Source organism: Molossus molossus, unplaced genomic scaffold (genome assembly GCF_014108415.1).
Source record: "Molossus molossus isolate mMolMol1 unplaced genomic scaffold, mMolMol1.p scaffold_m16_p_15, whole genome shotgun sequence".
Taxonomy (NCBI): Eukaryota; Metazoa; Chordata; class Mammalia; order Chiroptera; family Molossidae; genus Molossus; species Molossus molossus.
The window spans coordinates 54,929,247-55,058,666 of NW_023425350.1; the positions used below are offsets into that span (position 1 = coordinate 54,929,247).

Below are 129,420 nucleotides of genomic sequence, written 5' to 3' on the forward strand. Positions count from 1 at the left end.
CAGCATCTTTTATTTATTCTACTGACATGGTTTAAAATGATGCTTTGTATTTATTGAAAGCTTCAATGGGTGGGTGTTTGTGCACATATCTCTGCAGTACCTCACCAGGGAGCACACCATTATCATGCTTGGCCATGTGGTCTAGCCATAAGAGGAGCCATTAGCCTAGAGACTGCCATCAGGGACACTACATTGAGGATGACTTCTTTACTTTGTCAGACCACTTTAGTTACAATTTGCCTTTTCTAGGATTGCGTTTCCCAAGTGCTATTCCAATGAGTTGATACTCACTTTAGGTTCCAAACCTTTTGAGTTCAGCTGATCAAACCAAAGGAAAAATGTTGCTAGAGAAAATTAGGGAAAAGGTGAAAAAGAAGAAATGATAATAATTGAGTAGAAAAAACTTACCCTAATTTTATACATATTGACTGATAACCAGAAGAAACGCTACATGTTAATACTATCCTGTCATTTTATAGCTTAGTCATGGGGAAGATGTCTGTGGCTCCATGTGCTGTAGCCTTTGTTTTATGTGTGGTACCATTCATGAGGTCTCCCCGTTTTAGTTTTCTGAGATCAAAAGGTTTATTTTATAAATAATTCATGTGTATCGTCATATTTGGTTTCTCCTATATCCTTAAACTTCATTGTTAAATTTTTGTACTGATGAGGGTGTCTGTATGGTTTCTTTGGTAGATCTCGAAACCTATTTTTGAAAAACATAACTTGGGCTTGATCATCATTAGGGCAGCTTGCATAAGTATGCAACTTACTTTTCCACCAAAGAATTGCCAGCAGCTGCCTGCTTTTCTCTGGTGCACCTATTGGCTTTCCCCAATAGGTTTTTGAGAGCTTGAGTTAATATTGACTTTAATCAGACTCTGATTAAGGGTTTTTTTGTTTTGTTTTATTTTTAATTTTTATTTTTTTAAAAATAAAACACTTCTGACTGGTGTGAAATGAGTTTCTTACTATATCTTTCTGCTACTGTGTTGTCTTAGTTGCGACCTAACCATAGTTAGTTTTTCTCATTGGATGCAGTCAATCTAGCTATTTCTATATTTGGTAACATTCACTCCTGTGCCTTAAACGAATTGGTTTAAAGAGCTGTGGAGAGCCCTGGCCCATTTGGTGTAGTGGTTAGAGTGTTGGCCCTCAGACCGAAGGGTCTTGGGTTCAATTCCCAGTCAAGGACTTGTACCTGGGTTGCAGGTTCAGTCCCCCACCCGAGTTGGGGGTCATGTGGGAGGCAACCAATCAATGTGTCTCTCTCACATTGATGTTTCTCTCCCCCACCCCCCACTCCCTTTACTCCACTAAACATCAATGGAAAAATATCCTTGGGTAAGGATTAACAAAAATAAAATAAAATAAAACAAAAAATAAAGAGCTATGGAGAAACCAGCCTACTCCATTTAGTCTTTATTATTTTATTTTATTTTATTTTAATTAATTAATTTATTTTTGTTACAAATGTTTCTCCTTTTACCCTCACTGATTCCCCCCTCCCCCTCCCTCCTCACCCTGTCCCCAGCTTTGTTGTCTATGTCCATTGTTCATGCATACATGCATATAAGTTCTGTGGTTTATCTCTCCCCCACCACCCCCTCTTCGGGGGATTGTCAGTCTGTTCCCCACTTCCACGTCTCTGGGACTACCCCTTTTCTTAGACTGTTATGTTCATTATGTTCCACAAATAAGTGAGATCATATAATACTTGTCTTTCTCTGTTTGGCTTGTTTCACTTAGGATACTTTCCAGGTCCCTTCATGTCGTCTCAAAGGATAAGAGATCTTTCTTATAGCTGCATAGTATTCCATTGTGTATATGTACCACTGCTTTTTTATCCATTCGTCATTTGTCTACTAATGGACATTTGGGCTGTTTCTAGATCTTAGCTATAAATAGTGCTTCTATGAACATGGGGGTACATATATTCTTTCCGATTGGTGTTTCAGGCTTCTTATGGTCCCCTAGAAGAGGGATCACTGGGCCAAATGAAAGTTCAGTTTTTAATTTTTTGAGGTAACACCATAGTGGCTGTACCAGTCTGCATTACCACCAACAGTGGACTAGAGTCCCCTTTTCTCCACACGCTCACCAACACTTGTTTGATGATTTGTTGATGGCAGCCATTCTGACAGGTGTGATGTGATACCTCATTGCTGTTTTAATTTGTGTCTCTCTGATGATTAGTGATGTTGAGCATTTCTTCATATGTCTCTTGGCCATTTGTATGTCCTGTTTGGAGAGGTGTCTGTTTAGTTCCTCTGCCCATTTTTTAATTGGGTTCTTTGTCTTCCTTTTGTTGAGTTGTATGAGCACTCTATATATTTTGGAAATTAACTCCTTATCTGATATAACATTGGCAGTTATGCTCTCCCCTACAGTGGGTTGCCATTTTGATGATTGTATCTTTTGCTGTGCAGGAGCTTTTTAGTATGATGTAATCCTATGTGTTCATTTTCTCCTTTGTTTATTTTGCCTTGTTTCTGCTGCGTATGATGTCTGAAATTTTGTTGCCTACAGTTTCTTCTAGGATTTTTATGGATTCCTGAGTTGCATTTAAGTCTTTTATTCATTTTGATTTTATTCTTGTGTATGGTGTAAGTTGATGGTGTAGTTTCATTTTTTTTTGCATGTAGCTGTCCAATTTTCCCAACACCATTTATTAATGAGGCTGTCTTTATTCCTTTGTATGCTCTTGCCACCTTTGTCAAATATTAATTGAGCATATTGCCTTGGGTCCATTTCTGGGTTCTCTGTTCTGTTCCATTGGTCTATCTGCCTGTTCTTGTGCCAGTACCAGGGTGTTTTGATTACAGTAGCTTTGCAGTTTAACCTGAAATCTGGTAATGTGATCCCTCCTACTTTGTTCTTTTTCAAGATTGCTTTTTTGGTTCCATATGAACTTTTGAAGTATTTGTTCTAGTTCTGTGAAGTATGTCATTGATATTTTGATGGGGATTGCATTGAATCTATAGATTGCTTTGGGTAATATGGACATTTTAATGATGTTAATTCTTCCAATCCATGAACAAGGTATGTGCTTTCACTTTTTTATATCTTCTTCTACTTCTTTTTTCAATGACCTGTAGTTTTCTGTGAATAGGTCCTTTATTTCTTTGGTTAAGTTTATTCCTAGGTATTTTAATTTTTTTGCCTTATTGGTACATGGGATTGTTTTCTTAGTTTCTCTTTGTGTGAGTTCACCATTGGTGTATAAGAATGCCATTGATTTGTTGATGTTAATTTTGTATCTTGCTACTTTGCCAAATTCATTTATTAAGTTTAGTACATTTTTGATGAAGTCTTTGGGTTTTGTACATATAGTATCATGTCATCTACGAATGACAGTTTCACTTCCTCCTTTCCAATTTGGATCTCTTTTATTTTTTCTTCTTGTCTGATTGCTGTGTCTAAGACTTCCAGTACTATGTTAAATAATACTGGCAAAAGTAGGTATCCTTGTCTTGTTCCTGTCTTTAAGGGAAATGATTTTAATTTTTGCCCATTGAGTATGATGTTGGCTGTAGGTCTTTCATATATGGCCTTTATTATGTCAAGATATGATTCCTCTAGTCTCACATTGCTGAGTGTTTTTATCAGAACTGGGTGCTGGATTTTGTCGAATGCTTTTTTAGTGTCTATTGATATGGTCATGATTTTTATCTTTCATTTTGTTTATGTGGTGTATCACATTTATTGATTTGTGAATATTGTACCAGCCTTGCATCCCTGGGATGAATCCTACTTGGTCATGGTGAATAATTTTTTTGATGTATTGCTGGATTTGATTTGTTAGTATTTTGTTCAGGATTTTGGCATCTATGTTCATCAGGGATATTGGTCTGTAGTTTTCTTTTTTTGTAGTGTCTTATTCTGGTTTTGGAATTAGAATTATGCTGGTCTCATAAAATGAGTTTGGAAGTCTTCCTTCTTTTTGAATTTTTTGAAATAGTTTTAGGAGAATGGGTATTAGTTCTTCTTTGAATGTTTGGTAAAATTCCCCCATGAAGCCGTCCGGGCCTGGGCTTTTGTTTGCTGGGAGAGTCTTGATTACATCTTCAAATTCTTTCGTTCTTATTGGTTTGTTCAAATTTTCTATCTTGTCCCCGTCCAGTTTTGGGAGGCTATGTGTTTCTAGAAATTTGTCCATTTTGCTTAGCTTGTCGAATTTGTTGCCGTATAATTGTTCATAATATTTGTTAACAATCCTCTGTATTTCTGTGGTAGTTATTATTTCTCCTCTTTCATTTCTGATTTTGTGTATTTGGGTTCTCTCTCTTTGTTTCTTGGTGAGTCTAGCTAAGAGTCCATCAATCTTGGTTTATCGTTTCAAAAAACCAGCTCTTTGTTTCATTGATCCTTTGAATTGTTTTTTTGGCCTCTATGTCATTTATTTCTGCTCTGATTTTTACTATTTCCTTCCTTCTACTTGCTCTGGGGTTTTCTTTTTGTTTGCTTTCTAGTTCTTTAAGTTGTGAGGTTAGATACTCTATTAGAAATTTTTCTTGTTTCTTGAGGTAGGCCTGTAGTGCTATGAACTTACCTCTCAGAAATGCTTTCGCTGCATCCCATAGTTTTTGTGTTGTTCTGTGTTCATTTTCATTGGTTTCCAGGAATTTTTTAATTTCTTCCTTGATCTCCATGGTAACCCATTCCTTGTTCAATAACATGCTATTTAACCTCCATGTGTTCAGATGTCTTTGCATGTTGTTGCAATTGATTTGTAGTTGCATGCCATTGTGATCTGAGAAGATGCTTGATATGATTTAAATCTTCTTGAACTTGTAGAGACTTAGTTTGTGCCCTAACATGTGGTCTATCTTTGAGAATGTCCCATGTGCACTTGAGAAGAATGTGAATTCTGCACTTTTGGGCTGTAATTCTCTGTAGATATCTATTAAATCCATTTGATCTAGCGCTTCATTTAGAGTCTGTGTTTCCTTGTTAATTTTTTTGTCTAGAGGATCTATCCAGTGATGTCAGTGGGGTGTTGAAGGCCCCTGCTATGATTGTATTGCTGTTGATTTCTCCTTTGAAGTCCTCCAGAAGATTTTTAATATATTTTGGTGCTCCTATATTGGGTGCATATATGTTTACCAAGGTTATATCTTCCTGTCGGATAGATCCTTTCAATATTATGTAGTGGCCTTCTTTGTCTCTCGTTGTGGCTTTCATTTTGAAATGTACGTCATCAGATATGAGTATTGCTACCCAGCTTCTTTTTTGCTTTCCATTTGCTTGAAAGATTTTTTTCCATCCCTTCACTTTCAATCTATGTGAGTCTTTTGTTGTGAGGTGGGTCTCTTGTAAACAACATATATGTGAGTCATGCTTTCTTATCCAGTCAGCTACTCTGTGTCTTTTTATCAGAGCATTCAAACCATTCACATTTAAGGTGATAATTGATATGTACTTATTTATTGCCATTTTTGTTTAGTGTGGTTATATTTTTCCTATTTCTTCTACTAATTACAGCAGTTTTTTTTTTTTTTTTTTTTTTAACATTTCTTGCAGTGCTGGTTTAGTGCTAATGTATTCCCTTAGCCTTTTTTTGTCTGGGAAGCTCTTTATTTGACCTTCTATTTTGGATGATAGCCTTGCTGGATAGAGTATTGTTGGATTCAGATCCTTGTTTTTCATGACCTTGATTACCTCATGCCATTCTCTTCTGGCCTGTAGTGTTTCTGTTGAGAAGTCAGCTGAGAGCCTTATGGGGGTTCCTTTGTAGGTAAACTGTTGCTTATCTCTTGCTGCCTTTAGGATTCTCTCTTTGTCTTTAATTTTTGGCATTTTAATTACTATATGTCTTGGTGTGGGCCTGTTTGGGTTCTTCTTACTTGGAGTTTTTTGTGCTTCTTGAACTTGAATGCCTTCTTCTTTCACCAAGTTAGGAAAGTTTTCTGTCATCATTTATTCAAGTATATTCTCCAACCCTTGCCCATTTTCTTCCTCTTCAGGGACTCCTATGATGCGAATGTTATTACGTTTCCGGTTGTCCCACAGTTCTCTTAAGCTGTCTTCCTGTTTTTTAATTGTTTTTGTCCTTTTGGTTTTCTGATTGGTTGATTTTTTCCTACCCTGTCTTCTAATTCACTGATCTGGTCCTCAGCTTCCTTTACTGTGCTGGTTAGTCCTTCCAATGTGTTCTTAATTTCTGCTATGTCATTCTTCATTTCTACTTGTTTGGTTTTCAATATTTCTATATCTTTACTCATGGTGCTGATGTCCTTACTCATGCCTCACCTGGGAAAGGCTGAATCTCTGAGCGGGGGGTGGCTGCTACTTTTCCCCACAGCTCTGGGAAGGAGCACACTGGCCACTGTCCTTTGTGGCCGCAACTCAGCAAAAACTCTGAGTGCCCTCCAAATCCTGGGTGTCCCCACAGAGTTCCAGCCCAGTCTGCCCTCCCTCTGCCGTAGCCCCCAGGTGAGTGGCTGTGGATATTTTAGCCTTCTGTCCTGGCTCTCTGCACTGTGGAGCGGGCTTGGTCTTTATTCCCCAAGGGCGCTGCTCACAGCTAAGACTGCTGCTGTCCGTGGGCTCCCAGCCTGCCACCCTCTCGTGCCTCCGCAGATCCTACCAGTGTCCCTGGTTATATGATCCTGTCCTGCTGCTTTTCTGTTGCTTTTTTCTGAGGATTTGTCTTTATTTTAGTTGTAATTCCCTTTTGGTCCTGGAAGATCGTCTGTGTAGCTTCCATTTACTCCGCCTCCATTTTCACATCCTCTAAGCCTATCTTGTTCCCAGCTGGGTTGCACAGGCCTCTGGTGCTTCAGCACCCCGCAGGTCCCACAGGAAACTGGATCGCACAGTCCCTGCTGGGTCGCACAGGCCTCTGGTGCCCCTGCACCCTGCAGTTCCTGTGGGTGGGCAGCTGGATTGCACCAGTCTCTCTTGGGTTTCGGCCTCCCACTGCTCTTGTGAGCTACTTGACCATACAGGCCTCTGTGGAGCCCCGGGTCCCACTGCTGGCGGCTGGGGATTGCTGCTGCCTTGTGGGGTTCAAATCCTGCTCAGCTTTTGCTGTGGTTTTTGGGGATGGGTCTCAGCTGCTGACCTGTGCTTCTGTTGCCTGGGGATGGATGTCTGCTCCCCAGCCTCTGTTGCTGGGGGTATATTTGGACTCTGATGGGGCTGCTACTGTGGGGGATGGTGCTGGGCTCCGGGCTGTCTGCAGCTTCTGTGACCAGCACCTTGGCAGCTCCACTACTGTGCACTGGTCTGTGTTGACACAGAGTGTCCACTGGTCCGATGGTGTCAGGTGCGCTGATGGGCTCAGGTTGCTGGGCCCTAGCCGCTCCCATTGCCTCCTCCCAGGGAAGACCCGGGTTCTTCCAAAATGGTGGGATCTCCAGTGTGGGGAGAAGCGCCCTGAAGGGCCGCTTACCATGGTAGCCTGCTGCTCTCGTCCACAGCACAGGAACCTTCTGCTCTGCGGCTCTGCACTGCTCGGGTTTGGTCATCCACCTTCACATCCACTCACATTCTCTCACACCCTCGCTCACTCTCTCACACACTCACCCTCCCTCCGGTCCTGCCCGCAGCCATCTTCCTCACTGCTCTTCATTTAGTCTTAACATTCCAACAGATTGTGCTAAGCCAGGACCTTAATCTGTAAAATTCCTTTAAGTTGTTAGTCTTGTCAGCGTCTTTTCTAAACCATGTATTCAATTTATACATTGTTTAGTTTACAAAGGACTTGATGTGCTTCCCAAGTTCTCTCTCTAATATATGTGTGTGTGTGTGTGTACACATTTTTTAATTGGTATGTTTGATTTGACAGATCGGAATGCATTGGCTGTGTACATTTGGCGGCTAGGCTAGGTCCTTCCCTGAGTATTCTCCACCAGGACTGGATATTTGGGCTTTCACTCAGGCAGAGGGAGAACAATGGGGAGTTGACCTATTCCCTCCTATTCCTCTGCCAGCTGCCTTTATTCTTTTGATAATTTCCTGGAGATGAAAGACAATGATAGTTTGCTGATGATGTTTCTGTGAGTGAGAAGTAGTAGCTGGTGTCCCTAAGACATGCCTGTTGACTTACCTAAATTATTCAACATGGAGCAAGATGAGCAGATAGGATTATATTTATTGAATTGCAGTTACAAGTGGAAAAAAGGACTGACCTTCATGGAGAAGTAATATGTCAACCAGTTAAAAGCTATCAAAATTAAAATGTTCATGTATATACAAAATATAAATGATATATAAGGTGAAAATTACAGTGATCAATTTACCAAAAAAACAAAAACAAAAACAACCTTAACATTGTAGTTTTTCCGTTTGATTGCACATTGACTCCTGAATCCATAACATTTCTACAATTTAATTTGGACAAAGTGCTATTGAAAATCAGCCAAGTTTTAAAAGTGAAATGTTAAGGTTAGATTGTTAGCTTTCCCAGGATAGGTACAGATGAAGATAAAGAATTTATACTTAAACTTAGGTGATGGTTCTGGATTGGTGAGCAGCTAAATCATTCTTCTGCTGTCAGAAGTGGTAGAGGCTTAGACCTTTACCTCTTGGCAGTATCCATTGGAAAGGAGCTCTGAGATTTAATTTAATAAACAAGAGCGTTCTATGGGCCAGTCACTGTGTTGGGCTTTGGGAATTACAGACATTTAACTGTCCTGGTGACTCAAGGTGTTAATGATCTAGTGTCATTTGTCTTAAAAACAAAAAACAAAAACAAAAAACAGGAAGAAATAAAGAAAAAGCACCTGTATTTGTCATCTTGAGTAAATGTAATAACTCTAACCAGAGAGATTTACTCAAGATTCAAATCTATAGTTGTTTTATGTCAGATGCAGTGTGGTTATTAGGCACATAGTAGTTGCTAAATAAAAACAGGGTTGGCATTTGTTAAATGTGGATTGAAGATAAAGACTGATCTTGTTTCTTGAGGAAACAAGGTCTGCTTCATTAACAAGGGGTTTTAATCTACCCAACTTGCTTCCAATCATTCCTTTGAAGTATTAGTCTTCAAAGTTATAAGCTTCCAAAATTTGACATCAGCTCTGCCTAACATGCAGTGTAAATAGGAATTTTGCCATGTAAATAGGAATTTGACTCTGGAAATCAGGCCATTGAAAACTTGCAGGAAGGATCTGCCCATATGCCCAGAAATCTGATTCTGGGCAAGAAAAGCAAGTGATATTAATTCGAAGGATCATTTTGTTGATTTAACATGATTACAGATTTTACTCTAAAAAGAAGTTTTATTTTAAAAACAATTATCCACTCAAATGTGTTTGTTCTTTCATTGACAGACTTTTGAAAATGGCTTTTCAATCTGGGAAAGCACAGTAACACTTCTGTGCTGGAGCAAAGCCCATAATGCAGATACTTCAGACTTTTCATGCGATTCTTAGTACATGGAATGAAATGGAGAGAAAAGACAGTACCTTTAAGCATTTCTTAATATGCAAAATTACAAGATGGATTTTCCAACCTTGCTCTATTGAAGTATGGGTATTTTAATAATTCTTTCAAAATCATCTAGACACTTTAAAATCTAACCTTTAAAAAAATTCTCAACTGATCATTTATTTTCAATAAACATAGACTATTGCCCCTTTAACTACAGTTCTGGGAGATAAGCATTTTTTTTTTTTTTCATTTCAAAATAAATGTTACAATTTCTACGCTGGGCTGCATTTTATAATAAGGTATATAACATTTCACTTTAGTTATACCTACAAAAGGAAGGGGAGAGTTTTGTACCTAAGTAGTACTTTTTATCAACAGATTTCCAGTTTTCTATCAAGTAGAATAATGACTCTGTTTGGTAAATAAGGAAACAGGCTCAGAGAAGTTCAGGGTTGTGGCCCAGACCCTCACAATGAAGACTAAACAGTGCCCTCCCTCTGTGCCCTCTGGGGACGCCGTGTCCTCTAGGACCTAGAGGGTGGTCTCGCTGGCAGCTTCTCTTCCATATGTGTCCATGTCTGTGAAGTCACAGTCTGACTCCATCTCTATCTTCACCTGTGGCACCATGAACACTGGACTCTGAGAGTAGTTGAAAGCAGGTGAAGCTGGACAGGAAATTTTGAAGTGCAAGGTGATGCTGAAGGAGAAAAAGAAGGGGAACATGATTTTGCTAGCTGGGTGTTTTTCTGTGCTATCCCCCAGAGCAGGGCTCTGATGCAGGTAGTTCTGTCCTTGCTCATGGAATCTTAACATATCGTGGGAACTAGCAGTGTCTTGTGTGCTGGCCTTCAGCTGTAGTCAGTACTGGTCTTGCCCCGTTTCAACCTATTCATATTGCTGCCACAGTGAACCATCCGGATCACAAATCTCTGTGATTCCCCTGCTTCAATTTTGCCATAGTTGCCCACTGTTCAAAACATAACATCCAAGCTTCTATGCTCAGTTTCCTGTTTACTTGTAGTTTGACTGCTCCATCCATCTCTGCGTTCTTTGCCCTGAGTGTGTGTGTTTTCAAATGGTATTTCCGGCTTGTTCTGGTGGCCTGAAATGCCCTTTTCTCTCTCCTCTCCACTCTATCTAGCAGACTCCTGTTTGTCATTCCTAGGCGCTCCAGATAAGGCAAAATCGTCCCTTAGACCACTGTTCTTTTTCTTACGTGTGCTCCATTGTTCTTGGCACCAGGTGCTGGGTGTCTTTGTTCACGTGCCTGTCATTCTGTATCTCCAGGGATTAAGCATCCTGCCTGGTAGATCATGATGCTTAACCTTTGTTCAATTAGATCATGTTGCTGAGCCTTTTTCTTCACTGAAACTGAAGCCTACTCCTTAGTGGTTTCTGCTTCCATCTGCTTCCATAGATTCAGTAAAACACCAGTGTAGTTGGATGGTGCTAGCAGTTACCAAATGTGCTACATTTCTGAACTTGTCCCACGCTTTGTGTAATTTAACAGGGTTTTTGAAATGCCCTGTCTTAGTCCAAATTCTCTCTCCGCTGACTGAAATTGGGGCATTTGTAGATTCAGCTTAATGCAGGCTATTTTAAAATGAAAATAAATCAGGGTAGACCGACTGCTTTTCTCCTAACACATTTAGATGTAAAGGTCAGTGACTTGAAGGGTATAAGAGCCTTGGTCAGGGAGGTGGGATGCGAAGGCAGGCAGAGACTAATGCGTACGTAAGACACTCCTGAGCTGGGGCAGCCTTGAATCCACTGCCTAGAGGCTTGTCCTGGTGCTGTTTCCTCTCAGCTGGTGTGACAACAGCTCTGACTTGTAACTAAGAAGTTCCCGTACCTGTTTCCTAAACTGAGAGAGTGCCATGTGAGTGGGGGTGTATCTGCCTGTAGACTTTGAATAGCTTATGCTTTTACTGTTTGACCCAGTACAGAGTGATTTCTGTCCTGCTGAGGGCACAGTGTGAGGGCAGGACCACCATCTTCCCTAGTAATAACTGAGGCAGACTTTCTTGCCTCTGAATCGCTCCATGTTTGAGCCCCCCCCCCCCTTGTTTTCAACCATCAAGTAGTCCCACCTTGTGCATGGGGGGCTTCTCGTTTAGAACAGGTAGGAATCATGGCTGGCAAGGCACTCCTGGGAACCAGGCCTTGAATCCTTTCTGGACTGTTCTTACCTCCACCTAATCTTCGCTATTTAGTTAGCTTTTCTTGATACCCTCTCTGGCCTTTGCTAATTAACCATGCTGTTAGTTTATTCTACAGAGCGTTAGATTACCTGATGTTTTGACCCTTAGAGTTTCTTTATCCTGGCTTTTGATAATATATACTTGTCATATCTGGTTTTCCTCTATGTTGTTTTCTATCAGTATTTTAATTTTCGTTTTACCTAATATTTTGTAATAAGGTCCTTTTCTAAAGTTGAATACCTTTGTGTGTTGTAATCATGTCTTTATGTCAGTAAGAGGACAGATTTGTTACTGGACACCAGTGGTCAGGCCTGTCAGGCTTTTCCTGTGCGGTGGACCAAATGGCCTTTTACCGAGACACTGGCTGGCCTGGGACATCCTAGTCCCTCAACCTTCCAGCCACTGTTTAGTTTCTCATCCAACACCCAAGGAGGACACTTCATGGCTGTTACCTTCGATCAAGTTCTGAGTCACTGAAGGAAGAATCAGAGTGAGAAACTCCAACTGGAAGATCTTTTTCCTGGCAGGAAAATTAAAATGTCAGATGTGGAGGTTTGAGGACTACACTGGAAGAGATCCCCTTTTTCTAGTGCTTCCCTCACCCCTTTCTTCTCTTTTCTATTCTCTAGCTCCATGGCCAACACTACACAAGAGGATGCAGGGAGGCCCTCACAGGGGTGGATGGTTTAGTTATTCCTTCATTAAAGGCTCAGCCAGGCTACATGGTGGGAGGTATGGGGAGGGCCAGGAAAGAGTGAGAAAGGGTGAGAATTATACAAATGGAAGAGGGATCTCTGACGGAGACTGTGGTGGAAAGCCCTCCATAGGCCCTTGGGGTTGGCAGGATCCCTAATCTGGGTCTTTGAGGAAAGTGGCAGACACGGGTTGGGATCTCATGATGTGTCTTCTCAATGACAGGCCTGTCTACCAATAGGGAGCTGAGTCTGGGAGCGGGTAAGGGCAGCAACAGAATCCCCCCGGATCTTCATAGGCAACTCTGCACCCTCCCAGGCAGCCTCCCTTTCAGCAGGTATAAGATGCTTGTGATTTGTACAGAATCACAGCCCGACTCGTGGGACCTTCTAACTAAGTTATAATCCAAATGTGAAGCTACTCGTTTCTCTTAAGGACAGCTCAGCTTGGGTTTGAGCTCTCAGTCGGCTCAGCAATTACTGAGACACAAAGGAGGCTCAGCAGGTCGTGTTTGGATCAGTGTGGCCAGTAACAATGCAAGAGGGGGCCAGGTGGTGCCACAGGCGGGGGGGGGGGGGGGAGTGGGAGGCACTGCCTAAGGCGAAGATTGGCGGCTGGAGTCTGCAGGGTTGATTCGGGATTTCCATCTGGTTGGAGTCCCAGTTCTCATGGCCCAGTTCTGCCTGAACCTTGCCTAGCACCGTGGTCCTCTAGCACCTAAGAACATTAGATCCCCTGAATTACAGGTGGAAGTTCCTCCTGGCCAGTGTGGCTCAGTGGATTGAGCATTGCCCAATGGACTGAGAGGTCCCGGCTTGATTCCTGGTCAGAACACATGCCCAGGTTGTGGGCTTGATCCCCAGGAGGGGACGTGCAGGAGGTAGCTGATGAATGTTTCTCTCCCTTCCTCTAAAAAAATCAATAAAAACATTTTTTTAAAAAGTTCCTTGAGGAAGAGGTGGAGGGTTAGTAGTAAGGAAGAGAGAGACACCGTGTGTTTTACTTACTGGCAATGCAGTGGATACCATTTTGGGGATCTGTTTGTACACTTTCCATGGGAATCTTTATAACTGAGGGAGGAGGGAACTGGGGCTGGAGAGAAACAGTGGGAAAAGCCGATAAACACCACCAATACTACAGCTTTCTTTGGCTTTCTTGCCAAGATGGAAAATACATCCACAGTGTGCAAACTACCATCTTCACATCGTGCTAAACAGTTAGGGGTGCTGCAAATACTCTTGGGCCCACTGAGGGGTCGTCACACAGTTAGTCTGCTGTCCTAGGCAATATGGAGCTCTTCCGGGAACATTACTCAGAAGCATTTCAACTGTCACAGTAACCAGTCACCTGGGAGTGAATCTCACCTGATAGCTGTGTAAGGATGTGTGTAAAAGGAATTGAATCCTGCCCAGGCCAGTTTTGTTCAGTGGTTAGAGATTCAGCCCGTGGGCCAGAGAGTCCCGGGTTCGGTTCCCCTTAGGGCACATACCTTGGTTGTGGTTTGGCCCTGGCCCCGGCCCTGGGGCCCTGGTTGGGGTCATGTGGGTGGCAGCCACTCGATATGTCTCTCTCACATCGATGCTTCTCTCTTTCTTCCTTTCTCCCTCCCACTCTATCTGAAGATAAATGCAAAAGTGTCCTCAGGTGAGGATTAAAAAAAAAAAAAAGGAATTGAATTTCATTTTCCATTGAATATATCGTATAATCCAGAGACGTATTTCCCCCCCAACCCTGGAATAGTTCTGGGCACATGGTAGTCACTTAAATATTTATTGAATGAATCAATGAAAGAATAAGTATTTGGCTTTAAAAGACACTTAGACTTCATTCTCAGAAACTATCTGCAAATCATCTAAACCACCAATGAAAAATGTGAATGAATGATGGGCCTCCTCCCTTCCTGGAAGAGGATAGAAATTAATGACCAGGGGAGTTTTGGTCTCACTACCATCAGAAGATGGTTGAATCACCACCAATCAGTCAGCAAGGATTTGCTTAAGAACAGTTTTGATCTGCAAAGGCAAGATCACTAGGAGAACAAATCAAGGATGATGTAGGGATGTGGTTTTGGGTCAAATTGGGAGAATGAGAGCCAGGCATAGTATTAGGAGATGTCATGGGCCGCTTAATATACTGAAAATGACAACATTTAAAGTCAGAAATGGTATTTCTCAATTCCTCTAAGTCTAAGACATTTAGCTATATGTCAATCTTAGATGAATCACTTCCCTTTTAGGGAACAATTTCATCATCTGTAATGAGCACTTGAACTAGACATTCTTTCTGCCTAACATCTTGTGATTTACTGTAAGTTCTGGACTGCTTGTCTGCTGACTTCCTGAGTGTTTGTGCGGGAAATGGGGAGGAGACAGGAACAGGGAGGCACAGTCAGGGCAACTGGGTAGCTGCAGCATCTGGGGAATGTACCCACCCTCCTCCCAGAGGACACATGCCTCTTCCCCCACCTCCCTCCCTGACACCCCAGGGTCAGGGCCAAGCAAACCTTGGCCCCTGTCTTTCTGCCTATCCAGGAGTCCAGTCTACTAGTGGGCTCCCATAAGACCCTCACCCCAGCCTGCTCCATTCTTTGGAGTCAGTCCTCATAGCCTCCATGATGCAGTCAGGTTCTGCCCTGTTCCCAGGGGACTGCACTGCTGTCGGTATTGACCCCAAGAGCCCACGGGAATGGTAAAGATTGGGCTTGGCAACTTTTACTCTGGCCCACCCTGAGGATATTCACATAGACAGACAAGCTCTCAGCATCCCAGACCAAGATGAGTAGAAGCCTTGGCTCATCCTGGACTGGGCCACTGCAGGCCCGAGAAGCTGGCCCTGGCCCTGGCAGAAGGGAGGGAGGGTCTCAGTCTCCCCCTGGGCCCAGGCCTCACATCTTCCCCACCTCCTCGTCACTGTCCTCGTGGGCCCCTTTCCTTCTCTTTTTCTTCTTATCCGTCTCCTTTTTCTCCTTCTCTGGGAGGATGTTGTCAATCCAGGCCAGATCATGCTGGGAGAAGATGAGGTCCAGCAGCCTTCGGACAAGGATGAGGCCCAGGATCTGGGTGAGAGTTCAGAGAAAATGGCAGGCTCAAGTTCCCAAACTTGGGCAGTTTTTCTCCCTTAGTCAGCCAAGTTCAAGGACTTTTTCTGGTCAGTGTCTCTGGAGCCACCTCAAAGCTCCCACACATCAATATTCACCTCCTGCCCACCTTGGATCCCATCTGGCTTCCCTCAGTGGAGTGGCAATGTGCCTACCTGTGACCCGGAGGGACAGAGCCTGCAATGGCTGAGGTGGGGAGCCCAGTGAGCCCATGGGCGGAGGACTACAGTTATTCTTTAAATCAGTGATCCCCAAACTTGAGCATGCATCAAATCACCCAGCGGGCTGTTAACACACACAGTGCTGGGTGCTGGGTGCTGGGTGCTGGGTGCTGGGTGCTGGGGGACCCTGATGAGAAGCCCGGGTCAAAAATCTCTTATGTAGAAATTTACACACTGCAAATCCTGCCTCTGGGTCTCACTTTGGCCCCAGCTCCAGCACTGCAGGCTGAGCCCCTCCTCCCCCAAGGACTTTCCCGGAGTGTTCTTCACGGCACCCCCAGGGGGCCTGGGGCCACTTCCCTTGGCTGGAGTAATCCCGGAGCCTGACGCAACATGTCTTGAGCTTTTTTTCTTCTTTTTACTTTTTATTTTGGAGTACTTTCAACATAACATAAAATTTGCCAGAATAGTCACAGAACTCATGTACTTCCCGCAAAAGTCATGTAAATGACACTGGACTTTGAGGTTCCTGATCTCTGATTCTAGTTCTTCCCAACCCCCATTTAGCTTTTTGAATTCAGTTCGTTTGAATGATGGAAGGATTTCTATTTAGCACAATCTACTTCTGCACTTGGTTTGAATTTCAGCAGTGGGGACCTTAGTCTCCTTGTCGCACTTGCCCAGATCCTGCCCCAGAGTGGGGGAGGTCGGGTGACGTTTGCATTCTCACTGAGCTTTGTCACCTGAGCTGAGTGTAGGTGGGAGTGCGAATTGTCACTGCAGGACCCGACCACCCACCACGACCACCCACCACACAGACCTTCTTCCCCTGCCTTCCGCTCTGCTCCCCTGTCCCACCTGGCCTGGACTCAACCCCAGTCTTGTCCTGTGCTTGCCGATGATAGAGTCAGGCCATCAGGAAGGAGAAAGCGAGGGGGGACCTCCCGGGGACACCCACCCAGGCCGAATCCCTCTGACGGGAAGGGCAGGCAGCCCCACCTCACCATGACTGGGAAGATGATGGCGGCCATGGTGGACTTGAGGATCCAGAGCACTGCCAGGCAGAGAATCTGAACCAGGGTGAAGAGGTGGATCCGGCGCAGGGGCACGTGCCGCAGGAAGGCGTGGTCCGGCTGGTGCTTGGCCGGCATCAGGAACAGCTTGCAGCGTTCCCAGAACTGGTGAGGACAGCACGAGGCTCAGCCAGCAGTGGGGACCCAGGTGGCCCTGCTGGGGGCTTGGGATGGGGGGTAGGGTGCTGCAGTGGGCCTCATAGAAGGGAGCCCCTGGTCAGGCGTTAAGGACGCACAGAAAGAACTGGAGGCAGAGGAAGACACAGAGCGAGATCTTAGGGGAGGCGGCGTGGGCCCTGGGTGAGGGCTGTGCCCTGGAGCTGGCCCCAAATGAGCACTGTCCACGGTGAAAGAAAATCCAACTTCACTGCAACACAAATAATTCAAAACATCCTGGTGTATCGTGGTAAATAAAGAATGAAACAAAATGTGTTAGAGGTGTACTGAAATGCTCCTCGACGTTGGCTCCACCTGGGTTTTGAATTCTGAGCCTCAGTTTCCTCATCTATAAAACTGGTATGAGAGGACCTACTTATACAGATTTAATCATATAACACCTATAAAGTGCCTGGTATGGTTATTTTACTTGGCACATAGTAAACGGTAGTCTTACTATTACCATCATTGTTTCATTAAGGAAAATGAGTACTTGGGGTCTTGGTGACATGGACCCAGACTTGGAGTGCTGACCCAAGGGGAAGGCCTTACCTGGATGCCATTCAGGGAGGCCACGCCCATGTAGAGGAAGACTCCGTACAGCACTGGCATGGGGATGTACTGGAACGAGAGAGGGAAGCAGAGCTTTGGACCGAGCCTCTGCCCGTGGCGAGCGGCCCTGTTCTGTATGAAGGTGTCTGCCAAGTCACAGAGGCAGCCTGGCCTGCCTCGGCTTTGCCCAGGCGGCGAAGGAGCTGGAGGTTTGCAGGAACGGAGGGTCTGAGAGCAGACCTGGAGCCAGAGTGTCAGCGGGGAGGGAGACGGTCTCCGGGCTCTCTGCCGCCTTCCCCCGCTGGGGTAGCCAGCCCAGGGCACAGCTGCTCTCCCAGCCTGGTCCCCTGCTCCAGCCCTGCAGAAGCCATGTGGTTTGAAGACACAGCTTCCGAAAAATGGGGAAGCTCCCCAGAAAGCACCCTGCTTACTCCTGCCTGTCCCTTCCCACCTCCAGCCCCAGCTGAGGGGCCCCAAAGCTACATTGCTCAGCTTGAAGGGAGCTGGGGACCTGAGTGAGCTGACCTACATCAGCTGGGAGTACCTGCTGATAAACACAACTCATGCATCTCACACAATCATAAGAGAGAAGAAAGAAGAAGAAACAAAACAGTGTCTATACCAGCCACCACTAATCACCAACTAACCACTAGTGGTTTGGTGAGTATCCTTCCTTCCAATCACGCTCACAGGTAGATTGCTTGCTTTTTCAGAAACGGGATCATATCATTGGTACTGTTTTGCAGTCATCATTATGTCTCTTTAGAGGCCTTTTGAGGTATTTCTCCACTGTCTCGCTAAGCTCTGTTTCTACTTTTTTTTTTTTTTTCTTTATCTGCACCTGCGGCTTGCCACGGCGAACCGAACCGGGCCGCTCTGCCTCGCCCCTGGGGTCTTTGTGTTGGAACACATGGGAGCACCCAAGTACCACGCCCAGCTGTCAGATACTATTTCAGAATGTCAATAAATCCAACCAAATAAACATTCTCTCTTAAAATAAAATTAGACTGTGTTCATTTTTTAAATATAAAGCGCGGTTTGGACCCATATGCTGTAAACCTGAATCTAAAACATTTGAAGTGAAAGAAAAGATAGGGGGGCCATAGCACCATCCGACCTGTACACGGCTTAGGAGATGTTTACCTAATTATAAAACAAGGTGAACATTTAAATGAACAACACTGTCCTAGTCATTCTTTTTTTTTTTTTTTTATTCTCACCCGAGGACATTTTTCGATATTTTGTTCAGATAGAGTGGGAGGGAGAGAGAGAGAGAAACATCGACGTGAAAGGGACACATTGAGTGGTTGCCACCGACACAACCCATCCAGGGTGGGGGACAAACCGTAACCGAGATATATGTCCTTAGCGGGAACCGAACCCAGGTCTCTCCGGACCGCAGGCCGACGCTCTAACTGCTGAGCCAAACCGGCCAGGGCATGTCCTAGTCATTCTTAAAGTGGGAACAATTGAGAGAAAAATAAAATCTTAAACAAAAGACAGCAATTATCTGTAATAACACAAATTTAAGATGGCTTAAAAGTTCCTGTTGTCCTGCCCTGGCTGGTGTGGCTCGGTTGAGGGTTGTCCTGTGCACAGAAAGGTCGCCAGTTCAATTCCCAGTCAGGGCACATGTTCAGGTTGCGGGGTTCCTCCCAGTCAGGGTGTGTGTGTGTGCAGGAAGCACCCAATTGATGTTTCTCCCTTCCTCTCTCTCTCTAAAATCAATAAATATTTGCCCTAATGAGTGCGAAAACCACATCAAACAGGAAAACTGAGCCCTGACCGGTTTGGCTCAGCAGTTAGAGTGTCAGTCCGTGGACCAGAGAGACCCGGGTTCAGTTCCCACTAAGGGCACGTACCTCAGTTGAGGTTTGTCGCCGGCGCCAGTTGGGGTTGTGCAGGTGGCAACCAGTCAATATGTCTCTCTCACACCGATGTTTCTCTCTCTCTCTCTTCCTCCCTCTCTCCCTCCCGCTCTGTCTGAAAATAAAAATGCAAAAATGTCCTCAGGTGAGGATTAAAAAAAAAACAAAAACGGGAGAACTGAGCTAAATCTTAGATAATCTAGTTTCCAGTGACTGATTATTATTATTAAGCCTGGGACACTGTCTCCGGTCCTGTTATTTGCAGGCTCAAGTAGCTTTCCCAGCAAACCTCAAAGGCCCCTGGCATCACATTCCCACCAGTGATGGAGCTATGATTTAGAATTCTAGATTAATTGGCACACATCTTCCTTGGATTTCCAGGGAAAGGCTCTTTTCCAAGACTAACGACACAGTAAAGTGGCAAAAAGGCGCCTCCAAGTATCAACTTTATACCACCTGTTGAAGCAATGAACAGCGATCACAGTCTGCAGACACACGGACATCACAGCCCTCCTACAGAATTTGAGGCTGAGAGCATGAGAACCACACGGGATTCAGAGGGGGTGCGTCTGACACAGTCAGGAGTTCCTCTAAGGCAGAACGTAGAAATCCCCAGTTCTGAAGAGCTGTGGCAAGGTGCAAGGAACAAACCAACAAACACAACTTCAGGGTTTGGGATGGACTGGGGAGCTGACTGTGTAAGTCATTTATGCTGCCCAGGAGATACATGGCCACTTCATCCCCCAGTGCCCTCATTTGGCAAGATAACCAAAGATTTGCAAATTGGTGATGGAAAGACTTAAGATTACTGCTGGTCCTGTAACAATAAACATCACTGTGTCTAAATTGGTACAACCATCCATTGGGGTTGGGGGCGGGGAGAGAGAAAGATTTCATTCCTTGCCGCTCTCAAAGCGTGGTCTTTGGTCCAGCATCACAGGTATCGCCTGTGAGCTAGTTAAAAATGCAGGATTTGGGATCCCATCCAGACCCACTGAATCAATGTCTTCAGTTAACAAGATTCCAGGTGATTTTTATAGACATTAAAATTTGAGAAATGCAGAACAGAACTCTACTGGAGGAATTGGTACCAAGACAAGCATAGTTAATAACTGAAAGAAGCCTGGCTGGTGTGGCTCAGTGGTTGAGCATTGACCCATGCACCAGGAGGTCGCCAGTTCGATTCCTGGTCAGGGCACATGCCCAGGTTGTGGGCCCGATCCCCAGTGTGGGGCATGCAGGAGGCGGCCAGTCAATGTCCTCTCTCATTGATGTTTCTATTTCTCTCTTTCTGATATCAATAAAGAAAAAAAATAAATTAAAAAAATAACTGATAGAGAACCATTAAAAGACACACTAGTAACTGGACCCAATGGGCACCCTCTAAATTTTAGACTGTCTAAAATATGTAGCATCATGGGACCTCTCCCCTGTTGCCTACGTAAGAAGAATAAATGATTTTAACTAAAGTGGTCTTGTGTAGACAGCTCTCCAGGCTAGGTTCTCTATGATTCTACTACTCAGCTACGCCTAATTTGGAAGACATAAGCAAATTTACAGTTGCAAAATGTTAAACAAGCTTTATAGAAAGCTTTGTTGTTGTTTTTTTATCCTCACCCGAGGATATTTTTCCATTTTTTGTACAGATAGAGTGGGAGGGAGAGAGAGGAAGGGAGAGAGAGAGAGAAACATCGACGTGAAGGGACACATCGAGTGGCTGCCACCCGCACAACCAACCAGGGCCGGGGACAAACTGCAACCGAAGTACGTGCCCTTAGCGGGAACCGAACCCGGGTCTCTCCGGACCGCAGGCCGACGCTTTAACTGCTGAGCCAAACTGGCCAGGGCTAGAAAGCTTTCTTAATTGGAAATAAGTACTGGGATTAAATCTAAGTTGTCAGATCTGAACTAAGTTATATTTTTCTTGAACTGGCTATACAAAGTATATCTTCTTTGACCTAAAATCAGTCTAGTACTTAATACTGGTGTCAACTAGTGATAATGCTTTAATCACTAAACTAACAGTTTTGAAGCCTATCTTTTTTTATTATTAGAAATGATTTTGTTTTGCTTGGTTAAGAGAGAAGAACAGGATAGTTGTTGGGTTGTAATGGGGACGTTTTGCCTCAAAGGTACTCTTGAGCCCTGGCTGGTTTGCTTAGTGGTTAGAGTGTCGGCCCACAGACCAATGGGTCGTGGGTTCAGTTCTGGTCAAGGGCACATACCTCAGTTGAGGTTCATCCCTGGCCCTGGTAGGGTCCTGCAGGAGGCAACAAGTCGATATGTCTCACTCACATCAACGTTTCTCTCTCTCTCTCCTTCCCATTCTATCTGATGATAAATAGAAAAAATATCCTTGGGTGAGGATTTAAAAAAAAAAAGGTACTCTTGAGATCTCATTCCCAGGAGCAGTCTTGGGTGGAATCAGTCTCAGAAGAAGCGTGTGTACAGTTGTTCACTTCCCCTGAACTATACTCCAGTCAGAATCCTAAATCTTATGATCAAGAACAATCTAGATGGGTCTTCTTTGCTATATATGTGTCAAATAGAGTGTGGAAAGAGTGAAGCCAGGGAATATATAAAATGCAGTTATTTTAACCAGGCTGCTAAATGTATTAATCTGCAGGCTGAGGCCTGAGGAAAGACTCCATTCTTGTTCTAACTAGCCTGGGGACTTACTTTTTTTTAACTTTCCAGTTCTGCATCAATGTCTTGACATACATCTGGACCTCCAGGTAACCCTCTGATCACCTCCTGAAGGACTCGCATATCCAGGCCACCTGATAATCCCCGGAGGACTGACATATATATCCACCTGACAGCCATTATCCACATCACAGGGATGTGGCCAGACTTCCTAGCACCCATCTTCTGGACCACCTGGCACCCATCATCCCGACTGCCTGACTGATAACCATCCTGAAATAATCCTAGGGCTAAGAAAACAGAACTGATCTTTTTTTTTTTTTTTTATCCTCACCCGAGGACATTTTTCCATTTTTTTGTTTAGATAGAGTGGGAGGAAGAGAGAGAGAGAAACATCGACGTGAAAGGGACACATCGAGTGGCTGCCACCGACCCGACCAACCAGGGCCGGGGACAAACTGCAACCGAGGTACATGCCCTTAGCGGGAACCGAACCCTGATCTCTCTGGACCGCAGGCCGACTCTCTAACCGCTGAGCCAAACCGGCCAGGGCTCATTCTTAAGAATGTATTGTTTCCTGTAAGAACTTGTAACCTTTCTTTCTTCTTTGGAACACCGCTGGGTTTTTGCCTGGCTATGTTCTGAATGCAGATTCTAAGACCCTTGAATAAATATCATCTATTTCTAGCAAAGTCTCCAGACTCTTTTTTGTTGTTGTTAATCCTCACCCGAGGATATTTTTCCATTGATTTTTAGATAGAATAGAAGGGGGGGGGGAGGGAGAGAGGAACATCAGTGTGAGAGAGACATATGGATTGGTTGCCTCCCACATGACCCTGACTGGAGCTGGGGATTGAACCTGCAACGCAGGCATATGCCCTTGACCAGGAATCAAACCCACAACGCTTCTATCCGCAGGCCGATGATCTAACCACTAAGCCAAACCGGCCAGGGCTCCAGATCATTTTTTAATTCATTTGACATTATTTGGTGGTTAAATATTATATTTTTTCCACTGTTATTGTAAAAGAATATGGGCAGGATTTTTCAAATCCTGTTGTGATTAAATGCAAAGACAATATCAGAGCACTTGGAGCTACGGGACCCATGGAAACTTTTAAAAAATGGCCAGAGTAATAATGAGCATCTCCCCAGTGTGGAAACACAACCAGCTTGGGAAGCTCCTGAGCTAAATGAGGATGGGACCTGGCAGAACTTTCTGAGGGAAGAGTTTCACAGAAAGGGGAGGGTGCACGCCGGGAGGGGTGGATAGTGCTGTTGATAAATGACACAATGTTGCAGAAAATGGTGATGATGATGAAACATCTCTTTGACCTATTGGAATCCCGCCTTTTTAGAGACCATGTGGGGACGCTTCCCCATGTCTCAGGCATCAGGCCAGTGTTTTCTCAGGCAAACAGGACCCTGGGGGAGGGTGCAAGGCCTCACCTTCAGGATAGGAGCCAGGAAGACGGAGATCCCGGTCAGGATGAAGACGATGGTGCCAGTCACTCTCTGTTCCCTGGCAGAGAAGAGCACACGTTCAGGTAGACTGGGAGATGCTCCATGACCATTCCAGCCCCCCGGCCCTCTGAGAGCACCTCAAGCATGTCCAAGGCCCTGGCCTCTACCTTGTTCCCCGATTCCAGAGAGTAAGCCCACTGCCCGAGGCCCCGCTGACAGCACACGAGGAGGGAGGGAACCCTGGCAGGCGAGAGCATTTTGTGGGAGTGTTTGGGGGTTACCCAGTGCAGTGACTAATACTGGGGATGCTTGAGCCAGCCCGGCTTAGGTGGGCTCTGCCACTTACTAGTTGTGTGGCGTGGTGCCCTAAATGCCTTCAACCCCGGCATAAGAGAGATAATGGCACCTACCTGGGAGTGGGTTGTGAGGATGAAATGGGATATAAAGTTCATATTATCCCTGCCCTTTAGCTGTAATCATTTCCCACATTTGTAGGGCATGACTAATGAGGGCCGGGGGGAGGGGCCTGGCTTCAGGAGAGCAGGTGGGAGGGTGGGGGAGCAGGTGTTCCCGAGCGCCCAGGTCAGACAGGATGCGGGTGGGAGTGGGAGCTCTGGGGTGGACTGCTCAGGCCTGGCCAGCTGGGGCTCCGGGTCCGGGAGGGGACCCGCCCTGCCCAGGGAGGTCTGGCTCCGGCAGGTTGGGCAAGTCAGCTCTCCCGAGGCAGTGAGGGCAGCTTTTAGGACAGCCACTTCTGAGCATGCCAGTGCTGGTGTGGGCTCCCCCCGGAGAACCTCAGAGGTGGGGGGTGCTTCTCTGAAACAGACCAGGGACCCGACGCGCCGCAGGAGAGGAACAGAGGCCACGGGCCATGGGCCACAGCCCAGGAGTGAGAACAGCCCTGAAGCCTTTCTGGGGGAATGGATATTGAACAGGGCTCAGACCCACAGGAGGGCTTTGGGGACAGTGGGGGCAGGGCACCTTGAAGAGGAGAGAAAGGGGCAGGTCAGAAGTGGCCTGTAGAGGGGAGAGCCCAGAGTGTGTACACAGGCCATGAGGTGTACTGCTTGGGGTCTATTAAGACAAAAAGCACCACTTAGAACTGAATCTTCATCTCCCCTTCCCGCACGTCAGGAGTATCGATCCTCCCCACGTGGCTCCTGGCTGTCAGAGCAGGGGCCCCCTTTGCCCAAATACCTTGATGGTAAGAAAAACCTGCTTCCCCTCCCCCAACCTGACCCCTCCTGCTCAGGTGGTCCCCAGGCCCGGAGCCCCACCTACCTGACCCCCAGGAATTGGGGCTGCTCCCCAGGGGCACTGGTCTCTGTTTCCATCTTGAGGCTGTCGATGTGGGCAATGGAGATGACCGTGGCAGCCACGTACCAGGGGAGTCCCATGAAGGAGCACAGGGCCATAAGGATGCCCACCCAGAACAGGTCCAGATGGTAGCCAGCAGCCTTCTGCAGGGGGTGGCAGGAGAGGAGAAGCTGTCTAGGAGCCTGCTGCTGACCGTCTGTTGGGGTGGGGTGGTTTAGACAGAAATCTCCTCAAAGCAGTCATTTGGTGGAAAATGGCTCAAGGGCTCCCCTTGACCTTCTAGAGGGGACTCGAAGGGGGCTGCCATCTTGAAGTGCTCAGGCCTCACCAACCTCAGGCTTTGGTGAGCCAGGGAAGGGACACAGCTGAGGGAGGAGCGGGGTGCTCAGACTTGGAGAGGCCCTGGGCTTGGGTCCTTGGGAAGAAGGGCTCCTACCAGCAGCCACAATATCTCTGCCGTTCCTGAATGGGATCCTGGCTGAAACAGGCCTCCACCAGACCTAGAGTGTTCTAGATTGGGATGGGGGAGAATCTCCTCAGACCCAGAGATAGGGTGGGGAGTGACAGGGACCAGGAGAGCGAAGGAGAATCCCCATTAGGATCTGTGCAGACTTCCAAGGTCACTGTCAGGAGGCATAGAGCTGGAGGGTATCTTTGGGAGAAGTAAGGTGCCCAGTGGCCCACCCTGGACTTGATCCTGGTCTTAGGATCCAGTCACCCTGGTCCTGGTGGCCTTACTGCATCTGGAGGTCACATTTCTCTACACACACCAGAACTCAGTCTTCTGGCCTCATATTTTGCTTCACATATGGCCCAGAATTTTGATAGACACCCCCTCTGTTCCTTCTGACTTTTCGGGGAGAGAGAGATGGTGCCCCTGCTCCTAGCACCAGCCTTACCCTCAGCTTGTTTTCCTTCCGGTTGACAATGACGGCCGTGATCTGCTGGTCCATGAATATCAGGATGGTCACCAGCAGGGCAGGCAGGATGCTCGCAAGGTACACCCACCACGGGTTCTTCCCAAAGGGGGCCACGAACCAGCCTCGGTCCGGCCGTGTGGGCTGAGTGGACAGAGAGGGCCCTTTTTTCTCTCCCTGTCCCAGTGCGCTCGCCACCCAGGGCCCCCTCCCCCGCCTTCTTGCCGTTCCTCCAACGGGGGCTCTCTTCAGGTGCAGACTTTCCCTTACAGACTCTGGCGCCTGCCACTTTAGAACAAAGAGACCTTGGGGCAGACAGACTTGGGGAGGACCCCGTGTCTGCAGAACTCAGAGGGTCATGTGTGGCAGCTGCCAGGGAGATGCACAGTCAGCGGGCGTTGGGAGGGAGCTTGCGGCCAGCAGGTAACTGCAAACTAAAAAGGAGCCGAAATGAGGCCCAACAGACAAGAATAAAGAATTTGAGGGGCCCAGTGCCCTGACGCTCTTGCCTCTCCTCGAAGTCACCTGTCTGAGGAGCATTATAAAATTATCTGTAAAACACCGAACATCAATGGACAGACTTGCATGTTGAGAATGAGGAATGATCTGTGCAGGAGCTGGGCTGAAGTTTATTTTATGTTCTACTTAAGAGAAAGAGGTACTTTAATTTTCAAGGCCAACACCAGTTTGATGAGATGTGTTTAAGCTCCTTAGGAGAACTCTGAGGTAATATTGCGAAGGTCAAAGGCAGGAAGGGCCAGCTCTCGAACCTGTAACTCCACGTCAGTGTGGACGGGGGGTGGGGGGGGTGGGGTGGGAAGGCAGCAGGACTCAAGCTTAGCTACAAGCCAATGGCACAGACTCTGGACTACGGGGGATTTGTGAAGCAGTGGCTCTCTTGATGCTGGTCTGGGACCACACTTTGAGAATCACTGTTACCAGGGATCATTTTCAACAGAATCCAGGTAGCCCAGCTTGCAGACTGCCCAGAGTCAGGGAACTGTAGACCCTCAAGTGGAAATCAGGGGGGCTTCAGCTAGATTCCAGCACCTCCCCTCCCTGTGGGGTTTTATTGTTAATATGGCCCCAACCCACCATCTCAGAGGACCTCCTCCTGGGAGGCTGTTCTACACAGAAAGAGTGGAGCATGCACAGAGAACCCACAGGGATGTCTGGCTGGGAGGATGTGAGTTTGATCAGTGTAGAGGGGGAAGGATCTGCAGCTGGTGGGCAGCAGAGCTAATGCCCAGAGCAAACCTTGATGACGCTGGGTACGTGCAGCTTGGGGGTTTCCAGCCCAAAACAGGCATCGATTCCACAGAACAACAGGATGGAGAAGACAATGGAAAAGTCAGCTACTAGGGCCCGGACCTACAGAAAGATGAGCAAGTGATAGAAGTACCCACTCACCCTCAGGTGGACCCTGTCCTCAGGCAGCAACGAGAACAGTTAAGAGCTTGGGCTCAGTCCTTGCCGTCCATGTGATCTTGGGGAAGCATTTCACCTCTCAGAGCCTAGCATTCCTCATCTGTTGAATGGAGGTAAGGATAGCTCCTACCTCATAGGCGTAAGTGAGCTATGGCGCATCCCAAGGGCTTGGCGTATGTTAGTCAAAGTGGGAATTGTTCTCATCTACGTGGCATGGCAGCCATCGCTGGCATTTTTTGGTATGACAGACTGAACTGGGTCACCCAGCAAGGGGGGTAAGGACAAGGGCTGAACTCCGAAGAAAATCTTAGCTCTTAAAAGTGGGAGACAGATTGTTGCATTGCCACCTGGACTGGGGACCCCTGGCTACTGCCAGACCTGTTCTTGGCCTCTTGCTTCTCTGTTTCAGGAGATGTTTTAATTAATCTTTCTTAAATTTGTATAGCGTGCACATTTATTTAAATTTTTAAAAATCTTTTTACTTTTTATTTTATTTATTTCAATTTTTAATAGTATAAATGTTTGGGGTCTTTATTTAGAAGTTTGGTGATGTTTTTGTGACCAGAAATAATGCTGTAGGAACTTAACTCTCATTTATAATAATTAGGCTGTGGTAAAACTGGTTTTCTTATATGTTATTTCACTTAAAGTTACAGTTTCCAAGAATCCATTAATGACATTAAGTGAGGACTCACTGTAGGCAGTTTCACATGGTCCAACCTAATATAAAGATGGGTATAATAAACAGCTGTGAACTCCCTCCTACCTTAAGTTCAGTCAATGCCTCTCCTGTCCCTGTTCTCTAGAGAGATCCTCTGGTCTGAGTTTGGAATTTATTATTCCCATGAATGTCTTTATACTTTTACTAAATATGTATATAACCTTAAACTAAATATGGCATTGTTTTGCACATTTTACATGAATGATATCGCTTTATTTGTAATCTGCAATTTACTTTATTTGCTCAGCATTATGTTTGTGATACTTCTTGTGGATAGATGCAGTTGTCGTCTATGTGTGTAATGCATACACAGCTTAATGTTTGTACGATTGTTTTTCAGAGTCAGTGTCTCTATGAACATTCTTGTACACGTATGAGTTTTTCTGGGATGTAGACCTGGTGAAGTGTCTGGTTGAAGACCATATTCAGCTTTAGCTCTATCAGAGAGCTACCTGTTTACATGCCCACCATACTTTTCATCTCCAACACTTGGGGTCCCAAGCCTTTTATATTTTTACCAGTCTGATGGATGTAAAATGGTTTGGTCTCCTTCTTCTTTGCAACACTGAATTCCAGGAGACAACAGAGCACTTTGTAAGTAATTTGAGGGGAAACAAAGATGGTGGTTAAAGAATTCCATGTCATAGGAATTGTATTCCATCCTTCAGGAAAAAGATAGACATTCTCAGATGCAATCACTGCTCTAGAACTTTTATGTAAGCAGTGACTTAGGGATATGATATGATGGGAAGTGGTGAAGAAGGGAAAGAATTTGTCTTAAAGATGCATTTATGTTGCCAGCACACTATTTTTTATTCAGTTTATATATTGCAAAGCTTCCTAAAGAGATTTTTATTTAATCTTTATAAAATATTGGGAAAGTCCAATTATTCATACTAAAGATTATTATTATTAACAGGAGTAGTAACAGTAATATTTATTTATTTATTTATTTTTATTATTATTTTTAACCCTCACCCAAGGACATTTTTGCATTTATCTTCAGATAGAGCGGGAGGGAGAGAGGGAGGAAGAAAGAGAGAGAGAAACATCGATATGAGAGAGACACATCGACTGGTTGCCACGTGCATGACCCCAACCAGGGCGGGGGACAAGCTGCAACTGAGGTGCGTGCCCTTAGCGGGAACTGAACCCGGGACTCTCTGGTCCGCAGGCCAATGCTCTAACCACTGAACAAACTGTCCAGGGTGCAGTAATATTTATTTAAGATGGCTTTAGGAGAGTGCTCATGAGGTTTATGGTGGAATAGAGTTGCTAAAATTCTTCTGAGTGCCCCTCCCCATGGCACAGCTATTGCTGTTTTGATTAATTAATGTTTTATTCTGATCAAGAACAGAAAATATAATTAAAACTAGCAGTTAGCATTTACAAGAACACAACAAATAAAGTATCAGGAATAAATCTAACAAAAAATGCGTAAGATCTCAAGACCAAAACCTATAAAACATGGAGAGAAACAAGACCTTAATAAATGGTGAGGTATACCATATTCATGAATCAGAAGACTCATAATTTGAAAGGTATCTGTTTTCCCCAAATGGACATGGAGAGTCAATATAATCGTATAAAAATTCCAACAAGTTTTTATTTTGATAAAATTTAAGATGATTCTAAAACTTATGTGGAAATGCAAGAGGCCAAGGCATTATTGAAAAAGAAGGACAAAGAGGGAGAGGTTGTTCTGTAAGATATACAGACTTATTATGCGCCATGGAAATGAAGTTTGTGATATTGGCACATTAATAAACCAGTGAAACAGAATAAAGAACCTAGAAATAAACCCCATCGTGTGTGAAATTTGATGTATGGCAAAGGAAGCTCTGTAGAGCAGTGGGGGAAAGAATGATCTTTTAAAAAAAATGCTAGAACAACTGGCTAGCTCTATAAAAACAATAGTCTATCTATGTCAAAAGCAATTCTGATAGATTGTAGATCTAACATAAAAGGAAAACAATGAGGCTTTTAGAAGATAACATAAAAGAGTATCTTCTGTGCAATATTTTCCTCGAGAGAACTTTTGATATATTTGATTACAATAAAACTAAGAATATCTATTAATAAAAAGTTACCATTAAGAAAGTTAAAAAGGTCAATCACAGAGTGGGAGAAGATATTTGCAACACATCGGGGAAATAGAAATTTAAAAAACACAAGGAATCACTACTACACAAAAAAGCTAAAGATAAAAGTCTGACAATATCAAGTGTTGTCAAGGGTACCTAACAACAAGGGGACCCAGTTCTCTCTAACTCCAAGTCTGCGCTATTAACTTGAAAAACCTCGGTGAGCCTGTGCTGATGTGTCCATCCTGTGAGTGGGTCAGAATCCTCTAAGGGAGCTCTTGTGAACAGTCTGACTATAGAACCCCTCCTAACTGGAGTGTGAGCTTACCTTAGTAGGAAAATAGCGGCTGAATTTAAACTTTTTCAGGGTCAGGGTCATGGAGTATGTCCCGAAGAAAAGGATGAAGGACATAAGTGCCAGGTCTGGGATGAACCGGCAGGAATTCCCAAGCAGGCGCCCACCGTAGTTCAGACACTCCTTCTTGCTCAGCAGAGACCAGTCCAGTGCTGTGAGGTTAAGGGGATTGTACTTGGAGACCAAGCACAGAAGAGAAAGGGTCAGGGCCATCCGGGTGGGTCAGCTGTGGCCTCCCCGTGCAGTCCCCAGGCAGCCCACACCCCCTCCTGCTCTCGGAGGGGCCCTAGCTCTCCTGCCCCTCGGGGCCCAGCAACAGAATGATGCTCCTGGAGACAGGTTGCTTTAAGGAATAACCAACAGGGGGCTCCCTTGGGAGATGAGAAGCTGAGATGTGTTTCTTCATTGAGTTCTAGGGTATGCACTGCTGTGTTAACACAGGAAAAGAGCAGAGGGTGGGATGCCCTCTCCCTCAGCAGGCCTCGCTCCCAGCTCAGTTCACGTCCTTCCTGGAGTGTCTCACACTTATTCTTCCCTTTCCTATCCTTATACACACTGTTTCACATGCTGGGGCTCATATCCCACACTTTCAGACCCTTCTTGGGTCAGTTGCTTCAGTTACTTCCCCTTTTTGTGTCTCAGATGCCTAAAATCCAGGGCACACACAATTACATATATAAATATAAGGGAATATATATCATATATATATTATTATGTATATTCCATATATATACATACATATGTGTGTTCTTAAGTATATATGTGTACATATATACATATATGTATACACCCACATATATAGTCATATATATGTTTCTAAGTGTAATAAAAGGAGAGCAACTAATATGAAATTTAATATATGTTTAAATTTTTTAATGTATAAATGTTCAGGAATCTACATAATGAAGTAAACAGATGCCTGCAATTATAATGGATGATGTGTGGATTAAGAGAAGTGTGGTAGTTTAATATCATGACAGTTCCCCCAATGAATCATGCCTCCCTGTGTCCATGCTCCTTTGCAATGTGACACTGATAGTTCTCTCATCAGAAGGTGCAGTCTATTTCTCTACCGCTTTACATCTGCCCCCCTCCCAGGCCTACTTCGACCAATAGAAGGGGGAGGAAGTGGCTCTGAGCAGGTTCTGAACTGAGGCCTCGAGGGGCCCTGAAGCATCTGCTCCCACCCTCTTGGAACCCTGAGACTACCATGCAGTGAGAAAGTGCAGGATCAGAGAAAACCACATGAAGAGAGAGGCCCAGACATCTACGGAATGTCAGGGTGCCCCTCCATCACTGTAGAGATGTAAAATGCCCCTACAGGGTAGCGTGCCTCTACCACCCCACTGGTCTGGTCCAACGTCTCTCCCCCAGCTCATCTCTTGTGGTTTCCCTGTGCGACTCCCACCCTCACACTGTCTCAGCCCACGGTCCACTTGCTGTCCTGGAACATGTGTGTTTTTCCTCTTGTGTCCTTCTGTCTACACTGTTCCTTTGACTGGAACATACTTCTCTCCATGGAACCAACTTTCCCAACCTTCTGGACTATGTCACATTCCAGTTTCTCCATGAGGCTTTCCTCTCCAGCTTGGAAGGACATTCTCGGCCCTTATTGGACATGGCATGCTCCCTGCGCTGCCCACTACCTTTCAGTTCATACCCACGGGCTTATCACAAGCAAGTCTGGGAGCAGAGCCATGTCTGTTTCTCACATGTCTTTCGAGCCCTCACAGCACAGGCAGCACCTTGCACATAATAACTATTCAGACACAGGCGCTGACTGATTCCATTCTTCCTCTCTCAAAATCAGATATCTGAAAAGTCTTAGGTTAAATTGCAACTGAGCAGTCAGCTACCTGCGCAGGGTAACTGAAGGAACGACCTTGGGGACATGAGAGGTTCAAGACTCTCCCCCAGGGCCAACCAGGTGCTACCCTTTACCTGGTTTTAGATGTCCCACCATTGGAACCTGCCTGAACCTTTACACATTAAATTTTAAAAATATACATTACATTTTATTACAAATTACTCTTTTATTCTTCCTAATGACGAGGGCCACTGCTTATTATTGTTGGAAAAAGCAGGCCAGATCTGAGGGCCTGGGGGCACAGGAGCACAAAACACAGATCAGACACTATGGGGGGGCCACAAATAACTGTGCTGGGACTGGGGAGTGGCACTGTTGGGTGGGAGACTGGCACTGTTGGGTGGGGGAGTGGGACTGTTGGGTGGGGACAGGCACTGTTGAGTGGGGAGTGGCACTGTTGGGTGGGAGAGTGGCACTGTTGGGTGGGGACAGGCACTGTTGAGTGGGGAGTGGCACTGTTGGGTGGGAGAGTGGCACTGTTGGGTGGGGACAGGCACTGTTGGTTGGGAGAGTGGCACTGTTGGGTGGGAGTGGCACTGTTGGGTGGGGAGTGGCACTGTTGGGTGGGGGAGTGGCACTGTTGGGTGGGGACAGGCACTGTTGGTTGGGGGAGTGGCACTGTTGGGTGGGGACAGGCACTGTTGGGTAGGGGAGTGGCACTGTTGGGTGGGGAGTGGCACTGTTGGGTGGGGGAGTGGCACTGTTGGGTGGGGAGTGGCACTGTTGGGTGGGGGAGTGGCACTGTTGGGTGGGGACAGGCACTGTTGGTTGGGAGAGTGGCACTGTTGGGTGGGGAGTGGCACTGTTGGGTGGGGAGTGGCACTGTTGGGTGGGGGAGTGGCACTGTTGGGTGGGGACAGGCACTGTTGGTTGGGGGAGTGGCACTGTTGGGTGGGGACAGGCACTGTTGGGTGGGGGAGTGGCACTGTTGGGTGGGGAGTGGCACTGTTGGGTGGGGGAGTGGTACTGTTGGGTGGGGACAGGCACTGTTGGTTGGGGGAGTGGCACTGTTGGGTGGGGACAGGCACTGTTGGGTGGGGGAGTGGCACTGTTGGGTGGGGGAGTGGCACTGTTGGGTGGGGACAGGCACTGTTGGTTGGGGGAGTGGCACTGTTGGGAGGGGAGTGGCACTGTTGGGTGGGGGAGTGGCACTGTTGGGTGGGGGAGTGGCACTGTTGGTGGGGAGTGGCACTGTTGGGTGGGAGAGTGGCACTGTTGGGTGGGGAGTGGCACTGTTGGGTGGGGGAGTGGCACTGTTGGGTGGGGAGTGGCACTGTTGGGTGGGGAGTGGCACTGTTGGGTGGGGAGTGGCACTGTTGGGTGGGGAGTGGCACTGTTGGGGGGGGAGTGGCACTGTTGGGTGGGAGAGTGGCACTGTTGGGGGGGGAGTGGCACTGTTGGGTGGGGATAGGCACTGTTGGGGGGGGAGTGGCACTGTTGGTTGGGGATAGGCACCGTTGGGTGGGGGAGTGGCACTGTTGGGTGGGGGAGTGGCACTGTTGGGTGGGGGAGTGGCACTGTTGGGGGGGGAGTGGCACTGTTGGGTGGGGATAGGCACTGTTGGGGGGGGAGTGGCACTGTTGGGTGGGGATAGGCACTGTTGGGGGGGGGAGTGGCACTGTTGGTTGGGGATAGGCACTGTTGGGTGGGGGAGTGGCACTGTTGGGTGGGGGAGTGGCACTGTTGGGTGGGGAGTGGCACTGTTGGGGGGGAGTGGCACTGTTGGGTGGGGAGTGGCACTGTTGGGGGGGAGTGGCACTGTTGGGTGGGTGAGGGGCACTGTTGGGGGGGAGTGGCACTGTTGGGTGGGGAGTGGCACTGTTGGGGGGGGAGTGGCACTGTTGGGTGGGGAGTGGCACTGTTGGGTGGGGATAGGCACTGTTGGGTGGGGGGAGTGGCACTGTTGGGTAGGGGGAGTGGCACTGTTGGGGGGGGAGTGGCACTGTTGGGTGGGGAGTGGCACTGTTGGGGGGCGAGTGGCACTGTTGGGTAGGGGGAGTGGCACTGTTGGGGGGGGGAGTGGCACTGTTGGGTGGGGACAGGCACTGTTGGGTGGGGAGTGGCACTGTTGGGTGGGGACAGGCACTGTTGGGTGGGGGAGTGGCACTGTTGGGTGGGGAGTGGCACTGTTGGGTGGGAGAGTGGCACTGTTGGGTGGGGAGTGGCACTGTTGGGTGGGAGAGTGGCACTGTTGGGTGGGGTTAGGCACTGTTGGGTGGGGAGTGGCACTGTTGGGTGGGGAGTGGCACTGTTGGGTGGGGGAGTGGTACTGTTGGGTGGGGTTAGGCACTGTTGGGTGGGGGAGTGGCACTGTTGGGTGGGGGAGTGGCACTGTTGGGTGGGGAGTGGCACTGTTGGGTGGGGGAGTGGCACTGTTGGGTGGGGTTAGGCACTGTTGGGTGGAGGAGTGGCACTGTTGGGGGGGGTGTGGCACTGTTGGGTGGGGGAGTGGCACTGTTGGGTGGGGGAGTGGCACTGTTGGGTGGGGAGTGGCACTGTTGGGGGGGGAGTGGCACTGTTGGGTGGGGATAGGCACTGTTGGGGGGGGAGTGGCACTGTTGGGTGGGGATAGGCACTGTTGGGGGGGGAGTGGCACTGTTGGTTGGGGATAGGCACTGTTGGGTGGGGGAGTGGCACTGTTGGGTGGGGGAGTGGCACTGTTGGGTGGGGAGTGGCACTGTTGGGGGGGAGTGGCACTGTTGGGTGGGGAGTGGCACTGTTGGGGGGGAGTGGCACTGTTGGGTGGGTGAGGGGCACTGTTGGGGGGGAGTGGCACTGTTGGCTGGGGAGTGGCACTGTTGGGGGGGGGAGTGGCACTGTTGGGTGGGGATAGGCACTGTTGGGGGGGGAGTGGCACTGTTTGGTGGGGGAGTGGCACTGTTGGGTGGGGAGTGGCACTGTTGGGTGGGGATAGGCACTGGTGGGTGGGGGGAGTGGCACTGTTGGGTAGGGGGAGTGGCACTGTTGGGGGGGGGAGTGGCACTGTTGGGTGGGGAGTGGCACTGTTGGGGGGCGAGTGGCACTGTTGGGTAGGGGGAGTGGCACTGTTGGGGGGGAGTGGCACTGTTTGGTGGGGGAGTGGCACTGTTGGGGGGGGAGTGGCACTGTTGGGTGGGGATAGGCACTGTTGGGGGGGGGAGTGGCACTGTTGGGGGGGGAGTGGCACTGTTGGGGGGGGAGTGGCACTGTTGGGTGGGGAGTGGCACTGTTGGGTGAGGAGTGGCACTGTTGGGTGGGGAATGGCACTGTTGGGGGGGAGTGGCACTGTTGGGGGGGGAGTGGCACTGTTGGGGGGGGAGTGGCCCTGTTGGGTGGGGAGTGGCACTGTTGGGTGAGGAAGTGGCACTGTTGGGTGGGGAGTGGCACTGTTGGGTGGGGAGTGGCACTGTTGGGTGGGGGAGTGGCACTGTTGGGTGGGGACAGGCACTGTTGAGTGGGGAGTGGCACTGTTGGGTGGGGAGTGGCACTGTTGGGTGAGGAAGTGGCACTGTTGGGTGGGGAATGGCACTGTTGGGTGGGGAGTGGCACTGTTGGGTGGGGGAGTGGCACTGTTGGGTGGGGACAGGCACTGTTGGTTGGGAGAGTGGCACTGTTGGGTGGGGAGTGGCACTGTTGGGTGGGGAGTGGCACTGTTGGGTGGGGGAGTGGCACTGTTGGGTGGGGACAGGCACTGTTGGTTGGGGGAGTGGCACTGTTGGGTGGGGACAGGCACTGTTGGGTGGGGGAGTGGCACTGTTGGGTGGGGAGTGGCACTGTTGGGTGGGGAGTGGCACTGTTGGGTGGGTGAGGGGCACTGTTGGATGGGGCAGTGGCACTGTTGGATGGGGCAGTGGCACTGTTGGGTGGGGAGTGGCACTGTTGGGTGGGGAGTGGCACTGTTGGGTGGGTGAGGGGCACTGTTGGGGGGCGAGTGGCACTTTTGGATGGGGCAGTGGCACTGTTGGGTGGGGAGTGGCACTGTTGGGTGGGGACTGTCACTGTTGGTGGGGGGAGTGGCACTGTTGGGTGGGGACAGGCACTGTTGGGTGGGTGAGGGGCACTGTTGGGTGGGGGACTGTCACTGTTGGTGGGGGGAGTGGCACTGTTGGGTGGGGACAGGCACTGTTGGGTGGGTGAGGGGCACTGTTGGGTGGGGGACTGTCACTGTTGGTGGGGGGGGTGGCACTGTTGGGTGGGGACTGGGGGTCCCAGGTAGAAAGGCAAAGAAGAAGGTGGAAAGATGGATGGGAAACTGTTCACAGCATTGTTCACGGGGCCCCATTTATCATTCCTCATGTCTACCTCCCCTTTGTGTGTGTGTGTGTGTGAGTGTGTGTGTGTGTGTGAGTGTGATATTTATGGACATGAATCTAGTGAAATGAGGCATGTTATAAAATGGGATAGTGACAGAATATATGTAAAGTAAAAATATGCATTGATAAGGCTCCCCAGGGGACCCTGGGTTGACCTCTGGAAGTCTGGGTTGCCATAAAATGACCTCAGGTTCCCACCTTTTTTCACTCTCCCAACAAACAAAAGCTCCCGAGTGTCTGACATAAGAGGAAAGGACTTACCAGAGAAGTGTTGGTGTTTGGTGGCGGCAGGGCTGAAACATTGAACCCGGTTGTATTTGCTGTGGGTGAGCACAGGACATGGTGAGGGTCAGCAGCTGCTGGGTAGGTAGCCTGAAATCACCCTCTCCTGGCCCCCACCCTTCCCATCTTCCTCCAGTCCCTCAGAGCCAAGGACTGGGCAACTCATCGAAACCCCACCCTCTTGACTCTCTTCACTCCCTCCAGGGGCAGCCTGGGCCCAGCCCGGGGCCAGTCTAAGATGGTTCCTGTCTGATGCTGAGGGACTGGCTTTAAAACCTGAAGTAAGGGATCTGCTCCCAAGACAAAGTGCTGACACAGGTCAGTGAATAATGTGCCTTGTCAGCCTCTACCAGCTACTGGCCCCATGTCTATGCTCTTAGACTTAAACATTTTCAAAGAACTTACTGTATGCCATGCACCATACCAAACCCTTACACACAACATCAGCTAAGTTCCTAAATCTGAAAACAAGTCCCATTTTAAAGATGAGGTAACTGAGGCCCAGAGAGGTCAGGTAACCTGCCCATTGTCCAAGGTCACACAATTCCTACTTGGAGGAACCATGATCAGTCCCAGGCAGGCTGCCCCAGGGTCTTTGCACCGCCCAGCTTTACCCGGGGAGCGTCTTCTCTGCCCCGCTCCCCTCCACACACACTTCCCTTCTCTCCGGCCCTGTCCACTTGTGCTATTTTTGGGGGTTTGTTTTTTTAGGTCAGCGGGACCTGTACTAACTCATTGGCTTTAATGTTATCTTCTCTAATCTGCCCCTTGAGTACAAGCTGAGGAAAATTAAACCGGGTCTGGGCCTCAGCATCCATCTCTCTAAGGGGAGCATCTGAGGGTTCCCATCAGAGGCCATGAGAAGAGCTGAGAACTGTGAGCCCTGCCCTGGGGCATGTGGCCATTCGTTACAAAGGCAAGCCCTGGAGGGCCACCGCCTTCCCTCTCTCTTGTTCCTGCACTGCACCGATGGAGGACAAGGGCTGAGTCCTCCTTGCCTTCCTCCTCCGGTGAAGGCTAACTGAGCAGCGCCTCTGCAGCAGGTTTGGGGAGAGAGGAGGCCTGCCCGCCAGTTTGCTGGGGACAAATCTGGAATGCATTGCAAGCCCCGTTTGGCTCCTGCTGGCTGTGGTTAGGACCCAGAGGGAAAAGAGACTATTCTTGAAGCTGCCATCAGCCTCCAACAAGCTGTCAGGGAGAGGGTGCGACCACCTCCAGGGAAACTGGGGCTGGAAGTGGCTAAGAGATTCATTGCCCTAGGTCACAACAGTCCTAGAAGCTCAACAACCCGGAGGTTTGTTACAATTATTCGGAGAAAGCTTCATTTCACAGAAATCAGGGACATTTGCTGCTGCCTTTCCTCACACCATCAACCAAGAGAACGTGATGCACTGTTAACAGCGGAGGGTGCGGAAGGCTGACTCCTGGCTCCCCGTGCAAACGCTAGAGGACTCCCAGCTAACGCCGGGGCTGGGGAGCTCAGATTCCTTTCCACTGCCCAGCCTGGCACACCAGACATTCCGGTGATGTCTTCTGCTTAGGCTTAGCCATTCTTTTACATCGAGAACTTTGTAGGGTTTATCTGAAAGCCACTTGGAGATGAAGAAGGAAGAATTATGACATGGAAAATCCCAGAGAGTGTCCAAGTATCAAATATTGAAAAATTCTAGTGTTTGTAAATGGTACTCACTCGGGATTGAAAGCAGCCAAGTCAGTGTGTGCAGCATCCATAAACAGAATACAAATCCGTTACAATGGAAACAAGATCAAATTCAAAAAGTGTCCCGCACAAGCTGTTATGATGAAGAGTGACAATGACTGACAGTGTGCTAGTTAGACTGAGTTTTGTAGTAAAACTAGGAATATGGGACAATTAGTAAGCAAGTGGCCCATGGGCTGGGAAAGAAACCCTCCTCAGTCTCCTAAAAGTCTAGAACTTTCCTTTTCATGTTCTCCTAATCAAAACCAACTGGTTCTGGTTCCAATTCCTTTATTCTCTGTGAAGAAACTGAGAATCTAATTTTATTAGGGTTAGTGGTTAATAATGGCTCAGTAGTACTAATTAATAGTTCACAGAGCAATAGTTCTCAAACTTAAACATGAATCAGAATCCCCCCCAAGGCTTGTTAATATGCAGCTGGCCATACCCCAGGCTTCCTGAGTCAGCAGGTCTCGGGCAGGGCCCGAGAATGTGCATTTCTAAAAAGTTTCTAGATGGTGCTGATGCTGCTGGTCCACTTGGAGAACTATGACGATAGAATGACCCAAAGGGACGAGGCCACAGCTATCAAGCACCTGGGCAAGGCCAGAGGGGCCCACTATTTGAAAGCAGGTGGAGCCCATTAAACCCTTCAAATCCTATCTTACCTCCTCTCACATGCCTGTTTCTAGGGCCCTTTAGGTTCGGTTTCTTCTGTGGACACACCATGCTCGGATTGGCCAGAGCTCCACATAGGACCCCAGAATTTGAATAGTTTCTCAAAGAGAGCAAGGACGTGTACTTCCTGAAGCTTAGTTTATGAAAATATTCATGTTCAGTGCAAGGAGTGCAAGCCCAGAGGGTACACGCGGCGAATGGGAGAGCCCCGTGGGGCCCAGGCGGGGGCAGAATTCCCAGGCCAGGACCAAAGGCCTGTAGGCGGGGTCTCCTCCACTCCCTGGGCGAGCAACGTGTCCCAGCTCAGGACAAAGGACCCCTTGACTGACTATCCCTGGATTTTAATGAAAACTTAAAATTAATGAAAGAAAAAATTAAGTCTAGACTTGGTTACACAATCAGTGCAGTGGTGTATGGAGCGAGGATACAACCAGAACTATATTCCCTGAGCTCGGAACAGCTTTATCTTCACAAGGCCTAACGTAGGGAGCATGATAATCGTGCAGTAAATATTTTTGATCGACTTACGATGCATTTTTTTATTGATAGTATTATGAAGGAACTGAACCACAACACGCTGTCTACTTATTTTCTCCGACCCAATTTGAAAACCTCACAAGAGTCCCGTGAGGCGGGCAAGGCCAGCTCGGATGTCCCTCTTTCACAGCGAGGGAAACTAGGGTTCCGTGTGACCTCGGGCGGTCTCTGGACCTCAGCTTGCTCCCTGTGGTTGCAGCCTGATGGTGCTCAGAGACCGATGGATGGGTCTCTGGCCCCTGCTCTGTAGCATTCTGGGCTCTCTGGGCCCATCCCCCTGGAAGCCCGTCAGGACATGATTATGACTGCGAAGGAGGCCAAGGGTTCAGACTCTGGGAAGCCCTAACTTCACAGGTGACAGTTTTTAGGTCAGAAGGGAACCATAGGGGTGGCACTGAGTATTATGGGGTAAACCAGCTGTTTGATTCAGCTTCTCGTCTAGTGCATGGATCCTTATTATAACACCTTTGGCAGACGGACATCTAGGTAGTGTCCAAGTAGCTTAAGACAACCCAAGGGGGTCAAACTGAGGGTGGAGGCTCCTGCCACTGTAAGTATTTCCCTGTATTCAGCCAACATCTGGCTTCCTGGAGCTTCTGCTCCTTGGTCCTTGTTCTGCCTCCTGTAGTAACACAGGGTGAATCTGTCCCCCGTGATATGACAGTCCTTCCCTCATACCTCTCCAGCATGCTGCATACCCCCTGTCTCCAACTGTTTTTCAAATGACATAGCTGCCAGATCTTTCACCCCGACTGTCCCTCCACCCTGGAAGTATCCCCATCTGTAGGGATGCTCGTCCCTCTGGTGTGGTCTCACCTTACATACTAGGGAGAGCTCACGGTATCATGCTCTCATAAAGCTGGGAAGCATTCGTAACAGGGGTGGCCTCTCCCTCACCCCCACGCTGAGGCAGAGCAGGCCTTCTTCCCTTCCTCTGTGTTCTTGCTCACTCCTGACTACACCCCTGGGCTCTGGTGTCATGACCCTCATTAGAGCTACCGTCCCCTTGGTTTTCTTCCAAACACTGGGTTGAAGACTCTGTATCTGCTCCCTTGGGACGGTAGGTGCCCTTCAAAGCAAGCTTACCCTTCTGCATTTGAGTAGAGACACGTGATGGGGGGAAGTGGTGGGGGCCCAGGAAACCACTGGGGTTACCGGTCACCTGTGTCCGGAGCGACACACTCGCATTTGTAGGTGGTGATGGAGTCAGGCTTAAAGTCCATGTTGATGGGGTAGTACTTGAAGGCACCAATCATCTTCTTGATGGCATCGTAGATGAAAATGAAGCTGATGAGGGTGGAGAAGCCCTCCTCAGTGAAGCGGGTGATATACTTGATAATAAAGCTGGCGTCGGTGGCCACCAAGACGAGGCACTGGACGGCTGAGTGCAGGCCAATCCAGAGGCGGAACTCCATGTAGTCCAGGCCGTTGCCTCTGGAAGGCAGAGGAAAGTGGGGGGCCTCCAGCCCAGGGCTCTGGGCTGTGCTCGGCCCCCCAGACATACCCTGAATGACTCATCTGCCCCTCCTGTGGCACAGACGCCCTCCTAGGACCTGCAAGAGGACTTGAGACAGGGACAATTCCTGGGTGGGGTTGTCTGGTCTTTGAGAATTCTGGAAAAGGATTTCATGGGGGTGGCAAGAAGGTGCTAAGACATCTCAGTTCTCAGGATTTGGTAATAAACACCCAGAGTGAATGAAAAAAAAAAACAAAAAACACACACACCAAGGACTTTCAGACCTGGGGCAGGCCTCAGAAATGGCCTGTGTTGCAGATGAGGCAGCTGCGCCCGGAGTGATAGTAGAAGCTGCCCAGGTCAGAATGCAGCCTCCTGACCTCCAGCTCAACACTTTTCACGCACTGCACTGACTTCCAAGTCGTAACTGCTCACAGGCAGAGTGGTGTGAACTCTCTCATCCTGCCTGGATCTCCCTGTCAGCTATGCTAATATACACTGAGATGGCTTAAAGGCAGGTAGCCAGAGGGAGTCAGAGGGACCACCTGGCAGTCCTCTCCATCAGTAAAGACAGCTTCGGACCTCCTTGCCCCTGCCTCCCCTTTGGTGTTACTCCCTCACCCCACCCTCAGCAGATTGCCCCACATGTGAGAACAGGCACTGGGCACCAGCCCGCAACACCTACTTGCTAAAGTCGAAGAGGAGCTTCTCAAAGATGAGGATGGGCCCTGTGCTGCTCAGGATGATGAGAGGCTGTCCCGAGCAGAGGCAGAACAGGGAGCCGGCCATGGCAGTGCCCAGGAAGCTCTCCATCACTCCCTGGGGGCGCAAGGAAGTGAGGCTCCACTGAGGCAGGAGAAGGGGTGTCTTGGCACAAAATGGAACCCACCTGTCTCACCAGGGAAACATTCTGCAACGTTCATCCTTTATTCCAGGCCCTCTACTTCCCAAATCCTGTTCCCCATCTCCTACTCCACAACTCCCCATAGTCCATCATTCTCTCTAATTCCATTTGGGAAAAGGTCCTATGTGACTTCCTTTTGGCACCCTAGAACCTAGAACATGGGGCTGCCAATGGCTCTACTTGTCCCCCTGCTCATTCTGCTCCCAGAGGACAGCCCGTTTATCTCTCCAGTCATTTAGTTGTTCAAGCATCTACTAGGTGCTTTGGGAGTTAGGCCATTCGTTTATTCAAAATTCAGTAAGTGCCTACGATGTGACAGGCATTGTGCTAAGTATGGGGGACCCATCAGTACACAAGATAATGCATTTTCAGTCTAGTGGGAGATATTGACTAGTTACCAGGCAACTTCCGTTCAGCAAAGTTTCTCCACCTCAGCACTACTGACATTTCAAGCTAGACAATTCTCTGTTGTGGGGTGCTGTGCTGTGCATTGCAGGATGTTTAACAGCATCCCTGGCCTCTACCCACAAGATGCCAGTAGCACCACCCCTCCCCCCTTAGGACAACCCAAACCATCTCTAGATATTGCCTAATATCTCCTGTGGCGGTCAAAATCATCCTTTGCTGAGAACCTCTGCTAGGGAGCGTGGTAAGCTGGGATAAGGGCGGGGTACCGTAGGACCACACAGTAGGAACAAAGGGGTGGTCAGAAGCTGATGTCCCAAAATTGAGCAGGGAATTGACCAGGAGAAGAAGGTAAGTGGAGTGATGAGAAAGAGTGTCCCAGGAAGAGGGAACAGTGTTTTCAAAGGCTGGACATGAAGGGAGCATGCCTTGAGGAACTGAAGGGCGATGGGGATTGATGAACAGAATGCAGAATGAGCGAGCACAGGAACCTGAGGGAGGGAGAGGAGGTGTGAGAGGCACGTAGGACCAGGTTCTGGGGGCCACTCCAGGAAGCTGGATTTGTGAGTCCATACGTGAACAGCGGGGTGAGCCATGGTGTCACTTGCTGTGCTGGTAAAACAGCAGGTCTGGAGGGAAGACCATGGATACAGTGTAGACCCTGGGAGCTGGGGTTCCCAGAGGGCAGCTATCTGGACATACCCACGGGCGGCTGGGTATTGGACCTGCTGCTCAGGAGACCGACGTGGGCTGGATGCATCGTCTCAACCTATCAGGAAAATGTGTCTTCACCTTAATCTTTTGAGCGTTCTAATGGTTCTCTCTCCGTGGCCCCCTGCTTGGAGCTGAAACAAGCGTCTGCTGAATGGATGTTTTCCCCAGGGAGGCCTGTGTTGTCGTCATGGTAACAGTTTACCATCTTTCTAAAGATGTCTTAACTCCAAGCTAAGCATTTAAGGTTGGTTAAGAAAAAAAAGTGTGTGCAAATCTACCCAGGAAAGAAGAGAAGGTGGAAAGAATGTGTATAATCAGCAAATTCGTCCTGCGAGAAATAGTTGCATTACCCACAAATAAAATTTACTGCAAAATGACAAAATAAATAAATAAATAAAACTTTTTAAAAAGTGTGGGGAGAAGGCCACAATAAGCAACTCATTGATTGTGCTGATTAAGTTCATTAAGCGTCAGTATGGAAAGTATCAAATAGAGCAGATGATTCCCCTTGAAAGTTTGATCTATTTACATAATCCTTAAACTTGGTCTTTAGTAACATGATTTAGCCTTAGATCTTTAAAGAATATTGGCTGGTTACTAGTTTTTTGAAGGGTAAAGAATTGCTAAAAGTGATGGTCTGAACCTGGTTGGTAGATGAAACCCAAGACTTGGTTTGGGGATTACCGGAAGAAGCTCCTTGCTGCCACCTGGTGGCGGAAGGTTTTCCTGAAGGTTTGCACTCACATCCCAGCACACACACCTGATAATTGTCAGTGGCATCGCCTAGAAGCCCGCCAAAGGTGATCGCGTTGGTGATGCAGCCGAGGTAGATGAATAGGATGGCAGAGATGGACTGAATGTGGAAGCCGTCGCAGAAGTCACTTAGGAACCAGGGCAGCTTCCTCTTGACATCCAGACACAGGCCACCGAAGAACCTGCTTAAGACAGGCCCAGGCACTGCTTTGTCACCACAAACACCAGCGCAGGGGCAGGGCTCCTAACAAGAGTCTGCAGAGCTTGGGGTGAGAAAGGGAACTTGACTAGGGGAAAGGATCTTTCCACCAGAACGTTTAAGACCTGGGAGGAATTCTCTCAGTACTGAAGTCTGTGGTCGGCACCATCTCCACCGAGAAGGGTGGTCAGAGACAGCCTGGATGGGAGAGGGAATGACAATGGGAATATGTCCTGGGGTACACCTAACAGTCCACAGAAATCTTGGGGGTCCAGACAGCCATCCTCCTCGCATCCCGGATCATCTCAGGGCACCTGTGCTTGGAAAACACAGATATGCCCAGATTCAGGAGACATCCTAGATTATAACACAGTTTCACTGTGTCCTCCCAAAAGATATCTTGAAATTTTAACCTCTGGTACCTATGAACGTGACCTTATTTGGAAACAGGGCCTTTGTGGATGTAATGACGTTAAAATGAGGTCATTAGGGTGGGCCCGAATTCAATATGACCGGTGTCCTCATAAGAAGAGGAAATGCCATGTGAAGATGGAAGCGCAGGGAGAATACCATGTGATGACAGAGGCAGAGACTGGAGAGGTGCAGCCGCAAGCCAGGGGACACCGGGGGCACCACCAGAAGCTAGGACGACGCAAGGAAGGATTCCACCCAGAGTCTCAGAGGGATCACAGCCCTGCTGACATTCTAGCTTGGAACTTCTAGCCTCCAGAACTGTGAGAGGATACATTTGTTGTTTACACCACCTAGTGTGTGATACTTGCCTAAGGCAGACCTAAAAAACTAAGAGGTACCAAAGGGTGTCTGGAGAAAAGGTTGGGTTCCTCCAATCCTGTGCTGGGCCCCACTTCCCCTCTCCAATGGGGACCCTTTTGCTGGGTGCAGGAGGGACTTTGAAGGTATGAGGAAGAAAAGAGTGCAGTGGCCAGACCCCACGATGCGGAGAGGGTGCTGCAGGGAGAGGTGGGGAAGGTTCCCATGGGGTTGGTGGGAAGGAGACACGTGCAAAGGATGCTGGCATCACGGTCAGGCCTGGGGTGGGCACCTTCCTGTCCAGATAAGCTCTTCCCCGATTTCGTGCACGGCCGGCATCTCTGTGTCATCCCCGCTGCTCCCTGCGCCGACCCCACCACCGCCACTGCCACCTCCAGGGCCACCTCCTGCAGCTGTGCTGCCTCCCGCCACCAAGCCGTTCACCTGGCCTAGCTCGGCCAGGGAGAACACGGATTTCCTGGAAGAAGAAGAGGGGCATTGGACAGCGTGGTTCCCAGTCCCGGGAAGAGCTCAGCCCCTCCAGGACTGTCCCCAGAACACCTCTTACTTCTCCGACAAAAATTCTAAAATATCTTAAAATACAGAGAAAAACATGGAAAAGGATAGAACAATACCCACACACAGGTCATCCAGATGTGATAGATGTTCAAATTCAGTATATTTGCTTCTGATATTTTGAAAGAGAAATAAAATGAAACTAGGGGTGGGGAAGGTATAAACCCATGTATGCTGATATCTTCCTTTTAAATCCAAAAAAAAAAAAAGAAAAGAAACAGGCAGACTGGAAGTGTCCTTTGTACCACTCCCACCTCACCACCCTCCATTCATATACTCACCTCTTGTCTGCAGAGGGCACCTTCTTGGGGGGCTCGATTCGGATGTTTGGGTCCCACTCTCCAGGGGGAAGGACAATGACCTCATCCAGAAACTCGTCGATCCCAGCAATCAGATCTTCCCGGTTTCGGGCTCTATAGGCCACGTCGCTGAAGAGCTGGTGGGGAAGAGAACGAGGAAGTCAGCCTCTGGCCAGTGTCCCCTTGGCACCCCCTCCCGGGAGCACACCACACAGTTTTAGAGAAAATCACCTTGAACCACTGCTCCTGCTGCCAGTTGCTCTCAGTTTTTGAAATGAGAACAAGAGCCCGGCAGGTGAAATATGACCCAATGGGAAACAGCCGCCTGGGGGCAGTTGGTCCCTCTCGGGTCTGTCGGCCGGGTCTCCGTGTTCCAGCTGTGGGACTTTGGTTGAGTGACTTAACCTTTCTGCTTTCAGATCTGCACACAGCACGCTCATCGGAAAACCTGTCCAGAGCCCGGTCTGAGAAGCTCAGCTATTTCAAATCTGTTTCTAACTTCCTAGCCCTTCATCTTTGGAGGGTCAAGTTGCCTCATTCCACACTGTCTTCCTGACTCACAGACCTGATTGGATCATGCCCGTGTTTCAACCCCCCAGGCTCTCCGTCACTCCGGGAACAGAGTATGAACTCTGCTCTGCCCATGGGCTCAGTATGGTCTCTGACTCGCCTCTCTGTGTCACCTCCTGCTCTCTAAGCCCCGACACTGAGCCGCCATTGAACCACTCCCATCCAGCTTCTCTGTCTCCTAACCTTGGCCCCTGCTCCCTTTGTCTGGAATGCCTGCCTCCCAGGCTCATGCGGGGTCTACCCACCTCCTGCTGTAGCTTTAAAGCCTCTCGGGTGTGAAGCCTCCCCTGACTTCCTCAATTATAGGTCTTTCTCCCCCACTGGCTGATGCTTTTAAAGGGCAGTGACTATTCCCTCATCCTCATAATCCTCAGCACCCTGCACAGATTGCACACAGTAGGTACTCAAATGTGCCTGTTGGATGCATGAATGAGTGAAGGCGCAGTGCTTGATTCAGGAGCCCCGACATTCGGCAGCACCTGCTTCTCATTACCACTTACATCGTCCACCATGAGGGTGGCAATGGCACGGCCAATTTCATTGTAGGACTTTGCTCTTCCAGAAGGTCCCAGCAGTATGAACAGAAATCTGCAAAGAAGATGCAGGAGGAGGAAAGTGAGAAGGAAAAACAGAAGCAGGCGAAGAGAAGGAGTCTCTGGCTCATTCTTAACTTTCTAACTGGCTGTAAGTTTGTCCCTTCCCTCTTTTGACTCCATGTTTGCTTTGGAGAGACACTGCCTCTTCACTCCCACGAGCGCCCCCTTGAGCATTTCACTGTGCTCTGGTGTCCCAGAGCCCACCCAACAGCATCTCTCCCAGCTGTTGGCTCCTGCTTTAGAGAGTTTACTTTAAATAAACTCTCTAAAACTCTTCCTGAGTCAGAAGACCTCCCTCCCCAACCAAGTTCCTAATTGTGCTCTGTTTTAGGGGTATCTCCACCAGCACTGCGTGCTGACTGCAGGGGCAGCTAGTCGCCCGAGGACAGGGGTGAGGGCAGATTCAGTGGCCCCCACCTGGTGGGGACAGGCACCTCCGTCACTCCTCCCAGCATGGCCGACTGGATGAGACGCACGAAGGCAATGAAGGGCTGGTCCAGGAAGTCCACCTCCCCCACGAGCACGTTGGAGGCTTCCGAGTCCTTGGGGATCTTCTTCATGAATTTGTTTTTCCGCTGGTCACAGGGAGGGAAAGTGAGACTCCCGTGGTTACTCACACTCCCTCAACCCCCTTCAGATTGCTGTGGAAGCCTGACTTTAAAAAGTTCTCCAAGTCCAGCCGGTGCGGCTCAGTGGTTGAGCATCGACCCCTGCACCAAGAGGTCGCTGGTTTGAGTCCTGTTCAGGAGACATGCCCAGGTTGTGGGCCAAATCCCCGGTGGAGAGCATGCAGGAGGCGGCCAATGGATGTTCTCTCTCATCGATATCTCTCTCTCTCTCTCTCTCTCTCCCTCTCACTTCCTCTCTCTCTAAAATCAATAAAGGAAAAAAGAAAAAAAAATTTTATTTTAAGTTCTCCCAGCCTTTCTCAAGAGACTGAAGGAAATAATCACTCTCCCCATTCTGCAGATGAAGAGACTCAAAGTTCGTTAACCCTAGGGACCAACTAGGTCTATGTAGATGGGAAGGAGCAGGCAATGCCTTGATCCCTAAGACATTCCTTGATGGGTAAAAACTTTGCTCAACTGAAGTGTGAGCTGAGGTGTCAGAGAAGAGAGCCCTGGGCTTGCTGGATGTCAGGTTTCATCCCCCAGCCTCCGCGGCTGAAGCAGAGGGTCCTGGTTCTTACACTACAGCTTCCTACCCCTCCCTCTCTGCCTTCACGGTGGGTGGCTGTGGAGGGATGGGTCCCTTTCTGAGGGCCAGGGCGGATGCACTTTGTTTTCCCTTTGCCACCTGCTTCCGGGCTGACAGGAACCCCTGGACCAAACCTCCAAGTCAGCGGGAGACTTCTAGGTCCCCAAGTCACCCCCAGGGACCTCCCAGGAAACTCATAGCTCCTGAGACTTTACAACTGAGACTCTCCAGGTGCCATCTCTCCAGTCCTTCTGGATAGTGTCTGTTCAGAGCAGGAAGGTCAAATAGAGCAAGTGTGGTCTGACAGGAGAGGTACTGGAGACGAGTCTTCTTCCCAAACTTATTCCCACTGTTTGTGTTCATCATCATTCCTAGGGCAAGACACTGACTCCTTCTGGGTCCTCTTTTATGATGAAATTGCCTCACGGATGGTCACATATATGCTCACACCTTAGGATGCAGTCATTTTTCAGATGGCTTTCCCTCTGGGCAGCGAGGGGATGGGCAGGGGACAGAGATGCCATTGTGGAGAGATGGTGGAGAGGGAATGTCTGGGAGGGCAGGCCTGGTGGAAGTCACAGTGGCCATCAAAGGAAGAAAGGCCCCGGAGGTGGGGGTGAGTGCTTCAGAGAGATCCTATGGACACCACAAGTTTGCTACTCATTTTTCCTTGTCTCTCCTGTGGGCACAGAAATGTCTGTTTCTCATAAGCTCCGTGAAGACACGGGTTTCTTTGTGTCTCTTTCTATACTGAGGAGGGGTCCGTTGTGGGCATGGGCATGGGCATGGCCAGCGGACGCATAGTTGTTTCCTAATTCACTCATGGTGGGCGTGGTACACGCAGGGCTGGGTGGCATGAGAAAAGGCATGTGAGCAAGGGCTGCACACTTATCATCTTTTAAATCCAATCAAAAAGTGAAACTCTTTACAACCACCCAGGCAATAGCCCCAAGGGCCCTAACGCAGTGAGAACAAGCAAGGCCGGAAGTTAATGGGAAGGCCAGAGTCCCCACAACTCAAAAAGTCCCTTTGTCCCAGCCGTAGTCAGCCGATTCATAAGCAGCGTCTTCAGGATGGAGGGCTTGGTGTGCCAGGGCAGCCGAGGCCCCCTGCCCACTCTGTACCCAAAAGCATGAGGCGGGGAGCAGGTTCAGGGGACGAGAGGAGAGGGGGGCTTGCAGGAGTGTCCTGGAGAACGAGTCTTTGAAAAGAACAAGGCTTTGGGGAAGCTCAACAAACACACTCATGATCCAGGAGAAGAGAGCTGCTGAAACAGGGCATGGTCCTCCCTTGCTGGTCGTGACACGTCCGGTAAGGAAGCCGACCAGGGTGGTGACATCCCAGAAATGGGCCATGCGGCTGCTCTGGCCACCCTGGCTTGGCTATGGTTTGGACCAGGGCCTTGCTGACCCCACTTCCTGAACCCATGAGGAGTCTGGCCCAGCTCTGTTGAGTGACTGCACACCACCATGCCGTCTGAATCCACCCTCTGCCCACTGGGAGCCCGCCTGACTGCCCGGGGGTGGAGCCATGAAGAAAGGGCCTGCAGAGCAACTGCCTCTGGGCTCGAATCTAAAGAGCGCCCACTATTGGGCAAACTGCTGTTCCTGCAACAAGTCTTTGTAGCTGCGAACCCTGAGAAGCAGCATCAGTTAGGAGAGCCAGACGCTGGTGCTGGGCTCCAATCCCTAAATCGAGGCAGCAATGCCTGGGAGAGTGACAGTTGGCATTCTTCCTACCACTTAGACATTTATTAAAATATGTTGTGAGTGACTGAGTAGGCAATGCTCCCTTATCGTGGCTCCAGTGTCTGTGTGCTTGACTGGACTAAAGTGGGGATCTTCTCTAAATACTACCCCAGGATACTCATTGCTAAGTCACTTCCAAATTAAGGGTTCTAGAGGCAGGCTGCCTGGGTTTAATCATGGTTCTGCCACCTCTCAGCCACATGAACTTGGGTACGTTATTCAACTGCGTTAGGGCTCAATGTTCTCAGTAGACTGGAGATGACAGTAGCACCTTCATGATACACAGAAGCCACTCGGCATAGTGTGGTGCCTGCAGTGTGTGGATTTTAAATCTTGGTTGATGCTGTTATTGTTGTTATTTTATTATTTGGCCACCAAAGGGCCCTTGGGACACTGACATGAGGGACTGCTTTTGTTTTGCCTGCCACCAAACTTGGGGTGCCTTGAAGGCCAGGGCCTCCCTCACCCAAGCTCCTGAGACGTCTTCACCAAATTTCAGGTCTCTTTCATCTCCTTTCCTCCTACTCCTAGGAGTATAAGCAAGGGGACCATGAGAACTTCTGCCCTTGAGGTGTGTAGAGATTGGAATGGGTGGGGGGCAATTTTCTGGGCTTCCCCAGGGTGCAGAGTCACAGGGTTCCTGGGCTGTGGGCCTTAGAACATGGACTCAACCTGTTTGTAGGATTCGATCTCATCACGAGATTTCGGCCAGGCTGGTGGGAGACAAGAATTGGCTTTATCCTGGCCCAGCCAAGGAGAAGACACACTGTTGGCCAGTCCAACTGATTTACCATCACTGCTGTTCCCACAGGGAGGCCCCGATGCCAGTCTCTACCAGCCCAAATCCCCGCTCCATCTTTAAAGGTACTTGTGTGTCATCTAGGAGGTGAAATTCTGCGTGCTGGTCTCTCTCCAACAAACCCCAAGCTCAGAGACAGCTGACACTTCACCTGATTATGCTTCTCTGCCCCCCACCCCCTCAGGGTCAGGCACAGAGCCAGTACTTGGGGCTTGGTCAATACCCAAGTGACAGAGTGGGCAGAATCACCAAGGCAGCCCACAGTTCCACCCATGTCCTTCCTGGGGACTCCCACTCCTTCATGAGAGTGGAGTCCTGCTTATAGGGGCTCCCTGTCCAGGAACCCAAAGGTTTCTTCCTGCCCTGGTCCTTCACTGAGCCCAGTGCAGGGGTTTTACTACCTGGTCAGTGTTTGGGGTGCGAGAAATATCGTTCATGCTTCTGCTCTGGGCATGACCTAGGAGAGAAGGAAAAGAAGGTCCATCAGGAAGCCAAGCTCTCACTGGTCCTTTTCCTCTGGTCCCTACACATGCTGCTCCTGTCTTCACAAGCAAAGGAAGAGTGTCCCTGCCTGAATCCCTCTTGAGCCAGACTCCACTCTCTTTTCTTCCCTTCAATGGCATCTCTTAAGAGTTGCCAGACCCCAGGTTCTACTTGTTCTTTCTCATTCCTCAATTTGTTGCATTCTCCTCTCTACACTCACCCTCTTTTCCTGGGCAGATACCACCTTCCTGGGCAGAGACCAAGATGTCTGTTCTGTGCCAGCCCCAGGTGGGTCAGGGCACAGACACATTATCAGGTGAGGTCCCAGGTGTTACTAAGCTTGCACTTTGTTGGAGAGAGAAGACCAGTTTCACTTCTGTCCTGCATAACCCATGCGAGTCTTTAAAGACGGCTGGGGATCTGGGCTGGCAGAGGGAGGGAGGTGGGTTTCCCACAGGGAGAACAGCGGTGGTGATGTATGGGAACTGCCTGATAGTTCCTGCCTTTGGTTAAGGCAGGAGAAGGTCAGCCAGGTCCGGGGTGCGCTCTCTGAACTTTCACTTCTTGGCTCTCTGCTGCCTGGGTGTCCCCTCACTTCCCGAACATGTTCTCCTCTTATTCCGATCCAGGACCCTCTCCTGCTGGGCTCTCCAGAGGGTCTTGTGTTGCCCTCATCCCCTCCCAGAGCCTTCACCACTCTGTCCTTGTCAATCATACCACTCCTGTTGCTTCCACGCCCACATCTGGGCTGAGGATGCCCAGGTGGTCTCCAGTCCGGATCTCTCTCCTGAGATCCAGACTCCTCTGCCACCCCAAACTCAACACACTGGGAAATGGAACTCACTGTCTTCCACCAGATGACACCCCCACAGACCCCACTCCACACAGTGCCCCCTCCCTCCCATCCACTGGCAATCAGAGCAGAGGTCGACTCCGCCTTCTCCCCCCTCCAGTCATCGGCTCCCATTGTGCCCTTCCCTCTCCTTTCTTGCTCCCACCGCCCCAAGGCAGGCCCAGTCTCTTGCTTCCAGTCTCCTCCCCTTGAAGTTTATTCTTACACCAAGAAAGATCTGATCATGATCTGCCTCTGCTTAAAACTTCTCAGGGGTCCCCCACTACCATCAGAATAAAGGCTTGGCCTTTCCGCAGGGTGCAGAGGCCCCGTCAATGGGACCCTCTTTCACAGGCCCTGCACTCCTGGTGAACGGAACCACCGTATGTCCCTGACTACACAGCACCCTCCACAACACCTTCCCTCCACCTGCTGTTTGCCTCCTTTGCTTAGAACACCCTTCTCCTTCCTGGAAAACACCTATTTATTCTCCAACTCTCAAGCGAGTGACCCCTCCTCACTGAGCTTTCCCAGGTTCCACCTCGGTGCGGGGCAGCTGCACACAATGCTGTTATCACTTATTCATGCCTTTGTCCGGGTCCCTACACTGCAGCACAGCACAAGGGCGCCTCCTACACAATGAACAACTGAAGGCATTCGCTGCCTGCTCACTGCTGCCCCCTGGCATCCCTACGTGGAATAGCCAAGCCCAGGGGGCACTAAGGGCCCAGGGCCCCTAAGAATGGAGAAAAAAGCCTGTGGCCAACTGCAGGTGGAGCCTCTGGCGGGGGCCACGGCTCCTCCCGTCATCCCTCGGGCCTGGTCTGTGCTTGTTCATATCTTGGCATTTTAGTAAAAGTTTTTAAAGAAAAATAGGATTGCTATTTTCACACTGCCTTTTCTTTTAACCTTTAAATTCCCTCTTTTCTTTGCCTCACAGCTCACCTGTCCTGTTCGTCCCCATGAACCGCCTGGAAAAGCCCTGTCTGCGACCAGGCACCTCACAAGCCCCCTCCCTATTCCCGGCAACCGGGACCACCAGGGTTTCATTGTCATGGCAGTGCAAAACTGTCACCTAGTGATGGGGACATTCTCGGTCCCGGGGCGTGGTGTACCTCACCGGTTTTTAGTTCTGGTTCTAGAAAGGCTTCTTACCAAAAACAGGGCGAACGACCAGTTTGAGGAAAACCAAGGCACAGACTAAGACACGAATGACTAGCACGTAGGACTGGGTGTTGATAATGTCAGGACCTGATTTAGAACGGGGTTTTTCAGAATAATTAAATAGAAAAATGTGGTCGAAAATTGGGCTCTGAGAGCAGGCCAGGTTTGGGGTGAAAGTTAGAGTTTTCCTGGTGCCTGTCCTGAGAATTCTAGACAGATCCTGGGCTTTGTCTCCCCCGCCTCTGAAAGAATGTGAAAGACGACATTCCACGCTGCCATCACCAGGACGAGGCTGTCACGAAGAAGCTGTGGCACACTCACACAGACGGCCGTAACTTGCGCTTTGCCGCATCCTCAGGTCCTCCGTGGAGTGGCGGAGGCTGGGGCCGGCTGTGGGGCTCCGGGCCGGGCTTCGATCTGGAAGGAGGAACATACACAGTGGGTTTGCCTTGGCAGCCTTGGACTGGCACAGCCTCTCTCATCAATATGGTACACAATGCATCGTCATTTCATCTCAATAAAGCTGGGCTGTAAGACCTGTCTCTTCTTTGGGGGGGCTTTTGTATTTTTTTTTTTTGAAGCACTTTAATAGTCTGAACAAGATTAGACAAAATATTTGTACTGTTGAAAGTGAGACCAATAACCAATTGATTAAATAAGCACAGATGGCTTGGCTTTAGTCCTGATTGCACCACTTACTGGCTGTGTGACTTTAGACAAGTAACTTAACCTCTCTGTGCCCCAGGCTCCTCATCTGTACAATGGGGATGATGAAACAGTACCTAGTCACAGGGTTTCTGTGAGGGTGAAGAGAGTTACGCTTCACTGCTGGAACGTGGAGGGTGTCTAGTGTGAGTCTGCTGTTATTATGATACACTAAACCTTCCCCCTTTTCAAGCAGTTCATCTAAAGAAATCCTCAAGGCTCTTTATTTAGCAACTTTGTTCTGGTTACTTCATTTATCTGATGGTACAGCAAGGCTAGTGTCTGGGCATCTCGACTCCGGGATATCAAGATGGGAGGGTGGCAGATTTGAGATGTGTGAATGGAACAAGCCACCCTCCGTGATGGCCTCCCGCTCTGCTCATCAGAATGAGCCAGCTGCCAGGTTTACAGCTGGGTACACTTGAGATGACCCAGACCCTTCTACCATCCCGATGTGCTTCACTCTCTCCCAAGGCTCTTGGCTCTTCTTGGGGGGCTAAGTGGGAAAAACTTCAAGCCCTTACCATAAACACAGCATCTCTGCAGCATTTTGCAACCCTGACTGCCCGTGAAAATCTCCTGGGAAGCTTTCTAAACTCCCTGTCCCTAGGCCATACCCCAGACCAACTGGCTACAAGTCCCCAGGGTGGGGCCTAGGCATTAGGACACATTTCATACTCCCGGTGATGGCCAGGCACAGCCCAGCTGAGAATCACTCTCTTCCTAGAAATGGTTCTGTTCTGGCGGTGTTGACAACATTGGGTATAGCTGGGGACCCTGCAGGCTCACTAGAGAAGGAGACTAAGGAAGCCCTAGAATCTCAAAATTTCTTCAGGATTGTGAAGTCTGGGAAGCTTCCAAGTTGCCAAGACTCTCAGGTCACTGATGGGGCTCCCCGGGGCAGCAGGGCCTGACACCAGCCTCCGCATGCCCAAGGCCCATCAGCGTGTGGCCCTACTCACTGGTTGGGGAGGAGACCGACTTTCCAATGTCGACCAAGGAGCGGTGGATGGGCTTCTTGGTTTGGTGGCGGTGTTTCCTCAAGAGGACGTAGCTGATCCTCTCCCGGAGCTCCGGCTGCAGGAGGCCGTCCTCAATTTGCTTCTCAATGACCTCATCTAAGCGGGGAAACAAACACGCCCTGTCCACCCATCGGCGTGGGACAGAGTGACCAAGGGTGTGGGGTCTTCCGTTTCACCTATTATTTGTGGGATTAAAAGTGAGCTAAAGGAGGCGGGCGTGCGAGGGGAGGTGTTGAAATAGTCCCGCCTTTGCCACAAACTGTTAAAACTTGGGCAAATCACACACCCTCAGCCTCCACATAGGTAAAAGAGCGTGTGTGTGTCCGTGGGTGTGCATGTGCGTGCACACACTGGGTGCATGTGTACGTGTGCAGCATTCTCTGCTCTATCAGTTCTATTGTCAGAAGTAGATGAAATCAGCCCTGGCCGGCGTGGCTCGGCTGGTTGGGCCAGGCTGGGTGTGGTGGGCCTGGCTGGGCGCAGCCTGAGCCCGGAAAGGTTGCAGGTTGGTTCCCTGTGGGGGCACAGGCTTTGTCTGGGGATCCATCCTGGTAGCGGATGTGCAGGGGGCAGTCAATGGATGTTTCCCTGTGGCATTAATGTCTCCCCCCCCACTCCTTTCCTCTCTCTAAAAGAAAAGTCAATAAAAACATGAAATAAAATAAGGAAATGAAATCATGCACATGGAAGTACCCTAAAAAGCCCCAAAATACCGAGTTATGTGGTTTTAGTCCTAACATGAATTCTCTTTAGGAAAATATTTTGGGCAAAATACTTCTGGCAAAAGTGAATGTGCTAGAACAAAATTCACAAAAAGTTTTGGAGATGATAAGGCAAGGCACCCCCTCCCTTTGCCACTCCACTAAATGAGAGCTACTTTCCTAAAGATGGATGATGATCCCTTTACCCTGACAAGAAACAGGTTGCCAAGGCAACGGGTATCTCCAGCCGCACCAAGAAGCCCCCCTCCCTGTTGCTACATTGCTGCATGGCATTTCAGAGGATGATCTTTTCCTCGTGGGACTGAAACTTGGAGCCACTGTGATGCTGCTTTGGGAGCATCAGACCCAAAGCCTGGTCTCTGCAGGTGTCAGGTGAGGATGTCACATAGACCAAGGGTGGGCGGGAGGCGGGAAGGAGATGCGCTGCCTTGGTTTTGGGGACCTCCGTGGCCCCTGCCTCACCTATGATCTGTGGTAAGGAGCCGCTGTTCAGATCCAGCAGCACCGTTCCTGTCTGCAGGCAGGTCCGGAGCTCAAAGAGGCTGTGCAGGGACAGTGTGGCCACGTGGGGCTTGCTCCAGCGCTCACCTCCTTCCTCCACCTTTTCTTCAAACTTTATCCACCTGGAAGGCGTAAGGATGGGGCTCAGCATGGCCAGTGTCCTCAGGAAGAGCCCCTAGCTGGGTTTCCTCGGGAGAGGGTATTGGCCTGCAAGCTATTATTCTATGCATGATATTGGAGTGTTGGTTCTAAACTCACAGACAGACGATCTATCAGGGACCCCCTCACTCCGTCCCCCACGCCTCCTGATGCTGTCAAGCTCAGGAGAATGACCATAAATGGGCAGGAGGGATCTTTGGGGTGGGGGGAATGTTCTAAAGTTGGATTTGGTGATGGTTGCATACCTTTGCACATTTACTGAAAAATCACTTAACTATACACTTAAAATGAGGGAACTTTAGGGTATTCTATAACCACAAGTTGTGTTAAAAAGTTTCAACTGGAACCTGGTTACCCAGGACTGGTCACACGTGTTCAGCGTCTGCCTTATGGGGTGTGGCTGCCGGGAGGAGGGAAAATTTTCTGATGGGATCTACTGCAGGACCTGAGGTTTCCAAACATCCACTCTAGATTGTGGTCCTGAAATTTCACGTTAAAATCCAAATGTCATCTGGAGAAGGAAAGAAATTAAACCAAGGATGTGTAGGAATTTGTCTTTTCTAGAAGCCTTGGAGTCATGGACTGGTGGAGCCGGGAGTGGGAAGGCCTTGTACAGAGGTAGCACCTGCCTGGACCTTCCCAGCAGAGGGCAGCACCTGACTGCCTGGAGAGCTCAGCTTTGTAGGATGGCCGCCCCACATTAGTGGGGATCTTCCAGCTACAACATTCCAATCCAAATCCCAAGGGAGTACTTTTGGCCCATGACTATCTAATACTAAAGTTCCTCTGAAGAAGGTAATGTCTGAGAATGGTTGGGGAAAGTCTGAAAAAGGAGAAGAATGGGTTAGGACTTGCTTCTAGTAGATATAAAACTTGCTGAGAAGCTGGTCATTAAAACAACGTGGTTCAGCCCTGGCTGGTTTGGCTCAGCGATTAGAGCATCGGCCCTCAGACCAGAGAGACCTGAGGTTCGGTTCCGCTAAGGGCACGTACCACGCTTGCAGTTTGTCCCCGCCCCGGTTAGGGTTGTGTGGGTGGCAACCATTCAATGTGTCTCTCTCACATCTATGTTTCTCTCTCTCTCTCTCTCTCTCTCTCTCTCTCTCTCTCTCACATCAATGTTTCTCTCTCTCTCTCTCTCTCTCCCCCTCTCTCTCCTGCTCTATCTGAAGATAAATGCAAAATTGTCCTCCGGTGAGGATTAAAAAAACAAAGAAACAACGACATGGTTCAGCCTGGCTAGTGTGGCTCAGTGGTTGAGCATCAACCCACACACCAAGAGGTCGCCGGTTTGATTCCCAATCAGGACACATGCCCAGTTTGTGGGCCAGATCCCCAGTGTGGGGCATGCATGAGGCGACCAATTGATGTTCTCTCTCATTGATGTTTCTATCTCTTTCTCTCCCTCTCCTGTCCTCTCGCTCTAAAAATTAATAATGAAAAAAATTTTTTAAACAAAAACTGAACATTATTTAAAAAAATAAATAAATAAAACGATGTGGTTCCAGTCCAGATATAGACAAAGGGATCATGGGACAACAGTCCAGAAACAGACTTGGGCCCCCATAGGAATTTGGGTTTTGATAGACGAGTTGTTTAAAAGATGACTAACCCGCCCTGGCCGGTTTGGCTCAGCGGTTAGAGCGTCGGCCTGCGGTCCTGAGAGACCCAGTTCGGTTCCCGCTAAGGGCGCGTGCCTCGGTTGCAGTTTGTCCCCGGCTCTGGTTGGGTCGTGCGGGTGGCAGCCACTCGATGTGTTCCTTTCGCATCGATGTTTCTCTCTCTCTCTTCCTCCCACTCTACCTGAACAAAAAATGGAAAAATGTCCTCGGGTGAGGATTAAAAAAAAACAAAAAAACAAAACAAACAAAAGATGACTAACCCAAAAAATAAAAATAAAAATTACTTCTCACCAAACACGATATTAAATTCCATGGATTAAAACTTAAACATAAAAATAAATCTAGAATGGAACATTACTGAGCTTTAAAAAGGAAGGAGAGTCTGACACATGCTACAGCGTGGATGAAACCTGAAGACATTGTGCTGGGTGAAATGAGCCAGTCATCAAAGACAAATACTGTGCGATTCCACTCACACGAGGGACCTGGAGTAGTCAGATTCTTAGAGACAGAAGGTAGAGTGGTGGGTGCGAGGGGCTGGAGCAGGGGGGAGGGGAGTTACTGTTTAATGGGTACAGAGGTTCAGCGTTGCAAGTGTATGTTATGTATATTTTACCACAATTAAAATAAATAAATAATTTAAAGTCTTTAAACAGCCTAGCTGGTGTGGTTCAATGGACTGAGTGTCGACCTATGGGTACTAGAGGTCCTGGTTTGATTCCCAGTCAGGGCACATGCCCGGGTTTCAGGCTCGATCCCCAGTAGGGAGCGTGCAGGAGGCAGCTGATGGATGTTTTCTCTCTCACATCGATGTTTTATATCTCTCTCCCTTCCTCTCTCTCTAAAAAATCAATAAAAACTTATTAAAAAATGTTTTTTCTTTATTGATTTTACAGAGAAAGGAAGGGAGAGGGAGAGAGAGATAGAAACATGATGGGAGAGAACATCGATTGGCTGCCTCCTGCATGCCCCCCACTGGGGATTTGGCCCACAACCTAGCCATGTGCCCTGACCAGGAATCGAACCGGTGACTTCTTGGTGCATGGGTCGACACTCAACCACTGAGTCACACTGGCCAGGCAATGAAAACTTATTTTAAAAAATAATAAAAAAAATAAAATCTATAAACAAAAAGTAAATATACGGGAAGAGTGCCCCTAGCAGGATCCGAACCTGGGACTCTCTGGTCCACAGGCTGGCACTCAACCGCTGAGCCAAACTGGCCACGGCCAGGAGAGCATTCTTATATTCTTAATTGTGGAGAAAGAATTCCTTAACAAGATATAAAACCATAAAGAAAAACAATGAATCTATCAACAATGGAATCTATAAACAAAATGAACAGGTAGAACAGAAACATTCTCATAGATACACAGAACATTTTGTTGGTTGCCAGTTGGGAGGGGGGTTGGGGGAATGGGTGAAAAAGGTGAAGGGATTAAGAAGTAGAAATTCATTGCTAGACTGACAAACCTCAAAGGGAAAGGGGTTGGGAGGGTGGGAAGAAATAAACCAAAGAACTTATATGCATAACCAATGGACACAGACAATAGTGTGGGAAAAGGCGGGAGGGGGGCGGGAGGGGGGCAGGAGTGGGGAGGAGAGGGTCAATGGGGGAAGAATGTGGAACATCTGTAATACATTCTACATTCAACAATAAAGATTTAAAAAAATAAAAATTAAATTAAAAAAAAACAACAAAACAATGAACAGATTTTGTTACATAAAAATAAACTAAACTAAGCCCTGGCCGGTTTGGCTCAGCGGTTAGAGTGTTAACCTGTGGTCCAGAGAGACCCGGGTTCAGTTCCCACTAAGGGCGCGTACCTCGGTTGCAATTTGTCCCCAGCCCTGGTTGGTCGTGCGGGTGGCAACCACTCGATGTGTCCCTTTCACGTCAATGTTTTTCTCTCTCTCTCTTCCTCTCTCTCCCTCCCACTCTATCTGAACAAAAAATGGAAAAATGTCCTCGGGTGAGGATAAAAAAAAATAAAATAAAACTTGTATGAAACAAAATAAGACAACTTCAAAGAAATACAACATCCTGGGAACATATTGGCAACAAATGAGGCATCAAAGGACTGATATTTATAATATAACAAAGCTCCTTCACATCAATGAGAAAAACTCAAATTATGCAACTGAAAAGTGAATGATTCTGAAAAGAAATACAAATGGCAAATAAATATAAGAAAAGATGCTCAATTTTACTCGTAACCATGGACATTTAAATTACTGCAAATAAAATAACATTCTTTACTTCTCATATTGGCAAAAATGAAAAAGACTAACAACTTCCTGTGTTGCTGAAACGGGGGAGGGGTGAGCAATTACCAGATGTGTATATATAGCATAGGTATGCAGACACTGTACGTATGTATTATAAACTGTACATATGGATATCATATATGGATATATGCAGTTACATGTACGTGTGTATATACACACTATATGTAGTATGATCACACTATACTAGCTGCTCAGCCTTCTGGGTGTGGGGAGTTGGGCAGCCTCTTTCATCATTTAGTGTGCATGTTTTTTGAGCCAGTGGTTCCATTTCTGGGAGATTATCACAGGAATGTTAGTATACATCTGCACACAGTAATATGTACATATGTAATACATATAATATGGCTAAGGTGAAGAACTGGAAACCACCCGTTTTTAGTAGAGTCATGATCACATCCATGCCTTACATCCATGCTGCAAAATACCCCTCAGAAGTAGAACGTCTGAGGACAAGCTATCTATACAAACAGGATAGACAATACCATCCCATTTTATATAAAAAAAGAAACACACATATCTATTTGTGCACATGTGTCTGAAAACGCTCAGCAGGAATTTTGGAAGGATACCTGTCAAATGGTTAACTATGGTTCCTTCTGAAGATAGGGTTGGATCGCTGGCGGGGGAGGATTGCAGAGACTTTCACTCTGTTTAGGTTCATCAGAGTGCAGCCTGGCAGTTAGATGACCAGGTTTCGAATCTCAGCTCCGTTACTTACTAGCTGTGGCCCGTGGGCAAGTTACTTAATCTCTCATCACCTCTGTTTTCTTCAGGGATAATAACAGTAGATCACAATTAGAGTAGTGCCTGGCACATGATGTACACTCTGTCAGTGTTAGCGATCAACGTGAAAATAAAGAACACTGCTTTCGTAATTCTAGAAACAATAAAAAACAAGGTGAAGGCATTCAAAGCTCTCTCAACCGGAAGACACCATGGTTGATATTTCAATGGCTATTATTGTAGATCTCTGTGTGCGTGAACTCACGTGTACAACACATGCACACTGATACACACACGTGTGCACACACAATTTTACATTGTTGACACCAAAGGACATAATATCTACTGGACATCCTTTCAGGTTTATTAAATTCATATCATTTTAAAGGCTCTTTAGTATTCCATTCTATGAATGAACCATAATTGATATGAATTATCCTCACTTGGTGGACATTAATTTAGATTATTTCTAATTATGCTTTATTATAAACAAGGCTGGTTTGAATATCCTTGGCCCTCCCCAATACTTTCCTCAGGATAAACCCTCAGAGGTGAAATTGCTGTCTGCACATTTCTAAGTATACGGCATACACTGCCAGACTGTTCTCCAGAAATTGTGCCGGTTTGCACTTCCTCCACTGTCCAGGCGACCTCACATTTCTCTGAAGCCTCTCAAACTCTAGTACCGCCATTCTTCTTCCCCTGTGATCAGTTGGTAACTGGAAAATCATATTACATTTGCATTCTTTTGGTCACTCGGGGGGTTGAACATCGTTTCTTTTACCAGGTTCCCTCTTTGCACAAGTGTGTGAGAACTTCGCATGATCAATGTTCAACATTCTGATTCAATACCTTTATTTGAGCTCAGTTAACTGGGCACCTGGCGGGGCTCTGGGGGTTTGAGTGGACACAGGATGGGGAGGTTTGGTAGTTGAGACCTGGGAGCAGAGACCACACAGACACTTGCCTCGGAGACTCACCAAAGCGTTGCTGACCTTTTAAATAGGGAGATCTGTTAGGGGGAACACCATTTAAATTATGGCAGATCCAAGTCTGTATGATACCAATACAAAGTTTTCCTAACCGTTGTATTGACGTAAAGGTCTGCAAGGAAGAGATGAAAGGATATGTCTACATGATTCGGTCCAGAGGGTGCTCACCTTCTCCCCAAGAGTCTTTCTTCTCCTTAGCCATCACATTGCCCTTTTCCTCCTCAAAAATACACAAAATGAATGCTACTTTGTCACTGAAGACTCTGTTTACTCCACGGCCTTACCTCCCTCCCCCCACCTCCAATTCACCCAAGAGGGATGTGTCCTAGTACACGTCATTTGAGTTGATTTCTCTCTACACTATCTCCTAAACATCTCGGGGTACATTCCCGGGCAGCTGTTTCCATGACATGCCCTTCTCCAGTTTCCTGCCTGCCCAAATGCACCTCCACCTGGGAGGAGGGGTGAGAGCATGCCTCCTCTTTGACACGTCCTCTTAACTCCAGATAGCAGACAGTCGTCCTCTCCACCCCCCAGGACTTCAACTATTCATACCGTGTTAGGCACCTACAAACAGATGAGAGTACCTCCACCCCCACCCCTACCCTCGCAGTCTGCAGAAAAGCAGTTACCTATTCCCAGGTTCGGGTTCAGGGTAATGCCTGAACTAGATTTCTGCTGCTGGCACCCCTAAACCTCATTTCCAAAAATTCACATGACAACGTCACTAGGAACACCTCTCCAGTTCTCTCGGCAACTATTCTGGGAATCGAGGTGTTGAAACAGCAAGCCTGCGACCTGGAACCTAACTTTGTGGTTTTAGTGGCTACAGCTAGAAACAGAGCTCTCTCACCTTGAGTGGAACATGGAAGCATGGAGGACCCAAGACCTGCAGCAGTGGTTTTTAACTTTGGCTGCCTATTAGAATTTCCTGGAGAGATTTTAAAAATACTGATGCTTTGCCCTGGCTGGTTTTGCTCAGCAGTTAGAGTGTTGGCCTGCGGACCAGAGAGTCCTGGGTTCGGTTCCTGCTAGGGGCACGTACCTCGGTTGCAGTTTGTCCCCGCCCTGGTTGCGGTCGTGTGGTTAACAACCAGTCGATGTGTCCCTTTCACATCGATGTTTCTCTCTCTCTCTTCCCCCCTCTCTCCCTCCCGCTCTATCTGAAGATAAATGCAAAAATCCTCTGGTGAGGATAAAAAAGAAAATACTGATGCCTTGTCCAGCAGGTGTGACTCAGTGGTTAAGCGTCGACCCACGCACCAAGAGGTCGCTGGTTCAATTCCCAGTCGGGACACATGCCCAGGTTGTGGGCTGGATCCCCAGTGGGGGGCACGCAGGAGGTGGCCAATCAACGTTCCCTCCCATCAATGTTTCTGTCTCTCTCTCCCTCTCACTTTCTCTCTCTAAAATCAATAAAGGGAAAAAAAATAAAAATACTGATGCCTGGATGGTTGCCCCATCAGAAGGGCGGCCTGGCCATGGAAGCTCCTGAGTTATTTGTGCTCGGAGGTTGAGAAGCCCTTACTCTACAACCATATAGAACTGCATGACTAGGGATAGTTGGACCTGGCTGGGGTCCCAATGCAGGCAAGCTGCTCTGTGCACATGGGACACATTCTTCTTACGCAAGGGGGAACATGGCCTCTTTCCCTTAGAGTGGCTCTGAGGACACCAGCTGAAGGAATGGACCTGGAAATCCAGAGCCTCTTTTTCTAGCATGGTCATGCCGCCTTGGGTTTCTTCATGAGCGTACAAGCCACCTGGGGGTCTGTTGAACTACGTATTCTGATCTAGCAGGCCCAGGATGGGGTCCAAGATTCTGCAATCCTAACAGGCATCCAGGCGCAAGTGCTGATGCTGCTGGTCAGCAGGTCACCCTAGAGCACTGGTTCTCAACCTTCCTGATGCCGCGACCCTTTAATACAGTTCCTCATGTTGTGATGACCCCCAGCCATAAAATTATTTTTGTTGCTACTTCATAACTGTAATTTTGCTACTGTTACGTCTTAGGCGACCCCTGTGAAAGGGTCGTTCAACCCCCAAAGGGGTCACGACTCACAGGTTGAGAACCGGTGCCCTAGAGGATCAAAGGTCTATACAGTAGAATTTTCTCTTTCTTCTTTGTTTTCCAGATCTGATCCCTTCTTTCTCCACTCCTAGCAAGAGTGCCACTTTCTTTGAAAAGCTTCTCCCAGTTTTCCTGCTTATTTCTCCTATAACAAACACCTGGGGCAGGGTTTTCTATCTCAAGCACACATCTGTATCACCTGAAAGGCTTGTGAAAATACAGATTACTGGCTCCACCCCAGAGTTTCTGATTTTTAGATCTGGGGGGGTGGGAGGGGAGCGAGTGCCAAGAATTTGGACATTTCTAACAGGTTTCCAGGTGATGCGGATGCTCCAGGAACCACACTTTAAGAACCACTATCCTGGGACGATGATTCTTAAACTTGGTTGCACATAAAAATACCTAAATGCTTTTAAAATCTGTAAGTCTAGGGTATATCATAGACCATTTTACATCAGACTGTCTGATGGGACCCAGGCAACTCTGGTACAGGCTGTTCTAGGTAAAATCCCCGACTTCTGGGCTTCAGAGGCTAAAATAACAATTAACCGTAATCAATCGTGTTTCCCTATTCTTTGGTATATGCAGATAGTCCCTGACCTGCAATGGTGGTGTAAAAGTGAAAGTCATTCACTAGAAACCATACTTGGACTTTTAAAATTTGCTCTTTTCTCAAGCTGGCGATGCTGCCGGCACGATACTCTCACGATGCGGGGCAGCAGCAGGGAGCCTCAGCTCCCAGTGAGCCACGGCATCACCAGGGTGAGTGACCGGTCCACTGTGTACTGTGTTGCCAGCATTTTGGGGATATTATGTTTCGTGCTTTCATATCCCATCATGTCCACCAAGTGCCCATCTGTGTGTGTCTCCTGCTTCTGATGAGAAGAAGAGGAAGGCAATCACTCTTGAGCTGACACTCACGGTAACTGCCCAACTGCAGGCTAATGTAAGTGTCCTGAGCACATATAAGCCATGATGTTTGGTAGGTTAGGTGTATTAAACGCATTTTTTTCGACTTACAATATTTTCAACTTAGGATGAATTTATTGGGACTTAACCCCATGGTAAGTTGAGGAGCATCTGTCCCTGCCTTCCCAAATAGACATCAAGCTTCTTGAGGACAGGGACTGTCTTCTCTGCTACCCATGTGGTCCCCTGCCCAGAGCAGACCTCACGAAATGCTGTGCCCTCCTGCTTGAGGGTAGCAAGGCCTCACTGATTGCTTTGGGTGAGGTCTGGCTATGAGGAGATGACAGAAAAAGAGAAGCCAACAACTGTGGGGTTTAAGTGTGCTTTAAAATACTCAGGATGCCCGGCCGGTGTGGCTCACTGGTTGGGCATCGACCTATGCACCAAGAGGTCGCCGGTTCGATTCCCAGTCAGGGCATATGCCCAGGTTGTGGGCCCAGTCCCCAGTGGGGGGCAGACAGGGGATGGCCAGTCGATGTTCTCTCTCATTAATGTTTCTATCTCTTTCTCCCTCTCTCTCTAAAAATCAATAAAGGAAAAATATAAATAAATAAATAAATAAATAAATAAATAAATAAAATACTCAGGATGATTTAGGAATGGCGCAGATGTCTACACAAAGAGCAGCCAGCCGGCAGGAGCAGCCGCTGATGGAAGCAGACACCACTGCCCATGAAATAGTCCGTCCGAGAAGCCTGGACCCAACCATCACTTCAGAGGAAATACAGGGGCCGAGGAATCCGTGAAACACCACCACAGGGACACAATAAACAAAACCCGGAATATGGAGAACCGCACAGGACAAATGATGCAGTTTCTTTAGCAATAACAACTGTAAGGGAACAATAAAGGAAGAAGAACCTCTAGATTAAAAAAGAAACATATCTCCCAAATGCAAGGTGTGGATTAAGCCTATTTTTTAAAAAGAATGAGACAATCTGGGAAACATGGATACTGCCTGGATAACTTGATGAAAATAAGGAATTACTGTCATTTAAAAAATAAAAGATGTGACAATGCTATAATTGAAAACAGGGTCTTGAAGATATATTTGTACTGTATGATTCCACTTACATGAGGCATTTAGAACTGTCAAAATCATAGAGACAGGAAGTAGAATGGTGGTCTCTAGGGCTGGAGGGGGGGTAGTTAGTGTTTAATGGGTATAGAGTTTCTGTTTTATAGGGTGAAGAGAGCTATGGAGATGGATGGTGATGGTTATACAACATTAGGTATGTATTTAATATCACTAAAATATACTTAAAAATAGCCAGGATGGTAAACTTCATGTTAAGTATGTTTACTACAATAAAAAAGAATGGAAAAGATCCCTGGTTGGTGTGGCTCGTGGATTGAGCCTCATCCCATGGACTGAGAGGTCCCAGTTTGATTCCTGGTGGAGCTCAATCCCCAGTAGGGGGCGTGCAGGAAGCAGCCAATTGATGTTTCTCTCTCACATCCATGTTTCTATCTCTCCCTTCCTTTCTCTTAAAAAAAAAAAAAAAAAGGAAGAGAAAGGGGTCTTATCTTTTAGAGACACATACTGAAATATTTACAGATGGGATATGTTGTCCGGGGTTTGTGTTCGCAGGATCCAGTGTGTGGGTCTGGGGTAGTAAGTGGGGACAGGCACACCAACTGCCCATGAGGTAGTCAATAACCACTGACCTGGCTGCAGGGTGCACGGGGGTTCATTCCGCTACATACTTCGTTTGTATAGATTTGAACTTTCCATGATAAAATGTTTAACCTCTTTTCAAAAGGAATAAAGGAATGGGCTCTTTAAAAGGCCTCTGACCAAAGCCAGGTTTAAACTCTCAGAAGCCCGAGGAGCGGGTAATGTGTAATCCCAAGCAGCTCATTGCAAAGTGACCTTTATGCTGCGGTTGGCTTCAAAACACGGGGAATTAGAATTGGAGAAGCAGGTCAAGTGGAAAGAAAATCTCCGGGCTGGGAAAGGACTCTCGGGGATTTTGTCTGGGCCAGGGCAGGCATCAGGTGCCCCTCTCTGAGCTGGGATGGAGCTAAACAGAACCTCAAAGAGTCACATGTCACTGAAAGCAGTCCTTGTCACGCCAAGGGGGTCCAGAACTGAAGCCTTTCCTGTGACTGGTCACTCGGTCACAGAGAGGAGTTGCTGTTCAGTTAATACCAAGAGTGGCAGAGAGGGTATGGGGCAAGCTAGCCCAGACAGCCAAGGTTTTCCAACGCTCAGCCCATCGGGTGTGAGACGAAGGGGAGGTTCTGCTTAAAGGAGGGTCTGCAAAGGGCTGCAAACGCAGAGACCTGAAATCTAGTTCCGTCCTAGAAGACTTGAATGATGACGCACCGTGAGCCTGCCCTGGCTAGCATGGGTCCCAGCAGCTCTCAGCCTTGCTGCATTAGGGTCATCTGGGAGCTTTTACCAAATTCTGACATCTGGGCTGAACCCCAGACCAGTGACATTGGAATTTCAGGGACCTGAGAGTCAGATATCTGTGCTTTTTAAAAAGAAGACAAGTCTTTGAGAAGACAGAACAAGCAGCAGGTCATTGTGTGAGGTTAGCTAAGAGTAAAATCTGGAGAATATAGAAAACTATTGTGATTGGAGTGAAGGCCCTTCTTTTTGGTACTTATTTTGTATATTATTATCATTAAATTGTGTCCTCATTAATTTGTTTTCAAAAATTCCCCTTAGAACATTCTAATTTTAAAGATTTTTTTAAAAAAATTCTCCTAGCCCAGCTGATGTGGCTCAGTGGTTGAGCATCGACCCATGCACCAAGAGGTTGCCAGTTTGATTCCCAGTCAGGGCACATGCCCAGGTTGTGGGCCCGATCCCCAGTGGGGGGCATGCAGGAGGCGGCCAATTGATGTTCTCTCTCATCCATGTTTCTCTCTCTCTCTCCCTCTCCCTTCCTCTCTCTCTAAAATCAATAAAGAGAAAAAAAAAATTAAAAAAATAAAAATGTAATCTCTTATAGAATACAATCTTTAACATTAGGGTTATGTTGCCTCTAAACATTTAAGATTTATATTTGTGTAAATTTGTTTCTTAGATGATTTCAAGTTTACTCCCCTAAAAGTTGTGAAGTACATGCCCACACTGACGTAATTCTCAATGCGCCTCGCAGACTTTCCTCTGTAACTCTCCCATCCCCACTCCATCCCCCATCCCCCAAAGAATCGACATCCATGTATTTGTTACAAACCATCAAGACATGGGGTTTTCGCTTTCTGCCTGAGGCCTGTTGGTAATACATTTTGTAACTCTAATAGATTCATTTCTTAAAAGTATTATGAATGTGAGTTTCCCCCCATTATCTAGCAGAGCTATTTAGTCACATCAAGGAACTGAATTTTTCAACAGAAGCCAAAGGTCAGTGTGAATTCTCTTGGGGGCCAATGAATAATTTCCTAGAGATGTCTGAGGAACCATCAGATACTCCCTAGATTCAGTCTTTGACAGAGGCACCGAGAGATGATATATGGGAGAAAAGTTTTTCAAAAGGGAACCCCCTAAGCAAATTCTTGCGCATTTCTATAATTTATTTGACAAATTCTTATCACATAATGCAAACACATGCATTAAGATACATATGTGAAACAATGCAAAAAAAAAAAAGTTGTTTCTACATATGGTGTATATGTTCACAAACCAAACTTGACAGTAAATTTAAAAGATTGTACAGTATAAAAGACTGAGTGGCCAAGCGTGGGTTAAGGGTTAACATACATGTACAGAAGTTTAGACAGTCCCAGGAGGGGCTGATGAGCCCCAGAAAGGCCTGGCAGTCCTCTTGGGGTGTCCACCTCAGACCAGACTCAGACATTTGTCTTTTTATTGTCCCAGAGATGATTAGGTCCAAAGATATTGTCTAATGCACACCAGGTTCACAAGGGCTGATGTATAAATCCAAAGGCCCATTTACTTAATTTACAGTGAGGTTTCCAACAGTTGTAGGGGTTAGTGATTCATATCTTCTAGCCTTTGCACTCTCTCTTTATAGGCAGACCTACAGGGAAAGTCAAATTGTCATCAGAAAGATATAGAATCAGAATGAGGCCCATTAACTAAGTGATTCAAATGTTTGATAGATTTAGGATAAGATGCCTGGAATCCTTCGACTCTACAAATGAGATCTGCCTGAGATTGGGACCAGACCGATGGGGACCTCTGTCTCAGACTATCCGGAATTGACCCCACAGGCTTCCATGGCTGACTAACAACCTGCGATGGAAACCCTTTCCTTTGGCTGGTCTAGGAGTCTTTTCCAGGGGCCTTCAGTTATGCGGTGCAGTGTGGACACTACTGGAGAACCACTTCTTCCCAGAGGGTGCACCTGGTGGTCGGCCTGCGGCAGGAGGCAGGGGCGTGGCATTCCAGGAGCTGTGGTGAATGGAGTGGGGGGAGGGAGTTTCCTCTGAGCTCCTGCATTTGGTGAGGGTCTGTCCTGCTGCACATCATGTCTTTATTCAGGGATTAGGGGGATATATGAATGCCATCAGACAAAGTTACTGGCAATTCCGATCAAGTTTCTTCAAGGGAAGGTTTCTGGAGCCAAACTTCTCTGAAGGCCACTGGTCTGTGTGCAGGAGGTATCTGTCCACCCCCCAGGGGATTGCCATTTACAGACTTGTCTGTCTCCCTCAGAGTCTGCTGGCACCTTCTCCTCACCGTGAGGAGACCCTCTCTTCCGCTTCTGCTATTCAGGGCCTACTTCAAAGGCCACCTCCTGCACGGCAGAGCCTCCCCAGGGGCTCAGCTTGAAGACACAGCTCCTTCCTCTGGCTCCATTGCAGTCAGTGTCCTTTGTCACATAGCTCAATAACACCAACAGCGGCTAAGGCGTACTGAGCACTTTCTATGTGCCAGGCACTATGCTAGGACTTTACATGTATTATCTCATTTAATCCTCAAACTGACCCCACAAGGTAGGTCTGTGACTGTGCTCACTGTACAGGTGAGGGGACCGAAATTCTGAGAGGATATGGAACCAGCCCAAGGTCATGCAGCTTATAAGAGACAGGGTTTGAGGACAACCCTTTCGACTCTAGAGCTGCGCTCTCCCCACTTCACATATGCTGCCCTGGGCTTCCTCACCTGTGTACATGAGCACCCCCCACCCACCTTTTACACTGGATCACGAGTTGGAAAGACCATGTCTTTTGGGCTAAAAGTACCCCACAGCCTGTTTTGTATGAATAGTTTTTACATTTTTAAAGGGGCATAGAAAAAGAAGGAGAAGAAGAAGAGCAAAAAGAGAACGTATATAAGCCAAAGCTTAAATTATTAATTAGTCCACCCTTAAAAAATGTTTGCTAACATCTGTGCTAGATCACAAGCATTTTGAGAACAGAGTCCTATCTTACTCATTAAGTTCTCCCACAGGACCTAAAACACAACATCCCCTGCAAAAGAAGAAAGGTGTGGATAAGACATTTTCCAAAGGTCTCCTAGACCCCCAGTTAGTGCTTCCACTCTTCCCAGCGCTAGGGCCTGGCACAGAGCAGCAGGGACATCCGTGAGCGTCCACGTGCAAACACAGGGCATGATCCTGCAGGTGCCTGTCCAAGAGGGGGATGGGTTTGCAGTCTATGGTCTACACTCTCATGGGCGACTTGAAGAAGTCCAAAAGTTCTGGTTGGCATAACAAGTGTGACTGCAGCCAAAAGAATGGATTACATAAAAGTGCATATGTTCACTACTACCTATATAAAAGACATATTCGGGGTGTCCCCTCTGCTGCCACCCAGGTGGGTGTGTTCCCCAGGCCATGGCCAGCCTGCCCATACTCCCTGTAACTCTGATCTGGGTCACAGTGATGGGACAACCAAAGTTGGGCAAATTAGATTCTCTTTGAAGAATTAGGAATTGGGATTGAGGAGCAGCCAGCAACTGTGGGATGATCCCTTGAGTAGAGTAGACGTAAACACGGAGGCTGAGGAACGGCCAAGGGTAGAGACAAGCAAAGAAGCCAGCTGCAGAGGAGTAAGGAAGATGCTCAGAGAGAGGTAGAGAAAGAGGACAGCCTGGTTTCCCAGGTCCAGCCCTTGAGAGATCTGACTGTCCCTGGGAACCATGAGGTCCCCCGGGATTCTGCTGAGACTTCCTCCTACTTTTGCATACATTAATTTGAATGGCCTTCTGTTAACATGTAGCCTAAAATGTCCTGACAATGGCAGTGACATTTCCCTCTCCCGGGCATCATGCACAGGGCCCGGCAGCTCACTGAGGCTCAGGCTGTGGTTGGTGAAGCTGGACCTATCGATGGGGGCTCTTAGCACAGAGAGCTCCTGCCAGAGTGTTTTAGGGGGGACCATTCCTTCGGCACTTGTGGAGTTCGACAGTTCTGATCCTAAAAGACAGGAGGCATAACCACAAATATCGATGTGTAGATCTTGTTTTGATTCTAAGTTTTCACATCAACAGTGAAAAGATGTGTTTAAGACAATCCGGGAAACTTGAATTTAGAGTGGCTATCTCATCACATTAAGAAACTGTTCCGGGTTATATCAGGAGATAGAATGGCACTGTGGTATGTTTACAAAGAGATGTGTACTAAAATGTTTACAACGTAACACAATCCCTAAGAGCAAACAAAAAGCAGTGGTGGAGATAGATAAATATTAATCATTGATGAAGATGGGTGATAGATACATAGGGGTTCATTACACTATTCTCTCTACTTTTTGTGTTAGAAATTTTCCACATTAAAAAGTTTTAAAAATATATATTTAGATATGTATATTATTAGATATAACATATACTACATTATATATATATATATATATATATATATATATGAATAAATCAACTGGGTCTTGGCTCACAAGGTGGTCTCCTGGTAGGGTTTATCCCCTCCTGACAACTGTAACTGAGGGTGTTGTCCAAGGATGTCCTGTGTTTGGGGGAGGTGATCTCTCCTGATGACTGGCCTCCAGAGGCTCTGAGCAGCTGCCAGCCAGTCAAAGGAGAGTCCTGCCCTCTCTCCTCACTTAACTCTGCTTCCTGTCATGCTCACTGACCAGATCATCTGGTCTTACCATCCTGGTCCTGTTTGATGGCCCTGCATCCCTGCGTAGTGGTATCCATGGCTGTGGACTGGTGCCTCCCCATCCTACCTGCAGCCCTTTGAAGGTGGCCCCTCCACGCTGTGCTAACTGTAAGTGATCACTGAGTCTCTGGGGGAACAAATGCCCTGGCACAGCCCCATTCTGTGTTCACACAGCTCGAAGATGAGAGCACTGGCTGAAACCAGGGTCTCTGAGGCCTGGGGGAACCTTGCCCACGTCTGCCTGGAACTTGATCCAGGTTCTGATCGGCATAAAATGACTTTTCCCACTTGCCCAGTATAAGCATCAGGTATCCGTGCTTGACTAGTGGAGGGAGAGGGAAGGACCATGTGTGATATCAGATATGAAAGTAGCTTGGTAATGACAAATAGTATGATTATTCAGACCGGTAGAGAAGCACCAAGTCAAACAACCTTAAACTCTTTCTTCCGACCATAAACCTCCACGCATGGTTCCACTGCAGTAGAACAGGACGGCACGCCGGGAGCTGCGCACCTGCTCGGGACCCCCCGGCAATGGCAATCTGCAGCTCCTTCGTCAGCTCTCCACGCTCCTCTCCTTCAGGGAGAGCCCCGTCTGGAAAGCACCGGCCCAGAACTCTCTCAACGCTGCTCGGAGCTCCCAAACCTCACGGCAGATGTCCTGCTCTCTTCTTCCGCCCTGTCACTGCGGGGAGGGGGCCTTCATGGCTTGGGGAGCTCTGCAACCTGTGCCCAGGGCCCTGCGCCCTCCACCCAGCAGCCCCTCTCTGCCTCTTGCATCTTCAAACCCCTCATCTGGCCCTTCCTGTCAGCCTTCATAGACTCACATCTCTTTCATCCTCAAAAAACAAAAAACTCCCTTGAGCCCATGTTCCCCTTGAAAGACTTCTCAAACCCCTGCTCTCCACAGACAAGCATCTTGGGAAAACTGTTCAACGGAACCCACCTTTATCCTTCTGATTCTCTTCTTCACCTTCTATCCCCATCCCTCCCTCGAGACTATTCAGATCTGTGCACCCTGTGGATACTCTTCAGTTCTTCCCCCACTGGTTGGCCCCTCCCTGTTCCCCTCTCTCTCCAGCTGCTCCTGCTCAGTGTCCTCTGTGGGTTCTGCTTCCTCTGCCCATCCCTTCAGTGTTAGTGCTCCCTGGGGCTCTGTCCTCCTCGCTTCGCAGAGAGGCAACGTATCCTTTCCAAGGGTTTGATTTCCATCTAGACGCTGAACTCCAGACCTCTACATCTACATGGTGACAGGCTGGACATCTCTACTTGGAGTGTCCTCAAACATAACGTGTCCAAAATGGAACTCATCATCACCCCCCCCCCAAAGAAAACAAAACAAAGAACATTCCCAACACAACAAAACCTTACACTGCTCCTGTGCTCCTTAAATTGCTACCATGAGTCACCCACTTGCTCAGACTGTCTCTCCGATTACCCTTCTCCCCCACATGCCATGTGTCATGAAATCCTGTCAGTTCTACCTATTAAGACACATTTTAGGTTCAGTAAAAAGACCTGGGATTGGGGAGGAGAGAGGAATGAACAGGCAGAGCACAGAAGACTTTAAGGGCAGTGAAACTACCCGGTGTGATACTGTAATGGTAGATGCCTGTCATTATATGTCCCAACGCATAGATGGTTCAGCGCCAAGAGTATCCCTAACGTAGGCTGTGGACTTTAGGAGATAACGATGTGTCAATGTAAGTGCATCAATAGTGACAAAGGTACCCCTCTCCTGGAGGATGTTGATAAAGGGGAACCCTGTGCATGTGGATGGCTGGGAGGCATATGGGATCTCTCTGTACCTTCTGTTAATTTGCTGCTAAAACTGCTCTGAAAATAAATTATTTAAAATAATATTATAATATTATATATATGTACATAATATTAAATTATATGCTAAAAAATATGTCTACAATCCACCCCTTGTCTTTATTCCCACTGCCAACATCTGGTTCAGGGTCTCGTCGTCTCTCACATGGACCAGCTTCGTAACTGGCCCCATCTTGCTCGAGTGATCTCTTCCAAACAGACAATCCTGTCTCTTTCCTACCTCCAACCCTTCAGTGGTACTCTGAAGCCTCTGTATCCAGTTCAAACTCCTCAACATGGCCTGTGTCGGACCTGCCGCTGCCACCCCCAGCCCCTGGCTCCACAGTCTAGCCACAGGGAACTTCTGCCCCTTCCTCTGTGTGTCTGCTTTCCCTGCTCCAGGGCCTCCCCCCTTCTGTACCCTCTCCTGGCTAACACTGACCACCCTTCAGGTCCCAGTGTGAACACCTCTTCCTCCTGGACCTCTTCCTTGACCTGGTTAGGTGCCACTACGCTGTGTTTTCAGAGCACCCCCGTCACCAAATGCCTGGTTGTTCACTTCTGTGCCTCATTAGACAGAGTAGGGATGGCATCTGCTGTGTTATTTTTGTATCTCCATACTTGGCTCAGGGCTTATAGGTAGTAAACCCCTAGTAAACATTATTGAATAAATAAATGAGGTTTGTTGACTTCTGTGCTAAGAGCTCTCCACTTCCTACTCTGCTTTATGCACGGAGTGACCAGCTCTGGACTCAAAAGGGTGAGCCCAGGTGAATGGTGAGAGCAGAGGGCTGGGGTGCATTCTGTTCCAGACTAAGAGCGTAAGCGATGTTAGGGGGGCAATCTACAAAGAGCTTGAGCTGGAGCAGTTTTAAGGTTGAGACGAAGTTCAGGCTTTCTCCTCTGTGCGCAGTGAGAAAGTATCCCCACCTATGTGCTGAGGACCATTCAGGCCTTTTGGGAATGTCTCGATGTGGTTTGACCCAACTAAGCTGACCCACTTCTCCTGCCCCTCTTTCTGTCCTTTCCTGGCCACGTATGTTCTCAGAGCACATGCGTCTCCTAAGAACTCTCTGGCTTATGCTTTGGTCCTCTCTGAGTTGAGATCAGAGGCAGCTCTAGGTATTTTTGAGTAACCCAACAGCTCTCCACTTTTGGGTGGGTTCCAGCTCAGGTCATTCTCCTTCCCTTCCTGTCCTTGCATCCAGGCAGACTTGGGCTTGAGAGAGCACGGAATTCTGGGTGAATTGTTTGCTGCAGTGAGGGGTCGCCTGCCCCCACCCCACCTGACACAGCCCTCCCTCCAGGCAAGGTCAGTCCCAGCAGCTGACTGACCGACTGCATTTCCCTCCCGGGAAAGCTGAAGAGACAGAGTTAATAAAAATCTATCTCATGAACAGCCTGACCTACCAGCATTGATCACATTCGAAAGGACGCCTACACACAGTCCCCATTATGCGCAGAGGGGCAAGGCTCAGAGGAGCTCAAAAAGCCACTTAAATCCGTCCACGGGTGACTCCTTGTCCAACGGCCTGAAACATCCCTCAAACTAACAACCCCCAACCAAGCACTGCCGGGGAAAATTCCTTGCGGATTTGAGATTTGCACTCTGTTAATCTCCTGACTCAATAAAGCAAACACTCCTGCAGCAAATTAAATACTTTTATTAAAGGGTCCCCTCCCCCATTCTCTTTGATGTGGGGATATACCCTCCCAGGGCCCGCGTGTCTGTGTAAGGCATTGGCCCCACTCCCCACCATTTTCTCCTGTTATTGCAAGGAGGCCCAGAACCCACCAGAATTTGCTAATTTTTGGATTCTGGAAACTTCTGAGACCTCTGACTTCCCTGAGGAGATTCTACAGCCTGTCAACTGAGGAAAATGCATCTCATCCTTTGGTGGGGTGACAGGTCTCAAGCAGGCCTGGTCCCCAGCACCTCCACTGTTCCAGTTGGCCTGAAGGGGTCCCCAGCACCACTGTCTGGGCCACGGTGGACTCGGCCAGTGGTCAGACCCTTCCTTTCTAGAAGCTTGCTGGCTGTGCCTCCAGCAGTGAGCTGAAGCCGAGTTAGGTGGCGGGAGAAAAGATGGAAGGAAGCTGGGCAGAGAAAGGAGTCTCCTGGTGAGGAGGCCCTGAGCTCCGCCCACTGCTTCCTGCCCCAGGCTGCTCCTCAAGCTGCTGTCTCTCAGATCTGCCGAGAATTAGGTTCGACCAGTTTAATTTATAGTCACCACTTTCCTCTTACTACCGGGTTGAGGTTATACTGAGGCCCTTGCTGGATCTCCTCAGATCCTGTCCTCAGAAAGCCTGCCTTGTGGGGGATCCACCAGCTTGCAGATGGTGACTGGTAGGTACCTGTATGTTTCAGGAGGAGCCTCCTAGAAATACCATCTACAGTTTCTCAGTTTCATTGCAGGATTTTCATGCGGCTGCTCTATGGATTCTAGAAAGTGGGTATTTTACTTATGGGGACGGACAGTCCAGTCTCTGAGAGACTAGAAAGTGGGTATTTTATCTAGGGGGATGAACAGTCAAGTCTCAGAGAGACTACAAAGTGGGTATTTTATCTATGGGGACAGACAGCCAGGTCTCTGACAGAAGACTAGAAAGTGGGTATTTTATCTATGGGGACGGACAGCCAGGTCTCTGAGAGAAGACTACAAAGTGGGTATTTTATCTATGGGGACAGATAGTCTGGTCTCTGGGGGCCCTGGGACCTTCGTAGCAAGGGTGGTGAGGTGGTGTGTGACAAGCCCCCTGGAGGGCCTGGTTCCGGGAGTTATTGCTAGGACTCCTAGATGCAGACCTTGCCCATGGTGGGGACAAGGCCCCCTCTCCCTACCGGGCCTCTGAGAAGGCCATTCACAATGTTCCTTCTTTCTGTGGATTCCCTTGGACAGAAAGGCACTTGCTCAGGGAGGCATGCCCCTCGGAGGGGTTGAGCCACAATAGCCCAGACTGGGCCCTGGTCATTTGAAATGTCTTCCCAACTTCTGTCAGCCCTGGATAGATGTCCCAGGCTCAGTGGCTGTCTCCTCTTATCTCCCACTCCAGTGGAACTGCCTCCGGATTTATATCCTCCCATGGACATCAAGAGTCCCTGGGAGTTGGAAGAAGGAAGAGAAGTAACTGACAAAATGAGGAAAGCATGACCAAGTACGTAAGTCCTCAGGTTGGGGAGTCAAACAGGCCTGAGCTAGAATCCAGACCCAGCTACCTGCATGCTCTGACCCTTGCAAGCTATTTGCACCTTTGAACCTCAGTATCTTCATCTGTAAAATGGGGATGATAATAGTTCCCACCTTCTCAGTGTCATTGTGCAGCCTGAACGAGATGAGCCTGTGAATTGTTCAGCACACGGTAAGGGCTCACTGAATGGTCTGATGAGAAGAGGCTCAGTGGCTTCCAGATGGAGATTGGGCCCAGCCACGAGGCTAGGAATTCATTCCTTCCCTCAGGCCTGCACGGACTTGCTAGTCCTCCCGATGGTCTTTCTTCCAGGAGAGATCGGAGCTTTAGGATGTTCAAGCCCTTTCCTCTTTGCTCTGCAGAGCAACTACCCAGGTGAATGAGGTTGGTGGGGAAGGGAAGGACCCAGGCCATGGTTGGGGTCAGTTGCCAGGCCCTGGGCATCACTGTGGCCCCCAGGCAGAACCAGTCCTGGGCACAGACGGTCCATGCATTCTCAACCGGGGCAATATCAGCCCCAACAGGGTGAAAATAGGTTCTTGGAGGAGCAAAAAATGTTAGGTGTTATGATAGTTTGTGGCACTCCAAAATGCAACAATATCTGACAAGATCTGATTTCTTAGTAGCATTTAATTTCTCTCATTAGAAATAAAGTAAATTAGATTCTAATTTAATAAAGTTAGATTAAATTAAAATGTCCTTGGGGTGGGGGATGCTAATTGAAAAAGTGTTGGAAAACTTTGGTATGGTCTGTCTTCCAGACTCTCTCACCTTCCTACCCAGAGCTCTTCCTCCTCACCAGCCCCTCCTGCTACCTCCGACCATATCCTTCCTTCTCCTTGGGCTCTTGGCAGCCTTTGGTGTTACTGACCAGTCAAGTTCAGAGGTCAGCCTGTCCCAGGCTATGGCCAGCACTGCTCCTTACCCAGATCTTCCCTTGGCTCCCGTGACTTCACCACGTTGCCCCCTCCAGCCTTCTGGCTCCCCTCTTTCTTCCACTGCCACGTAGACACAGCTCTCTGCTCCCCATATAAGCTTCACTCTGCTTGTCCTGCCCCAACTGCAGCAGCCCAGTGGAGCACGGCATCTGGATTTTTTCTGGCACACATTCTCTCCCACCCGGTCTGCTCCAGCTTGGCGCTTCCCATTCTCCTATGCATTTAGTTAGAACCATTTGACGTTAAAGGATGTATGCCCTTGTATTATTCTCTCATGATCTCATGTGTGTCTGGTCTATCTTCCCACTTGAATTTTAATTTCTTTGAGGATTAAGACAAAGGTGTAAGTTTCTGTTTGCTCTTTAGTGTCCAACCCCGTTCTGGATACCAAGGAAGGCAGAGGGGAAGGTTTTTAGGGGCCACAGAGTGTGCTGCAGAACTCGAGTTCCAAAGTGCCACTGGTCAATGCTCCTCCCACCAGGAGAACCAGCTCAGCCTGGGCCGTGGGCAGACTGCAGTGGGAAGCCCCCCTCTACCTCCCACCTGGGCTCCGCCTCACCTGGCTGACTCCTTCCACTCCATCTGGTCTCCATCGTGCTGTAGAGTGTCCATCTCTGTGAAGAGGGTGGGGTTGGGAGCCTCATCTTCCTCCCCCAGGATGTCCTGGAGCTGCTCAGCAGCTGGAGACCCTGCAAATGGAGGACAGCAGGGTCTGCTGAGCACCCAGTGGGAGACAGAGGGCTGCAAGGCCAACTGAACTGGAGCAGGAGCCAAGCGCAAGGGAAAAGGACTTCTTAATTCAGTAAAACTAAGGCCAGCCTCTGATCAAAGCTGGATTCAAGCCTTCATGGATTGGATGTGGATGAGATAGTCTTTGGAAAACAGAGATGAAAGGATGGCATCTGCATTCAAAATCCAGGGTCTTGTAGCTGACAATGAAGAAGGATGGAAAATGGCCAACGCCAGGGCAGCAACAAAGACAGGGAACAAAACAGAAAAGTAAAGTGAGAAAAACTATGACCCAACTTCAGTGTAACAAACCTAGAGGGACCCCTTTCTCACTAGGCCTCAACAAGCCAACTCCCAACGTTGGCCTTGAAGGGGCAGTTAGCCACATAAAAGGATGAGCTTGCCCCACTGAGCCACGTGAGCAGACTTCCTACGTGGGCAAGGTGACAGCCTGCTCCTGAGCTCCTGGTCTCCTTTGCAACTGCCCACTGCTGTCACCACCTGGATGTGTCTCCAACACCTCAAAAGTTAGCATTCTGATACTGAACATGTGCCCTTCCCCAGATAGGCTTCTCCTGTTTCTTTTTCTTCTACCCTCCTCCGTCCCTCCCTCCTTTCCTTCCTCTCTTCCTTTCTTCTTTCCTTGCCTCCCCTCAAAATGTAATGAATGTGTACTATGCGCCAGGCATTGTCCTAGGTGTTGGAAACAAAGCTGAGAAGAAGGCCCATGTGTCCTTGCTCTCTTAAACATCTGCTCTAGTGGCAGAGACAGACAATAAACAAATAAAAAACCCATAAATTATTATTTCAGGTAGTGATAAGTATTCTGAAACAAACAAACAGACAAACAAACTACATTAGAGAGCATGGTCAGGCAAGGCCTCTCTGAGGAGGGGTATTTGAACGGTGATGCGAACGAGGGGAGGACCCACTGTGGGTGTCTGGAAGAACAGTGCTCCAGTGTCTCAAAGACCCTGAGGTGGGAATGTGCTGGTCTAGAGCACGGTGTGCAATAGAGAGGGTATAACATGACATCACATGCCTTGGCTAAAGGCCCAACTGTCCATCTAGCCACGCAGGACAGACACCCGGGAGTCATTTTTACTACACCTCTTTCTCTCACCTCCACCCCCATATTGAAAGTGTTCAGAAATACATTCCATGCTCACCAACCCCCCTGTCTCTGCCCTGGTTCAAGCTCTCACTGACTGTCTCCTGGACTTCACCAAGTCTTCCCTTCCTCTAAACCTCCTCCAGCCCCTCAGTTTATCCTCCCCTGTGACCTGCACTTATTACTTCAAGGAATTCCAATGGTCAATAATTTCAACCACTCTTTCATCACACCTTCCACCCTCTTACTCCTTGACTTCCCAATAAAACCAGACAGCCAACGCCCAGACAAGAATCCACTGGCCCAATCATCTCTGCAGGTGTGTCCTGGGGGGTACAGGGAGAAGCAATGCTAGAGTGAAGGCAGGGTGCTTTCAGTCCAGCTAGACATGGGTACGAATCTCAGCATTGCCACTTACTCCTGAGTGCAGTCTGAGTGGACAGAGCTGTTGAGAGGAATAAATCAGATGAGAGAGTAAGACACGTGACACAGGGCCTGGAATGTAACAGGTGCTAATCCTCTTCACCATCGACTCAGCACCCAGGCTCCTGAGCCCTGCTGAAGAAAAGCAGCCAGCTATGCCTTTGGAGGGTTTCCACTCTAGTAGGTTTCAGAAGTCAGCCACTTTCCACTCGTCCACTTGTCAGCGGCCTTTCCAGTATCCCTCAGTGCCATTCTTAACCTTTGCTCCTCACTCCAAGCCTCTTGAACAATCTCCTGTGCCACTTCAAGAAAATACAGGCCTCCAGGCATGAAATCCATCAACTCCCTCCCTTCTGGTCCTCTGGTCCTTACCACTGTTGCACTCCACCTTTGAACAAAGGAGCCCTACCTCCAGTTTAATCTCTGCCCCCATCCATTCCCTTCTGCTAGATCCTTATCTTATCAACTACCCTTTCCTTACCTAGATCTTCAGCTTCTCTCTCTCCACTCTCTTTCTCTAGCTTATAAACAGCTCTTCCTACCTCAGAACACACTCCCCACTCCTGCCTGCCTTCCAAGCTCTCCTGGTCTCCTTTTCCCCTCCTTTCCCCCAGCTTCTTGAAAGAGTGGTCTACATTTGCTGTCTCTACTTCCTCCTTACCCAATCATATCCCAGCATGCTGCAACTGGTTCAGCCCACCACACTACTAAGGCAGCTATTTCAAATTGGCAGCTCGCAGATGTGTTTAATTCAGCCCCGATAGTGTATAAAAGCTTTTGAAATTGTTGCTAACATAAAAAACTGTGAGATCTCATATATAAATCCATATTTCTGACTTTTCTTGAAAATTTAGATGCTCTGATGACTGTGCCAAGATTCCTGCATGGCAACAATTAGAGCTGAGTGATGGCTGCCTTCTTTTGCTGTGTGCTTTTTGTTTGCCACAGTCCCCACTACTCCCTACTACCCTGCTAATCTCATTTACGTTATGTACCAGAGTTTACAATCCCACCCTTAGACCTCTCTTGTTACTTTCTCCTCAAACCAATAAGTTAAAAAGAGCAATCAAACCAACAACCCTGTAAAGCTATGGTCTGGCTTATCTCTGAGACATCAGTGGTGCTGACTGCTCCCTCTGAACTAAAATGCTACTCTTGGCTCTCATGACATAGCACTTTCTTCACTTTTTTTCCTATCTCTTTGAGGACTCCTTCTCAATATCTTTTCTTGGTCCCTCTTGCCATCTCACTAAATCTTGATTTTTTTTCCAGTTCACCCATGTCTCCAGGCCCTATATCGAGCATTTCCCACTGCCAACGGACTGCTCCATCTGGGAGTTCTCAGGTCAACCTCAACATATGCAAAACAGCTCTGCACCCTTTATTCCAACACCCCCACCCTGCCCTCCTCTATTTGATTAATAGCATCCCTAGCTACCCAGCCATCCAGTCGAGAAATATTGGGCTCACTCCAGAAGCTTCCCTCTCTTTCACATTCCAGGTCCAACCAGACACTAAGTTATTTCATTTGCTGCCTAAATATTTTTTCTCTCTCTACCTTTCCCTCCGCCTGTTGCCACTGTCTTGGTTCAGGTTCCCATTATCGCTTGTTCCGGTCACTACAACAGCCACCTGCTGTGTCTACAGCTTCTGGGAGCCCCATCCATCCCCATTCCCTGTGTAGCAGCAGAGTTTGCTTTTTATTTTTTTATTTTTTTATCCTCACCCGAGGACATTGTTCCATTTTTTGTTCATATAGAGCGGGAGGGAGAGAGAGGAAGAGAGAGAGAGAGAAACATCGATGTGAAGGGACACATCCAGTGGCTGCCACCCACACGACCAACCAGGGCCGGGGACAAACTGCAACCGAGGTACATGCCCTTAGCGGGAACTGAACCCGGGTCTCTCTGTACCACAGGCCGACGCTCCAACCGCTGAGCCAAACCGGCCAGGGCCAGAGTTTGCTTTTTATAACATTTCAAACATGTTCACGTGGCTGACTCCTGGGAGTCAGTGTGCTCTTCAGGTAATACCACAAAATATTGTGCATATGAGTTAGGAATAATTTTACTAGAAGAAAATACCATTAATGTATCTGTATATAGCTCAATAGATCTCATTGATTTAAATAGATTTTATTTCTAAAGGCTACCCCTTTTTAGAGTATCCCTCCCTTCTCCAACTACATTGCTGAGTGAGGCTAGATTTTCTTCCTCTACATCAACCAACTCAATATATCATAACAGACTGAATGCAGAGGCTAGTGAGACTCCAACTGGATTCTAACAGGCCTAACATTGAAGAGATTTGAACAATGTAAATAAATGTCCCCCCTCCTCCCTCACTGTATTTGGAAAATATCATTTTTCATAAAAATATATCATGTGAATATGCAATAAATAAATAAACAGATTTTATTTCTTAATGTTTCTATTACTTTACATTTACACCTTTTTCATTAACTTATTAGTAGCTGACACTTGCTAGCAGATTCCAGAGGTTTAAGAAAGCTTTATAGAAGAAAAAATAACAATTGGACACATAACCTTACTTTTTCTTTAAATTGGGAGAAAACTCTTGATTCCAAGAGGGCACAGTAATTCTCTCTGTGATCAGAGTTCAGAACTACTCTTCTAAAACGCAGATTTGATCATGTTACTCTCTAGGCGAAAAAGCTTCAATGGCTCTCGATTACCTAAAGCCTAGGATCTATGACAGGCTCGAAACAACCCTTGTGATCTGGACCTAACTTGCCTTTTCAGCTACTGTCATGTCTCTCAACCAGGCGCCCTGGGCCCCAGCCACCATATACCCCAGCTCCCCTTGACCTCAGCCATCCTTGACCCCACATGCCCTGGCCCCAGCCACATCAGACCACACACAGTTCTCAGAAAACGAAGGCACATCACTCCTGGAACCTGTGTGCCTCCCAGCCCCTGAGTCTGGAGCCCCCTCCCCCCTTCAAAGCCAGATGAGAAGAGAGCAGGACCCCTGGAGGAGCCCTGCCCGGTGTTACCTGCTCCCTGGGATAGCGGAGTGCTGGGGTCTCTGGCCGTGGGCACTGCCTCTGGCCCCAGCCTGTTTCTGCTGCTGCCACCAGCCGGCTGCTACCTCCGCACTGCGCGTCCGCTTTGGTCAGGCGCAACAAACTCACTTTTGTTTCCAGTTAAGCACCAGGGGAGGCGTGGGGTGAGAGGAGGGAGAGGCTGGTGGGGAGGGCTGGGGGGGAGAGAGAGAAGGAAAGTGTATGAATGAGTGGGAGGGTGGAGGGAGAGGACTATATGTGAGAGAGAAAAGAGATGTAGTAAGTGTGAGAGACTGTGTATGTAAGAGAGAAAAACTATATTGAAAAGGAAACAAAAATACTGTGAGTAGTGGGGAAGTGTGTGTGTGTGTGTAGAGAGAGAGAGGGAGGGAGGGAGAGTCTCAGGTGCAGGAAGAGGAGGGCTCAGTGGCCGCAGCAGAACCTCAAGAAGGCAGCCAGCTCTCCTCGGCCACAGGTCTGTGACGGGGCCGGGCAGGACGGCACCCCCGCCCCCATGAGCCCTTCCCACAGTGCCTGGGAGCCCAGGAGAGCCCAGGCACCTCTCGTCAGGCCCCTTTATAAAGGCAGAGGTAGGATTTGCCTTGAGACTCCGCGGGGCCTCCTTGAGAGCCTTGGCAGGTGAGGGGGCTGGGGTGGCCTGGCGGGGCAGGTCTCTGCCACACAGCTCCGGGGTGAAGGTGGGGTTGCTGTGGGGCCTCACACTTCACAGCACCCACGCCTGGAGCTGGTTTCTCTCCTCCCCAAATTTAAACCCGAACTCCTGATTCTCTCCCTCTTCAGCTCCTTCTAAGACAAAATCCCAAATGTCGCCCCTCATGGGTGTTTTCGGAGAGTCCATGGACAGTGGGAACTGGTCACTTCAGGGTGCGTGGGGAATTGTTTGCTCTGCCAAGAAACTCCTAATCTCCTGGGTTCAGTTCAACAAGTGCTTACTGAGGACTTAGAATGTGCCAAGGTTGACTAGAGGTCACCGAGCGGCGGCTGCTCCAGGCAGCTCTGACCCCTGAATTCACCACGGCTTAGAGCTGGAAGGGAGCTTAGCATCCAGTCCAAAGCCTTCACTTCACGGATGAGAACACAGCACAGAAAACCCCAACCGGCCCTGGTGAGGGGAGCCGGGAGGAGAACAGAGTTTGCTGACAGCCGCCCCCTCGGCACCCTGCTGGCTGCCTCCACTTCCCACATTTTCATACCTGAGGCTCGAGGATCAACTATGGTCACTTTATTTTTTTTTATTTTATTTTTTTATCCTCACCCGAGGACACTTTTTCATTCTTTGTTCAGATAGAGCAGGAGGGAGAGAGAGAGAGAGAGAAACATCGATGTGAAAGGGACACATCGAGTGGCTGCCACCCGCACGACCAACCAGGGCCGGGGACAAACTGCAACCGAGGTACGTGCCCTTAGCGGGACCCGAACCCGGGTCTCTCCGGACCGCAGGCCGACGCTCTAACCGCTGAGCCAAACCGGCCAGGGCAACTATGGTCACTTTAAAGCTGAGAAAACAGCAGCAGAGGGACAAGGGCATGTGTTTAGGTGCAGAATCCAAGCAAACGCCGTCATCAAGGAGTTCCTGCCTTGGCAGGCTCCTCAGCAGGCTGGACCATGAGGAGGATGGGTCCCTCGGAGGGTCCCCGGCTCCTACAGCCCACACTGCACTGTGGCTGAAGTCGGCCAGCACCTCCTGAGCGCCACTGGGCAGCCACTGCGCACCACACCGAGTCGGGCTGTGGGCGACCTTCCCTCAGAGAAACAGCAGAGGGATCACCGAGGATGCCAGCGGATTCTCTCTGTCCGCGTGGTACTTTCACAACCCAGACCCGGGTTCAACTCCTAATTACTAGCAGCAGGATCTTGGCAAGGTGTTAAGCTCTCTGAGCCTTAGTTCCCCATCGATAAAGCGGGACCTTTCACAGTTACCTCACTGGACTGTGGTGCTCACTGACACCGTGTATGTGATGTGGTTGGCACCGTGCTTGGCATACACCAGTCACCCAGTAAGTGATACCACTATTTTTGTTGTTGCCAGCAAGTGACCCCTTCCTTTCTTATGCCCATCACCAGCCCGGCCTTTCTAACACACTGGGGGCTCAGTCCTTTTCAGCGTCTAAATGTCTGTGCTACGCCCATGCTGCTCCCCTACCCTGCCACCCCGACCCCTCTGCCCTCTCTGCTCCTCCCTCCTGCCCAGGGCAGGGTTAGCGCCTCACAGGCTGAGCTGCTGGGTCAGGTAGCTGTAACGCACGGTGGGCCGCACATGCGTGCAGCATGTCAGGAGTTAATCCACGTAATGGGAAACCACAGGTTCGAGCCCCTCTGGTCCACAGCCCACAGTGAGTCACACAGCATCACCCAGCAGTGAGAATGAACTCAACCAGCTGCTTGTTGCGGGAAGAAATACAACCTCAGTGGGGAAAAGCTTCAGGAAGCAACCAGGATGGGCTTTCACTGGGTGGGAACTGTCCAGTCATCGGATGAGCAAAGCACAAAAATGACCCGGAGGGCCATGAATCGGCAAGACTTCGGCTCCTAATAAAGACCCAGGAGGCAGTGGGGTTGTCGAGGGAGTCGGCATGAGGACCTGGTCCTGGAGTTCCTGTCCCTGGGCCGTTCTTCAGAGACGCCCTCTCTCTCAGGCTCCACACCAGCTGCTAGAGAGCCATTGGTGAGGCCAGGGTCTGTCTCGTTCACACTGCGCTGCGGCCCCTGACACAGGGCTCACGCCATGCGGGCACTCGAGAAATATTGGCTGGGTGAACGACTTTTACTGATTAACACTTGCAGGCATATCAGTTGGGATTAGGCTCAGCAAGAAAAGAGGTAAGAACAGGGAAATGAGCTGGGCGGGAACTTTGGGTGGCTCAAAGCCACTGAGGATGGGCGAGCGGGAGATGAACCCGAGGATTCCAGTGCTTGCCATTGGGTGCAGTTGGTCTTGAGAGTGGACTTGAAGGCCCCCAGTTCTAGTTTCATGGACAGCAAATTTCTTTTTCTAGAAAGTTGTCCATAAACTCCAAATGTGCTTGCCGAGAGAGGAAGAGAATCTACCCATTTGTAGTTTTTGTGGGAACCCCTCCTGTTGTAGGCAGCTTTGGGGATGTCAGCCCAGCCCGCACCCCTCCCCGCAAAAAGATGGCCCTCTGGCCGCCATGTTACTGAATGCATGACCCGTGCCCCTTGGTTGCAGTTAATCGGAAACTTAGAATTGGGTCGCTGAGATAGCTGGGCCTTTCCTGAGGTTTCTGGAGGAGAGAGCATGTAAACAGGGTGCTGAGGGCACAGAGAGGCAGAAGAGGCTGCAGAGAGGGGACAATGGAGCAGATCTATAGAAAACATCTGGGAAGAGGCCATGTGGTCCCAGAGAGGTGGCAGGAGGCTGTATCCACCTCCTGAGTCTGGCTGGTTGCTCTGCTTTGGGACTGTGAGAAACTCCTTTGCTGTTATAATATAAACTCTCTCTCTCTCTCTCTCTCTCTCTCTCTCTCTCTCTCTCTCTCTCACACACACACACACACACACACACACTCCTTGCCAAGTCAGCTCAGATAGGTTTCTGATACTTGTGAAACAATTACCTTCTTAATCATGAGTACCCCTTATATGGAATTCTAGGGTATAGAGATTTTCTCCTTTGTACCTTCTTCAAAACTGGAAATGTAACACTTAAAAAGAATGTTGAGTCACTGTAGGAAGAATAGTTAGAATAAAAAGGGACAGAGAATCAGTAAAAGAGAGGGCAGAGAAAAGGCTGAGCAGGCTGAAAGAAAGAAGGGAAGGGAGGGAGGGAGGGAGGAAGGGAGGGAGGGAGGGAGGGAGGAAACCCTGGCCCTGGCTAAGGGAAGAAGCTGTGGCGGGGGTGGCAGAGCCTGGCCAATGCATTGCTGGCTCCCCAAAAGTGTTCTTGGATGGAACCAAGGCTGGAAGATCTGTGTGTGTTGGGTGAGGGGGAGACTCAGTCAAGGCTGGTTGAGAAATTCCAATAAGAGACCCCTCAGCCCTCCCCCATGGAGCTTCCCACCACTTTGCTCCTTTGGGAGCTCCCTGGGAAGAGTATCAGCCTCGGTGTGAAGTCAGAGACCGCAGAGAAAAGACAAGGATGACACTCCTCACTGGAGCCCCAGAGAAGGGGATGCTGACATTCCTGGAGAACCAAAATAGTAAAAGGCAATTGTTTGCACTGCATCCATTGCTCCTTATTTATGATGTATAAAGGTCGCTGATACGCTTCAATTAGCAGGTGGTCCTTATTGTTTTGTTTTAGTGCATATAAATGTTGTAAAGTGAATAAATTCTTATTTAAAATCAAACCAGTTGCTTCTTCTCCCATCTAAGCCAAGAGGGGCCTGGGGGCTGACTCAAGGACTAAGCCTCTTCCTCTTGCAGAGGTTGGTGGAGAGAAGATGTCAAAGCCTCTCTCAGACCCTCTAGGCTGCTGAAGGGCTAGACTTACAGGAGACGGTGTTTGTGTTTAGTTCCACACGGGGTATGTGCCCTTGGAGCAGAAGCGGCCCGAGCCAAGGTGCAGGGCAGAGGGAATGCACGTGACTGAGAAGTGAGGGGAGTGAGCTTCTGTGTGTGGGAGGAGGGGCTCAAAACCTGAGCCGCAAGGAGTTGTGAGGGGACTTGGGAAGGGGAGGGGGGTTGGGTGGGAGTTTCCAAAAATATGGTAGGAGGCTGGCACTGCAGAGGAAATGTCCAGTGGCCAGAGGATTTTAAGAACAGGGATATCTAGTATCTCATTTTAAAATTGTTTCTCTGCAACGTTAAACTGCTCCATGGTTCTGAACTGTTAAAAAGCCGGCTACTCACATATATGCTCTATATGACCAATTTGGGGGAAACCAACGAAGGCCTGAACTGCACGTCTGATCTGGCCTGGGGTGAAAGCAGAGGACAGGTTCAGGAGGTGACACACAGAGAGGCTGAGAGCCTACCAGGGAGGCACTGAGACTGGAAGCCTCTGGGAATTTGCAGAAACAGGCAAAGGCAGAGACCTCCCCAGGATGTGGGCGCGGAGGCCAGCTAACTCCCAAGGACTAAGGTAAATGTGGCTTTTACAGGTTCACTTGTAAATTCAGGCTATCCACCCTAAGTTCCCCTTTAGGTCTTAGGCCACTAACTCAGGATTCTCTTCTGACAGGCATTTTGTTTGTTTGTTTGTTTGTTTGTTTTTAGAATGGCCCTTGGAGCTAAAATGCTGATGATAATTCCAGGAGATCTAGGTTTTACGGGCGTCAGAGGGCAAGAAGAGAGAAAAGGGTAAATACAGGCTTCCTTTAGGAAATTTCAATTTGCCTTCCTGCCTAAAAGGTCTGAGATGATCCGCATTGTTTCCCCTTTCCTTTCTCTTTCCCCCTTTCTCTTTCCTTGTATCCTTCCAAGATATAAATTGGTAATGTAGACAAGGAGAGGAAGCCACCCCATTTTAAATTTTCAAGTGCTAAACGAAATCCCACTGTCTTTGCTCCCACATTGGAGACACAGTCTGTCTCAGGGACTCCTCCGTGGGTTGAGGAAGAGTGAAGCTCAGGAATATACAAAATGCAGTCACTTTAAGCTGCTAAAATCATCAACATTAAGAAGTTTGAGGTATGAGAAGACTATTCTCCTTCTAACTAGTCCAAGAACTTAAACTTTTTGAACTTTTCAGTCCTGTGTCAATGCCTGGATATACATCTGGACATAACCCAGACCTCCAAATAACCCTCTGATCACTGCTGGAAGGACTCACACATCCAGGGCACCTGACGTCATTAGCTAAGCCATTGGATGTGGTCACCTGGCATCCATCGTTCAGACCGCCTGACATCTGACATAACCATCTTGGACCCATCCCAGGGCTAAGAATGCAGGACTGAGTATTCTCAAGAATGCCCTTTTGATGATAAGCGCTCTTAACTCTTCTGCTTCCTTTGGAGCACTTCTGGGTTTTTGTCCAGCTATGTTTCAAGACGGCAAACTCGAAAACCTTTGAATAAATCCTTATCATCTATTTCTATCCAAAGCCTCCAGACTCTTTTTCAGTTCATTCAATAAGATAAGTATCACCCTGGCCAGTTTGGCTCAGCGGTTAGAGCTTAGGCCTGCAGTCTGGAGAGACCCGGGTTCGGTTCCCGCTGAGGGCACGTACCTCAGTTGCAGTTTGTCCCCGGCCCTGGATGGGTCGTGCAGGTGGCAGCCACTTGATGTTTCCCTTTCACATTGACATTTCTCTCTCTCCCTCCCCCTCCCACTTGTCTGAATAAAAAATAGAAAAATGTCCTCGGGTGAGGATAAAAAAAATAAAAAATAAAAAAAGATAAATGTCTTCTGTCCCAAATTTTGCTCCTTCCTTCATTAGAAATGGGGAAGGAAAGACCACATGAAATGTATCCTTGGTGCTAAGGCCTTAGAACAATATGAGGCTCAAACGTCTGGTCAGAAACTGCCTTTTTCTCCTGTACTGCTCACCTTGGGGTGGCTTTGATCTTCAGTAACTCCAGACTTATTCAACATCTGGCAAGTAGAAAAAGGCCTTAATAATTTTCATACCCTGGCTGGCCGGTGTGGCTCAGTGGTTGAGGGCCAACCCATGCACCAAGAGGTCGCCAGTTCGATTCCCAATCAGGACACATGCCCAGGCTGTGGGCCTGATCCCCAGTGAGGGGCATGCAGGAGGCAGCCGATCTATGTTCTCTCTCATCAATGTTTCTATCTCTCTCTCCCTTCCTCTCTTTCTCTAACATCAATAAATAAAAAATAAATAAATAATTTTTACACCTCTCCCACCAGAAGGATCTTATAAGCCCTTGGTACCAATCAGCCAAGCCAAATCAATATCCACATGTAGAGGAAAAAGATTTGAGTTCCTTGCTCTTTAATTAGTTAATGTGTATCAACTGAACTAACATATTGTGTCTACCAGGCACCGTGCACCATGTAAAGTATTTTACGTCTGTTTACATAGCATTTAGTGACTCACAACAACTTAGTATGCCCCACAATCGGGGTTTGCTTGGGACTGACCTGGTTTTAGCACTGAAAGTCCCATGTCCCTTGTCCTGAGAAACCCTCGGTCCCAGGCAAACTGAAGCAGTTGGTCTTCCTATAACCATCTTTCCCTGTGCAGATGAGGACACCAAGACTCCAGGGACTGCACAGCCAGGTTGGGCTTGGCTGATCTTGTTTCTCTTGGATCTCGGCTCCAGTTCTTATTACCAGCCTAGCAAAGTAAAAGTGCAGCCACGTTCTACAGCTGCTCCTATCCACTTGCTCCTAATGGCACCTCAAGAGGTTCTCAGAGCCAGAAAATGCATTCTTTCCGGGATAGGAAGCAAGGCTCCTCCCGAGTCTCACCACAGCTAGATACTTCGATTCCTCATATATGCTCTGCTTGAGTTGAAATCGATTGATTGCTAGGTATTGACTTCCTAAAATTATATTCACACTAGGGGAAGGAATTGTATGGAGAGAGAGAGAGAATAAACAAACCAACTGCTATGGCACATTATTCCCTACTATGAGGCACTTCGGCTGCTAGGAAGGATGTGATCCTCAGCCTGTGTTGCGTGGGGTGACTGACTAATGACGTCTTACGCAGGACAGCAGTGTGGTGGGACAGCCATGCACAGGCTTTGGAGACAACAGACCTGTTCTCAAATCGCAGCTTTACTGATTACAGCTGCATCACATTACATCCCCTTGAACCTTGATTTCCCAATCTGAAGATGGGGAGAGTAACATCTCCCTTTTATCAATACTATACATTTAGTTAATAAAATTGTAATGAACGGCCATTTTGTACGTACAAAGCTCCCTCACATGCATCGTCTTGCTGGATCCTGGCCATTACTCAGCAAGGTGGAGACTGAAGGAGTCTCCTGCCAGTTCTTCATCTGCACAGCCTGCTTTGCACGCAGGCCCCACTACATCTAGCCACCCCTGCCGCCCAGGCCCCCACATTCCGCATGAGCCCCGTCCTGTGTAGTGGGAGTTCCCACAGGGCTATGTGGCCGGGCCAGCTGGACCTCCTGCCTTGGCTGTCTGGATGGACTCAGAGAAGAGACAGGACACTCAGAGAGGAAAACACACACGTGATCAAGTACCCTACAGCCAGGAGAAGTGGGAGAGTCAGACAGTCATCTAGATGAAGCAGGTGCAAGGGTCCTGGGCTGTTTTGTTCTCCCTTCCGCCAGCCGTGGTCACTGACCCTGTGACGTGGTGGAGCAGGGTTTGTATCTGCATCACACATACAACGCCCCGTTTGGCTTGTGGAAGTGAAGACTGAGGGGTCATTCTACCACCTCCACCACCCCAGGGAGAATGGCAGGACCAAGCTCAGCTCCCTGGGCTACAGAAAACCACTGTGGCTGTTGACTTTGCCAGCAGGCTTTGTGGCTCCCTTAAATCAGCGCGTCTAAAACTGGGTCTGGAATGCATTCTTAGGGGTAGGTGGATTCTATGGGGATTTTTAAATTTTGTGTTTCCATTTTGATGGTAATCTTTATAAGATTTCTTTTTCTAAACAAAATATTTTTTCTTTATTGATTTTAGAGAAAAAGAAAGGGAGAGGGAGAGAGAGTTAAAAACATCAATGAGAGAGAACATCGACTGGCCACCTCCTGCATGCCCCACACTGGGGATTAGGCCCACTGCCTGCTCAAGACAGTAAAAATATGTAATAGAAACCAATTAAACATTATTTATTGGACAGATGTGGGATTGGATAAGGGTAAAATTATGTTCCTAGAAACAGTAAAGTCACATGAGAATAAAATGTCACAGCTGTGCTCTAAGAACTCCAGCCCTTTTTAAAATTTTTTTGGAGAGAGAGGAAGGGAGAGGGAGAGAGAAACATTGATTGTTGTTCCACTTATTAATGATTATTCATTAATTGATTCATGTGCGTGCTTGACCGAGGATCTAACCCACAACCTTGGTGTGTCAGGATGATGCTCTAACCAAACTGAGCTACTTGGCCAGGGCAGGAACGCCAGTCTTCTTACTCCTCTTAAGATTGACGTCTTTCTTTCCACAGGAAAGAACAAAAGACTGATTTTGAATCAGCCCAGAACTGATTTCTGCAGCAGCAGGAGAAGCCCTGGGGCTTTGTGGACCTGGGAGAAGGCTTCCCAGGGGTCTGCAGCCCCCGTGCAGGGTCTGAGACAATTCTGCACCATTCATTCAAGCTCAGGTGAGGAGGGAAAGTGAGGTAATGGAAGAAACTATTCCGTTTCCTGAGCACGGTGCCTCACGCCCAACAGTCATGCTTGTATCAGTTCCAAGCGCAATGGCCACATGGTCCAGAGGAATTTGAAAATGAGGGAAATAATTCTGAGCATTAAACCATGAAAACAACAGGGAATGGATCAGAGCAGAGAACTCAAAGTCACCCCGGAGAGAGGGGTTCAGCTGACTAAAGGTGTCTCTGAGCAGTGAGACCATCCTGGCAGCCGTAGAACGGAGGGGGCCTGGGACGCCAGCCACATCTCCAGAGACTCCCTCCAGCCCTGCCATGCCCCGCCCGCACCCACGGGTAGATGGCTCCCCAGAGTGCGCCCTTCAAGAACTCACGGGTCCTGCTGGCATGATCCACACCACTGTCCCTGTGGTGTCCCCTGCTCCCCACGCTGGTCAGTTCCTGAAGGGGCCTGTCAGGCCACAGGCCCCAGCGGGCCTTTGGCCGGCCTGAATGGTGTGCCTTCTGGCCTCTTTTCCTCTGAGGGTAACTGGGGACTGAAAGCCCAATGTGGATGGAACGGCAGTCTGTGGGCACAACACAAGAGCGAGGGGGAGCAAGAGTTACTAGACGCTGGTGTATCTCCTTGGTGTCCTCCAGTTCCAAAGAGCTCAGGCCAAAAGCAAAATGGAAGACATGGGATTCCTGGACAGAGCCACTTCCCCAAGACTTGGGTTTGATCAAAGTCTGTTTCTGAAAAACTCAGTGTTGCAGAAAAAGACACCCTTGGTGCTATAGCTCGAACTGTGTTCCCCATTCCTGTGTTCGTCCAGAGCAGCCATGACCACGTATGACTTATGACGCAGGACAGAAGTCACTGATTTAGTCCAAAATGCCAAGCCCCTCTTTGGCTGTTACAGAAAAGCTGCTCACACCTCTGTCGAGGGCCATTTTTACTAACAACCAAGGGCTACATGAACTACTTTCCAGAAAAGCAAGTTATGTAGGGTTTCTCATGGCTGGTTGTGTAGACTAGAATTTTCAAGAACTGCAGTTACCAAGAACCTTAAATTCAGTTTCCTTTCTCTAGCCTGACCATGTGGTCCCTTTAAGACAGAGTGAAGGCTGGTCTAAAGGAGACACTGTGGGTGGATCAGGAGAAGTGACCAGCTTTCTAGATTCCCCAGTGGAAGGGTTTTTATAGGGATAATTAAGGAATTCTCAGACCCCCCTAGGATTTGCTTCAAGTTCTCAAGGTGACCTTACCTTCCTGATCCTGACATCGTCTCCTGTAGGTAGCAGGGTCCAGCTTCCCTACCCCAGCCTTCTCCTCCTCCACCTTCATATCTATAAAGTAAAGAATGGACACAGCCTCAAAATGTGTATGACACAAAAAGGTAGAATTTCAAGGAGAAATGGTTAAATCCACACTCATAGTGGGAGACAATGCAGATGAAAAAAAATTAAGGCAAAAAAAAATGTATAAACAAATTAAAGAAACTCAATTATCTATCTTCAACAAATAGAGAACACACCTTTTTTTTCAATTACAAATCGAACATTTACAGGGAAAGCACATTTAATAGGTCACAGAAAAGCCTTGATAAATTTTGAGAATTTGTGTATATATTTAAATTTTTATATATATAATAATTTGTATTCTACTTCTATTATTTATACACACACACACACATACATATGCATGCACACACACATATATGTTTAGACACTAAAAATAAGTTCTAATTATGGGTTTAATAGAATATCACAATTAAAATTATTAAATATTTAGAACTCAACAATCACAACTATTACATATTGAAATTGGTGGTATGCAACATACTTGGAGAGAAGAAGGAAGGAAGAAAATAAATGTAATAGGCATTCAACTAAAAAACCTAGAAAAAGAACAAGAGAGAAAACCCAAAGAAAGTAGTATGTAAATATAAAGAATAAAAGAAAATAATAATGAAATAGAAAACAATCAAACATAGAGATGATTAATAAATCCAAAAGGCGCCCTGGCCAGTTTGGCTCAGCGGTTAGAGCATCGGCCTGCGGTCCGGAGAGTCCCGGGTTCGGTTCCCGCTAAGGGCATGTACCTTCGTTGCTGTTTGTCCTTGGCCCTGGTTGGGTCATGCGGGTGGCAGCCACTTGATGTGTCCCTTTCACGTCGATGTTTCTCTCTCTCTCTCTTTCTTCCTCTCTCTCCCTCCCACTCTATCTGAACAAAAAATGAAAAAAGTGTCCTTGGGTGAGGATAAAAAATAATAAAAAATAAATAAATAAATAAATTCAAAAGGCAATTATTCTTATTCTTATTGTTGTTGATCCTCACCTGAGGATTTTCTTCCCATGGATTTTTAGAGAGACTAGAAGAGATGGGGGGAGGGGAAGAGAAAGAGGGGGAGAGAGAAAGAGAAAATCATCGATGTGAGAGAAACATATCGATTGGTTGCTTCCCGCATGCACCCCAACCAGAACTGGGATTGAACCTGCAACTCAGGCATGTGCACTTGACCAGGAATCCAACCTGTGACCTTTGGTGAACAGGCTGAAGCTCTAACCACTGAGCCATGCCGGCCAAGCCAAAGGCAATTATTTTAAAAGATTATTAAAATAGGCAAATGCAAAACTAAAAAAGAAGAAAAGAGAATATTCATAAATAAACATTAGGAAAAATGAGGAGGAAGTGAAACTGTCATAAGAATATACCCTAAGAAGCCTGAAACACCAATCAGACCCCCACGTTCATAGCAGCATTATTCACAATAGCTAAGATCTGGAAGCAGCCCAAGATGATTAATGGATTTATTAATCTATCAGTAGACAAATGGATAAAAAACCTGTGGTATACATACACAATGGAGTACTATGCAGATGTAAGAAAAAAGATCTCTTATCCTTTGAGACAACATGGAGGGACCTGGAAAGTATTATCCTAAGCGAAACAAGCCAATCAGAGAAAGACAAATATCACATGATCTTACTTATTTCTGGAATATAATGAACTAAACAAACTGATGAACAAAATAGACCCAGAGTCATAGAAGTAGGGTACAGACTGACAATCCTCAGAAGGGGGTGAGGGAGGGAAGGGATAAGCCACAGAACTCATATGCATGTACGCATAACCAATGGACATGGACAACAAAGCTGGGGACGGGGCAGGGAGGGAGGGGGAGGAGGATGTCAATGAGGGAAAAAGGAGAAACATCCTTTTGTAACATAAATGAATGGATGAATGAATGAATGAATAAATAAATAAATAAATAAATAAAAATAAGATATACCTAAAAAATATAATAGAAAAATTATTAATTGTAAATGAATGCCATGAAAAACTATGCCAATACATTTTAATTTAGATCATGATAGCTACCTTTGCAAAGTGTCAAACCTTATTATAAATGCTCTGAGTATATGCCTTAATTGAATCATCTCAGCAACCCTATGACATAAGTAACATTATTATTTTCATCTTCCAGATGAAGGAACTGAGGCACAGAGAGCTTAATCGACTTCCCAATGGAGGAACAGGGAATCAAACCCAGACAACTGTTTCTGGAACTACAGTTCATAATCACAAAGCTAATAAATGCTTTATTAGAAAAATAATATAAATGATCAAAATTGACTCTAGAAGAATTAAAAAGCTGAATTAACCAATCATCACTAATTTAAATGATTATAGGAAAGGCTCACAAGCCACACATATTGATAATTATTAAAGCTGGAGTATAGGCATGAAAGAATAATTATATTATTTTGTTTATTTTTGTTATGATTGAAATTTTCCTGTAATTAAAAGAAAAACACCAGGAGTTTTTTAAAAAATAACATCGTATCTTCACCTTCAATTATTAGTCTCTAACATATACAAAATAGTTCTCAAACATAGAAAAAGAGGAAACTGGGGTCAGTAGATACAGCTGAAGACCAGGATTTAGGATCAGACTGAAAGCAGGAGAGTTGGTAGGGAGTCAGTTAAACCCTCAGCTCTCTCCCTCTCCTAGGCTCCACTCTCCTAGAGTGCCCCCGACCCAGGAGATGGAGGGGTTAAACCAGGAGAGCAAGAAGGAATACTTTCACTGAGTAGGGGAAGGATTTAAGTAGAGGCAGTTAGATGAGCAGCCCTCTGCCTGCTCCACACCTGGAACACTAACAGAGCATACACACTCCAGGCGGGGGACTGGAGGACTTACAGATTCTGATGTTTTGGAGACTCCAACAAAATGCTGAGGGCTTCACCTAGTTGTCCACCATGAGTCTATTAATCAACAAGACCAGCCTGTAGAACAGCTGTTTGGCAGCTCCACCCCAAAATATGATGGCCAGACCGACAGAGGGCAAAGCAAACAGGGAAAGAGACCAAGGAAACAGGAGCAGTGCAAGCAGCCAAAGAACCATTAAAAAAACCCCACATAATCAACATCTTCAACTAGACTAGAAAAGACATTATATCCGTGATAAAAACAAAAGCAAAATGCTATAAACCTGGAACTTTTAAAAAATAAGAAAAAAATACCTCCTGGAAATCAAAGATAGGTTAGAAGAAAATTTTCAATAAGAGTTGGAACGTGAAATTGAAAAAAATATGTCAGACAATAGAGCACACATACAAAGATCTTTTTAATAGGAAAAAGACAAGAAAATCAGAGGATCAATCCAAGGGATCCAACATCAAAGTAAGACAAATTCTCAAAAGATATCAGAGAAAATTATCAAGGAAATGACACGAGAATATTTCCCAGAACTGAAGTATTTGAATTTCCTGGTCGTAAAGGCCCATTGAGAGCCTAGAAAAAATGAATTTTAAAAAAATACACTCCAGCCCTGGCCGGTTTGGCTCAGCGGTTAGAGCGTCGACCTGCGGTCCAGAGAGACCCGGGTTTGGTTCCCGCTAAGGGCACGTACCTCGGTTGCAGTTTGTCCCCAGCCCTAGTTGGGTCGTGTGGGTGGCAACCACTCGATGTGTCGCTTTTACGTCAATGTTTCTCTCTCTCTCTCTCTCTCCCTCTCACTCTATCTGAACAAAATATCGAAAAATGTTCTCGGGTGAGGATAAAAACAAAACAAAAAAATTATAAAAAATAAAAAAATACACTCCAAGTCACATCATCATGAAGTATTCAAATATTACATGCAAAGAGAAGGCCTTAGAAGCTTCCAGAAGAAGAAAATAAGTCACTTACAAAGAATCTGACATAAGAACTGGCATCAAATTTCTGAAAAGCCACAGTGGAAGCTACCAGACAATACAGTCAAGCCTCCAGAAGTGAGGAAAAAGTATTTCCAACTGAGAATTCCATTCTTACCCAAACTATCAATCAAATGTGAAGGGAGAATAAGGGCATTTGCAGACATAAAATATCTCAAAATTGTACCTGCTATGCATCTTTTCTCAGGAATTGATTGAAGGAAGAACTCCGCAAGTTGAAGGGGCATCTAAGAAAGGAATATGGCATCCTAGAAATGGGGTTTCCTAAGAAAGACCAGCACAGGCAACCCCAGGAGGAGAGCTATGCAGCAACCCCAAGAGCAATGGTCGCATCTTAGAACAGGCTCTGGACAGGATGCTCCAAGAAAAACCTGGAACTGAGCAATATTTATATATTCAAAGTAAATAAAAATGGATGTTAATTTCACCAAAACATGTGCTGGAAGCAGGGCTGGTAGTCCACCAATATGCACTTGTGTGCGTATGCTTCTGCTTGTGGCAGCTGCCCATTCTTAATGGTCAGGTAATATCCATTCTGATTGGCCAATGAGAGCGCCATATTGGTTTTTATATATTTGCAACATCCCCACTGGATGTAACTATTAGGAGAGGATGAGGAGATGTCAGTGTGGATGTGGATGTGTGTGTGTGAGACACCTGTGGAGGACAGTGCTAGCTACCTGATCAGCCTGATATCCATTATCTCTTTCTGCTCTGATTCTGTTTAGGGCAGCAATGTGACCAACTTAAAACAGCCACCTCCCAGAGATGCCCTTCAGCAATCTCTGGCTGAAGAGATATAGGAGAAAGAACATGGGGAGAGATTCCCTTCCCAGAAAAAAGCCTCTGCAGAAGAAAGCCCCTTTGTTTTTTCTTCTTCTTCCTCACTAGATAGGGTTGCTGGGTGTAGCAAATAAAAACACAGTTTTCCCAGTAAAATTTGAGTCTCATATACAAAACAAGTAAGTTTTAGTATAAGCATGTCTCGTGCAATAAAGTATTCACTACTTATTTGCAATTCAAATTTAACTGGGAAAACTGTATTTTATCTGGCAAACCAGTCTTTGGAGTATAGACATGATGCTCAGAAGTGCAGCAGCCATCTTGTCACCAAGGGGATGAAGGCTACATGATAACTATGGATTCAAGGGGACGAGGAGCCTGAGTCAGTGTCTTTGCTGAGCTGCTCTAGCAAAGTGCTCTAGCAAAGTGTGGGCTATCCAGAGATAGCCCACACTTAGGCTTCTTGTTGTGGGAAATAATGAAACCATTTACTTGTTGAAACTATTAAAGTTAATTTTTCTGTTACTGAAAACCAAACCTGATCATATGACAAAAGACTCAGGAAAGTAAGGATTTACTTGGAAAATATAATTGGGTGTGTTAATAAGGAAGACAGCAAGAATGGGCACTGAGGTCATCTAACAGTGTCTGCTACACTTTCCAACATCCATTACCTTTTCTTCTCACCCACTTTGTTCAGGTAGGGACATAGGGCCCTTGATTGCCATGGACACCTTTCCCAACCCAGGGCATAAATTGTGACCTGTCTAAGCCATTCATAGTTTATGTTCTTAGCCAATACCTGATCTTAGGAGTGGTCATGTGACCCTTTCAAGGCAAAAAGATTTAAATAAAAGTCCATTGGAAAGTGCTTCTAGGAAAGCTTTTATTTTTCTAATAAAAAATGACAGACAGCAGGAATGCGTGTTATCCTTCCCCTTTTCCTGTATAGACCTTGGACATGAGACTTCTAGATGAAGCAGCCTTCTTGCAGCAATGATGATCTGTCCAAAGGCTCAGGCCAAAGACAAAGCAGAAGGCTAGAACAAACCTGGATTCCTGGTAGTATCACTGAGCTCCAGACTGCTCATATCTGAGATTCTTGTTATATATTTAAAAAAAACAAACAACTATTCCAAAATGGCAGCCGAGTGAATGGAAGCTACACAGACTGTCTCCCAGGACCAAACTGGAATTAAAACTAAACTAAGACAAATTGTCAGGAAAAAGCAACAGAAAAGCAGCTTGGAGGACCATATAACCAAGGACACTGACTCAATCCTGGTAGGATTGCAGAGGCGTAAGAGGGGGGCTGGGAGCCCACGGTCAGCAGCAGTCTTACCTGTAAGCAGTGCCCTCGGGTTAAACTCCCAAGCGACTCCACAGCGCAGAGCCAGGACAGAGGCTAAAATAGCCACAGCCACTCACCTTAGGCTCCAGCAAAGGGAGGGCAGACTGGACTGGAACTGTGTGAGAACACTCATGATTTGGAGGGCACTCAGAGCTTTTGCTGAGACCTCTACCAAGGATGAGATAAATGTGGAGCAGTTAGGCAAGTTAACAGAGCTAGAATTTAGAACCATGATCTTGAGGAAGCTCAACAGCATGAGTAAGGACATAGATATGCTGAAAATCAACCAATTGGAAATTAAAAACCACCAAGAAGGAATCAAGAATGACATATCAGAAATAAAGAACACATTGGAAGGTCTAAACAGCAGAGTAGAGGAAGCTGAGGACCAGATTAGTGAATTAGAAGAAAAAAATCAACCAATCAGAAAACCAAAAGGAAAAAACGATTAAAAAACAAGAAGACAGCTTAAGAGAACTGTGGGACAACTGGAAACGTAATAATATTCGCATCATAGGCGTCCCCGAAGAAGAAGAAGAAAATGAGCAAGGGTTAGAGAATATATTCAAAGAAATAGTGACAGAAAACTTCCTCAATTTGGTGAAGGAAGAAGGCATTTAAGTTCAAGAAGCACAGAGAGCCCCAAGTAAGAAGAACTCAAACAGGCCCACACCAAGACACATAGTAATAAAAATGCCAAAAATTAAAAACAAAGAGAGAATCCTAAAAGCAGCAAGAAATAAGCAACAGGTTACCTACAAAGGAACCCCCATAAGGCTATCAGCTGACTTCTCAAATGGAACACTACAGGCCAGAAGGAAATGATATGAAGTAATCAAGGTCATGAAAAACAAGGATCTGAATCCAAGACTACTCTACCCAGCAAGGCTGTCATTCAAAATAGAAGGTCAAATAAAGAGCTTCCCAGACAAAAAAAGGCTAAGGGAATATATTAGCACCAAACCAGCACTGCAAGAAATGTTAAAAGGACTGCTGTAATTGGTAGAAGAAATAGGAAGAAAAATATAATCAAACTAAACAAAAATGGCAATAAATAACTACATATCAATAATCACCTTAAATGTAAATAGACTGAATGTTCTGATAAAAAGACACAGAGTAGCTGACTCATCTGTATGTTGTTTATAAGAGGCCCACCTCACAACAAAAGACTCACATAGGTTGAAAGTGAAGGGATGGAAAAAAAATCTTCCAAGCAAACGAAAAAGCTGGGGTAGCAATATTCATATCTAATAAAATAGATTTCAAAACAAAGGCCATAACTAGAGACAAAGAAGGCCACTACATAATATTGAAAGGATCTATCCAACAGGAAGATATAACCTTGATAAACATATATGCACCCAATATAGGAGCACCAAAATATATTAAAAATCTTCTGGAGGACTTCAAAGGAGAAATCGACAGCAATACAATCATAGCAGGGGACTTCAACACCCTGTTGACACTACTGGATAGATCCTGTAGACAAAACATTAGCAAGGAAACAGAGACTCTAAATGAAGCACTAGACCAAATGGATGTAATAGATATCTACAGAGAATTACACCCCAAAAGTACAGAATTCACATTCTTCTCAAGGGCACATGGAACATTCTCAAAGATAGACCACATGATAGGACACAAACTAAATCTCTACAAGTTCAAGAAGATTAAAATCATATCAAGCATCTTTTCAGATCACAGTGGCATGAAACTAGAAATCAATTGCAACAAGAATATACAAAGACATCTGAAAACATGGAGGCTAAATAGCATGTTATTGAACAATGAATGGGTTACCATGGAGATCAAGGAAGAAATTAAAAACTTCCTGGAAACCAATGAAAATGAACACACAACAACACAAAATCTATGGGATGCAGCGAAAGCAGTTCTGAGAAGAAAGTTCATAGCACTACAGGCCTACCTCAAGAAACAAGAAAAATTTCTAATTGACTGTCTAACCTCACAACTTAAAGAACTAGAAAGCAAACAAAAAGAAAACCCCAGAGCAAGTAGAAGGAAGAAAATAGTAAAGATCAGAGCAAAAATAAATGACATAGAGACCAAAAAAAAAATAATTCAAAGGATCAATGAAACAAAGAGCTGGTTTTTCAAAAAGATAAACAAGATTGATGGACCTTTAGCTAGACTGACCAAGAAACAAAGAGAGAGAACCCAAATACACAAAATCAGAAATGAAAGAGGAGAAGTAACAACTGACACCACAGAAATACAAAAGATCGTTAACAACTACTATGAACAATTATATGGCAACAAATTCGACAATCTAAGCAAAATGGACAAATTTCTAGAAACACACAGTCTCCCAAAACTGGACCAGGAAGAGATAGAAAACTTGAACAGACCAATAACAACTAAAGAAATTGAAGAGGTAGTCAAGACTCTTGTAGCAAACAAAAGCCCAGGCCCAGATGGCTTCACTGGGGAGTTTTACGGAACATTCAAAGAAGAACTAACACCCATTCTCCTCAAATTATTTCCAAAAAAACTCAAGAAAAAGGAAGACTTGCAAAGTCGTTTTATGAGGCCAGCATAATTCTAATTCCAAAACCAGAAAAAGACACTACAAAGAAAGAAAACTACAGGCCAATATCCCTGATGAACATAGATACCAAAATCCTGAACAAAATACTAGCAAATCAGATCCAGCAATACATCAAAAAAAATTATTCACCATGACCAAGTGGGATTCATCCCAGGGATGCAAGGCTGGTACAATATTCGCAAATCAATAAATGTGATACACCACATAAACAAAATGAAGAATAAAAACCACATGATCATATCAATAGATGCTGAAAAAGCATTAAACAAAATCCAGCATCCATTTCTGATAAAAACGCTCAGCAATGTGGGAATAGAGGGATCATATCTCAACATAATAAAGGCCATATATGAAAGACCTACAGCCAACGTCATACTCAATGGGCAGAAACTAAAAGCATTTCCCTTAAAAACAGGAACAAGACAGGGATGCCCACTTTTGCCACTCTCATTTAACACAGTACTGGAAGTCTTAGCCACAGCAATGAGACAGGAAGAAAAAATAAAAGGGATCCAAGTTGGAAAGGAGGAAGTGAAACTGTCATTATTTGCAGATGACATGATATTATACATAGAAAACCCTAAAGACTCCATCAAAAATCTACTAGACTTAATAAATGAATTTGGCAAAGTAGCAGGATACAAAATTAATGTCAAGAAATTGATGGCATTCTTATACACCAATGATGAACTCACAGAAAGAGAAATTGAAAAAACAATCCCATTTACCATTACAGCAAAAAAATTAAGATACCTAGGAATAAACTTAACCAAAGAAGTAAAGGACCTATTTGCAAAAAACTACAGGACATTGAAAAAAGAAATAGAGGAAGATATAAAAAAGTGGAAGCACATACCTTGTTCATGGATTGGAAGAATTAACATCATTGAAATGTCCATATTACCCAAAGCAATCTATAGATTCAATGCAATCTCCATCAAAATACCAACGACATATTTCACAAAACTAGAACAAATACTTCAAAAGTTTATATGGAACCAAAAAAGACCCTGCATAGCCACAGCAATCTTGAAAAAGAAGGACAAAGTAAGTAGGATCACAATACCAGACATCAGGTTATACTACAAAGTGACTGTAATCAAAACAGCCTGGTACTGGCACAAGAACAGGCATACAGACCAGTGAAACAGAATAGAGAACCCAGAAATGGACTCAAGGCAATATGCTCAATTAATATTTGACAAAGATGGCAAGAGCATACAGTGGAGTAAAGACAGCCTCTTTAATAAATTGTGTTGGGAAAATTGGACAGCTACATGCAAAAAAAATAAAACTAGACCATCAACTTACACCATACACAAGAATAAACTCAAAATCGATAAAAGACTTAAATGTGACCGTGAATCTATAAAAATTCTAGAAGAAAATGTAGGCAACAAAATTTCGAACATATACGCAGCAGAATTTTCACTGATATATCACCTAAGGCAACAGAAACAAAGGAGAAAACGAACACATGGGACTACATCAAACTAAAAAGCTTCTGCACAGCAAAAGATACAATCATCAAAATGGAAAGGCAACCACTGTATGGGAAAGCATAATTGCTAATGATATATCAGATAAGAGGTTAATTTCCAAAATATATAGAGTACTCATACAACTCAACAAAATGAAGACAAAGAACCCAATTAAAAAATGGGCAGAGGAGCTGAATAGACACCTCTCCAAACAGGACATACAAATGGCCAAGAGACATATGAAGAAATGCTCAACATCACTAATCATCAGAGAGATGCAAATTAAAACAACAAGGAGGTATCATCTCACACCTGTCAGAATGGCTGCCATCAACAAATCATCAAACAACAAGTGTTGGCGAGGGTGTGGAGAAAGGGGACTCTAGTACACTGCTGGTAGGAATGCAGACTGGTGCAGCCACTATGGAAAACACTATGGTGTTACCTCAAAAAATTAAATTTGAATTGCTATTTGATCCAGTGATCCCACTTCTAGGAATATATCCTAAGAAGCCTGAAACACCAATCAGAAAGAATATATGTACCCCCATGTTCATAGCAGCACTATTTACAATAGCTAAGATCTGGAAACAGCCCAAATGTCCATCAGTAGACGAATGGATAAAAAAGCGGTGGTACATATACACAATGGAGTACTATGCAGCTGTAAGAAAGAAAGATCTCTTATCCTTTGAGACGACATGGAGGGACCTGGAAAGTATTAGCCTAAGCAAAACAAGCCAAGCAGAGAAAGACAAGTATCACATGATCTCACTCATTTGTGGAATATAATGAACATAACAGTCTGAGGAATAGGATAGACCCAGAGACGTGGAAGTAGGGTACAGACCGACAACCCTCAGAAGAGGGGGTAATGGGGGGAGGGAAAAGATAAACCACAGAACTTATATGCATGTACGCATAACCCATGAACATGGACAACAAAGCCGGTATGGGGAGTGGGGAATGGTGAGGAGGGTGTCAATGGGGAAAAAAGGAGAAATATCTGTAACAAAAGTAAATTAATAAAAAATTATTTTTTAAAAAAACCTACCTTATATACTATTTAAACTGCTAGCCAAGTTTTGTTACTTTTACGTGAAAGCCTTCCTAACTAATACGTAATGCAATTCTATTAGGAGTTCAAATGAATGAACTGGATCTCCATGTATCAAATGCATAATCCTCAAAAACATAATGAGCAAAAGAGCAGGTTATAGAAAAATACAAATAAAATAATATTATTTATATTAAACTTTAAGACACACAAAATTTTAAAGCACACAATATTGTTTATAGCTACATTTATAAGTAATAAAAGCATAAAATCATGCAGGGGATTGTGAGCCGTAACTTCAGGCCACCTCTGGGGAGAAGTAAGCTTTAATGGTGATGTTTTAGCTATATCTTCGATGTTTTAGATAAAAATAAATATGAAGCAAATAGGATAAATGGTAACATCTGTTATTCTGGACAGTGATATATGAATGTTTGTCATTCAACAAGTTTGAAATATTTTATTATTAAAATTTTTAATTTTGTTAAGAACTAAGAGACCTCCCTGTTATGACATACTATTCTCAGACAATATGGGTCAACTGAATACTCTGCACAAAGAATTATCGGGGGTGATCCTCACACTTAGATACATCACTGAAATTTTAGAATACTAAATATGAAGAAAAGGAAAATTCTAAAGCCTTCTAGAGTGAGAGAAACAGGAATAAGTCACCTATACAGGAATAAAAATCAGACTACTAGAAGACACATCAGCAACTTAAATAACAGAAGGGAATGGAGAAGGCTTCCAAAATTCTGAGGGAGAGGGATTTCCAACTTAGCATTTTCTACCCAGTCAAAGTACCCGTCAAGAGTGAAAGTGGGATATAAGAGTGATCTGGCTGTGACATCTGTCACCTCATTGATCACCAGGGTTGATTCAGCTGCTCTTGCTGACTAGGCAGATGTCCTCTTCCTCCCTCACCACTCCATGTGCATCCCTCCTGAAGCTCTGTGCTCAGGTGAAGAAGACAAACTTCCCCAGTAGAGGAAGACTAGCTTCCAGTCTGTTTTTCTTTCTTTCTGTTTTCTTTTTATTCTCTCCTGAGGACATTTTTCCTTTTTTTTTTTTGTTCAGATAGAGTGGGAGGGAAAGAGAGGAAGAGAGAGAGAGAGAAACATCGATGTGAAAGGGACACATTGAGTGGCTGCCACCCGCACGACCCAATCAGGGCAGGGGACAAACTGCAACTGAGGTATATGTCCTTAGCAGGAACCGAACCCGGGTCTCTCGAGACTGCAGGCCTACGCTCTAACCACTGAGCCAAACTGGCCAGTGCCCAGTCTGTTTTTCCTTAAAAAAAAAAAAAGAAAAGAAAAAGTGAGGGTAGTCCCTTTTTGGACTTGCAAAAAATCATTTACATCTTTCTCCTAACCTATAAAGTCAGTTAAATATGCTACCACCATGAACCAAGAAGTGGAAGACAGTAGGACCCAGGAGAGAGTAGTCCAACCAGAAAAATAATGAAGGGAGGTTTTTGAGGACAGCTGTGCTGTAGCCCTAGAGAGTAGTCAGTGCTCAAAAGAGCTAAAGGTGAGATTTCAGGAGGAGCCACCCCCCAAAAAAACGAAATGCAAGAGATTTGACACACTCCTTGAGAATTTGGAACAACTTAAGGGAGTGACAAAGACAAAAAATGCAAAGAAAAAAGAAGGTGATCACACCAGGGAAAAATCAAAACTACAAGAAATAAAACGTGATTGTGGTATGTAACCATGAGTATAAACACTGCTTATTTTTAAATTAATTAATTTATTTCTGTTACAGATGTTTCTCCTTTTCCCCCCACTGATTCCCCCCTCCCCTCTTCCCACCCTGTACCCAGCTTTGTTGTCCATGTCCATTGTTCATGCACACATGCATAGATAGATAGATAGATAGATGATATATATATAGATATAGATATAGATATAGATATAGATATAGATATAGATATAGATATAGATATAGATATAGATATATTTAAAAGAATTCCACCTGGTTGTCTTTGGGAAGTGAACTGTGGGGTATGTGGAAAGCTGGGGTAGAGTTCTGCTGCTTTTTATTATACGACCTTACGTGTGTTAACTGATTTTTACATTATGGTTACATATCATTTTCATTTTAAACATTTATTTATTTTTTGCATTTATCTTCAGATAGAACGGGAGGGAGAGAGGAAGGAAAAGAGAGAGAGAAACATTGATGTGAGAGAGACACATCAAGTGGTTGCCACCCACACAACCCCAACCGGGTCCAGGGACAAAATGCAACAGAGGTACATGCCCTTAGTGGGAACTGAACCCTGGTCTCTCTGGACCACGGGCCAATACTCTAATTGCTGAGCCAAACCGACCAGGGCTCATTTTAAACGTTTTAAGGCAAATAATCCAATATAACATATGTGGTCTCACTGTATGTGATAATTGTATCTCCAGAAAATCCATACTTAAAACTATTTGTTAAAAGTGAATCATAATTGCCCTGGCCAGTGTGGCTCAGTTGGTTGAGCATCATCCCAAGCACCAAAAGGTCGCCAGTTCTATTCCTGGTCAGGGTACATGCCTGGGTTGCAGGCTCAATCCTCAGTAGGGGACATGAAGGAGGCAGTTGATTGATGTTTCTCTTTCACATTGATGTTTCTGAATCTCTCTCTCTCTCTCTCTCTCTCTCAAATCAATAAAAATATATTTGTAAAAAGTGAATCATGCCCTGGCCGGTTTGGCTCAGCGGTTAGAGCATCGGCCTGCGGTCCGGAGAGACCCGGGTTCGGTTCCCGCTAAGGGCATGTACCTCGGTTGCAGTTTGTCCCCGGCCCTGGTTGGTTGTGCGGGTGGCGACCACTCGATGTGTCCCTTTCACATCGATGTTTCTCTCTCTCTCTCTGTTCCTCTCTCTCCCTCCCACTCTATCTGAACAAAGAATGGAAAAATGTCCTCGGGTGAGGATGATAAAAAAAAAAAAAAAAGTGAATCATGTTTAAAGAGATAAACCAAATAACTTGTATGCATATAATCATAACCAATGGACACAGACCATAGTCTGGGGAAGGCAGGAGGGGAGCAGGAGCAGGGAGGAGGGGTCAATGGGGGAAAAGGGGGGGGCATCTGTAATATATTCAACAATAAAGATAAGTTTTTAAAAAAGTGAATCATGTTTAAAATACTCAGAATTAGAAAACAAAGAACCTTTATGACAGTGATTCTCAAACTTGAGCAAACATCAGTCACCCGGAGGGCTGGTTAAAATCTAGCTTGCTGAGCCCCTGCCCCTCCCTTCCCCCGCCCCACCAGCGTGTCTGATTCAGTAGATCTGAGGTGCAGCCTGAATGTTTACATGCCCACAAGTTTCCAACTGATGCTGTTGTTGCCAATCCAGGGACCATACTTTGAGAACCACTGGTTTAAGGAAATAGCCTCTAATTTATATTTTCTATTAAGTTGAATCTCCATACACTGAATTTGCTTCACATACATAACAAGTTCATGTCTTTTCATTCAAACTGGGCCCTGTGAACAGGTTAAGCTTAGTGAGAACACACTGGTAGCATCAAAAAGATTGATGGCTTTTTAAAGAGTTCATATCTTTCTCCTCCCTGGCATGGCATGAGGAGTAAAGAGAAGCTGAGTAACAGATCCTCTTTTTTACAGAGAACTACCTCCTAATGGTTTAGGTAGGGCTGACCCCGTCTCTCCCACACCTCAGGATAGGTCAAGTGACTCAGCCTGGCCAAACATTTCTCATTCCCTGGCCACAGACACTGGGGTGATCCCTGCCCAAAGCTGGGCCAATCATAATTCTTCCCAGGACATTTCTGCTTGATCCGTCCCAAAACACCACCTCCCCTCTGCTCTGGTGTTGTGAGGCTAATAAACTTGGGGGCCACTACCTTGCCTGCCATGTAGAGGGAAGCACCCAGGGAACAGTATTGATAACATTGTAACTCCCTGAATCAGTTCATTCTAATTGGCCTTCTCAGTTGTGTTGAGCTGATAAATTCCTTTTATTTTTTTTCTCACGTTTGAGTTGGGTTTCTGACACTTGCAGTCAACAGTTCCTGACAAATACAAATAAAATAGATTTCTGGGGTGTTTTGAAAATGTGTTCTTTTGCCCTGGCCGGTTTGGCTCAGCGGTTAGAGCGTTGGCCTGTGGTCCAGAGAGACCCGGGTTCGGTTCCCGCTAAGGGCACGTGCCTCAGTTGCAGTTTGTCCCCGGCCCTGGTTGGGTCGTGTGGGTGGCAACCACTCGATGTGTCCCTTTCACATCAATGTTTCTCTCTCTCTTTCTTTCTCTCTCTCTTTCTCCCCCCCCCCACTCTATCTGAACAAAATATAGAAAAATGTCCTCGGGTGAGGATAAAAAAAATAATGTGTTCTTTCACGTTTGAAACACCACAGATTCTCAGATTGGAAACCAAGCAAAAGTGAATGCAAAGTGGCAAGATACATGCAAATGGAGATGAAAACTCTAAAGAACTACAGAAGCATGGAGACAAAATGCAGCTTACATTCAGGTGGAGGTACCTGTCCAAGTCCTGCACTAGTTGAGACCATTTCCTCCCCACCTCCTCACAACTTGAGATAATCTCCCTTCCAGGTGTAGGAGTAGCAGAAGGACTGGGGCTGCCCCAGATCATCTTCAAAGGAAGCTGTCCATTTGAAGCCAGGTGTTGGCCGTATGGAAAAATGTTAAATTAACGATTGCTCTCATCGACCGCTGCAGGGCCCATAATAAAATGTCCCAATCACGCTCAGCTCAGTGGTTGAGCATTGACCCATGCACCAAGAGGTCGCCAGTTCAATTCCTGGTCAGAGCACATGCCTAGGCTGTGGGCCTGATCCCCAGTGAGGGACGTGCAGGAGGCGGCCAAATGATTTTCTCTCTCACCAATGTTTCTATCTCTCTCTCCCTCTCCCTCCTTCTCTCGCTAAAATTAATAAAGAAAAAAATTTTTTTAATTTCCCAATCATAACCAAACCCATGAAATAAAATTTCTATCTCTAATATTTCATAATGTAAATTAATTGAATGTCAGATATTTTACTTTCATGATCTCATTTAATCCTGACCAAATTTCATGAAATGCATAATTTTGACCCTATTTTTCAGAGAATTAAGTAATTTTTTTCTGTCACAGAATCAGGCATAGTGGAGCCAAGATTCCAATTGGAATCTCTGATTCTTGGACCCAGTGAAAGGAGGGAGGAAGAAGAGGAAAGAAATAAAGACATTGGGGTGGTCTAGAAGAAGCCTCTCACTTCTGGGTTCCAGGCCCTTCCTGAGGTCTAGCTGAATTCCTGTCACTCCCAATGGCCTTATAATACACACACCATCACCACCACCACCACCACCACCACCACCACCACCACCACCCTTTCCTCCTCAGCTAGCTTCAGTTGATCTTAGTTATTTGTATCTAAAAGAGTATTAACCAGGACACCATCCACTATAATATGTTGCCAAAAGAATTGTGTTAGCAACACACCAGCCTCCTCCATGTAGCAAATGAAAGAACTCATAACAGTAGTTCTTTCACCAGCCCCTGCAATGCCCAACTAACCACCAGCTATTTTTCATCCATCTTTAGATCATAGATGAGCTTGGTGGGAAACATGGCTTTTTGGTGAGAGATCAGACCAAATTATCTTCTTTTCTGAGTCACTTGAGGGTCCTAGTCCTATACCACTTCACTGCCCCTGCCACCAGCCTGGAATCATATTTGGGATCCCTGGGAATCCAAACCCTGATGATAAAATCAGTGCCCTAAGCCTGTAAGGGTAAGGACCAGAGTGTCGCAATCATGAACAGACACTCAGGACCCCTGTCCAAGCAGCTTTCATGTCCACTGCAGTGAGGAGGTGGTGACCTGGGCAACCTATGGGTGGACAGCACATTTGGACCATCAAAACCCTGGTGATTGAATACCTGTCATTTAACAACCCACCCCCATCCACAAGGCTACATCAATTTAGTCCAAAAAATCTACTTTGTTCCAGATATTTGCAGTAGACACAGGAAACAGAACAAATAGTTTCATTACTAGGGAAGAAAGGCAAATATGTCCTTATTGTGATAATAAGTCCTTGAGATTAGACATCATGTCTCTGGAAGAAAATTAACTGGGAAAAAAAAAAATGTTATGCCACACATTCATCAGCCTCTTGAGAGCTTACCTCCCACCCTGTCTTTTAAGCCATTTTACCTTATTATACCTAAGGACATGGGACCAGTCCAATGAGGCATCCAGTGAGCCTCTCTGAGAGCCGGAAGTAGTCATTAAAGGGCTCATCTGGGATTATTTTGTGAACTGAATCAATAAGAATGACACAGGGTCATGCTGGGCTTTCAGAAGCTAAACTAGAAGCTAGAGAAAGGCCATCCTCCCAACAGATGGCTTTCCCATCGTCCCTGCACCCGCCAGCCCCAGGCATGCCCAGGAGAGGAAAGACAAAACAAGCAAATATCCCTAAGTAAACCACCAGTAACAAAACCAGGTACTGTATCCAAAACCTAACAACAGAAATGTGTAATGAAAGGAGGCCATGATTCAGTTTCCCTAGAGGTTACATTAACAGATGTAATTTGTTTTCCCATAGTTTTCTTGGAAAGAGGCAAATCTCAGGGGGGGTTTCTTAATTTATAATGTCTCAGCCAGTCTCATAAATTTGGCAGAGACAGTAGAAACGTACATGCCTAGAAGGAAAAGATTCTCAGTCCCATCAGAGGAGAACCAAAAATACGAACTCACCAGGGTGTCGGAGAGAAGGAGTCTCCTGTCACTTCTGTTCATGTGGTGTGACGTTTTGTGACCCAAACCAGTGAACTCGAGGCACTGAGGTGACTAATACAGTCTAATCTTTTTTAAGAAAAGGCAACTGTCCAATGGTCATTTGGAAGATTTATCCAGCTTTCATGGTGTTTTCCTTCTCAGTGTGCGAAGCTCTTACTGTGAAGCACATTTCCCCTTATCTGCATAGCACGGTCCACTCGCCCTGAAACTTCAAGATGCAAACTTACCTCCACAGTCTTAGCACCAGAAACCACGATCCAAATCCCAGGAAGCCCAGACTCGCTCGCTCTGTTGCTGTTGGATGGCAAGAAGGACACTCTGTGATTTCTGAGCTGAACAGTATTTGGGGCATAGGAGATTGACTTGTGGGGCTTGCTGGTGGCCAGCCATGTGACTAGGGTGGGGGAAGGGACATTTCCTGCAGGGTGAGCCTGTTGGCTAACAGACCAGGGTAGTGCAGGGTCTTAACAGAGCTGGCCGCAATCACAGGCAGAGGTCTTTGCTCTAAATTTCTTCTTGGATCTTAACTTGGTGATCTTTTTACAGCAGTGTTAGGTTTCAGCCTGGATTTTGAAGTGTTGGTTTATCTCCCTGCATAGCTTCTACCCCAGGTACTTTTTGGATTCAGTCTCAGAAAGATGTTAGGAATGGAGGCCTAAGAGCCCTTAGAGATGATCCAGCCCCACCCCAGGGTCACCATTTTACAGACAGGTGGTGGCCCATCCATGAGCCTGCATAGTCCTGAGTCTGGTATTACATAGTGAAGTGACCCCGGATGGCTGGCATCCAAAATTACAACTTCTTTGAATATCTTTAACCTATAAGTCATTAAGTTTGAAGACTGCAGAGATGCCAATAGTAGACCCTATCACATCGCAGGTACCTAAATCTGCACCTATGGGATTAGAAGTTGTGGCAGTTTGTACTTGTGGTCAATGAGTTTGTATAAGCATGTGTACTTATGCTTATTATCTTTATCACAATCTTCACTAAATACTCCAAGATGATCTTTTTGGAGAGATGAGAGGACATCAAGAGCTGGAGAGGATGCCCTGCCAGTTTGGCTCGGTGGATTGAGCCTTGTCCCATGGACTGAGAGGTCCTATTCCATTCCCCATTGGGACACATGCCCAGGTATCAGGCTCAATCCCAGGTAAGGGGCATGCAGGAGGCAGCTGATTGATGTTTCTCTCACATTGATGTTTCTATCTCTCTCTCTAAAAAAATCAAAAACATTTTTAAAAAGAGACCTTGAGAGGTCCTGGATCTCAAAGACCTTGAAGACTTCTCAAGCCCAGAGCCATGTGAGTAATCTTCTAGCTCATTTCTGCCTCTCTACCCAGGTGCTCTGTGCTGGCTACCTGCTCACAAAAGGGGAAGTGGTAGTATGGTGGAAATGGCAGAGGTGGAAGTGGTAGGTAGAATTATAAGTGTGGAAATATGGTAATTGAGCATAAATGGAGGTGGTGAGATATAGACGGAGGTGATGAGGTGTAGATGGAGGTGATGAGGTATAGATGGGGTGGTGAGGTGTAGATGGAGGTAATGAGATATAGACGGAGGTGGTGAGGTGTAGATGGAGGTAATGAGGTATAGATGGGGGTGGTGAGGTGTAGATGGAGGTAATGAGATATAGACGGAGGTGGTGAGGTGTAGATGGAGGTGATGAGGTATAGATGGGGGTGGTGAGGTATAGATGGAGGTGGTGAGGTATAGATGGAGGTAATGAAGTATAGAATTAAGTGGTAAAGTGTAGATGGAGGTGATGTGGTGTAGATGGAGATGGTGAGATATAGATGGAGGTGGTGAGGTGTAGATGGAGGTGGTGAGGTGTAGATGGAGGTGGTGAGGTGTAGATGGAGGTGGTGAGATATAGATGGAGGTGGTGAGGTGTAGATGAAGGTGGTGAGGTGTAGATGAAGGTGGTGAGGTGTAGATGGAGGTGGTGAGGTGTAGATGGAGGTGATGCGGTGTAGATGGAGATGGTGAGATATAGATGGAGGTGGTGAGGTGTAGATGGAGGTGGTGAGGTGTAGATGAAGGTGGTGAGATGTAGATGGAGGTGGTGAGGTGTAGATGGAGGTGGTGAGGTGTAGATGGAGGTGGTGAGGTGTAGATGGAGGTGGTGAGGTGTAGATGGAGGTGATGCGGTGTAGATGGAGGTGGTGAGGTGTAGATGGAGGTGGTGAGGTGTAGATGAAGGTGGTGAGATATAGATGGAGGTGGTGAGGTATAGATGGAGATGGTGAGGTGTAGATGGAGGTGGTGAGGTGTAGATGGAGGTGGTGAGGTGTAGATGGAGGTGGTGAGGTGTAGATGGAGGTGGTGAGGTGTAGATGGAGGTGGTGACATATAGATGGAGGTGGTGAGGTGTAGATGGAGGTGATGAGGTATAGATGGGGGTGGTAAGGTGTAACTAGAAATAGTGGAGCCAGTGGTCCTGATGGGGGAAGAGATGAGAAGACCTCCTAAATGATGGAATAAGAGATTCATGTTACTGACTATTATGCTGAAGAGCTTGGATGAACCTGACCTGCTGTGACTGCAAGTATAAAATGGTAAAGTACTGTACACTTCCCTACTAAGTAGAAGCTTCTGTCCTTTCTGAAGTCTTGAGGAAAGTACTCTCTACTCTCCTCTACCTCCTCACTCACTCCTACCTGGTGGTTCATGAGTTTGACAAATCTGGGGGAATAAAATGGTCGTATGCCATGACTCATTCTTCTGAGAATTACCTGCCTCATAGAAGGCTGGAGCTGCCCTCCTCCCCTCCTCCCCTCACAGTAAGCTTTCCAGGACAGTTTCTTGCCTGGGAAGGAAGTCTTCGAGTGCTGAGCAGATAAGTTTGATTCTAGGGGAAAATTAGGAAGCCTGATTGTTATACATCCTAAACCAAATTCTCCAATCAGCGTTACCTGTTATAAAGCTATCTTGATTTCTAGCTCTCTGACTTCTGTATTTTATTTCTCATTTTATTTCAAACATAAGGGAAATATTGTGAATAAGTACCACCCCCAAATTCCAATGCTGATGAATTAATAAGAGAACCTGCATGGAGTTGATGGGACCATATGGCCTCTAAGTTTTCTTCAAGCTCTAACATCCTGTGATTGTTTGAGTCTGTGTCTCTGGAGCATAGCAAACAAATATTCATTGAGCTGGAGTGAAGGTTGAGACTTTTAGTAGACAACTTCCTAATCTCTGATTCTCTTCCTTCCTGCTTTTCAACCCCATGAAGACCTTGAGTCTTCAAACACCTTCCTCTTCCCCTTCCACTAGTCCCCCATGGCTTCATTTACTGCCCCCTCAGGTCTGGACCCCACAGTGAATCCCTTCAGTCCCTCCCTTGCTGATACCCATAAGCTCGTGTTCCTGCCCTACAAACCTCGTGGTCTAAATCAGCCCTGCATTAACCTTCTTGTCCTGCACTAAGCTATCTTTCATCTCTGGAGAAAGCCTATCTTCACAGGGAGACAGCGAGGCCAATACACAAAGTGGCAGAGGTGTGTATGTGTGTGTTTGAGACATAGAACGGGAGAGTGAGATCTAGTCCCATGATGCCTATGACCAACTCCATGCCTGCCATTCCCCATGGTTTGGTTTTGTGAGTGAAAAACTATTGAGAGAGAATCCAGCCATCTTTCTCTCCTCCCCCTTCCCTCTGGCCTCTTTCCACGTTACTGCCAAGGAGACTGGTTCGCCAGCTGGCTTCAAGCACTGGGGTAAATGCTTGAGGCTTTCCGTCCTTCCTCACACCAGAGTGGAACAGCTGAGACCCATGGGCCGGCTTAGGAGAAAGGAAAAGATTGGACCCAGTGGTTCTCGGACAGCGGTGTTTTACATTTGGCAGTATCTGGAGACACTTTTGGTTGTCACACCGAGAGGAGTGCTCACTTGCCTCCAGTGGGTAGAGGCCAGAGATGCTGCTAACACCCCACAATGCACAAGACACCCTGCACAACCATGACTTAGCTGGACCCCAACTAGCAATAGTGTTGAGGCTGAAAGTCCTGAATTAGATCGTTCAGCCCCTCTGGTTCTAGGCTCTTGGTTCCCTCTCACCCAGGCCAGAGGAGCATTCCACATGGGCCCACCTCAACCACAGGCTCTACAAGGAGGGAGGAGGGGCAGAGTCTTACTCATTTGCAGCTTTTGACCTCTGGGTCCCCATTTCCTTTAGAAACCTAGCAGAGAGGGGTGGCTACTCACAGGGACAGGGTTCCTTCCATCTCTGGCCAAATGCCATGTGAACCCCACCTGTGTTTAACACATGGCAGGGTTTAGGCAGGATTAACATAGGGCCCTGGCATGTGATGGGGGGCAAACTTCCATGAAGAAAGAACAATGTTCCTACTGGGGAAAGGCCTGCAAGTTTCAGGCCCTGATATCGGTGGGAATCTGATTCATTGAGGGTCCTCGCAGCCTTGTCTAGCACTTTACTCACGAGAAAGTCCCCATGAGCTGGGCAAGCCTCTCTCCAGTACGTGTAATTTTTGGCTCTTGGGTTGTTTGCACCAAGCTTTGGCGGGTGGTACAAGACTGGCTGTCCCAGATTCTTGTCGACTTTAGCTGCTTTTGAACTGTATCCAGGGTTGAGAAGGGAACATACTGTGATGGTGTCAAGACTGTACAGGAGGGCAAACAAAGATGAGAGATCTATTATAGGGAAGCCGAGAAAGCCAAAGAGGCCAGGCTCAGATTATGCAGTGGGTGGGTCCGCTCCCTTCCCCATTTTCATCTACCCCCGACCACTGTGTGGCCTGTGGCCAGCCAGCATCAGCACAGACCTCAGCTTCCTCTGCACCAGCCAAACTGCACATCTTGCTGGTCCTCTAACACAGTGGTTCTCAACCCTTCTAATGTCACGACCCTTTAATATAGTTCCTCATGTTGTGATGACCCCCAACCATAAAATTATTTTTGTTGCTACTTCATAACTGTAATTTTGCTACTGTTATGTCTTAGGCGACCCCTGTGAAAGGGTCATTCGACCCCCAAAGGGGTCACAAGCCACAGGTTGAGAACCACTGCCAGAATACCTCAAGTGCATTCCCACCTCAGGACCTTTGCACTTACTGTTTCCTCAACCTTTGGCATGTAATCAACTCTCTGATCAAATGCCATCCACCCAAAAAGGTCTTCCCTGACCAACCCTTTTAAAATGTCCCTCTCTAGTGCTTAACTTTGCCTGCTTTGTCTACATGGCATTTCTACTCAAAAACATATTATGTGTTTACTCATTTATTGTCTGTTCCTCTGATATGGCAGGGATTCTGTCTTGTCCACTGATATATCCCTGGTACCTAGATAGAGGCTCATAAATGGTTGTGTTCAGATCCTGGCTCTACTAACTGTGGGATCTTGGACAAGTTACTTCTCTCTCTCTCTCTCGCTTTAATTTCCACCACTGAAAAAAAATGGGAATACTAATCATATCTACCTCTACTTGTTATGAGAACTGACTGAATTTATATACATATAAATATATAATTAATATATATTAATATATATTAAATAAATAAAATATGTGTTAAATAAAATATATATATAAAATCTTAGGTCAATGTCTGGCCCACAGGAAACAATTAGTATTAACTAGCAATATTATTATAACTATGACAGTCCCAAGAAGCTTGCAACACGTCTGTCGCGAGGAGGTGAGAGTGGTATTCCTGGCCGTTTGCAGGAGTGCTGCAGTCGTTGCTACTTCTCTGGGAACCAAGATCCCCCTGCAGGTCCTTTCCTTCCTCTGTGCCTGCTCTCTGCTGCCCTCTCGAGGCCTGGGGTGGAGGATGGCAAAAGCTGAATGTAGGGACTCTACCGATGATTATTTCCCAGAGAAAAATGCGGCTTTCCTTGGAGGACAGTCCCTTTACCTAAGCTGGCCAGGCTCCCAAGGCTGCAAGTTTGGCCCTTGACAAAGCTGCCACTGGAGCCATCGTTTGGTGGGCGCGATGGGGAATCACTGAGACCACAGAAGAACTGCAGGTACCTGGAAACTCATCCCTCAGACAGGCCCGGGGAGGGACCCAGCTAAAGTCCACCCTCCCCCACCCCAGGCTGTATTTCCCAGACCAGGGAACAATTCTCTGTCCACCTCTGCCAACCTGAGCCACCCTGGAAAGCCACTCTTCACCCTAAGACTCATTTTCTTTTTTTAAAAAATCCTCACCCAAGGATATTTTTCCATTGATCCTTTTAGATAGAGTGGGAGGGAGGGAGGGACAGAGGAACATCAATGTGAGAGAGACACATCAATTGGTTGCTTCCCACACGACCTCGATCAGGGCTGTGGATTGAACCCAAAACTGAGATACATGCCCTTGACCAGGAATCGAACCTGTGACTCTTTGGTCCACGGGCTGATGCTCTAACCACTGAGCCAAACTAGCCAGGGAAATCTATGCCTCATTTTCTATCAGAAGATATGTGATCTTCATATTGTCAGCCTAAAATGAAAGGGCTATGGGGATATCTGGGGGGTGAGTCATTAATGAGAACCTGGAGACACCCACACTGTCTGATTAAAAGATATAATGGGGGCCCTGGCCAGTGTGACTCAGTGGTTAGAGCGGCCCACACACCAAAGTGTCACAGGTTCCATCCCCGGTCAAGAGAATGTATCTGGGTTGCAGGTTCAATATCCGGCCCTGTCAGGGTGCACGAGGGAGGCAATCAATAGATGTGTTTCTCTCACATCAATATTTTTCTCTCTCTTCGCCCTCTTCCACTCTCACAGGGATGTATTATATAATATTATATTATATTATAATATTATAATAACTATGTATGGTGTCAGATGGGTACTAGACTTATTGGAGTGATCACTTTATACATTATATGAATGTTTACACCTGAAACTAATATAATAGTTTATGTCAACTGTAGAAAAAAAATTTAAATTAAAAAGATAATGTGGAAAAGATTTTATTTTCAATAGTGCCAAACCTGCCCTAGCTGGTTTGGCTCAGCGTTAGAGTGTCAGCCTGCTGACCCAAGGGTCATGGGTTCAATTCCCGGTCAAGGGCATGTACCTGGGTTGCAGGTTCGATCCCCATCCAGTCGGGGTCGTATGGGAGGCAACCAATTTATGCATCTCTTTCACAATGATGCTTCTCTCTCTCTCTCTCCCTCTCTCCCTTCCACTATATCTAAACAAATCAATGGAAAAATATCCTCAGTTAAGGATTAACACACACACACACACAAAAGTAACAAAACTCCTAAAACATCTAGAAACAACTTATCTAGAAAAGCCTCTTATATGAGGATATATGATAAAATGTTGCAAAGAAACATAAATAAGGTACCATATACCTGGATGGGAAAACTGAATAGGATAAATATGTTAAATATTCAGAAATGTATATGGGTTTTCAAATACAATTTCAATGACATTTTGGATGCAAATGACCGAAAATGATGATTAAAATAGAAGCTTAGAATTTATTGAGCATTTACTATGTATCTCATCAGTTTATGGCTGGGATTAGATGAGCTAATATACATAAGACATTAGAATGGTGCTTGGCAAGTGCAAGCTCCCATTTACAGAGGAAACTAAAGCTCTGAGAGGATGAGCAACCCGCCCAAGTTCACGCAGCTGGTAAGTGGCTGAGCTTGCCTGGGGTTCGGGGTGGAGGGCTTTCCTAAAAGATACAGGCAACTGTAACATTGTAATAGTTAAAACAGGAAGCACACCTTGTATAAGACATTTATATATGCCTTCCAAAATAATATTCTGAAAGATTAGTCAGTGCCTCCTACAACCTGGTATGTTCTCTGCCTCCCTTCCTTCCCCCATTCCAGTAGCCAGACCATTGCATGCTGCGCCTCAGGGCGGGTGCATCAAGCAGAAAGAAAAGATAAAAGGAGCCTCTTTCTTTAGGGGAATAGAAAAGACTCCTGGGCTAGACCCCGACTGAGGTGTGGGAGAAGATGGTCATGAGGAAGATCATGGCTGCCCCACCCTTCACCCAAGGCGGCACGAACACATGGAGAGAGACTGAACCCCACAGGGACCTGCAGGCACCAACGAATAGGGCTGGATGGGACAAGGACAGATGGCATCAAGTGTAGGAGCCTTTGTGGGTCCCTAAGAGCCTTAAATCCTGCTCCCTGTCTTATTCCAACCCTAAAAAGTAAACTCAGAACAAACAGGAATTTAAGAGTCATTACTTTATTATTTTTTTATCTTCACCCAAGGATGTTTTTCCATTTATCTTCAGATAGAGTGGGAGGGAGGGAGAGAGAGAGAGAGAAAAACATCTATGCGCGAGAGACACATCAACTGGCTGCCTCCCACACGACCCGACCAGGGCCGGGAACAAACCTCAACCAAGGTATGTGCCCTTGACTGAAATTGAACCCACGACTCTTTGGTCCATAGGCCGACGCTCCCACTGCTGAGCCAAACCGGCCAGGGCTAAGTTAAAAATAGGGTCTCATAATAAAGATGGAGAATTTTTAAAGATAAACTAATCTTTCTTACACACTTGAGATTGGGGGCCTAAACTGGTATTACAAAGAATGGATTTTTAACAGAAAATAGTGTTGGGAAAATGTGCTATTTTATTTATTGATTGATTGATTTTAGAAGGAGGGGAAGAGAGAGAGAGAGATTTGTTGTTCCACTTATCTATGAACCCATTGGTTGATTCCTGTATGTAACCTCACTGAGGATTGAACCTGCAACCGAGGCATATCAGGACGATGCTCTAACCGAGTTACCCGGCCAGGGCCCAAACATATGCTGTTTTTTAAGTTCTCTTTTAGAGGAGAAGGTTGAGCAGCGGACAACAGTAGTAGTTAAATCATTTGTTGGCCTGCGTGCATTTATCTTTGCCCTGAAACTAAATGTGCTTGTTCTTGAAGAGTGGGGTTCAACTTGCACCCCAATTGCCCTAGACAGTCACTGTCTGCCCTGGTGTCCTGGATTCATTATTAGCAGTGCCCCTTTCATTCTCAAGGGTTGCAGTTTGGACAATAGGTGTGTGGTTATCCTGCTTAAGATTTTAAAATGAGAATGATCCCATGGGTGGCCCAACTCTGACTTAGATGCTATGAAACAGAAAGTAAGGATTTCCAGGAAGGTGTGTCTGAGGCCAGTGGGGCAACAAAGTGAAACTCCCAGGGAGTTGAGAATATCACCTGCAGAGGAAGGAGCAGGTGGTGAAGGAGTCGGTGATGTTGAAGGTCAGGTGCCATGTGGGGTTGAGAGGACAGTGGTGGGGTCAGTGTGGATGTCTGAACTTGATATTTCAGAGACAGAACAGCTCAGGGTAACAGCATGGCCCTTGTTATGACCTTGGGAGCAGGGGGGAGAGATGGAACTCATGCATTTGGGACAGGAATTGGGCAGCTAATGAGAGAGTAGAAAGTGGGGCTGGCTACTCTATATCCTTTCACTCCTACTGAATTTTGAATCTTGTGACTGTATTACCAATTCATAAAAATCTGTAAATATAATTAAAATTGAAAGAATTCCAGGCTGCCTTGCCCATAGATTCTTCTAGATCAATTGTGGGATCATTTTATCAAGTTTTTAAAACCCCGTTAGTAAAACAAGTGGCCCTCAAATATTTGGAAAGATGTACCTCATTCATGAAGAAGAAGAAGAAGAAGAAGAAGAAGAAGAAGAAGAAGAAGAAGAAGAGGGAGGGGGGAGGAAAGGAAGAGGAGGGAGGAGGAGGAGGGGGAGGAGGAGAGTAAGAAGGAGAGGAAGAAGAAGAGAAGAAAAAGAGGAGGAAGGAAATTAGAACCACAATGAAATATCATCGCTCACTTTTCAGACTGGCAAATATCAAAAAGTTCCACAATCGCATCAATAGAAGGAAATAGGCTTCCACCCAATGGCTGGTGAGGTTGCAGATGGGCACAGACCCTGTGGGGTCAATTTGGTAATATTTATAGAACTTAAACATGCACCCACCTTTGGATAGCAGCAACTTTGTCTAGAAAATTGTCTTACAGATAAACTCCCACCTGTGGACAAAGACGCACATGGCTGGCAGCAGTTACTCACCTCCCTGTGTTATGTCAGAGGGTTACCATGGGGGTTACATTATATAATACATGGGAAAGAGTGAAAGAGGGCCTGGCACATAGTAAGTGCTCAGTAAATGCTGGCTGCAATTATGACAACATTGCTTGCAGCAGCAAGCCATTGGAAACAACCTAAATGTCTATCAATAGGGGACTGATTTTTTTTTTTTTTATCCTCACCAGAGTACATTTTTCCATTTTTTGTTCAGACAAGGCGGGAGGGAGAGAGAAGAAGAGAGAGAGAGAAACATCGACACAAAAGGGACACATCGAGTGGCCACCACCCATGACCCAGCCAGGGCAGGGGACAAACTGCAACCAAGGTACGTGCCCTTAGTGGGAACCAAACCCAGGTCTCTCTGGACCACAGGCCGACGCTCTAACCGCTGAGGCAAACTGGCCAGGGCAGGGCTGACTTTTTAAAAAAAGAAGTTTCTTCCATACATTGGAAAACTGCAAAGCTTTTAAATAGAATGAGGATACTCTTTGCACAGTGCTATCAAGTGATCTCTTAGAAATATTGTTAAATGGGCAAGAAAACACAAAGTTTAGAAGAACATTTATGGGTCGCCAGCATTGGTATGGGACGCGCCTTCGGGTGCGCAGTCTCTCCAGGAAAGAAGTCATGAGAAATTGGTGACAAGGCGATTCTCGAGATGGAAACTGGGAGGCAAGGGCTCAGAGTTCACCGAGTTCCTCTTGCACCTTTTATATTGTCCACCAGAGGGATTTATTCTCTATTCAAAAACAAATAAATTCCACTTCTGGGTTTACATCCAAAAGAACTGAAAGCCAGGACTCAGTCACTTGTGCACCAGTGTTCATAGCAGCATTACTCACAATAGCCAAAAGGTGGAGACAACCCCAATGTTCATCGGAAATGGATCAGCAAAATGTGGCATATCCAGACAATGAGATGTTATTCAGCCTTAAACAGGAAGGAAATTCTGACTGTGCTACAACATGGATGAGCCTTGAAGACATTATACTCAGTGAAATGAGCCAGTCACAAAAAGACAAACATTGTATGATTCCACTTGTATGAGGTACCTAGAAGAGCCAGATTCATAAAGCCACAAAATAGAAAAAGAGTGGTTACTGGGGGCTGGATGGAAGGAGGAATGGAGCATTAGTGTGTAATTGGTACAGAGTTTCAGCTGGGGGTGATGAAAAGTTCTGGAGGTGGATGGCGGTGATGGTTGTAGTAAGTGTGAACATAATGCCATTGAATCGTACACTCAAAAATGGTTCAAATGGTAAATTTTAAAAACAATGAAATAATTTCAATAATAATAATAGTCATTTTTCACTTTGATTGGAGTTATGTTAAATGTAGAGATTAATTATAAGAAGCTGTATTCTATGAACCACAACAAAGAATAGCCCTATCCAAAAAACGACACTAGGTCTCCAAATCCTGACACGTTCCACACCAGGTGAACCTGCTCTGCTGACTGGCTTTTGGGGGATCCGTGATGCAGAGCAGGACCGGGGAGGAGGGCAGCTTCATCCAAGACAGGACAAAAGGGAAGGGAAAAGGTGATGGGTGGGGGCGGAAACAGGGAACTCTCACCTGACCGCATAGACTTTCTCCCTGAGGGAGGAGGTGGGAGGTGGGAGAGTTCTGAGGGGACGGAAAGGTGGGCTTTCAAGGGGAAAAACAGGAGTCAGACCAGGAATGTGTAAAAGAATCGCCACATCCCACTGAGGAGCCTGGTGAGGCCGGAGATCACAAACGTGGAGTTTTTCTACTCCTCTCATCTCTCCTCCCTCTCCAGGCAACAGCCCCTGGTAGCTACATACGTGAGACAGAGCTGAAACCAGGACTCCCGACCACCACGGCAGCACCAAGCTGGGATGGGAAGAGGCCTCACTGTACATGAGATTGCAGTTTGGATTATTAATGGACGTACACTATAATTACTGACATGAGACTGAGACCAAGGGTGACCAGGACAATCATGTGATTTGTCTAAATTTTATCCAGGGGCAAAGCAAGATCTAGCCCTACAAAGTAAATTTTAAAGAGCAATCATAGCCAAAAATCAAGTTGCTTTCTGATTTTGCCCCATAAGTCATGCTTGTTTCATGGAATAGCTTCCGTTGGTCATTAACATGCATGTGTCCTGCATCTCCCACTAGACTGTAAGCTCTCTGAGAGCAAGGCCCATGTGCTATTTACCCCCATATTGCCCCACAGCCTATCAGGGTGCCTTGAATGTACACAGTAGGCACTGTAGTAGCTGCTGAGTGAATTGCTGACCAAGAGGCGTTTCTGCATAGCCATCACTGTGTTTATATTGTGCCTGGCCCAGAGCAGGTAAGTCACAAGACCTGGTTGAGTTGAACTGACTCTTCCTAAAGACAGAGCCTGCATTCTAGGAAGTCTGCTATACAATGATGTTGCAGGTTGCTCAGACTTAGGGGGAAGGGGGCAGAGATGAAGTCGGTGTGGATGGTTGTTTTCTGTCTCTCCATTAGGGCTGTTCTTGCTCTGGATTAAGGAGAGGGAGGCTAAGACCCAGCTTACGATCTATGATACCAGCAGTGAGCATTGCAGTGCCTTGTTAGGCCTCAAACCAAGCTGAATCCAGTTTTGAATAAGAGAATCTTGAAGGGCTCCTGTCTTCAAGGCTACATACCTTGATGTACGTACATCCCAGTGATTATGTACTTCTGAGATAATACATGAGCAGAAGCACAGAGCCCAACTCTTTGGATAGGAACGTAGATCTCAAGAAGCTCAAGAAGTAAACGTTTCCACAGATGAAAGTTAGCAAAGGAAACCCAGGACCAGTAGGTTCTGGCTCGGGCGATGGTAACATTGGAGAACACCCTGTCCCGCCCGTCTCCTGTGCCAACATCACTCGTGCCGATGTATCTCCTTTGTCGGCATAGCCACCATCCCTGTTCAAAGAGCAGGGAAAGAAAAGAGATGTTTGAGTGTCTCCATTACTAAGTCTAAGTGCTTCATTGCTGCCCTTTTGGGAAGAAGAACTTGACTGAAATGAGAGTGGGCAGGCATTTGGTCAAGCAACAAGCCATTTACAGAGTGCCTGCCATGGATGAAGACAGGGGCTCTCCTTAGACTGGTCCACCCCAAACAAGTTGGAGGTGAGGGGGAGAAAGAGCACAGTTGGTGGGTCACCAGGGTACTCCTGGGAATATCCCTTAGATCATGAGCTCAAGGCTCAGTTCTGAATCCCATGAGGCCCACTCAGAGGGAGGGTAAGACACTCAGCCTCAGGGATAGAGGCCCACTGAGCTAAGGGCTCTGGATTCCTAAGCCAGAATCCCATTAAGGGCAAGATGACCCTTTTGTTGGAAAGCTATCTGATCTCCAGGGTTTCTGACATGCAAGAACTACACAGCCGGTTATGTCCAGGGAGAGAGATGAGGACTGGTTCCCGGGCTTCTCATGCATCCCCTCCCTCTCATTCCTTAAAGAGACCAAGAAGCAGTAAAAGGACACTTCCTTTGGGTCAGAAAGCTTAGCTGAAGTGGGGGTTTTTATACAAGTCTATGTTTCCTGGGCTCTTAGGAGCCTCCAGGAAGATGCCCTAAATAACCTCATTGAATTGGAAGAAGATTGAATGAAGTACGCAGAGAACCAACCACTGTGAAAAGCATGGACAGAAGAGTAGTCAGACCTCCGTGCAGAGAATATGACTAGGCAGGATCTCAGCCCCTCACTGTAGGTCTGACCTTGCACAGACATGCAGGTATATACACACTCCCCTCTCTGGAGGGGGGGACAGAGGAGCGTAGAAAGCAATAGTACTACAGGACAACCCGGTCGATGTCTTACTTGTCTGGTACTATGTTGGAATAGTTATAGATCATTTAAACAGATTGTCCCTTTTCTTTGCTCTCTAAGTCTAGCACAGGCCTTTGGCAAAAAGCGATCAAATTCTCACCTGACGGTCGGTGGGCTGGGGATTCCTGCCTGTACTATTCGGTTCATTCACTCACATCCCAAAGCAGCATCTACAACGAAGCTATAAGTCCGTAATTAAAATCCACTCTACTCACCCCAGTGCAGTGGCCTGTGGCTCCTGGGCCCTTGAATCCAATCCTTTGGGGTGGGCCTTGCAGATGGACTCCATCCACCTCTCCTTTTTCCGACCTCTGCAATTAACATAGCACCTCCTCCATTGCCTCACCAACCATTTATTTCAGAACCAAAAAGTCTTTGTCTATTCATAGACACTGTAAAAGTAACATTCATTTTATGTTTTTTTAATCTCATGCCTGTGTCTTCCATGCTTCTCTTTGCCTTATCTAATCAGCTGTCCTAGGGAGGTTTCTTACTGGCCCGGTTAGCTTGTCCAAGCACAACGGAACCAGCGGAGGCCATTCCCTGGATAGAATGGGCTCCTCTAAAACAGACAGTTCTCAAGAAAGGTGTCAGGCATTTTGCCTCTTTTTTCCATGGGCCTGAACCTTCCACGTCCTACCTCCACTCTAGCTCTTCCAACCTCAAGTCCTGCTTCTTCAGGGAAGGATACAGACAGGAAAACAAAGAAGTCCTTTGAACAAACCAAACCCTGAACGAGAAACATTGCATGCTTTGTAGTTTTTCTGAGTTCTGTGATGATGTTGGCCTCATTTTTATTAATTCCTCTTCTGTAAGTAGGAAAGATCCGAGAGGGAGGAAGAAGTGGGAAAAGGGAAGTTTGCTGAGAGGCAAGAAGGGGGAGACCATGAGTGGGAAGTAGGTGTGGCTGGGCTTGAGCTCACAGGCTGGGGAGGCGAAGAGGAGCATGTTGGGAATTCTCCGGCAGTGAGGCAAATGCAAGTACCAGGTGTTGGGAGTGGCATTGCACACACCTTTCCTCATTTAACTCTTTCAACTGTCCTATGAAAAGAGATTTTCATTCTCAACTTTTAAGATATGGAAGCTGAGGCTCAGAGAATATAATACCTACCCGTAGACTCATAGACATAGGAGGAAGAGCTGGTGTTGGAAGCTCCATTAAAAAGTGAACTGTAGCCCTGACCGGTATGGCTCAGGGGTTAGAGCATTGGCCCACAGACCAAATGGTCTCGGGTTCAATTCCGGTCAAGGGCACGTACCTCGGTTGTGGTTTATCCCTGGCCCTGGTCGGGGTGGTGCAGGAGGCAACCAGTCAATATATCTTTCTCATCTCTCTCTCTCTCTCTCTCTCTCTCTCCTTCTCTATCCAAAGATAAATGGAAAAATGTCCTCAGGTGAGGGTTAAAAAAAAAAATGAACTCTAGCTTTGGCTGTTTTGGTTCAGCGGTTAGAGTGTTGGTCCTCAGACTAAAAGGGTCTCGGGTTCGATTCCCAGTCAAGGGCGTGTACATGTGGGAGGCAACCAATTAATTTGTCTCTCTCACATCAGTGTTTCTGTCTCTCTTTCTCTCCCCCTCCCTCCCTCCCACTCTATCTAAAAATCAATGGAAAAATGTCCTCAGGTGAGGACTAACAACAACAAAAAAGAACTCTACCCTTGTCTTCTACAGGCCCTTCTATGGATTCTTTCTTCAGACCCATATTTTAGTTTACACCCCCTTTCAGTCAGGAAATCTAGCTTCTGGTTTAAAGTCCTCACTTTCTTCCTAGATAACGTGAGGTTTTCCCTCAGTGAAGAAGCCACACCCTTGGACCTAGGGCCACCTATATGTGGAAAGGTGTGTTTCAGAGGCCATGACCGAGATATCACATTAACCCTACAGCCTGGTTTCTTTTAATAATCCATGGAATCAAAGACTGGCAAGACTGGGGGACCAGCTCACCCCGATTTGCCTGAGGCTATTCTTTGCTTTTTTGTTTTTTACAAAGGAGTAGCAAGATGGATTTAAAGTAGTTTATCTTAGATTTTGTTCACTGGAGCTTTGGAAAACAAAATTTGATTTCACAACTTGGTAAGCAAGTTGTGTTTACTCCACGAGTTCAAGGAAGTTCCATCACACCTTTGGTCTTTGCTCAATTGTTTGAGATCCTGATGACCTGCCAGGACGACCTGTCCTGGGCTGAGTCTTTCCACTAAAGATGAAAATGTCTCTTCTTGCAAAACACACCTGGCTTTCACTCTCTATGAAAACTTGACAAGCCGTTAGTGCAGCTGAAGGGCCCGGCCAAGGATCTTTCAAAACCAGGTGGTGCCCTTGGCTGCTATGGAAAACCACTCCTTCAACTTCCTGTTGTTCAGGATATACAAATTGTATGTATTTAGCTATATTGTATTCAATTATTGTTGCTCTTAGCTTAAAATAAGGATTGCTATTGTATTTAAAGGAATCAGTGAATGTTACTATCTGTGAAATAGAACATTTTGTGTGCTGCTTATCAACATTACCTATAAATCAGCACTTGGGAAGATTTTACTTTCTTAACCTATTAATATTAGGGATTATATATGAAAAAAATAAATAGAAAAAAATGACCCTGGGGGCATAAATCTTCGAGAGGTTGGAAACCCTTCTCTCCGCATTTGTAAGTCCAGGGATAAGAATGGAGAAAGACATCTTTCTTGGTCACCATTCTGTACCCGTCTTCACCACATCCATCACTCTGTCACACATTCATGTCTCTTCTATGAAAAGAGGGCGTGTCAGTGACTCCTCCGCTATTTTCTGTTGGTTGAAAAGTGCAACATCTTTGGATGACTTGGAGAGCTACATCTTCAGCTATTTGACAGGTTTCCCAGAGTGGAGACTTTGGTACCCATCACCTAAAGCATCTCAAAAGCAAGTTGTGCCCTGGCCGGTTTAGCTCAGTGGTTAGAGCGTTGGCCTGCGATCCAGAGAGACCCGGGTTCGGTTCCCACTAAGGGCATGTACCTCCATTGCAGTTTGTCCCTGGCCCTGGTTGGGTCGTGCAGGTGGCAGCCACTCGATGTGTCCCTTTCACATTGATGTTTCTCTCTCTCTCTCTCTCTCTCTCTCTCTCTCTCTCTCCTTTCACGTCGATGTTTCTCTCTCTCTCTCTCCCTCCCACTCTATCTGAACAAAAAATGGAAAAAATGTTCTCGGGTGAGGATAAAAAAAAAAAAGCAAGTTGCTCTCTATCTCTTTCCTTTCCCACTGCTGGGTTTTCCACATACAATCTTCCTCAGCTGGACAGGCACTATCTAGGTCTAGATGATTCATTAATGGGCAGTTTGAGGAGAAATAGAGGATATAACTTCTTTCCATAGTACCTATCTGGATGCTGTTATGGACTGAATGTTTGTGTCCCTCAAAATTTATGTTTTTGTTTTGTTTTTTTTAATCCTCACCCGAGAATATTTTTTCCATTGACTTTTAGAGAGACTGGAAGGGAGAGGGGAGGGGCAGAGAAAGACAGAGAGAGAGAGGAGAGAGAAACATCAATATGTGAGAGTCACATTGATCGGTTGCTTCCTATACACATCCCAACTAGGGCCAGGAATCGAACCTGCGACCCTTTGGTACATGGGCTGATGCTCTAACCATTGAGCACACTGGCTAGGGCAAAATATTTGTATGTTGAAATCTAATCCCCAATATGGTGGTATTTGAGGGTAGAACCCATGGGAGGTATTAGGTCTTGAGTGTGGGGACCTCAAGAATGGGATTAGTGCCTTCGTAAGAGGCCAGAGAGCTAGCTCACTCTTCCTGCCATGTGAGGATGTGAAAAGTCGGCTACCTGTAACCACACACACACACACACACACACACACCCTTTCCAGAACCAGACCATGCTGGCACCCTGATCTCAGACTTCCAACCTCCAGAACTGTGAGAACTAAATTTCTGTGGTTGATAAGCCACATGGTTTATGGTATTTTGTTACAGCCGCCCAGGTGAAGGTAGAGTGTTCATCCACTTTGAATGAACAAGATCCTTATAGTTTCCAAACATAGTCTCTCCTTGACTTCCATCTTTCATCTCTTCCTAACTTTGGGTCCATTTTATTTTTTATTGTACTCCCCCTCGAGCAGCTCTGTTCGTGCTGAGCCATGGAAGGGCACCTTTAAATTCCTGCTTCTAATAGAAAA

The 129,420-nt window shown here is 46.9% G+C and overlaps 2 protein-coding genes across 5 annotated transcripts in view; one reads left to right on the forward strand and one right to left on the reverse strand.

Annotated features, from left to right (window-relative positions):
• The window catches only part of MTHFD2 (methylenetetrahydrofolate dehydrogenase (NADP+ dependent) 2, methenyltetrahydrofolate cyclohydrolase), a 16,064-nt gene extending 15,092 nt beyond the window's left edge, over positions 1–972 (forward strand). The window contains exon 8 of the mRNA XM_036262897.1: positions 1–972. This exon is cut by the window's left edge and continues 234 nt beyond it. The gene's annotated coding sequence lies outside the window, so the exon portion shown is untranslated.
• An 8,937-nt stretch (positions 973–9,909) lies between these two features.
• SLC4A5 (solute carrier family 4 member 5) lies at positions 9,910–111,670 on the reverse strand. 4 transcript variants are annotated; one of them, XM_036262625.1, is made up of 27 exons: positions 111,350–111,407; positions 93,419–93,499; positions 92,548–92,739; positions 78,246–78,375; positions 55,844–56,004; positions 54,600–54,755; positions 53,254–53,349; positions 50,855–50,910; positions 47,127–47,284; positions 46,614–46,701; positions 45,526–45,680; positions 44,961–45,146; positions 43,706–43,880; positions 41,608–41,741; positions 40,629–40,900; positions 36,532–36,590; positions 30,085–30,285; positions 26,781–26,894; positions 25,506–25,667; positions 24,571–24,749; positions 23,275–23,347; positions 17,312–17,380; positions 16,535–16,708; positions 15,172–15,327; positions 13,280–13,364; positions 12,032–12,099; positions 10,013–10,075 (listed from the first exon to the last, which is right to left on the reverse strand). In XM_036262625.1, exons 2-26 carry the CDS (start codon positions 93,495–93,497, stop codon positions 12,065–12,067), a joined length of 3,345 nt encoding a protein of 1,114 aa, XP_036118518.1. In that variant the 5' UTR covers positions 93,498–93,499; positions 111,350–111,407; the 3' UTR covers positions 10,013–10,075; positions 12,032–12,064. The 4 variants fall into 4 exon arrangements, with proteins under 4 accessions (XP_036118517.1, XP_036118515.1, XP_036118519.1 ...); XM_036262624.1 differs by lacking the exons at positions 13,280–13,364; positions 111,350–111,407 and adding an exon at positions 111,619–111,670 and having other exon boundaries at positions 9,910–10,075; XM_036262622.1 differs by lacking the exon at positions 13,280–13,364 and having other exon boundaries at positions 9,910–10,075.
• Positions 111,671–129,420: the final 17,750 nt, after the last annotated feature.

Excerpts from the sequence above, each read along its gene's own strand:
- SLC4A5 (XM_036262624.1), bottom strand. The coding sequence starts at position 93,497 with ATGAAGGTGGAGGAGGAGAAGGCTGGGGTAGGGAAGCTGGACCCTGCT. Across the intron at positions 50,911-53,253 it reads CGCAAGTTACGGCCGTCTGT|GTCATGCCCAGAGCAGAAGC; the intron begins GTGAGTGTGCCA and ends CTTCTCTCCTAG. Across the intron at positions 17,381-23,274 it reads TCCTGGCTCCTATCCTGAAG|TACATCCCCATGCCAGTGCT; the intron begins GTGAGGCCTTGC and ends CTCTCGTTCCAG.